Here is a 144,179-nt window from a genome sequence, read left to right as displayed (position 1 = left end):
AATGTATAGGTTTATAAAAATCTTAAAATGAAAAGCTGCCATGTTTTCCTTTTTTGAAATTTTTATTGGCATGTTTTTCCGGGTGAATTCATTATTGTTTCAATGTACTTTTGAAATGATTTAAATTTCTTGTTTTTTTAACATACAACGTACTCCTTTATGATATAAATTGTAATTTATAATGATCGATACTAACGATCAGTTTTATGGAAAAAATTTTATTTGGTATCTTTTCTACTTACTTTTCTTTAGAAAAATTGTATCTATGCATTTTTTGTGCATTTTAATAATTCTTATTGTAAAAAAACTAAAGATATCAAATTGAGCTATTCACCATTTTCAGAATATGTTTTTAAAAATAACTAATTTTGAATTAAAACTTTAAAGTATAAGAAAAAAAAAATTCTAAAAGCTCTCTGAATGTTTCCATAAATATATTTATCAACTAACAAAAATATCCGGCGTTGCCTGGGTTAGTAATAATTATGAGAAACAATCGCTACTTTCATTTGTTTTCTGTTTCAACTGATAAATATATTTATCAGTTGTGCTTGATGAAGCATATGTAATTAATTTATGCATAATAAAACCAAAAAAATACTTTTTCTTGATACAAATTATTAAGCATTGTTCATACGTTTAATAGACAGTATGGTTTCGTCCATAAGATGTAATGTTTAATTATATAATATTACGCATTATTTCATTCAGAGCCAAATTTCCAATGTTTGTTTTTTATTAATTGAAAGCAGAAATTACCCCCCCCCTCCCCCCCCAAATGAAAAAATAACAGTATTTCCAAAACATTTATTCACATACGTTTTCGAACAGAAAACTTCTTTTTGTGAAATTGTTATTCAATGTATAAATTGCAATAAATGCTCACTCCTATTTATATTTATTGAAGGTTTGTAGTTACATTACTCAAATAATTTTGAAAATGCTTATTGCGAAAAGTTGGAAATAAATTAATCACAACACTGTTTCATACACGGAATTTACATTGATTTGTCTTCCTCAGCTTATATTCATCTGATTTTGTTTCCAAACTTAATTTTTCTTGAAAACAAAGTTTCATATTTTTTCACTTTTTGCCTAAAATATCTTTTCAAACACTTTTCCTCAGGAAGAAAAAAACCGGTTTTAAATTAACTCAAATACTTTTGAACTCAATTTTGAATAACTATTCTCTTTAAGAATAATCTTATCTGTTGTTTATATAGTTGAAAGTTGCCACAAAATCCACCAGATGTCACTGGAGTCTGACCAGGTTTTTTGTTTGATTGATTGGTTTCATACTACAACTTTTATTGAAATGACTGAGCCTGATAGACGCGTATCAAGTGAAGCCTTGGTTGAAAATCATTGTAAAAACTATTGTTGAAAAATCATTCAAAAAGCCTTGCTTGAATAAATTGCAAACATTTTATTTGTAGACAAGCAGAAGATGGCAGCAAAATGTTTTTAAATCATTGAGAGTTTTCCGACGTTTTGCCGGAGCGTCGCCTCATTTTGACATTTTATTCTGCATTTGTTTTGTATCACAAAGCAGTACTTGCCAAATTTTGCACGATACAATTTTTTTTTTGTGTGTGTGTGTTACTGTATTGAGAAAATGAATGGTCGGTGGTTTTTGTTTTTTATCGGTGATCATCGTCTACAGCGTTCCATTCCTCTTTTTGTCAAAGATCTCATCCCCACAAACTTACAATACATTCGTTATTTTTTAATTAACAACCAAAGTATTCACTAGAAAATATTTATATGGCAGAACAACGTTTGCTCAGTCAGCTAGTTTTTTTATGTAAAAAACTTCATTGATGGTGCAAAATCAAGAGTTGAAACTCTTTTATTACAGACCCATGCACGTGGAGAAACAAGGAATGGTTTGGTAGTTATCAAGACGGGCGCACCAAAGTTAAATTTTTGCGAGAGCGAAAACTCTCATTTTACCGAATGATGATAATTTTTCCGAATCGTCAGACAAAGTTTGCCGAATAAGGAAATTTTTAGGAGGTCACAGTGACCGCCCGTGACCTCCCATCCCGTCATTGTTTAGATAGTTAACGGGCAGCCTTAAAAATGTTCTAGAAAATCACCTGTGTATGCATTTTGATAGATGAATATCCTTTTGCTACCACAGGGACTAAATATGTTTTTACGCCCTGCTGTGAAATAAAATAAAAAAGGGTATCTCCATCTCCACAACATTCCGAATCATATTTTACTCGCGATCTTCAAGTATGAAATGCAATACCTACCTTCAACTGTCAACAACTTTTTGCCATCTATTGAGCACGTTTTAATCCCGGATTATGAAAACTAATTTGTTTTGGTTCAAAATATCGCACCCCGGAAAGGAAAGTGATACAACTCAAAATTTGGTGAAAATGTATTAACTATTGATTTACAATCTAAATTGAATGCTCTTTCTTGCCACAAAACTCGCACCAAGTTAGCTTACATAACTGGTGCATGGTAGCGTAGTAACAAAAACTAACCATTTAAAATATATTATAATATTTAAGACTAAATTGCTTAAAACTTACTATTTCGTAAAACCTTGGTTTTCTCTAACGCTGTTTTTTTTTTTTTTCTTTCCCTTTTTGCGCTGTGTCACTTTCCCTGCGGGGTGTGCAGGCCTAGATTTACGTACAAGCTATAGCTTAAGGGCCCCCAAATCCCGGAAATTAGCATGATTCGTTCCAAAAAAAGAAAAGTAACAACTTGAAAAAAAAAAAAAAAAAAATCATTTCCTAGTGTCTGAAAACTTTGAAAATTTGGAAAAGTGTGGCTACATAACAAAAATAGGAGAGGATAGGGAGAAGGAATGCCAATATATGTCAAATTCAGCTCCTTGCTACATCCTGCACCAAAAATGTAAAAACTATGGTTCCCCCCTTTTTTTGAAACATATTACAAATTTTTGTGACTCACATGTTTCATATCTTGCTATTTATATAATTCTGAATGCATTATTTTGTAAACTCTTTTGGTGTTGCTCGTTTTTATCTTATTTCTTCTGCGTATAGTCAATCCGTTTAGCATGAAAAAAAAAAAGAAAAAAAAAACAACAACACCACTTGATGTCATGACAAATCTCTAGTTTCTTTTTTCTGTTTAATTTAAAATAGTTTTTTCTTACAATAATAGAACAGGACTAAAAATTTCCAATCAACTATTAAAATATCAGACTGAAAAGTGCAAATGAAGCGCGTTAAATAATTTTAATTGCTCTAGAGTTCTTGAAAATAATTATATAAATCTTTGAAAATCCTAAGCAAAGTGGGTTCCAATTTTATTTCCTATCAAGTGCATAAATTATGAATTATTCAAATGGGAAATATGTTACTCTCTTGTAACCTATTTTCTAAATTTGTATACCATTTCTTTTAAAGCATTTTTTACTATCGATCATTTTATATGTAATTCATTGTTGTATTTGTCGGTGGGTTGGCGGGGTGATTAAAAACTAATTTTACCGAGAGCCAATATGAGCAAGAAACAATGAATGCATTGTCTTTTCTCTTCCCACGCTCGTTCTCTCTGTCAACTGCTGTCATTAGTTTGTCGAATCAAAAACAATTTTTACTGTGTATTATCTTATTTTGCAAAAAAGCGTTTAGATTTATTTATTTATTTATTTTTTTTTGCCTACTTCTGTCCTGATATTTTTGGAGTTCCAACTACATCTTATAAGGCTTTAAAATGCAGAATTTTCTATCTATTTTTCAAACTTTCTGCCGGGGGAGAAACCCCCGGATCCCCCACAATTGGGAATATCCTTAAAGGGGAGTCTTTTGATACCATTAAGGCCAATTCAAAAAAGACAACCGGAAAAAAATGACCAAAAAGCAAAAGTATTGCTGTATGTATCAGAAAAAAAGAGGAAACATTAAAAATTGCCTCTTACACCACCGAGAAAAACGTTGTTCAAACTACAAAAGGGTTCCCATATATAAAATACAGTCGAGCCTCCATATATCGAACTTCCACATATCGAAATTTTCTATATATCGAAATCCCAGCAAATTTCAATGTTCATAACATAGAAAAATTGTTTCTATATATCGAAAAAATCTCTGTTTATCGAAATTTTTTTTGAGACATTCATACATTTTTTTCCCCACTTTAGACTGTTTGTCTCATGAAAAATGAAAGTTAGGGGAGAATATTATGTTTACTAAAGGTTGCTGAGAAATTCATAAGAAATCTGGGTTTGAGGGGTGTGTAGATATGTTGTTGTTCCGTTCTGCAGTTCTTAAATTCCCTCAAGTTTATTTCAAATCTTAGTTGCAGCCAGTAACACTGTAAAATCAGTTTCAAGTTTTCCTTTTTGTCTGTTGATTATAATTCCTAGTCTTTTTAGCTTCAGTAAAAATCATTCAAGTTAAGTAGATTGGTTTTTTACTTTTCTCTCGATTACATTGGCCAACGAAAATCCCCTCATATTGCGAATCAAGTTGAACTTCCGAAGAATGAAGATGTATGAAGGCACAAAAATGTAATTTCTGTTAATTTTTCAGTTATTAACTTTCGTTTAATCCGATGCTCGTATAAATTAGAAATTGAGTTTCATGCACGAAAATTAGCTTTAATTTTAATGTGTTAGGAGATTTTTATGATAAAATAAGATTGTTTCTATATATCGAAATTTCTATATATCGAATTTTTTTTCGGCAATTTGCTACTTCGATATATGGAGGTCCGACTGAAGCTTAGGACCCCGTTAAGTCTAAATCTGGTGATTCCCTGGTGATTGATATGTGAGGAATATATTTTGCGTATCTGCTAAATATTTAAGTTTTTTGTCGCTTGCAGAGGAATCAAGACAAATCAGAGAATGCAATATCAAGCGAGTTTATTCCAGCGATTGTCAACATTTTTCTGTTGACAATCGCTGGAATAAACTCGTATGGTTCTGGAACATGATTATACAAGACCATCCTGCTTTAAAAAAAAAGAAAAAAAAATACAGTGGGTTGCTTCACCACCACCTCCTTACTCACACTACATTGTACCATCTGATTTCATTTTTTATTCGATGCTATGTGACTAAAAACTTGAAAAAAATGGCTGATATCCAAAATGTCACCTCCAAACAAAAAGCTCTAAAACTGATTTTCATCGATCAGGAATTTTAAACTTTGCACCCTAGAAAGCAAAAAGTTGTTCATTAAAAGGGTAATTAAATCATTTTCATTAAAAATAAAAACTTGTTAAAAAATTATTTGTTTAAAAAAGGACATTAATTTCCGGTCCTTCTAAGATTTCTGTGGATACCATGGAAAACTTTAGCTGGAAACACCCGTTTTAATACTGTAAAATTAAAATATTTTATTTTCATGGAAGCATGTTTTCTTTGATGCTTTAAGAGAAGTCTACTTTGTGTTTAATGTTTCATCCTGTCTCTCTATTGTTTTCACTTTTTCTCTATTATCTTTCGTCTTATATTCTTCAGATTCAATTTTATTTTAAGACTTTTTTCTTTACTACCTATTCTTTTAATGCTGCAATTCAGCAATCTCTTGAATTTATCCTTGAAAAAAAGGTTGTTTCTGGAAGACTGCCTCAATTTTTGAGTCTCTGTTTTGATTCACCCTGCCAAAGTAAATATCAAATGTCAAATCTTGTTTTCTGTTTCAATGTTCTCTACTGCATTTTTACTTGAGAATATATCTATGTCGTAAACAAAAGTGTTTAATTTCTCTGGCGGGAATGTTAGTGTAGAATTGATGTAAGATTTGAACTGCTGCTCAGAAACTCTTCCTGTGAACGAAGAAATCGCACCAGAACTTGCGAGTCTACAGCGTTGACGGATACATCATCTCCACCTGATACACATACCATGACGAATGTCGTGACACGTTATCATAATATTTATAAGCTAGTGTATATTCAACCACCTAATTGAGTATCCATTCTGTATTAATCCTCATGGTATGTAAAAGCGAATGATTGAGTAACGCTGACGTCATCAAGAATAAAACTCGCGCCACGGCGTGATAATTTGATTTATTTTTTTTTTTGAAATGTTTGACATGAAGGGAAATGCTTTATTTCGACAAGGCTGAACTGGATCCGGTAATTTTCTTGTTTTATTGGTAAAAGTGTCATTTCAGGGGAATGAAGAAACGAAAAAATGGTCCACAATGAACGCTATCTACTGGAGTTTAGGGTTAATCCACTGGAGTTAGGATCGAAATTTCAACTATCAAAATAGCACCAAACATGCAATTGCTTCGTTCAAATGTAGAAGCAATTTTTACCCGTCATACCTTGACAGGAGATTTTCTAGTAAAATAATAAAAAAAAAGATCATCGCATAAAAGAAGGCGTATTAGAACTAGATTTGGTGTAGAATGTGATAATGGTAAGATTGAGAGAAAGGACATCCACTGATTCTGCATTTTGCAATGAATTTTGACTACTTGGACACTAAACAGATAGTGCAGCGTCATTTTAGAATTTAATTTTGAACCCGATATTCTCTTAGGTTTCCACGGGTCAGGGACCACGACATTGATGAAAAAACATCGATGTTCAAGGTTAAAACATCGATGATATCGATAGATAGATCGACCTAAAAACATAACGTCGATTATCTGGAACATCAATGTTTTTAATGTGTATTCTTGCATAATTAAAAATGTTAGTGCTAGAACTAAATTCACAGTAATTAATTTGTTAATTATGAAGATTTTTGAGCTGCTAAAGAAAAGCCAATGATTATAATGGTAAATACTTATTAACATTCCAAATTGAGCAATGCAGAAGGAAAAATAACTTATAACATTTGAATTACAAAAAACATACATCAATACAAATTAATTGGAATAATTTCATAACATCTTTTAAATTTTCACCTTAATAATACGAGGACTGAAAGTAAGTTACTTAATAAAGCAAATCAATTATAGAAATTCGTAAAATTTTTCAAAGTTGCTTACACAGAGAAAATAAAGAGAAAAGGAAATATAATGCATATTAAAGGATTGTTTTAGTGTACTTACTTCCAACGGAATTGCATGGAATAATTGTACAAATTATGTTTTAAACTCAAAGATTATAAATATTTATGTTTACTTAAGCTTACCAAATTCAAGTATATTTCATTTTTTAATATTGTGTTTTAGTTCCTTTTAGTGGGACAAGGAGTCATGTCACACAATAAATTCTCATCTCCGTTATATAAACACAAAATATCATTCCTCATTAACAGTAACACGTGGCAGTAATGACATCAAATTTTATTTTCCGTGATACAAGGGAGCCTCCTTGTTTATTTTCAGCCATAGTTGAGGTTGTGAGATTTTTGTCGAAAAACAAAAAGATAGACTTTGCTTCAAAAACTTAGTAAGGTTATTTTGACTTCTCACCTCCGTGAACTTGAATTTCAGGGATGTAAATGATTGTGAAAAAGAAATGAACACGTTTTCATATGCTTAACATGTGCAGATTGTAGCAACGAAGAAGAAGAAAAATTCGCTGAAAAATGAATCTATTAGGTCTATATTAATGGAAAATTCCTCACCTCCGTGACAGACCGCATCAATGTCATTATTTCTGAGGTGAAAATGAACGATGGAGGAGAAATACATCAATAATACGCATTCTACCAAAATTATAAATTGCCAGTATATCCTCAAATTTACTAAATACTATTTTTTAACATACATTTGAATTTACTAATTAAGCCGTACTTTAATTAAGAGAGCTTTATATTAAATTCCCACTGATCATTTAAATAGCTGTTACGAGTTAATATTGTAAACCATAACGTTTACAAGCAAGTGCTTTTATAATGTACAATCACGAAAAATCGTGAAAATGTAGAGTTCGATCCTCCAAAGTTTTATGAATGTCGTGAGAACAAATGCTTTTTTTCCGCCTTATGTTTGAAAGGGGAGGGTAAATGATCAATTTTGTGCTGGACTCGTATCTGAGATGGAGCTTTGTTTGCCCATCTGTGCCTGTGCTGAGAAGTTGCGGAATAGATCTTAGTTATTTACCCCTACTGTCTCGAAAGTTCTCTTTCTTCCCCTCCTGTTCATTCATTACAACTGTGCTTGGTGTAGGTCAGGCTCTCCAGCCTACGGGCCGCGGGCCAAATCCGCCCCGCGAGCAGATCTTTCCTGGCCCACCGGAAGCTTGCAAGCTGAAAACATATATATATATATATATTTTCAGTTTGATAGTATATATTTCTTTTTTAGCATTTTAGAGGAAAATGCTCACTTTCCTCCCTAAAGTCACCAAAGATAGCTTAAAATTGCATTTTTGAGACTTCAATTTAAAAAAATTTTTGGAGGATAGTCGCTTACCTGTTCTTTCTCCTCATTTGACCAGGAATAACTAACCCATCTGAACTGAAATAATGTTGGATTAAAAAGTCAGTAATCCAACGTTATTAAGCACAAAACTTGGAAATGATTGCAGACACGTGTTTCGGTGTTACAAGGAACACCTTTTTCAATGCAAAGAAGTGTGAGCTTTTGGATGAAAAGTCATCCGAGAAAAGCAACACGGTGGAACAGGAGATAGTATAAATATCAAAAAATAGAAATTAAACAAAACAAAAAAGATAAAATGACGCATGGAGACAAAATTTATTATATAATTCCATCAGGAAAAAACCGTTAAGTAATAAATTTTAAAAGAAAACCCATAAACAATGCAAAAAGTCCAAAAATGAAACCACTCTGAATAAATTAGCAATAAATTTACCAGCGGGAAAAACTATGTATGGAAGCAATGTATCAAATGGAGAAATGCAGAAAAAACCGAGTGAAGGATAAACATATCGGAATTAGTTAATCACAAAACGAAATAAGAAAGCAAAAAATGAAAAAATAAAAGTAAGAAATATACGACGTTTACATGAAAATAATGGAAAATCTAAACCAATTTTAACAAAGGAGTCCACACAGAGGAAAAATAGGGAATTGCAGTAAGATCGTTAACTAAATTAGAACGGTTCCTCAGGATGTGAAAAGATTCCCAAAAATCAAGATCCAACGAATTGGGGCATTTTTGGATAATTTGATAAGAGTTAAAATCAAAAGAGTGATTCGATTCCCAACAGTGTTGAGCAATACTGGATTTATTCAGCTGTTGTTTTCTTACATAGCTTTGATGTTCTTTTAACCGAAATTTCAAAGAACGGCGGGTCTGTCCGATGTATCCGAGTCCGCAATTGCAAACAATTTTATAGATCCCACAGCAATTAAGAGGGTGAATAGAATCTTTGAGAGAAGAGAAAGTTTATTAATAGGAGAAAATACCACTTGGAATTGGAATCGCTTCAGAATCTTAGCAACCTGAAAACTGATACCAGGGAAAAAAGGCAGAACAACTAAATTCTTAGTGTTAAAAGTTCTATTAAGAACAACATTTTGAGATTTTTTGCAAAGTTTTTTATAAATGGAATCAACTAAGGTGGGCGGATAGTCTCTATCAACAGCCACAGCTCTTATATAGTTAAGTTCCGCATTAAGAAGCTCAAGGTGAAGAACAAATATTCATTGCACGATAAACATATGTGTTGAAAGCTGAATATTTTTGATTAGGAGGGTGAGACGATAATCTATGTGGGGGTAAGGAAACAGCAAAAGGTTTACGATAAACCGTAGTTTCAAAACCGGACTCAGTTCGAGAAACGAGAACATCCAGAAATGGAAGGCAATTATTCTGTTCTTTTTCACAAGAGAATTCCTCTTAATTGCTGTGGGATCTATAAAATTGTTTGCAATTGCGGACTCGGATACATCGGACAGACCCGCCGTTCTTTGAAATTTCGGTTAAAAGAACATCAAAGCTATGTAAGAAAACAACAGCTGAATAAATCCAGTATTGCTCAACACTGTTGGGAATCGAATCACTCTTTTGATTTTAACTCTTATCAAATTATCCAAAAATGCCCCAATTCGTTGGATCTTGATTTTTGGGAATCTTTTCACATCCTGAGGAACCGTTCTAATTTAGTTAACGAACTTACTGCAATTCCCTATTTTTCCTCTGTGTGGACTCCTTTGTTAAAATTGGTTTAGATTTTCTATTATTTTCATGTAAACGTCGTACATTTCTTACTTTTATTTTTTCATTTTTTTGCTTTCTTATTTCGTTTTGTGATTAACTAATTCCGATATGTTTATCCTTCACTCGGTTTTTTCTGCATTTCTCCATTTGATACATTGCTTCCATACATAGTTTTTTCCCGCTGGTAAATTTATTGCTAATTTATTCAGAGTGGTTTCATTTTTGGACTTTTTGCATTGTTTATGGGTTTTCTTTTAACATTTATTACTTAACGGTTTTTTCCTGATGGAATTATATAATAAATTTTGTCTCCATGCGTCCATTTTATCTTTTTTGTTTTGTTTAATTTCTATTTTTTGATATTTATACTATCTCCTGTTCCACCGTGTTGCTTTTCTCGGATGACTTTTCATCCAAAAGCTCACACTTCTTTGCATTGAAAAAGGTGTTCCTTGTAACACCGAAACACGTGTCTGCAATCATTTCCAAGTTTTGTGCTTAATAACGTTGGATTACTGACTTTTTAATTTTTCAGCACAAAGGTATTTATTCTTTACTAGCCGCCTGCGGCGACCAGCTGGTCCGCCTTTTTACGCCATTCTCCTTTTTGCGCCAGAGTTGCCGCCTTCGGCGGCTGCTTAAACAAATTTCGTGGCGGTATCAATCAATCTATATCTATGTATATCATTAGTAGTTTGAATAAAATATTTTCTGGATCTATCTCCAGTTCCGTCGTTTGGAATATTTTTAAAGGAGGGGGAGACACAAACGACGTACTCTTCATGCAAATTTTGTCGAAAAATAACAAAAAGCACTTCCACTTTTATGTGAAAGCATTGTTTTTTCAAAGTTATGGTGTGTGGGGGGGGGGGGGGGGCACTGACACCCCGTTGAAATTCCTTAAATGACGGGCATGCCTCTTTCTTGCTGTCCATCTGCTATATCGAACTCTATATTTGTCTATCTATCAATTTATACGATCTGCTCATATCTACCTCCTGACAGTACAATCTTTTTTTATTTATATAAGTATTAATTCGAAAACAAAAACATTTTTTGTCCACTCAACCTTTATCTATCTCTGTATCTACCTAACCTAACCGCCAATTCGTAACAGAAACGAAGATCATGCAAAAAATCGCGGGCTTTATTTATTTAATCAAAATAGCCCTCAAAAATAAAGGCTCTATGTTCCCCGTAGTGTTCAAAAAGTAGTTCTTGCAAAAAAAAATAAAAAAAAAAGGTGAAGAGAAGGCAAACGATTTCAGTTGGATCACGTGATGAGGTAAGCTTCGAACGCAGCCGGCAAGCGAACAGCTCGCGTTGTGTTCTGCCATTAAAAAAATTGTAAAAAAAAAACTATTGCGTATTTTACAAAACTTTTTTCTTCTGAAGGGGGCGGAATGTTTTTACTATTACCAACTAAAATTTTAGAATTGAGGGTTCAATAATTGCCGCAGGATGGGTTTCGAAAAAAACTAAACCCAGAAAAAAATGTAAAATAAAGGTTTTTTCAAAAATTTATAAAAAATACAAAAATTGCTCTATCTTCAAAATTTTTTCATTCATCATATTTAAAATTAAATTTCCTACACAATAGTACAAAAAATATCCGTCTGGCACGATTGGTTCGGGATCTGTGAGGTCAAAAGTACTAAAAAGTGCTAAAAATAACATAAAACATTAAATAACTTTTTTTCTAATTAAAATATCAAAAATCGAAGCCCGAGGTGCACATTTTCAGCAAAAACTGCACCTGTGTACCAAATTTCATCTTTCTAGGCCTTACCGTTTTCCCAGGATGCGCGCCACAAACACACACACACACACACACACACACAAACATCTTGTTTTATTATATGTATAGAAGATAGAAGATAGATAGATTAATGTTGGATTGTTGACCCGCCTTACCTCCAAAAGTTTACAATGTGACACTTCAGCAAAAAAAGTTGTAGACCCCTGGTTTAGATTGCCCAGATGTCCTGATTATCAGCAGCTCGTCCTGATTCTGAAATTTGTCCTGAAATTTGAGTTGTGATCCTAATTTGTCCCGAATTTTCGTAAAACTTTACGATAAGCAAATTAAAAGTGCTATTTTTACTTCCTTTTACAAAAAAAGGAAGTATTGTATTCGCGAAAAAAATTTTACACAAAAATCGGCCTTAATTTCCATTTTGCTCACCCCCGAATGAATGTTGAGTTTTTTTTTTCAACCGACCACACGTGGATATATGCCTAGGAACGTACAGACACCCGAAATATCCATTTTGACGATCCCCGTGTTATTTACAACGAGTTTTCTCGTGACGTATGTATGTGTGTATGTATGTCGCATAACTCAAGAACAGAATGTCCTAGAAAGTTGAAATTTGGTACGTAGACTCCTAGTGGGGTCTAGTTGTGCACCTTCTTTTTTGGTTGTATTCAGATGCTCCAAAGGGGGCCTTTTGCACCTTTTTGGGTTGAAATACTTGATAATTTCGATGTAAACTCAAGTGGTGTTATAATTTGTCCGAAGCTTGGCGATATATTACCAGTCTTTTGGTCGCCCAGTTTTGTCGCCAACTTGGCGATTTTTTTTTCTTTTTTTTTATAATTTGGTTTCAATTTGACCACTTTTGGTGATATTTAGAGAGTAAACTATTGAATCACATTAAAACGGCCAATAATGAGAAAATGACAAATTGGAGTAAAAGGAAGTCATGTGATGCACACATCAGCTCGTTGATTCTGGGACTAGGACATCCAAATAACGTCTCAGATTAAAAGCATTGATTTACTGTAGCACATGTATTTGTTCCAGTAATTGCAGAAATATTAATATTCATTCTGTTAAAGCTTTCTTTATCGTACGGCAAAATATATGAAAAAATCTAGGTGACAAAAATTTGCTGAATAAGATATCATCTAATTATCTTTCACATATGTTAAGAAACGTTGTCCTGATTTTACATCAAAGGTATCTGGACACCCTAGCTAGTAGGTCCAAAATTCTGCATGCAGTTATTTTCTCCACTTAAAGTTCTAAAAAGTGCGGGGCAGAGGAAAAAATTAGGCAAAATAGACAAAGTGGATGAAAGGAAAAATCAGATTTTCCATGTTTCAAGTGTAAAACTCTTGCTACTACCTTTTACAAAAAAGGAAGTATGGTATTCGCGAAAAAATTTACACTCAAAAATCGGCCTTAACTTCCATTTTTCTCACCCCCGAATGAATGTTGAGTTTTTTTTTTTTTTTTTTTTTTGCGACCCGACCGCACGTGGATATATGCTTAGTAACGTACAGACACCAGGAATATCCATTTTGACGACCCCCGAGTTAATTACAACGAATTTTCTCTTGACGTCCGTATGTACATATGTATGTGTGTATGTATCTCGCATAACTCAAAAACGGGATGTCCTAGAAAGTTGAAATTTGCTACGTGGACTCCTAGTGGAATCTAGTTGTGCACCTTCAATTTTGGTTGCATTCGGATGTTGCCTAAGGGGTCTTTTGCCCCTTTTTGGGGAGAAATCATTGTTAATTTCCATGTAAACTCAAGTTGTCTTAAAATTTGTCGGACACTTGGTGATATATCACCAGGCTTTTGGTCACCAAGTTTTGTCGCCAGCTTGGCGAGAAATTTGGAGATTGTTTTTAATTTTTTTTTTTTTAAATTTGGTTTCAGTTTGGCCACTGTTGGTGATACTTAGAGAGTACATAAACAATTGAATCACATTAAAATTGCCAATAATGGTGAAATGACATTAAATTGGAGTAAAAGGAAGTCATGTGGTGCTCACATCAGCTCGTTATGTAATGGAATTCTGTTATCAGGGAATTAAAAAAGAAAAAAATCTTTTTTATTCTATGTTATATATAATTTTTAATTCATATCAGACTTTTTTAAAATCAGATTATTGAAAATATTTTTTATCAGACTTAGGATTTTGCGTTGTTCAATGTCCTTTTATAATTAAAACCGAACATGAAATTAATATTTAAAAATACTGTGAAACTTCGATTTTACGTCCCCCAAATCTGCATTTCTCCCACATTTCACATTTTTGTTATCAGGTCCCAGTTTTTCGGTATACTAATAGTATTAATTTGACCTGGATGGAAAGTTGGTCATTTATAACTTTCCCGCATTTTACGTTTTCGTGAGAAGTTTAAAAAAAAAAAGAAAATGTTCTAAAATAAGCAATATGTTTCCTTTTGTCCTTTTTACTTTCTTTTACAAAAAAGGAAGTATTGTATTCGCGAAAAAAATTTCACTCAAAAGTCGGCCTTAATTTTCATTTTGCTCAACCCCGAATGAATGTTGAGTTTATTTTTCAACCCGACCACACGTGGGTAACGTACCTAGGACGTACAGACACCCGAAATATCCATTTCGACGACCCCGAGTTAACTGCAACGAGTTTTCTTGTGATGTCTGTATGTGTATGTATGTGCGTATGTATGTATGTCGCATAACTCAAGAACGGAATGTCCTAGAAAGTTGAAATTTGGTACGTAGACTCCTAGTGGGGTCTAATTGTGCACCTTCTTTTTTGGTTGTACTCGGATTCTCCAAAGGGGGTGTTTTGCCCCTTTTTGGTTGAAAATCATTGATAATTTCGATGTAAACTCAAGTGGTGTTATAATTTGTCGGAAACTTGGCGATATATCGCCAGTCTTTTGGTCGCCAAGTTTTGTCGCAAACTTGGCGATTTTTTTTTTTTTTATAATTTGATTTTAATTTGACCAATCTTGGTGATATTTATAGAGTAAACTATTGAATCACATTAAAGCTGCCAATAATGAGAAAATGACATTAAATTGGAGTAAAAGGAAGTCGTGTGATATACACATCAGCTCGTTTTAAGCTAATCTACGCTGTTGGATGTTAATTTTATGCAAACAGAAATTCTGCTGCTCCATCTGTAGCCGACCTTATGAACTTTTCATCCGCCAGTGAAGATGAGCAAGAAGAACAGCTCTTTCCTTTTTTCAATATTGCATTAAAGAGCTTACAAATAATAAAAGACTATTTTCTTTCTCATAAAGACCAGAAAAAAAAAAAAAAACTTGCATTTATTCGATTCAATCCTAGAAGACGCTGCATTTACTTTGAACTCGATGACGTTAAAAACAGTCCACTACTAAGATTATTTTCAACCTCAACGCCCGGGTTTGAAAGTAAATGTGTTAAAAGGATTTAAAATGGCACGTACAATAATGTTCTTTTCGTAAAATACAAATATTACACCTTTCAAAAGAGTCATCGTTACTACGACATCGTTTTTCTGTTTTACTTTTGTTTGCTATGTATTCCCGTATTTTACGTTTTTTTTTCAAGCCAGTCCCTTGAGAAACGTAAAATCGAGGTTTTATTAAAGATCGTAAAACGTGTACCATGTAAAAAAAATAAAATAAAATAATTAATGTGGTGAAAAATAAATTTTAATATAAAATGATGATTAAAATAAATAAATGACCCAGAAAATACTTTCATTTTCCCAACAGCTATTTTTTAATTATTTTTTTTTTTTAAATGTCTGATTTTTCAAACAAGGCGTGGTCTTTAGGACGTCACAAATTATGTACTTTTGGCGCATCTGTCTGCCGCGATTCCATGTTATGATAATCACGAAGCGAATTAAATATTGCGCTCAATGTTTGCTATCAACCATATCGCTGCCAGTACACATGAGTAAAGATGCAAATTAAATATTACGTTCTCCGAATGGTAACAGTGAATGGCATTTCATCATTTGTGATGTCGGCAGAAGCGTAAACAATAAAAGCGCACTGATTTAGGTAATTAAAAAAAAAAAAAACTTAGTCAAATTATTTAAAAAATGGTCAGATCCTATGTTTTTAAGCATGCTCTTTCAGAAAAAATACTTTTAAAATTTTGGAAACGACCCCACATCCTTCAAATATGTTTTTTCAACTATAGCACGAGTTATGAGTAACTTAAAGTAAAGCAACAGAAACTTTCTCTCTTCATGGTAGCAGCATAGCTACATTATTTATAACTATTTCTAGAGGTAACCAGATGCATCTGTTAGCTTCGTGCTGAAATACTTTTCCATACTAAATAAACCTGCATACAGCTTACCACATTATATTTATTACAGAAATAAAGTTTGTGGTAAGGTTCACTGGTTTAATTTATAGTGGACTGTATTTTTAAAATGGTAAATTGATAAAACGTAGGTAGAACACTTTTATTATGTAACTAAACATAATGTGCAAACAAATCTCGGTGAACCTGCACCTGAGTCTTCAGGTAACGACTGCCGAAGCAGAATGTGCGAGCCTTTTAACAACTGCGATGGCGCCACATGCGCAATACTTCTAGAGTTGAGATGTAACAGTTTGTTTAAATCCCAAGTTATTATTAGTTATTTTTTTAAACACGTAATTTAGATTTAAAAGACATATTCTCTGCAAAATAGTTTTTCTCTTCCATTGTTTGACTGTCAGCCAAGTCGGAAACAATGAATATTTTTCAGTTTTGCGCAGATATATGTCAAGACATTATTTCGCGTTTTTGTCGCCTTCAGAAAGAATGCGTTTTAAAAAGTAGTGAGTCTTAAGAACTTTTTGTAAATAAGCAAGAGTAAGGAGACTTAAAGGAAAGGAAAATCCTACTGCAAGTGATATATATGTGCTTTTTTAGCTTGCTGAGTTCAGAAAAAAAAAAAACCTTCCTATCAACGAATGAACTTGTAAACTAAAATATAAAATCGATAGTACTCATTTGGAAATTTTTAAACTGGTAAGCCGTGCATAAATCGTTTAGTTTTGCTGCATAGATTACTATTTAAGAATTTTTCAATTTAAGAACTTTAATTGATGCAGTGGGGAGAAGCAAAGGTATGTAAGTGCCAAAATTAAGAATTTGGAGGTAACCATCCGTACAAATGGTAGGTGAACCTCTCCTCTGTTTTGAGGCAAGAGATAATACTAGTACCCCAGGAAGGTACTGCTATACGGCTTGATTTAGAAAAAATTTTCAATGAAAGCCTACCTAGGACCAGAACTTTAAAAACGTTTTACTCAAAACTTATTGAAATGTCCACTTAAATCCTTTGCATCTCATTGCCTCATTTCATAGTTTACTTTCAAGATTTTTTTTTTCTTTTTTACTTCCTTGTGGGAAGTAAGAAAGGTAATCAATTTTTCGTACCCTCATAAATTCGGACTCGATTAAAGTGAACTTAGCTTTATCTGGACAGCCATTTAAATGTACATACTGGATAAGCAAAAGGCGAGTTAGCGCAATAATGTAATCTTGTAGTCCGTATTTTGTATTTTTGTAATGTGTTTTGCTATTTTCTCTTTACTCAATTTTATGTTTCATCCTCCTTGAACTTAAAGCACAATTTTAGTACAGTTTTTACACTAGTACTTTGTTATGTATCTTGGCTCAGTTTATAAATTATTTTGTTTAATTCGTACTTTCATTAATGCGGACTAGATGGATCCCCTATTAATCCAGATTGATGAGGGTCTACTGTATTTTCGCCACATCATTAAATTATCATCTTTGTTGTGTGGCTGAGCTTTATTTTGTGTCACACCATTCTGTTGAAGAACGTATCCAACAGACTTCAAAATTGTTAACTGTTGTCTAGTTCTAGTTTTCTGAATTAAGTAAATGAATAAATAAACTAAATGGAAAAAATTGATATGGTCACTGGACACTACATGACTTTCATACTCTCTGTTAAATAATCTAAGATGCGTGTTCTCATAAACACGCTTTACAAGTTATTCTTCTTAAATACGTATTTTTAATGCACAGGTTTTTTTTTTTTTTTTGGTGAATCCTTATACACTTTATGGTAAACGTAAAGAAAGCGAAAAGTTGAAGAAGGGCAACAACTAATGTTTTTGTTGGTGTCTGAAATCTGAAATTTATCTAAAAATTAACTGTAATTTGCATTGAAATGCAGTATATCGGGGGGGGGGGGGGGGTCGCAGTGGGAGTCCCGTTTTCCAAACACCTTTTCCCCACCAAATCATAGCCTTGTTCTTATCTTTCAGAAGCACTCTTGTGCGATTCCACTAAATTAGCCGTGACGATGGATTTTTGATCACTAGTAAGTATGAATTAATCACAGAACGAGTTTCTGTTTTGTTGTACAATGTACAAGTAGAAGGCGACTCTTACAAATAAATCAATTATTTCGTATGGGGTTAATGCCTCGGGAATTGACAGGACAATAGAATAAAATAGAGAATACCTTTGTACAATTCTAGGTTATGAAGTTTCCAAACGTCTTTGACGTGTGGCGTAGTGCCAGATCTTAATGATAGAATCTTAGATCCGTCAGGAAATAACTTTTACTTCTCTCGAACCAGTCTCTTCTGTAGAACATTCATGTTAGTGTTGCAAGTACATGTCTTTCCTACAATTGGGAGCACAGCAGCATGTCCAAAACGTCAAAAAGAAAAATATATTTTATAGTGGGAGGTCTAGGGGAGGGGCTATGGGGCTGCAGCCTCTGCCAGACAAGAGCCTCTGATCCACCAACGCGCATTGTGCCCCCTCCAAACCAAAAGCTGGGCTCCCTCCGTTATATATAACTTTGAAAAATTTGAGGAGCTGCCTAAGCACCTCCCCCCTTCCCATATTATTTTACCCGCCTTATTGAAAAAATACCTTTGTACACTTCAATGAATGTTTGCGACACTAAGACTGTATAAGATAGTGATGAACTCAAACCCTCCTAAAACAAAACCCTGGACTCGCCACTGGGATTGGTGCAGCAGCTTCTCTTCCTCCCGGCTTATACTCGTTATACTCCCTTTATACTCGTTTACTTCCTTTATACTCGTTAATTCCGCTAGCAGTGGACAAAGAAGTTACTTTCAACACACACTGGGCTCTCTCTATCTGAACACTCCCTAATATGCACATCCCGATATTCTGAACACATTTTGACGGAACTCCATAGACAGGCACAGGCTGACTTCTCTGTACTCTGAACACCCTATAATATGAACACCCCAGTATTATGAACGCTATTTTTAACCTCTTTCAATTATTACCTCTCTTTGTACTGGACAGGTTCACAATCAGTACTCGGGAATTCTTATGAACCTAACTGGAAAACCTGAAATACCTTCACAAGTTTATCACAATGATTGAAGAGTATTAAGAAGATGAGGAGAAGATGAAGAAAAACATTTTTTTTTTTTTTTTGTGGATATTGCTGCATCGCATAAAATCATTCAGCTGAGAAATATGAGCCCAAAGTTTCTGCCACTGAACTACGTATTTCAAGAATCCAACCTTTATATCAATTCGTACACTTGATAAAGTACTGAACATAGTCCATTATTGCAATAGAATAAAAATGCATGCAATTTCAGTCTCCCTCTATAATGAAAACCCCCATAATCTGAACCCTTTTTTCGGTCCCATGACTGTTCAAAATAGAGAGAGTCCATTGTATTTTTATTTTGTCTACAGATGAAATTTGGCTTAAGGACATGAAACAAGTGTTAATTTTCATGTCTTTTTTGGTGTACGAAGAAAAATTTATTAGTTTATATTTCAAAAACTGAGAGGAAAGATTCACACCAGTTTTATCAAAACGTAGGGAAATGCGGTATAAGACGTATTTTCTACCGTAACTAGCAAAAAAAAGAGGGAGAAAGAAAATACTCCATACATGCATAATTGATGGACAAAATGTCAGACCCAAGCACGTTTTTTTATTTTCTCCTTTAAAAAATGAACTACAGGTACCGTTTTTTAAGATATAAATCTCTACTTCTTAGTGAGATATAAATCTTTTGCATCAGTAAAGTACTTTTGTAGTAACTTCAGAGGTGTTATTTCGTATGTCTAGAATTTTAACCGATGACAGACCAACAGAAATCTATTTATGTTGACAAATGAGCAGTTTTTACAAGTAACCATGATGGGCGCAGTTCGTACTGTATCTTGAATTTAATCCGAAACCCTGTTTCATTCAAATGAGGAACTAACTCAAATTTATGAAAAATCTGTCGAGCAAAAAGACCTTACTTTTCTTAACACCTATGGTTTGGCGGAAAAAAGAAGATAATTACGGGGACTGCGATTTTTTAATTAAGCGTTGATTCAGCATGTTTTAATTATACATGATTGACGTAAAGGAGTGTTAGCAAGAAAAATTCTACATATCGTCTTTTAATCTATTACAGTGGACGCCGGTTAATTGAATCAGTGGTAATTGAATCAACCGTTTTAATGAATCAAATTGTCAAAAACAGAACAAAATCCATCTTTATTGAATTAGCCGCTTTATTGGATCAGCCGTTTTATGGAATCAAAACTGTTTAGAACATACGTGATTCATATATAAGCGACGGCCACTGTACTTCCTCTGTTATTTAACGATCATGTCGTTCGTCTATTGTGCAATTCAATGGCGGTTTTTATATATTTTTTGTGTATCAGCAAGTGGTAGTTCTCCGACAGAGGTGTTCAAAGTTCAGGCCATCGCGGACACCCAGCTGGAAATATACCAACTTTACCCCCCCCCCCCCCATCCCTTCCTCACAAACAATCTTTGTTGGATATATTTAAATCTTATTTTTAATGTATTATGTGCAAGGTTCGAAAGTATCATGATATTTTCGAAAATATCGAAAATATCCGATATTTTGATATATATTGGATATTTTGGTATATATCCGATATTTTCAATTAGCACAAGCTCAAGTCTTCAAAATAGTAAATACACCCTCAAACCACTTTTTATTTTCTTATATTATAATTACAATCTGTAGACTTAAAACTAAGGGGTTTTTTTTTTCATTATTTAAATCTAATTTTTCATTTCACATTTCTATCAATTTTAATGGAGTTAATTTAGCATTAGCAGTTTTACTCATTTTTCTTCTGTTAGCTACTTTCACAGTTAAATGATTCAGAAATAAATAATATGCATTAGTCGATGCACAGTCATAAGCATTTTCTTTTTTCTAGGTAATGGTTAATATTTAACTAGACACTTTTAATATTATGTATTAAAATTGTTACATAACTAATAATTATATGAATATACTGTCCAACCACGGATTGTATGGAATTTTCAAACGTTTAGATGAGACGAATCTATCTGAATGAGGGAGGAAAGTAAAAATTTGATGTACGTATTCCGCTCATTTGAATGAGACTCTGCTTCTGCAAAAGTTGAGATCGCTAAAAATAATAGATTTGTCCATTTCCGGCTGTAAAGCGGATGTTTGTCTTTCCATACAATCCGTGGTCAGACAGTAAAATACAAGTAAAAAAGGAATATTATACTATTTTGTTATATAATGATGTATTAATGCATCATAGAATATAGCTATAACTTTTTGGTTATTTAAAAAAATAATTGAACAATATTATGTTTAATGTACTTTTTATATTGAAAATACCGTAGTCGAAAAAATAAATATCAAAATATCATATTTTCAAAATAAATATCGAATATATATCGTGATATATATCATGATATATATCGACTGATATATATCGGCAAACCCTGATTACGTGTATTTACATATTGTTCAAAACATTTATTCATTTTTTTTTCTTTTTTTTTCTAAATTTAACTAATGCCTACAGTTTAGGCAAACCTAGCCTGGCGGCATTGTGAAGGCTAACGCAGTTCCCAATCACAACATTACGACTCAGCGCAGCCAGGTTAGGTTTGCCCGAACTAGTTTTCATTACTTACTTAACATTATTATTTTGGGCTGTTCTAGTAAAAATAAACTTAAAAATCAATGTCTAGGAATTGATGTTACCAAAACTTTTCTGTTATTTCCTAGTAATAACGAACTTATTGGAATCTGAACAAAACGTCATTAACTTTCTTTAAACGAGATCATTATCAATACGAGTTTTATAATAAGTGCTTTAGGATTTTAAATAACAATACAGTAATGTTTTTAAAAAAGTGTGTTTAATTACACAAAAAGTAAAGTAGGGGAATGTGGGCAAAGTGGAACACAAGATGACTGAGCTTTTTTGAAATGAAAAAAATTGAAATTTGTTTTGAAAATAATTGTATTTTTGATAAAACTTTCATTGAAATAGTATTTTTTAATTTTGGCAGTAAATTTTCGCTTAAAAAAAGTGAAAATTTTTCACTTTTAAAGTAAAAAAAGGAAATATTTTCTAATCAATTATGAAAAATATTTTTCATCAAATGAATCAGTAAAACAAAAAGGTTGAGTGAATAAATAAAAAGATACTGGGGTAAAAAAAAAAAATTAATTTGAATGTTGACATCTGGAATTCAAACTATGTTTTTCGCAATCACGAGTGTGTGTATGTAGGCGTGTATGTTTGTGTGTGGGGTTTGTGTGTAGGGGGTATGTGTATGTGTGTGTAGAAATGTGTGTTTGTGTCTGTGTGCTGGCATAAGTGTGTGGGTAGTTGTGTGTATGAATGTGTGTGGGGGGTATGTGTATGTGGGGGTGTGTAGGCATGAATGTGTGGGTAGTTGTGTGTATGTTTTTGTTTATGTATGTGTGGGTGTCTGTATGTATGCATGTGTGTATGTGTTTGTATGTGTTTTTGTATGTGTGTGTGTGTGTTTGTGTGTGCAGTTGTGTATGTATGCGCGTGTGTGTAGGACGTGGATGCAACCTGGAGACGGCTTTCGCTATAGGAGCAGCATCGTGAGGAGCCGGTCGACGGTGACAGGGTGCGGAGGGTGGCGGTGGGAAAAATCAAAGGAACGTAAAAAACAGTCAAGTGAGAACAATAAGCATTCGTGATTACTCAATAATGAAGTAAATAAATTAATGCATGAGAACAAATAAATGAGTGAGTAAAAGAGTGAATGAATAAGAAAATAAGTGAATGAATAAATAAGTGTAGATGAATTACTAAATTATTGTATTGTGTTAATAAAGTTATTAATAAGGAATACGTAAGAGATTTACTAAATGATTGAAAATTTAATTAGGAATGCATAAGAGATTTAATAAATGATTGAATAATTAAACGAAATTAACTACTATTTCATTTTGCCCCATCCACTTTGCCCCGCGCGTAACTTGTCTAATTATGCGAAATACGTCTTTCTTTCCTAATAATCAAGCTGAAAGTCTATCTGTCTGGATGTCCGGATATCCGGAGGTTGTCTGGATGTATCTGGATCTCTGTGACGCGCATAGCGCCTAGACCGTTCGGCCGATTTTCATGAAATTTGGCACAAAGTTAGTTTGTAGCATGGGGTGTGCACCTCGAAGCGATTTTTTGAAAATTCGATGTGGTTCTTTTTCTATTCCAATTTTAAGAACAAAACTATTATAAGATGGACGAGTAAATTACGAAATTATCATAACGTGGAACCGTAACATGGGCACAAGCCAATTGGTGAGATACGAAATTATCATAACGTGGAACCGTAACATGGGTACAAGCCAATTGGCGAGAAAATTCCCCATACATTATTTGTAAATATACAGGCGAACCAAAAGACCTTTTAATATTTCTATTACGGGCGAAACCGTGCGGGTACCACTAGTAAAATATAAATAAGCTTTATATTAACTAAATAAATACTGCATCGAATATTAGAAGGTCTCAATTAATGTTTCAAGCGTTAATTACCAAAACTTTATCATTTAAGACTACCAAAAATAATTTTCGGCTAACAGGAAAATATCACAATCTTATACATATAAAATCTGAGTATCTATCTATCTATCTATGTCCAAGCTTCTTCTCCCGAACGACAGTGAACTGACCATCGAACCAGGTATCGATGGATTCGTAATCCTCCCGTCTTCATGTTTGGCTATTTAACATAATTCTCCGATAATAATTAGCGGAGATACCAATTAAAAACTTTTAATTATGACTCTTAGATTTCAAAATCAAATCACTATTTTTCGAAGGCTTTCCTCCATTCAAATTATTATTCAGTGCTTCAACTCAACTTTCCGGATGAACGCTTTTATTAAAATTTACAGCGTGAAGAAAATCATTGAAAAGAAACATCTGTTGCAATTTTTTTTCTCGAATATAAAGAAATAAAATTAGGCTTTTGTTTTAAGGCTTTTCCTGTAATCAGGGTGTTTAAGTTGTTTACTTTTCGATTATTTTGCCGTAATCTGCAGCAAAATTTTGCTGTTTTTTTTTTCTTTTTGTTCAAGCCTGATTGTTAAATACGCGTCACATGACATAACTTTCATTTTCGAGGAGGACCGTGCACGTCGTAAAGTAAATGAGTGATTTACAAGTTATTTGAGTTCTTTGAGGGTTTGTACCTGGAAAACGGATTGATGTAATTCTTGTACGACCATGTGGATAGAATCCATCCAAATATTTATCTGAGTGGTATGTTGCATTAATAAACACCCGGGCAACGCCGGGTTGTAGACTATTTTATGTAAAAAGCGGATTGTTATTGTGCATAAATATTTCCGATATAGTCTATCAGATGTAATTCAGTTTAACGTGAGTAAAGATTATAGTTGATAATGCATATATTTTCCCCTTTTGTGCTGACTGAAAATGTACTCATAACTTGTATCATTGATAACGATTATTAACGTTGATGAGGTGTTTTGGCAAAAATATGTTTTACTGGTGTTTTGCAAACCTTGCTTTACGCGCATTTATTTATTCCTTAACGCGTTAGAAACTAGTGTCAGTGTACTACAAAAGCATCAACTGGACTGCTCTAACATTTTTTAGGTAGCCCGTGCAACGCCGGGCACGCAGCTAGTATGAGTATTAATTTTTGAAAATTGCTCTTATTATCATATTCTATGATTTTCAGGGTTTTTTTTTTTTTTTTTTTTTTTTTTGACTGGAATAGACTACATGTGTTACTACATAGTTAAAGTATTACTAGATAGGTGACGCTAAAAGCAGGGTAAATATTTCACCATTTCAGTTTGCCTCACTTTCCCCTACTTATGAACATAATTATGATATTCAAAAATAATATTCAGGTATTCTTTCAGAAATCATCATGTCAGTGGTGTGATCGTATCTTCTTCTACACAGATAAATCAATGAGATGAATGAAGTTGTTACTTACATTTGATTATATCCGAACTTCTGGGGAGAATGGGGTCGTTTCCAAAATTTTAAAAGTATTTTTTTCTGAAAATGCGTGCTTAAAAACATAGGATCTGACCATTTTTTAAATAATTTGTTTCAGTTAAATATTTTTTAAAAATTACTTAAATCTGTGAGTTTCCATTGTTTATGCTTCTGCCGATGACATCACACATGATGAAATGCCATTCAGTGTTGCCATCCACCGAGCAAAATATTTAATTCGCATCTTTACTCACGTGTATTGGCAACGATATGGTTGATATCAAGCGTATAGCGCGCAATTTTAATTCGCTTCTTGATTATCATAACGTGGCAACGCAGTAGAAAGATGCGCCAAAAAGCTTCATTTGTGACGTCATGAGGACCACGCCTTGTTTGAAAAATCGGACACTTTAAAAAATTAATTAAAAAATAACTGTTGGGAAAACGAAGATATTTTCTGGGTCCATGTTATTTTTTTTTTTTTTTGCTTATTCTATCAATTTCAGTGACTAAAAGTACTAGTTTTGACTGAAGGAAACAACCCCAAAATCGCACTTCTGGTTCAATATTCTTAAGTCGATTTCACTTTACACTTTTTGTGTTTCTTTGTGTAGGAAATGTTAGTTCACACAAATACGTTATACAAAAAAGTGCAACAATTTTGAGGGCTTTGTTTGGAAAATACATGGTATATAGTCATCTCACGATTGTTAGCGCTTATTGACGGACGAATCTACTTCAAAATCGATTGAAAATAAAGAAAGACAGGTTTGCTAAAATCAAACATTGGAAAAGCAAGTTTCCTTCGTGAAGCTTCGTTGTTTGTCTATAATTTTGTAAGAAAAGCGTGTAAGGTAGGTAAATGCACCAGTTGTGGCCACTGCTTCAGTAGTGGCCACTTTAATGTTTATATTTTAAAAATAAGGATTCTAGGTGTCCCAGTGGATTCAAACTTGCAGGAGCGGTAGACCTCAGGCTATAATGTAGTGGGCAGTCCCAGCAGGAGTAGGTGGAGCATCATGGAAAATTATTATCAACTATTTAATACGGTCGCCTGGATTGTCGATGTTTTTTCAGCTGTCTTCTAACCAGGGTTGACTTTCTGCTGGCAGAAACTAGTTTTTGCCGTGCCAGTGGCAGAAACTGATTATAACCGGTTAAAACTGGCAGAAACTGGCAAAAACTTAAAATCGTCTTAAAAAACTAAAGTAATTACTAAATGATATTTGTTTAGGTAAACAAAAAAATGTAACTTCATTTCAAAAATAAAATGTTATGCTAGTGCCGTTGATTTAGTTCAGAAAGGGAACTTTTCAATTGCTGATGCTCGTAATATTTGGATTAATCTAACAAAGGACGAAAATCCTATCCGGGTTCTTATGATAGAGGAGTGACATACAAAATTAAACTGGCATTACTGTTTGTAATTTGCTCGACTGTTTGTAATTTGCTCACAAATAAGCTTCATCTAAATTGCTTGTGATTGAAATTATCATGTGTTTCCAGAAGAAAGTGTCAAATTTTACTTGCCAATATTAATCTAGATTTTGTACCTAATATCATAGCTTTGCAAAACAAATTGGCCCCACTTCTCGAAACTCATTTTTCCAGTCGAATTTTTACCTCTACCCTAGTTACTACATGATGGACCAGTTAAAAAAAAATATACAATTTGAAAGTTTTATGAATATTGCTTGTTCCTTGATGCCTTGCCTGCTAGCTCTTTTGTTGCAACAATATTCTAAAGTTTCTCATTTCGTGCACATTAAATTGAGAAACTATTTAGATTTTTGGAACCACCTTTTCCATGAAGCAACTGAAGGGTCCAAACAACATTTCATTCAGAATTGTGATAATATTGTAAATTAAACTGTGCTTTGGTTAACAGTTATTTTTTCCATGCATTTTCTACTGTCTGTCAATAGTTTTTTTTTTTTTTTTGTAATTTTGAGAGTTTTTGCCAGTTTCTGCCGAAAATGTGGCAGAAAGTGGTTTTTGCCATGCCGGTTTTAACCGGTTTCTACCAGTGGTTTTAACCGCCCCGGCAGAAACTTGCCAGCCCTGCTTCTAACGCTTCTCCATAACGAGGTATATAAACATTGTGTCGTATTATGAATAGAACAATGCTCAAAAATAATATTTTTAGAGCTGTAACCATGTTATGAAATGTGAAAGATCATGTTTGGAACGTTTTCAACTCGAAAAAGTTGCTTTCTTGGCTGACAGTTTATCTGGCCACTACTAGTACCAAAAAAGTTCTGTAATTCAAAAGTGGCCACCTAGTGGCCACTTTTCATAAATCAACTCGAATTTCCATTTTATAGAATGTAATCTCTTTACATAATAACCTGCCTCATTTCTGACATAATATTATTGTGTGATCTAGTAGTGGCCACCCGGTGGCCACTTCTAAACAGCAATATGGCCACTACTGACTCATGTACATTATATAATGGCCACTGATGGATCAAATTTGCGGTTTGAAAAAAATTGAACAAACTGACATTCTGGCATTTTTAAAAAATGGGACGATTAGGGAAGAGAAGAGCTATAATATGCTCATTGAGTTTCAAATATAGTAATTGGTAGTGTAGGCTCACAGTTTAAAAAAGCCATAAAAATATGCTTCACTGTGGCGACTGCTAGTGCGCTTACCTCTTCTATGGACAGGCCCGGATTACTCAACAGGCCATCCCCTAGGCCCATACGCCCTAGCCTAGGGGCGCATATCACGGGGGGGGGGGATTATTAAAGAGCTTGTTAGGAAACAAAAAGAAACAGGAGTATGGCGCGCTAGCACAAAACAGGAGAAACATTCTACTAGAACCGAGAGAGATATTGCAACCTGCTTGTTGAGCAGGTAAAAAAGATGAAGGGGGAAGGGCATAATGCTTGATCGAAGTTATCATTTTTCTAAGCAAAGCAGATAATTTTTAATTTCTTAGATTTAAGCAATCATTTCTTGAAAATACAGATTTTTTTTTAAAAGGTAAAACACTTATTATAAGTAAGTTACACACAGTAAAATTAGAAAAAGCCATGATATATAAAATTCCCAGTTATAACACTTGTTTATGGAACAATTTTTCTCTTTGGTAGTCTAAATCATGTCAGTAAGTATGTGTTTTGCAATTTATAATCTATTGATTCATATTTATTTATGACTGCTAATAGTCAGGGACGCCCAAAATTCAAATTTTTGGGAAGGGGGAAATTATCAGTTTACCGGATAAAACTTCAAAGCTTACCGAATAAAAAAAAAGAACATGGTACTACTAGTAGTTTTCTAAATTATCTGTGACTAGCAATAATTTAGGTAGTTACTAAAATTATGTTTACAATAAATAGCATAAATAATCGGAAAAAAAAATATTAAAGTACTTAAAAAAGTAATTTACCAGACAAAACCAGATATTTACCGCCAAAGTTTTATGATAGGTTACAAATGTTGTAAAATTTCCGAATTTGTAAAATATGTAACATTTACGGACTTTTTAAAAATTTTACCTTCGAAAATTCCCTGATTTCTGTATTTTATCGATGTACAAAACGTCCGTAATTAATTCTTCTGACCAATTTTATTTTCTAAAATCTTCATTAACTTAAGGCATAGCTGAGAATTAATGATGATTTTTATGAGTCTCTTGAATCAACACGGATGACTTAAAATTTTTGCATCGAATGCGATCGGCAAAATTAGAAGTCTAAAAGTTCTCAACTACACAATAAGACATATAAAAAGGGGTTAAAAATAATGCGAATTGCGTAATTATAAATGTCCAAAAGGTAAAATCACAACGAAAAGAAAAAAGAGCGAGTATTAAAGAAGCAGATGCAATCGCATTTAGAAATGTGTGAAAAATTGGGATTAACACGTAATAGCGTAAAAAATGACCAAGATGCGTAAGTTTAAGCTAATGTGTAGAATTCGATAAATATGCATGTTCTTGAACTCGAAATCCATGACCAATTGTCAATTTCCATGATTTTTGAGCACTTTTTGCCGAAAATCATGACTTTCCATGACCATTTTTGATCATAGCCGAAATCCATGACTTTCTAGGTGCATGGGCACCCTACCTTTAGTAGTATTGAAAACTTATGCTACCAATTTCCTATATCCATTGATAAACCTTGCTAAGTTGTAGGAAACAAATTGTCCTAGAATTACATTGAATTGTGTACTTACTATTTTCTTATGAACTAGTGGTACCCGCACGGCTTTGCCCGTAGTAGAAAAATTAAAAGGTCTTTTGGTTTGCCTATGTAGTTACAAATAATGTATGGTGACTTGTCGCCAATTGGCTTGCCCATGTTACGGTTCCACGTTATGATAACTTGGTAATTTACTCGTCCATCTTATAATTTTGCTCGAGAAAATGTTCTTAAAATTGGAATAGAAAACGAACAAAATCGAATTTTCGAAAAATCGCTTCTAGGTGCACACTCCCATGCTACAAACTAACTTTGTGCCAAATTTCATGAAAATCAGCCGAACGGTCTAGATGCTATGCGCGTCACAGACATCCAGACAGACAAAGATCCAGATATACAGACAGATAGACTTTCAGCTTTTTTATTAGTGAAGATGATTTTGTAGTGATGATAATTATTCAGTTCGTACTTACCAAAGTTCATATGTAGAATACTTATAAGTACATTCATTTTCTTGATTTTTTACATTAGCGTACAAAAAATACAAATACAAGTTTTCTACTAAAAACTTTTTATTTTATCCTAAGTACGTATGTACTTTGAAGAAAGAAATGTACAATAAAAATGCGATTAATATATTGGTACTTAATGTAACTATCATATTGAATCAATTTTATCCATCAGTTATTTGAATTTAAAGTGAGTAATGTGAATTCTAATGAAAGGATGTCAGATGGCCTCTACTGACTCATGCATGTGGCCACTACTGAAAATCTCAGATTTTGGAGTGGCCACTATTGAATCAAATTTGAAGTTTGGGAAAAAATGGATAAAAAATGAAAACATTTAAATTCTGGCATTTTTAGAAAATGGGACGATTCAGGAATAGTTGGGCTATAATACGTTCATTGAGCTAAAAAATTGGAATTAAATTGTAGACCCACAGTTTAAAAAAGACATAAAATATGCTTAACTGTGGCCACTACTAGTGCATTACCTTATAGTGTGGCTCAGCATTCATGGCACTCGATGGAAGAGTCAAAAACATAGAATTTCTAGGAAAGGGAGAGGGCAGTAAACTCAATAAGGACATCAAGACTGCCACAGTATTCTCCTGATCAGGAAGTTAGGTGTGAATTTTCTTTTGAAATCTATTTCTTATTGTAAACAAACAACGACACTTCACAAGAAAAAGTTGTTTCAACATCGCTTAATTAAAGTAACTAGTTCTTACCTTGTTTTCAATCGATTTTAAGGTGGGCACTCTTCTTTAAAAAATATTTACAAAATTATAACTTACTACAAACATGATACCTAGCGAATTGGGAGGAACGAAATGAGCATCATTTTTGCAAAAACTAATAATTTTCCTTCATGTTACAATGTTCTGATTTGTTTTAAATTAACTGCTCTAACTAAAAAAAACGAGTTTTAGTAAAATAAAATTAAAAAAAAAACATAAAAAGCAAAAAAAAAAAAAAAAGCTTTTGGCAGGTAATATTACGAAGTTCAGTTGCTAATTGAAAATAGGCCTGCTTATTTGTGGGTGTACTTCTTGTTTTAACCTGATGTTAAAATTTATACTTTGTACTCAGGTTGTAGCCCAACGTGCGAAATCATGCTTAACACCGAACGTGGGAGCTGTTTCCCTGTAAAATAAGTAGGCCGAAAATGAGAGCTAGTTATGACACGAATAGCTTAACACACAATTTCGTAATGTTGTTGCCTCTTTCTAAAGAGGAGGCACCTGTTTCATCACCTGCTTTTTTACGATGCTGGCTGGTGACAAGGTGGAGAGAAAAAGTCTATTAATCACAATTTGATCTTGAAGACAACAGATGCGTTTGTTGGTATGGTTTTGCAATTAGGAGTATATGGGTATGTTCGGATCATTACTTAAATAAATAGTAATAATAGAGGCATGGTTTCATCGGAAACTTCACTAGAGTTGAAGAAATTGCAGAATGCTTATGTTTGTACTAGGAAATTGGAAAATAGTTGACATTTCTTGAAAATTGCTATTTGTCAATCTTTATTTTTTTTTTTTTTTTTTGCTCAGGTTGGAGTTTGTGGCTCTAATTAAATTTAATCTACACCCTTTCCTCTTAATAATGTTTTTTTATCCTAACAAATATTGACATTATTTTGGAAAATTTATAAAATAAATGTATGGTACGGAATGATTTATTCACTATGAGTGTTGCGTTTATATCATGTGAGTTGTTCTGGAGATAGTTCTCTTCATATCTTACTTATTTATCTGTCATGTGCCTGAAATCTCGAATCTGACACATTGAAGTTCATAGTTGCAAGTTAAGTTTTTCATTTTTTCTAAAATATTTCATTTTTATAACGAAGCGAAATTTCAGGGAGATGTTTCTCTTATTTATTGTAAATCATGCACGATTATTAATCATTGTTATTATATTGTTATTCTTGTTTAGGTTAATATATCTATATATGTCAAAAAAAATTGGGGGCTGTTTATGTGTGTGTATGTGTATGTTCCTTATACAAATGACAAATCCATTGTTTACGTCGAATCTTTGCCAAATTTGGCACAGTGGTCCTTTGTTTAGAGCAGGAATCAGTAGCTGGAGGGAGCAGGCCCAATCATTGGCTTAGGAAAAACTGAGGCAAAGATCCCGAGTCACGTGATTTAACTACGACGAATAGGCGACACGTTTTGCATAAAACTAATGAAAGGAACCTAGTTTCATCCAATACTTTACTTCAAATACCGTCATGCGTCTTAGGATCTTTGCTTCAAGAATAAGAGGCTTCACTCTGTCCTTCTTTTATTTCTTCTCAATGGTCCTTTGTGCTCAAGGATTCACATAAGGGGGAGGGGGGTCGCCAGAAAAATCCATAAAACAGAATTTATATTCCTTTTAATAACAATGGCTAACTTTTTGGAATTAAAAAAAAAGCAAAACAAATAAAGCTAAATTTAAATTTTGAGTCATTAAATTGCTCTTTTCTACACTTTGATGAGAATTTTTGCGCTTTTTCTGTCTTTTTATTTAAGCTTGATTGTTGCACATGCGTCACTTGACACAACTTTCATTTTTGAAGCAGACCGTGCATCGCCGGGAATTGTAGCTGTTTACTAATAATAATAAGAATAACTTCGTTCAAATAGTGTCAGTTTTACAGGTTTGGGGAGGCCTGCAATGCATTTTGGAGTCCTCTTGGAGCTGAGCAGAACTATGTAAAATATTTCTCATGTGCTTTTTTGGAACTCCTTCGGAGACCCTGGTCATGTGGGGACCCCTCGCGATTGCGGCATGGCAAATCCGCGTCTGTGTTCAAATGTATATTTTTCCCCCAATTCAAGGTCATAAGTCTCACCAGATTTAATATATGAAGTAAACCCTAAAGAGAACCCTGTATTGTGGCCGTAGAAATCGATAAACTGTCCACTTATTGAGTTATAGTCCATTATATAGTCCTCTAAAACAGGATAATAACCAAATGTCTTCAAATTACGTTGTTTTAATATGTAAACTTGATTTGAACTACAATGCAGTTAGTTTAAACTTGAAATAGGTGATCAAAATATGGAAATTATAGTTAAAAACAGTAACAGGAACGAAAATGGTTACTTTCTTTAATTAATCAAACTATTTATGACAATATGGCAATTCTTTTGTCTGACTTTATCAAAGAAATTCAATCAATATCAGTATCCCATTGCTCTATTACTTGGACACTTGAAATAGCCCGGAAAAGGAAGGAGGGTTGTTGCGCGTTTTCCATCGTCATTTAATGTTATCGTATAGTTTGATAAAAACCCATTTAAGAGCTCGGAGCACTTAGTGGTGCTTGAACCTTGAGTGGATTTTCTTTTTGAGCTCTATCTATTCACTTTAACACCCCCTCCACATGTAGTCTCTTTGAATTCTCGCCTTGTGCTTTTGTTTTCTCTTTATTGACACTTGAGATCGTTGATTTTTCATATCTTATTCAATGGCGAACATGCATATTTTGGAATTGTATTTTTTTTTATTAAGGCTGCGAACGTACAATGCGAGTGCTTTCTAATCCAAATCATTTTCTGATAGCCATAATGTGTATTTGGTGTGATTACGTACAACTTTGCTATTGTTCCATCTGCGGTGGCCTGATCGGTAAGGTGTCGCACTCTTAACCGAAGGGTCTTGGGTTCGATGCCAGCCGGTCAAATATCCTCCGTGTTCGTTAATGGTGGCTGCAGCACCTTAAATATGTCGTGGTCACAAAATCCTCGGAGTGAATCAACACCTTTGGGAGTGCTGGACCAGGGATTGCTCTGCTTCTGGTCTGGATTTAAAAAAAAAAAAAAAAAAAAAAAAAACAGAGCTTTCTTCAGGGTCCCATCCAACTGATTAAACTACAAATAGCAGTTGGTACTGGGGAACCTGGAGTGTGATATGTGATATTGTTCCATGGATGTAGAGCACAAAGCGAAGTTCCGGAACAAGTTTGCCAATTGGGACTTCTTTGCCACATTTTGAAAAAGATTTTATGTTTGGCGCTCTACTTCGTTTCAAAGTCAGCTAATAGATGCAGTCTCATTACACAAAGACACTGCCTCATCTATTAACTAGTTTTGGACCTTATTACAGTTTCAAAAATCGACAAAGATGTTCCACTTGGCAAAGTTGCCCTCGTTGACTGTAATTTGTTTCTTGCAACAACTTTCGATCTTTTGAAATGCAATATTTTTAGTAAGAAAAAGTGAATATATTTTTTTTAATATTCGGTATGAGTTTGCTGCATACATTTTTTAGTTCAAAGCAGAAAGTGTCTATTCTTCTTTCTTCTATATATTAGATAAAGAAGAATACTTTCTTCTATATCTAATATATAGAAGAAAGTATTGGATTCGTGCAAATTTTAGAGTTTCGAATTTTGACGGTTTCGAACGTTTTGAGGTGTGCTGAGTCCATTTCGACTATTTTTGGAAAATGTCTGTCTGTCTGTGTGTGTGTATGTGTGTGTGTTACGTCTGTGTGTGACCAGTTTTTTGTGGCCGCTCTACAGCAAAAACTACCGCATGAAATCGAACGAAATTTGGTACACATATGTGCCGCTATGTGAACTTGTGCCCATTGGTTTTTGGCGCGAATTCCTCCAAGGGGGGTGGAGCAATGGGATGTTTTTTGAGTTACGCGTGCTTACTATTCCTCAGGAAGTAACTGGCGGAATCAAACAAAATTTGGTCCATATGTTGCCATTAACAGGAACAGGTGCTGATTCAATTTTGGTGTCAATAACTCAAACGGGGGTTGAGCTATAGAACGTTTTTTGTCGTCAATTGTGACTGCTGTATCTCAAGAAATAATGAACGGAATGAAAGAAAAATATATCGGCAAGTAGCCCTTAGTGGGTATAAGAGCTGATTTCATTTTAGTGTCAACAGCTAAAAAGGGGGTAGCGCAATCACCCGTTCTTTTTTTCCATTGTGAGTGCCCTATCTCAACTCAATGATTTAAAATTTTTAACTGTTGCCATCTTATGTTTGTTAACAAAAAAAATATTTGTAATTAATTCAAGCAAGGCTTTTAAAATAACTTTCAATTTTCGCTCTTTGCTTTGCTTTTGCAATAATTCAGACATTGGGATGGTCGTCAAGTTTTTGCATGTGTAATTTTGTTTTTGTTGGGAATATTGCTTCCTCGTCAAGCATGGGGAGGGATCAGAAAAACAAAATATAGAAGAAAGTTTCGTGATGGCCACAACATACTAGTTTGACTTCAATTAAGGCCAGGTAAAGCATATGGAAGCTTAAAACGGATATCACAGAGGGCGAGTTCTGCGATTTTTCGTTCCTAAAATAATTAGGCAGATTTCTCCAACTTTTCACGAGTTAGATTTCTCTCAACTTATAAGAGAGTGCTGTGAACTAGATTTCAGGTATGAAAGTGTGATCAAAAATTAAAGGCACCCCGAACTTTATTTTGGGAAGGCAGAAATACTCAGCTTTAGCCAAATGGATATCCAATTTTTGCCGGAGAATGAAATACGCACGTGCACACATAAGTTGATCTTGTGAAAAGAGACATTTGAAAATTGCAGTATGCAATTATATCTCCAAATTTGCCGAATATAGAGGTCACATTGGCCTCCCGTGACCTCCTATCGCGGTGCCCCTGTCAAAAATAACGAGTAGTTTATGCGAACCAATTACGGAGTAAAAACTTGACGAAAAGTTTTCAACAAAGATTTGATAATGAAATCCTCGCGTCCCGAAATGAGTTTGTAAGTTGAGGCCTCACAAGGTATCAGTGAAGCCCACCTCCACAGCAGATTTTTTAATAGCTTTTTTCTGTTCAGAGAGGTCCCCAAAGAAATAGAGGCGGATATTAGGTATCTGTTCTCAAGATAAAAAAAAGGAGTCCTAGAGATAATGCTCGAAATTTTTTCGAGGCATGAAAGTATTCTTTTAGATCAGTGAAATTCATTTCGGCGGAGTGAAATCTATGAAGACAGTTATAGGAACATAATGGTGATGGTTCTAAGGATGAGATGGAAAAGGGGAAAAGATGCATACTGTTTTGACTTTGAAAGGTCAAAAAAGTACCTTTAAAAAGTTGGACTTTTATTTTTAAAAAATTAATAATCATTCAAATGTATTACTTTTTAAAATTCAACTTCTATTTTCCACGATGCTAAATTTTTATTTGAAATACGAAGCGTAAAAATACGATTTACTGAAATTTCGAGGCTCTTTTTCGATTTTCAATGCATGGTATACACGTGTAGAACCGTTACAAATACCTGTGTGTGGTATAATGTATATTTGATATTGTATTTAAGTGCACATATGCCGCAAGTAAATCTCACGCATTGGTGTATTCATGCGTTAATACATGTGTGCATAGTGTATTAAAAAATCTAACCACTAGGGATTTCAGTGGATTGAAAGGTAAGACGTTCTAACTGGTTCGATACTAGCCGATCGAAAATCTTTCGTGATCGCAAATGGTAGCTGGTGCCCGTTAAATCTGTAATGATTACCAAGTCCTCCAAGTTCTCATTCCAAATCAATACCTCTGCGGTTGCTCCTGGTCTTGATCAATAAGACTGTGGTGTAAAGGTAGAATTCCAAACTGAATAATCGTATGCTATGGTAATCCTGTGCTAAAAAAAGGTAGAGAATAGTAGAAAAAATGCTGTAGAGTTGTGGCAGAGGTAAAACCATTTGTGCGTATTTTCCTTATTTCTCAACACACAAGGTTCCCCCCCCCCCCCCCCATTTTCGGTCTTGATTGCGAAAAATGCGATTTGAGTTTTTTAGAAACGAATTCATGTCAATTGTATTTATTTATTTCTTGTAGATTGGGATTGCAGTATTGTCAATGCTTGCGATGATCCTGTGGGCTACGAGGCGATCCGTGGCCTGCATCGACAGCTGGACGACGACGCCAACGGAAGCATCGACGTCTCGGAGACGGACGAGGTCAGTGCTCGACTATTTGTTAGTTCTTGGACATACTGTTCACCTCTGGTAAGTTGAGCTCCGCTGCCCGACCGATTAAACGATTCCATTTGTTGAAATGGCGGTCAGGAAATACGACTTAAAAACTTGCGTATTTAGTTTGCAGTGTTTTTACCCATTTGAGGAACCATATAATTCAGATAAGAAGTAGCAAGTGGTACAAGATATTTTCGCCAATAAAAGGATTGCAGTGGTAGCCCAACTCTGCGACTAATAATTCCTCTTCTTATTGATTGCTCTCCCTTGAAAGAAATTGGTTTGTTCAAGGCCATAGCTCAACTTCTCAGAGGTGGACAGTACTGCTACGAAAATTTTACTTTTACTTAATTTGGTTGTTCGGCGAAAGCATTTGATTTTATGTTTCAATATCAGAAACTTGGTATTTCCGCTTTCCCCCCCCCCCCCTTCATGAAAGAATGTTTCCATTATTATTTCAAGTTGAAAAATAATTTATTGTTTTTTCGGTTTTTCTTTGTGAAACCAGCTGAAATAAATTAGCGAAATCTATCGTTCTTTGTTATATATTTATTTTTTCAAGTTCCCAAACTTTTGATGTTTGTAATATACCTAAAATCCGGTTGTCCCATCCAGAGAGACTGCAGTTTCGCCCTTGTTATGAACTCATCAGTCTGGAATAGGGTCTCTAGAGAATTCAGCTGGAGGCAGCGGTCATCTCATTGAAGCTGAGAGTGCCTAGAAACTGGTAGATAATGTCAATTTATCTCATCAGCGAGAGTCCGCACATATTGATGCGGTTCAACTCGTGAATTGAAGGCAAAGCTGAAATTGTATGTAGTTTAGCCTTAGCCCTGGCTTGGGGCTAGTAACTTATTGCTTAAGCTTAGTACTCTTGCTTAAAAACTCTCGATAATTATTTAATTAAAAAATGCTTAATACTCTTGATATTATTAGCAAGTAGAAAATAGTCTGCTTAAAGTAAGGATTGGACAGCGGGAAGTTTTAAGGCTTTTTCTAGCTTTCTGTTTCTTCTTTCCCATCGTCTATGGTAACTATTTTTGCTAATAGAAATGTTTACCTTCTTATTTATAAGTCACATGATCCATTTCGTATCAGCGATCGAACAGTAGGTGCTAATGATTTAAATCAATTGTTTGAAATAGTTGATTTTAATCATGATTTACGTCAATTGATTTTTTTAAAATAAAAAAATTCTTTCAAACAATTTTTTTTGTCTAAAATCTTGGAGAGCACAAAATGTGTCCCCTTACTTGTACTGCTGTTCAGGTGGGAATGATAGTGGAGTAAGTCAGTTTCCATACCGCGTATAGACCAGAAACCAGCATTTTCTGCTAGGTGGAGAGGGGGGACTGATACCATTGCATGTATGTATTTTATTGTCTTTCGATAAACCGGTCGTAATTCGTGAAATTAAATGGGAGTGGTGAAGATATTTTAAAGTTACTTTAAAACAATTTACAAGTAACTATCTTTAAATTTGATGCTTAATTTAAAAAATAAAAAAAGTACTCATAATTAAATACAAATCTTTCTTTTCAAGTTAAAATTAGGGCAGTCTTGTTTTTTTTATTATTATTTTTTCTATAGATATTTTAGATTATTTCGCGAAATAGGGATTGTCCGTGACATCCCAAGCCCTTGTCCCCACCCCTAAATGACGGGCCTGCTTACTTCAATATGTATACATCGCCTCTTATTGGCATTATTATTTGGAATAGCTTCAGTTTCTTAAGTTTGATCTCTTAGTAGTGAAGTTTAGTCTGTACGATTGTTCGGAAATGTCAACTTCAAAGTTTCAATAACGTTTTACAATATTCCCTTTTGGCCTTTGCTATCTGTCACTTATTTTAACACAGTTTTTATTTTATTTTCTTCCTTTTGACTTTTGCGATTCTATTTATGGCCCAGAGTAAAAAAAGAAATCCAATATATTTTAAAGGAGTGTTGTTGTCTCATGTGATAGTCCACTTAGTTTCAATGTGTCATTTAAGTGCAGATTTCATGACACTCTTTATGTTGAAATCTATTATTGACAATGAAAGTGCGTACTGAGACAATTGCGAAGTGAAGAAAATTGTTTGCTGCTGATTTATGCTCCATTATGAAAGCTCTAAACGAAATTCATCTTCTTTTTATGTTGCCAGTTATTGCTTTTTATTTTTATTCTTCCAAGAATATCGATCAACTAAAACACGAACACACTTTTAAGTTTCTAAACAAATAATAATAGTAAATCAATAAATAAATAAATGACGCGTTATAAAGTCTTAAATTTCGCTTGAATTATTCCTATAATTGTAACTTTATTTATTACTAGCTTATTACCCGGCGTTGCCCGGGTGCTTCTCAATGCAACATATCATTTAGATAATTGAATGGATGAATTCTATCTAAATGACAGTAAAAAACTGCATTCACACCACTCTAGGCTCAAATTTTTAAAAGACTGTAAATAGCACAGAAAGTTGAGCATTTGCAGGAAAAATAGCATCAAGTAAAAACGAAAAAGCATGCGACATGTTATGGGGTTCTGTCAACGATATTCTTTGGTTCTGCCGTGTCCACTGGCACGTTGTCTGAGGTTGAATCAGACGGGCGGTACATCCAATGTCTTAATGCAGAGACAAATGATTGTCTTGCATATCTTGTGGGACAACCTTTTGCGTGGTGCTTCGAATACGAAAACCGTTATGCTGCCTTTGACGGTTTTGTATACCTCAAGACATTAAAGCAGGCTATAGTACTCTTCACATACATTTTATTCTGTAAAAAAAAATCTTGGAGTGTTTTCCTAGAAAGAGTCGTGAATAAATTCAAAGGCTTTTATCAGTTACAAGTATATGCAAAATATGCCACCGTTACAATATTTTCAGATATGAAAATCATCCTCAATGGCCCAAAAGCTAAACAGATAGTCCACTGTACAGAAAATAAGGAATTCGGTCATTGTTATTAGCCGTTAACATTTCGTTTTACGGATAATTGACGGTCTTTTACTTTCAAGGTTTCACGTGTTAGGTAGACTCATTTTATAATTTTTTGTAAGTGTTCAGGAATGTAAGCACATTCCGTAGAAAACGTTCACTTAGTATAAATAACTTCACAAAATGTGTCTGTTTGCCCTTTCCGTGGCGATTTAGTAGCATGCCATGGAGTAATATTAGATAAGTGTAAATTGCATAAAAAGACGTTCGTCAACTACATTTTATTTCCTATATTTATGTCAAATTTCTATTTTCGTAGGTAAAAATGACAGATATTAATATTGGTGTCTTGCAACGATTCAAAACTTGTCTAGATTAAAATTTTATTTCAAATTTTTAAAACCTCACACTTGCCGTAAATGTTGTAGGGGAGACCGGGGCAGGTTTTCGCGCGTTTTCTAAATTATTATTTTTATTTTTTATTTATTTACCTAAGTTTGAAAAAACTGTACTACACCATTCAGAGAAACCTTGGCTACAACGTGGAATTACTTACATCAATTAATTAAGCTTTGTTTTACAGAAAAATAGTTTTAAGTGTCGTTATGTCACGTGCGAAAATGTGCCCCGTGAACGGGGCAAGTTTTCGCATACTTTATTAATAGACAGGGGCAAGTTTTCGCATGCACTTATATCAATATAACTTAGGAAATCAAACAAAATATTTTCAAGGTAGGTTATTAATTGATTTTCCGTAAATATACATTTAAAAAAACTCATCACCAACTTGGCTACTTAATAATTTTAATACATGTAGGGCTGTTAAAAACACTAACGTAACATTGTCACTGTCACAATTAATGCATACAAAGAACATAAGGTTTCCTTTGATGCAAGACTCGTGGACCCATCTTTTGCAACGAGTACACTGTACCCATATATATTTAGCCTTAGCTTTACTGTACAATTCTAAGCAGTAAATGCAAGCACAGTCTTCTTCCTCTTCATCACTTGATTCTTCATTTTCTTCGGGCTTGTTAGGTTTTCCAATTTGTCTCTTAAATAAAATTTTTTTTACTTTTTTTCTTATCTTTCTTTTCTTTCTCATTTTTCATTTGTTTTCTCTGCTTATCTTGTTGCTGCTCCAGTCTAAGCTGCTCTTTGACCGGAGTGTCGGACAAAATGGCCGACTTTCTCTTCTTTCTTCCTTTGCCGGTCTGTTTTCTCGGACCCGCTATTTCCAGAGGTCTCACATCTTCTGGGGTGGAACAACCTACGTTTGACTGTGTTAGAACTTGAGTATCAGCATTCTCGTGCTGCCCTGTTATATGCATGTACAACTCTGCCTGCACTGGGGCAGGTCTGTCGGTGAAATAGGCTGATATCTGGGTTCAAGGGAAAAATCCCTGACACCCTGAAGCCAGACATTATATTGTTTGGCGTTAAAGCCAGAGGCGTTGCTGTTACCATAATTGATGGGGAAAACCGCACTTGATGGGTCAGGAGTCGCACTCAATGAGGCAGGAGCACAGTCTGTCGGGCGTTTCAGTTACCTTTTCAGAGGTTAACTTTCTACAATAATTTATCAAAGTCCTGTCGCACAATCCGAACTCTGTCTCTATGGTGTACTTGCCTCTTTCAGACTTCTTTTTGTAGTGTCGTACCATGACAAATCTGAAAACCAAACACACAGATCAATATCAAGTCATAATAATCAAGTCATTTTGTGAACACATTAGTTTAATGCTATTTTATAAACACTTAGGCCTATTTTGTTTTAACATGTATCTCTCATGAATGATTGAGATTGTGATTTATTTTTTGTCTGCTTTTGTTTAAAAATATAAGTTGTCAAATAAGAAGCTTACCTTTTCATGTGTATTTAACTATTTATGCTTCATTTAAGAGTAAATAATATAATAAACATCGATAAATAGTAGCGATCGAAGGGGGCGGGGCATATTTTCGATGCGACGGGGCATGTTTTCGATGCGAAAATATGCCCCGCATGGTGTTTGAAAATGTGCCCCGTCGCCATGTTTTTCCTTTCACTTCACGCAGACGGTCAAAAAAAGAATTTTATGGACAAACTATCATATCACTGGTAGCTCCTAAATGTGCTTTTTCGAAATATTACAACAGACAAAAACTTAAATTAAGACGTATATTTTTGTTTTTAGTTTAAATGAGGTCATCAAAATTTACTTACCTGTATAAAAACAAGTGAAACTGACGTTACGCAGCGAAGTGAACAGCCATCCAACTGAAACTCTCGTATTTGTCTTCTAGTAGCGCTGCCTTTCAAATAGTATAGTCGGTGCTTCGCTCTACCGGCTCGCTAACGATTTAAAGTCAAATCGAAAACGTGCCCCGCGCGAAAACCTGCCCCGGTCTCCCCTACATGATAACTCAAACTGATGCAGGTAGTAAGATCACTTATTTAAGTTTGCTGCTCTAAAGTATTCCTTTAAGAATATCAAAATTTTAATTTGCAGAGTCACAGTTGTCATTAGGGGTAGGAATGGTTCCACTGAATAATAGTTGCCATAGAAACAGTTACAGTTATTATTTTAAGATGCATAAAGCATTAAAAATGGAGTACGTGGACGCGAACTTATGGAATGAACTATGTAAAACCCGTCAATTGAACTGCCTTATAGAGAAAAAAATAGGAGTGCACATTTTGGTCACTATCCGCGTCATTTTTTTAAAAAATTACTTGCAAGCCATGAAATTAAAAGAAAGAAAATAACCGTCTTGTTTCTACTTACAACTGTATAATAGACAATTCTTTTGTTTATGTTTTACAAAAGCTTGTTGCACATTCTGTTTCGCATATCCGCAACTTCAAAACGAAGGAAATGTATTTCCACGTTTAGAAACGTAATCCAAGTACTAAAAAGTTAAATTATTCAAAATTTTCTAATTCTTAAATTTAACTCAAATATTGCTCCTAAATACAATTCTTAGTCCCCCTTCCAGCAGCAAAATGAAATACATTTTTGAATGAACCCAACCTTAAGCATGCAACATAAAATTATCTATATGGGAAATAGGTAAATTTCACATGCATTTAAGTACTTAATCGCCTACCCTTCTGACTTATTGATCGTGATACAGAACTTAAGTCTCACTGGAGATTTTTATTTCTTGAAGTTTCAAGAATGATGTTTTGCCTTTAGCGGATATACTTGAGATACAAATTGTTTCACCTTATCCCTCCACTGTGAACAGATTTTCTTCTATAACACTGATACGTATGCATTTGTATCTTACAGCATTTTTTCAATGACGGATGAATTACTTAGTGGTAGTTACAAACAGTAATATTTTTCTATTGTTTACAATAAAAGTTATCGAATTAAACTGGATAACTGGATAAATGTAACTGGAAATGGAGCTTTGCTCAACTAATTTCACGATGAAGACTAAAACGAAAAAACTTTATAATGTGGCGTAATATTTCATCATTGCTATTTCAGTAGCAATCTCTTCGTGTCAAAAGTTGCCTGATACCCGCTAACTGGTTTAAAATTATTGCTAGTCAGCGAAGATGCTCCTTCAGGTGTACTATTGCTTCGAGCGTTAAAGTAATATAAAATTTTAAACGATTAAGAAATTTGTTTACGTAAAAAATGGAGACATTTTAGGCATTTTAAAAGTTTAAATGTGAATTGATATTTCTTTACATTTTTCAAACTTTAAACTTTTACCCTTCTAAAACTATGAATTCCGCCGTATTAAATTTTCGTGTGGTTTCGAGTCTAAAGTACTCTACCACACTTTAGCAATTATAGTATGATAGTTTATGTACATGTAATGAACCCCATGACTATCCCCCTCCCCCTTGAAAGATAAATTCAATCTACGCTACTATGCACAAAAATGATTATTTTGCAATTCATTAGCCATATTAGTATTTTTACCCCTGGTCTCTGATAACCTGAAGCGATTTCTGTGAAACTTAGTTGAACTGAATTAGGTAAATCATAGAATAGTATAAATAACATATACATATTGATTTGTTTAAGGATAATACAATACTAAATTATATTTCCGATGCAATCATGTCGTTTTAATATAAATTTAGTACTCTAATTGTAAAATTGTTGAAGATTGTACTTCGATAATACACTGTAACAAATTTCGGAAACGTTTCTGGATATATCGGAAACGTTTCCGAAATAGTAGGAATCCTTCATCCAATAGCGAACTCCTCATTATTCAGAAAGCTTTTTGTTATTTCAAGAAATCTAGAAGCGGAAGTGATGACGCAACGCTTCGAAACCTATTTCATCCTTCCAACACAGGCGCCAATGAGTCGGAAATAACGAGAACTTATTTTTTTCTTATCTATGGTTGCTGCAGTCAGCAACTGTTTAGCATTGGATTGCTTGTTATTTCATGTCTAGAGAGTAGTAAAATGTGTCGAAACTAATTTTACGCCTTTGCATTTTGGACTGCCCTTGATTTTTTAGACGATGTACGCAGCTATTAAGTTAGTTAATAACCATTTGCTTCTTTACAATTTCCAGTGCGACCATAATTAGATATATATTGTGTGTTCAAGCGTGACTAGTTTCAACACCCGTGTTTATACTTAATGAAACGAAACCCTTTGGATTACTTATTCAGTTGTAATGGAGGTACTTAGATTTTCTTCCGCTCATGTTCACTTGTAAGTATTAATGAATATTTTAAAACATGTTGTTATGTACATTTATATTTTTGTTGATTTGCATTTGATGAGGCTCCAATTGTAACTGTTTTTGGGTTTATCGAATTAATTTAAAGTTATCCTACATACCTATGTGCGCGTGTACTATTTGTTGTAACCAACTGAAACTGATTAATTACGCAAAAGAAATAAGATTTATATTTGAGAAGCAAACACAGAAAAGTTATTTCAAAATACTTGGATGTACATACATTTTGGTTCAAAAAGAAAAAAAAATCAATTGTTTAATTCATTAAAAATATGGTAATGCAAATATTTTCTAGTATTGTAATATGCTTCACAAAAAATGTGCCAGTATTATTTATCTTTTTTTTATTATAATTTATTCATTCATTTAAAAATATTTATACCATTAGAAAATGACCATGTTATCTATTAGTAAGAACATAGTTATGCAATTAATTCATCTGCTTATTCATTTTGTTAAATGTGGTTAACAATAAAAAAATCCTTGACATTAGTTGCTCCGAAAATAACATATCCTTCGTGGATATACTAGTTTAATGTAGGACAGTCAGGAGGAATGAGTCAGTGGCAAAAATGGAACAGCTGCATTTACATGCCGAAATAAAAAGTAATATTATTTCATGTGATCGTTTTAAAAGTGATCATTTTTTAAATACTATGTTACTAATATGCAATGCACATATGGGGGGAAGACGAGGGGCGTTCACTACACAGACTGTGCCATTGACATTTTCAAGGGGTTGCTTTTTTAAGGGGGGGCGCTTTATATCATTTTATGGGTGCACCATCACTCATCATATTACTCTCGTACATATGAAATGGAATAATCATGTAATAGAGTTCAATGTTTTAATAAATAAAATATACAATGCATTTTGCGCACACTCTAAAAATAAAATCAGTAACCTATTTTGATTAAGTATCTATATTTGTGATAAACTGGAAAAGGGCAAGAACAGAAGAATAAACCCGAATGGTTCCAGCAGGGGGACTTTGGTGTCATATTTAAATTCATCAATTTCTCTGTTTGTACTTTTCGGTACACTTTGTTCGTCAAAGATTCGTTCACGTCAATTGACTTGACGTGAACGAATTTCGGAACGCGAAGTGTAGGTAAGTTCTGTCAAATTTTATCCGAAAATAAAAGCTATCAAGTTTGATATAAGATATGTTTTTAAGTTCCGCATTAAAAATACAATAAGTTGATAATTTTGTCTTGAAAATATTGAGAGAAAAACTGAAGTTTAATATTGTTTAACAAACAATCCCACTTTTGAGAAAGTACTCCCCTTCCCTCCCCCGACGATTTTGTGATTGGGAATGAAACTACTATATTATTTCATAAATTTTCAAAAATTTATAACTGTGCATATGTTATGCTGTTAACCATGCTATTTGTCATTAGAAATTCAGAAAAAAAAAAAAAAATCCACGAATGATTCTAAAATTGCTTGTTTCATTGCTCTTAGATATGAAAGAATTGAAACTGATATGGCATGCAATACTATAAAAAAGAATTATTTTTTAGAAAAAATCACGGAAAAAGGATTCCGAAATACTCGGAAACGTTTTCGAAACTTTCATGAACCACAGCTGCACAGAATACTCAGAAACATTTCTGGAAATTACGGAAAGAGGATTCCGAAATACTCAGAAATGTTTCTGAAAATTACAGAAAGAGGATTCCAAAATACTCAGAAACATTTCTGGAAATTATAGAAAGAGGATTCCGAAACACTCAGACACGTTTCTGGACATTACAGAAAGAGGATTCCGAAATACTCAGACACGTTTCCGGACATTACAGAAAGAGAATTCCGAAATACTCAGAAACGTTTTTGAAAATTTCATGAACCGCAGCTGCACGATATACTCAGAAACGTTTCCGAATTTTTTTTAGAGTGTACCTACCTCATTTTGGTACTTTCTGTGCTGTTTATGTGTATAGAAAATACAGATCAAAATTTCGTTTACTGTTACGGTATTATTACTTGAAAACTTATTAGTGAAATGCGCAAGCAAATTGAAGAAGAAACACCGATGGTGATTTCAATGCATCCCTGTGTCTTTGTAGGGCGCAATTTAAGAAGTACTGAAAGATAGCATTTCTTTTTCGTTCGGCTTTTTTGCCAAACATGCTATACGTTTGTCGCTAATCGGCATTAACAGCCACTGTTGAAGATACTTTTTGTGTTGATTGCATTCAAAATATCTCCTGGTGGTTATATGTTGTTAACCATATTCATTTGCTTTGAACCAAGGTTCACAAATACCGATATAATTGAACCGGAAACTTAAAGATTCGACGTAAATCAAAAAATAGTATAAAGAAAATTTACAAATTGCAAATTGGTTTGATAAGGATCATAGAACATTAAATAAAATTTCTGTTGCAAGGATGAAATAGATGTGGCTTTAATAAAAGTAGTCTAATGTTGAAACAGTCGAAGATTGTACATCAATATTGAACGCAGTACTATTACCTTATTCATGTTTGTATTTTCCTGCTATTAACGGGATAAACACTGATCAAAAATTACACGAAGCTTTACTGTTGTGGATTTTATAATTAAACAATATTTAAAAATTATAATTAAACGGTAGCATTCAAATTAAGTAGCACCATGAGTAGCATCAATGGACCCCTGGGGCCTCGTAGGTCGCAGTTTAAAAAACGATATACAACATCATTTATTATATCTACGGCTTTCACGTCAAACATGCTTCAACGATCATCGCTAAACAGCATTGACGGCCCTCGTTTGGGATACCTTTTGTCTTGATTGTATTTAATAATAGCTCCTGGTGGTTATATGTTGATAACCGTTTTCATTTGCTTTGAACCAAGGTTCACAAATTCAACGATTAAAGTCAAGCTTTGAAGAAACTTCATCTTGGGCAGTTTTTTACGGGCTTTTCATTAGACTAAATTCATAACTATATAAAAATTAGTTCGTGCAGAAAAGAGCAATTTTATGACTCAAAATATGAAATTTGACCTCTTGGGGTGTTTTTAAAATTCCAAAAACCCGCCTATATGAATTCCTGAGCAACAATTTACCTTTGTGCCAAATTTGGAAGAAATCCGACGAAAACTGTGGATTTGTATAAGGAACATACACACATACCCACACACCCACAAACATACATCCATTTTTATATATATAGATTTGTTTCAAATTTTGAAACTGGGAAATGAATAAAGTAGAGCTTAAAGCAAAATTATTTTCTGTAATTGTTATACAGCTGTTTTCAGTACGTTTTGCTGTTTGAATTTCAATTTTCAACCACTTGGCAAACCTTAACTTAAATTTTTAAACACGTTTTGCTTCGGAGAATCTGTAATATTAATTTCTGTGCGCGTCTGTCTGTGTGTGTTTGCAACCTCATCGCCTCCGACAATGCCTACTAGGTCAACACTGGTACCGTTAGTAACAGGACATCCAGGGAAAGCCATTCCGCCCTGTCTTACCCCTGTAAACCATAAGGGGCCGACATCCGGGCCTGAGAATGTTATGAGGACATCAGAGATGCACTGACGCCCCTAAAATCATCAGTTGACACCCGCCACAGGTGGCGAACGGGGATTGATGAAACAAGCGAGCAGGTGGCGGAACCCCTTGCCAAAGTGAGAATTAAAACTGTAATAATGTTTATAAATTTATGGGAAAGAGTTAATCGTAATGAAATACCTCAAGTATTTTAAGTGACTTTAATATTGGATCATAGTGAAAATAATTGATCGTATTTTTTGAACATTTTGCGGCGAAAAATTAATTTTAATATTTTTAATATTGCGCAGAAAATAATTCTTGAATTATTTTTCACGTGATTATTTTCCAAACATGCGTCATATTCTGGACGAGGCATCAAAAGACTCAAAGGACGTAATAAAATGGACAATATTATTGCGAAAATCATAAATTAAAATCAAGCTGAATTTTATGCCCAAAAAAGGCGCTTGTGTGTGGTTTTTTTTTTCCGTAATTGTTATTTTTATTTTTAATTTTTACCCTTTTCAGGACTTTTGTAGTCTTTTGTGATTTAAAAAAAAAAAAAAGAGTACAAATTTTTTTCCGATGAAATATATCCTTTCATCTTAATGCAATAAAATTTGTAAAATTATGACTTCGGAAAGATTAAAATGATACGTTACCTCAAAAATTTGAGTTCTAAAGGTTTTTTTTTTTTTTTTTTTCAAAACAAGCTTGTTTCATTTTAACCAACTGCCATGTATGCAAACGAAAATTTACTCTTAACCTTGAAAACTAATATGTTACTATTTTAGCACATATTCCTTCACAAAAAGCTAACAGACCCTTAGAATTGCTCCTCGTAGATGTCTTCGAACTTCCTCCGATTTGCATACTCTTCGAATGCAACCTTGCAGAGGAGAATAGTGGCCAAATTCTTCCTACTACCGTCCTTCGAGGAGGCTTTGCTGCTTGTCAGTCGTTTTCATCTTGTGATTGTGGCATTTCGGATTAAGTCCTAACTTCGTTTGTATCCAAGATCACACTGAGTACCGAAAATAACTCTAGTTTTTGTATTTCTTTTCTTCTTTCTGGCCCATAGCCATTGCTAGGCTGTACTGTTTCGGTTCCCAAATGACTCGATAGAAGAGGAACGCTCGACATTGCACCCAATTAAAACAAATTTGTTACAGCTCGCATATTTTGTCGAGTTTTGTTCTTCTTGTCGAAGAACACGCGTGCTTTTGTAGGAAGCGTTTCATTCCTCGGCACAACAAACTTCTTTTTTTTTAAGTGTCATCCCTCCTCCAAGTGTTAAAAAACGGGAATTTCTTTCAACAATACAACATGATCGAGGTTAATTTAAAACTAGAGTATGTTGCTTAACTTCATTGTGAGAAAATGTATGAGTAAGAATGCTGTTAAAACAAATAATCACATGAACAGAACTACTGCAGGGTGTTTAAAATTTTCAATCGAAAACGCCAAATTTATTTTTAAACAAAATAATAAAAACCTCATCACCATTGTCACGCTGTCCGTAGTGGGTAAAGGCTTTCGTCGAACACTTTTCCGGTAGCTTTCGGGCTATGTTTTCCAATTTCTTGTGAGAAAAGTAAGCTGTAGAAAATTGTCACTTTTTTAAAACGGATTTTTCTACATTTGAAGTTCCAAAATCGTTACTTCAAACGATCTTTGATGATGTTAAGGGGAAGGAGAGTTCGGGACTCTCCTGGAAATGTCCCGGGATTGGAGTCTTGAAAATGCTAATTGTAGACTATCTTTGATGATGGTAAGAGGGAAAGAAAGGGCTCCAAAACTTTAAAAATCTTAGACGATCGTTGGTAATGTTATGAAGCAGGGCCGGATTAGCCATAGAGCAGAAGTAGCAAATGCTACGGGCCCCGCGCCGTCAGAAAAAATTCCAGAAAAAAAAAAACTACTTTCCGTACTTTAACCCGTTTAAATTTCTCTCTACCTTTCTCTTTATTTATATTTAACTTTTCTAAATGCTCGGGTAAATTAAAAATCCTATTTTTTCGATAGATTGCTTTCCAGAAATTTCTCCCAATTGAAGTCTTAAAAACGCAATTTTAGTTGATCTTTCTTAGTGGAAGAATAAAAAGATCCTTTGGGTCAGAAAAGTTTCAAAACTGACCTAAAAATTACAATTGTAGGCAAAGTTTGAAGAATGGAGAATTGGGTTTTCATAACAATAAAGGAAAGAGGAAAGGGTTCTTTCCTGAAATTGTGCTCAAAACTGAAGTCAATTTCAGGCTATCTTTGGGAGGAAAGGGCTTGAGGGATCGACCCATGGTATAGCTGAAAACAAAATTTCAAGCTATGTGGGAAGATTAGAGAAAGGGATGAGGATCTGAACTCCACCAGAAACAATTCTGACTTTAAGTTTCAAACCGTGGTTTTAGATTATCACTGGAGACGTTATCGGGGGGGGGGGAGGATACGGGTTTGCTTCGCAACATGTTAGAAACTGAAATCTTCAAGGCGCATGCTGTCTTTAGTTCTAACTTTAGGTAAAGAGTGATGCTTTGGAGCCTTTTCCCCCGAATGTTGAGAAGCTAGGAAAGAAGGTGGGTATTCTCTTTTCGAATTTTTTTTGAAATTTAAAAATAATTAAGGACTTTCTCCGGAATTTTTCGGAATTTAGACTCAAAAAACTCAAATTTAAGCAATTTTTGTTGATAGCAGGGGAAGGAGAATGCTGAAATTCTTAAAGCACAAATCCTAAAACCGTATTTTAAGGCTCTCTTTGGTGATGTTAGACAAGAGAGGGAAAAGGTTTAACATCCAGAAATTGTTTAAAAGTGCTTTCGTCTTAAAGCTTTCGAAATTGGAGTCCTGAAAAGGTAATTATTAGTCATCCTCAACTCTTTTTGGTTACTTAACATAATGTCAATTTATCACCCTCAAAATTTTCCACCCGTGACACGACCCGTAGATCCGGCACTGTAAAAAACAATGAGCAAAATTAAGAGATCATGATAGAAGAAAAGAAAAAGATTCCTAGACTTTTTTAGCTGAGCGAAATAAATGAATTGTTAAGAGAATGTTATTTTTTGATGAACTAAAATAATTATGTGTAGAAGAAAGACTTTAAATGTCGTTTTTAATTTTTTTCTCTTAGTGGGAGGGAACTAAAAAGCTGCCCATGCCCCGAACCTAACCCCTTTCTTTTGCATCACCGAATTTGCAAGGTAGCCGAAAATTTTTTTTATTCGAACTTGAAATTCAGAAAAATTCAGGAAGAAAATTGTTTAACATAATCGAAAGCCCGCTAAAACTGCTTTCTGGAACTTTAGTTTCGAAAAATTTCCATGGGTGTAATCTCGAGCCCGATCCCATCCTATAACGTCTTCTAATAAAGTGCGTATTTTGGACTATAATTTCGAAAAATTTCAATGGGAGTATACCTCTCCCCCTCCAACATTGTTAACAATGTTCTAAAATGTACTTTTAAGACTTAAATTTCGAAAATTTTCCGGGTTGCCTCGATCAGTGCCTGAACCCCATCCCATACCGAAACGTAACCCGCGATGGCTCATCTATCACGTTTTCACAACTTCACTTTCGAGAAATTTTCAGGGGATGGTTTTCGCGAACTCCGCCCCAAAATCACCAAAGAACGTAAAAAAACACCATTTCAAAGTATATTATTTCAAGAATTTTTGCTTAAAATTGTGTTTTTAGATTAATAACAGATAATAAATTCAAAAATTTTCCAATGGGACCTCCTTGAATACCACTCTTTCCTCTTTCTACAACAACATTAAGGATAATCTACAGTTTTATTTAGGACTTCAATTTTAAAAAAATGTCTGAGGAGTCGCTGTGAACCCAAATTTTTTTCCTTTGATCTTACCTAAGATAGGATGCAATCGCGTTATTTGACTATAGTTTCTCCAAATAATGGCATCCGAATCTTCTCTTCCTAATATGATCAGGGGTCGTTAGAATTGAGTTTTTAGAATTGAAATATCGAAAATTTTCCGGGGGTAATCCGCCGGACCCCCCTTCTTTTATATCGTCCAAAGATTTCGTTTTTGGAATTAAAAGTTAAAAACATGTAGTAACGGGAAGACGAGGGGCATAGAAGGGGATCATAACCATCGTAAAGCTCTAAAACTATATCCACATTTATGTATTCATGCATGTTATAAGTACACCTCCTGTCTCCATGAAGAAGTTCAATATTGTTTACTATATCATTCGAAAACGAGAGCCCCTTGGAAACATTTGCTACGGGCCCCGCGCTGGTTTAATCCGGCCCTGTTATGGAGATGAGTGATTTGGAGCCTTCCGCGTTAGACATTTTTAAAATTCAAGTCAAAAACGCGATTGTAGAGCATTTTTGGTTACTTTAGTGTAAGGAGTGGGGTTGTGATATTTTTCTCCCGCAGTTGTTCGAACTTAAAGTTTCAAGAACGCAATTTTAGGCTGTCTTCGATAATGTTTTACGAAGCAAGATTCGGGACTCTGCCCTGGAAATTTTTTGAACTTGAAGTAATAAATGTCCAATTGTGGGCTTTAATAAAGTTGGTGAATGGATGAGTTCCGAACTCCCTCCCGAAAAGTTTTCAAAATTGTTCCACAACTGCTATTTTAGGTGATCTTTTTGGTAATGTTATATAAAGGTGAAATTCTGGGGCCTTCCCTGGACATTTTTTGTCACTGAAGTCTTAGAAACGTGATCGTAGGCTATATTTGATTCAGAGATTTCCCTAAGTAATTTTTTTTAACTAATGTTCCAAAAATGCGATTTCAGACGATCTCCGATAATGTTGCATTAAGGAGTTTCTCCCCTGGAATTTTTTTTGGAAAGTAGTTCTAAAAAAGCAATCGTAAGACACCTTTGGTGGCGTTAAGAGAAGGAATACAATCTCGCCTCCTCCTTCGGAAGTTTTTAAATATTGAAGTTTCAAAAAATTTAATTTTAGACGGTATTCCATGATATTAAGTGGATGGAGTTCGGGTCTCAGGAATGTTTCCGAAATTGAAGTTCAAAAAACACAACATTAATATACCCTTGGTGACGTAAAAAGAAGGAATTTGGTTCAGCAACCCCTTCCATTTTTGGATACATCTTTATCTATTTTTGTTTGTATTAAATTGAAATGCTCCTCGATTCCTTCTCCTAGTGTTTCTTTTCGAAAAAGAGTTAACTGTTTGGATTGTTCACATAAACTGTACATATGCATATGTATGTGCGTATGTGTAAATCAGTAAATGTATTTAAGGTAAGCAACTTGGCGATGTGATGCCAAGGTAGCGATAAATTTTCCCTAGAAACACCCAAGTCCAATGCCAATTTGTAGATATTTGGCGAAATTGCCATTGAAAAAATGTGAAACGTGGTCAATATTTATATTATGCATCTCTGTAAAACTGTCTTTCCTGCATTGATCGGTTCGCTACAAACCAAGCTAAGGAGTGTATGTATTTAAAATGTTCTACTCTTTTTGAGAGACTTTTTTTTTTTTTCGACTTTTGCTCCTTTTTTATGCTCCATTTGATTTTTGTTATTGCAATTTGTATTGGGTGAATGCAAAAGTTCGTGCGGAGTTGCAATAGATGGCGTTAAAGGTGACGTGTGCAGCTTTCATTCCAATCAAAATAATTTGTGCAGATACAAACTGCTTCGAGAAAGATTACTTTTAAAATGAGTGTTGATAAAGTGCATTTATGGCATGTTATGCTTTACGAGTTTCGGAAGGGAATAAACGTTGCAGCAGCCGTAAAAAACATTCAAGACGTTTATCAAGATCAAGCACCAGCTAAAGGAACTGTGGAAAAATGGTCTGCAAAATTTCGTTGCGGGAGATTTTAAGCTGGAAGACGAGCCACGCTGAAGTCGACCTTCCGACATTGATGACGACGTTTTGCGTTCTTTAGTTCAGAATACTCCGCGAATTTCAACAGAGGAAGTTGCTACAGCACTTAATGTTGACCAATCGACCGCTTTTCGGCGTTTGTTGACCGAGAGCAACAAAATCCAGCGAATTTCTGCTGCCGATCTTTACTCGGGCGGCTCAAAAACGAGCCGTTTTTGGATCGATTAGTGACGGGCGATGAAAAATGGGTCCTGTACAACAACGTTCAGCACAAACGCACATGGAAACAGGCAGGTGATGAACATGGTGACGCAATGGCAAAGGACAGTTTGCACCCGATGAAGGTGATGCTCTGTGTTTGGTGGGATTGCAAGGTATAATTTATTTTGAGTTTCTCCCCGCCGGCCAAACGATTGATTCGGACAAGTACTGTCGTCAATTAACTAATCTGAACCGCGAAATCAAACAGAAACGTCCGAGTTTGTCATCGCAAAGGCGTAATCTTTCATCAAGATAATGCTAGACCACACGTTTCAAGACAGACGCTACGCAAACTGAACAGCCTGAAATGGGATGGCCTAACTCATCCACCGTATTCTCCTGATATCGCACCATCGGATTATCACTTATTCCGGTCATTGCAAAATCATTTAAATGGAAAAAAACTTGACTCTTTGAATGCCTTACAAAACGTCGTGTCTTCGTTCTTCGAATCTAAACCACGCAGTTTTTATGATCGGGTCATCCGTATGCTGCCAGAACGTTGGAAGAAGATTATAGACAACGATGGAGAATATATCATTGATTGAATAAAGAGTTTTGCTTGCCTAATCACTGTATGACTTTCTTTCACAAACTCCGCACGAACTTTTGCACTCACCCGATAACAAAAACTTAAAATTTCCTTTTATTTGAAAGAGCCTTTCTCTATATTTATCTTTTACCTTTTTCAACAGAGGAAACTGTCTTAAGAATTTATTAAATAAGCTAGAAGTCCATTAAAAGTTAAACATTTAAGATGTAACTTCTAAATGTCATACATGCAACCATTTCTTTTCGAGTAAAAAATATCAGATTATTTTGAACGGACCCGGATCTGCGTACCCACAGACCCCGCAGTGCGGGGCGGCACCACGTCCTTAACGGGCCCAACGGATCAAAAAATTGTAAAAAAGCTAGCGCTAATGCAACATTCACATTGCGTCCGCACACCCGTCACCGACGTATAGTTTTCTCCCTAAAACCAGTTTTCGGCCGGCGTTGCCATGACAGCAAGCCGTATTGTGCGGGACCCGTCAACGTGCCTAGAAGCCAGTTATCTGACGGCTCTGACGTCCGTAGAGTTGGGAGTCGCATTTCATTGGTCTCCACGAGATGAGCGCGCTCTCGCTATTGGGTGAGAGTATCGACATGTGCTTTACGCGCGTTCGAATGTATGAATGGCTTCCCCCTGTTCGGAAACCGTAAGTGTGTCCGCTTGACGGAGCGAACGTGATGTGCGGACGCTGTTTGAATGTTGCATAAGACTTATTAACGTTGCACATATACACCGTTGGCCTCTGGGGAGGTGCCCTACAGATTTCGTCGCGGGAGGGGGGGGGGGACAAAATTTTAAGATCCGGGCCTGATTTAGAAGTTGCATACGAGGGAAGTCTGTGATGTCCACATCAGATTTTATTTATTTTAAGAACTTGAGTTAAAATGTCAAATATCCAAACAGAGTTAAAACATCTGCTAAAGGAGAGCTTAATTTGTTATATATTAAGCAATTGGTTCGATGGCACTTTTGGCATCCAATCAAAATTCCCGTCCGACGCGTTGTTCTTGCTAGCGAACAAAAATTTGACAACTTTTAGCATCCCGTGAAAAATTCCGCATAGTTGGAAAACCTCCCAAAAGACACTTTGGAATCGCAGTAAACAATAGTCAAAATTAAATTCACTCTTATATTGATATCAATTTGACTTGTATTCCTAAATTATAAATTGTACTGAATTTACGAAATAGAAACATGAGTAATTTTTCTCTTGAGCTGTACTCAGAAGACGTCTTTGCAGAGGACGTATACATCTCCAGAACGCCTAATCTTTATACAACATCACTTGTAGAAGTACAAATGAGGCAGTGAAAAGCAAAGGGATTAAGTGTTTTAGAGGGGGAGACCTCTTACCCCAAAGCAGAGGAGAGGTTCTCCTATCATTTGTGCTGGTTATTTGCAAATTTTTAATTTTGTCACTTACTTATATCCTTTTGCTTTTCACTGCCTCAAACGATCAGTGTTCTGCCTGGTAAACTGCTGTCACAATATTGATATTTGATTGAAATTCAGTTGTTTGCTTTTCGTTGCACGGTTCATTTGACATATGAATGGCTTGGGGCGAAAATGTGACAAGTCACAAGGAGTGACTTTTCGATAAAAATTTTCGTTTCTCATGAGTAAAATTGAAATAAAATGACAATGGATTATGTCATTTGTAGAAAAACATATCTGGTTTTAGTATTGCGGAATATAGAATGTAATGTATGATACCTTTGAAAAATTCTTCAAATATTTTTTATAGGTTAGAAATTGGCCTACTGAAAATTCCCATCATGTGACTTATCACATTCTTGCCCTGAGCCCTTCATTTGTTTTATGAAGGCAAAATGAACACTTTTTTTTGTTTCTTTATTTTCAATAATTTAGTTTTTTTTTTTAATTTTATTGTTCTATTTTTATTTTTTCTATTATAAAAGGTGGGAATCAACTGAATCAGTTTCGAATGAGAAATGAACAACAAATGTAAAAATTTAATAAGTTTTTATGTAAGAAAAGTTTTTCTTCTATGTTCAATATCATCCTCTAAAAAAGTGCCACTAAATCCTCTTTCATTTTTGTTGAGCTGAACAATACTTTTATTTATTTTTCTTTTTGCACGATTATTTTTTTCCGCTGCCCATACGACGAAATCATTAAGCTCGTTTTAAGTTCTCGTGGCTCATGCTGATAGCATCAAAATTGTCATATCTTAAAAACAGCAGTCAGTCCGACGAGGGAGTCGACTTAATAAAAATGTAGAAATAAATAAAAGAGTTTATGCTCACGCAGCCTTGAAATTTGTGTTTGAGCCATCGTTCTTTGTTTCTTAAACAGGCTTGGCTGGTATCCAGAATGAAATGTAATGGAAATATGAAAGAGAAATTCAAAACACGCTGATGTGTTAAGGCATCAGATCTTTTGTTCCGTGTGGATTTCTGTTCTGAATTTAAATTAACAGGAGGTGAAATTTTGAAAAAGTGTCATCACACTTCCGTTGAAAATAAAATTTAGTCGACGCGTGTTTCACATTTGCCTGATGTGAGATTGTCAATAAATTCTCGTGTTACTTCTTCTAACAATGAGATAAGAATATAAATAAGTGATTTAGTCCAGGTGATTTATTTCCTAGTGAATTACAATGAAGTTTTGTACAAATTACATTTAAAACGCCAAAAAGATATTTCAAGATTATAAAATTGTTTGGCAATTTGAAATATGTGCTACTAACAGAAGGGTCCGCGTTTACTGCAAAATTTACATCGATGGTAAAAGCATCGATGTTTTAAAAATGTTAGGTTCAGGGACCATTCCCCCCCCCCCCCCTCCTTCAGGAGAAAATTCTGACTGCACTAGCGATGCTTCGTGCATACTTTCCGTTTGAGGGTGACTACAAATGATGTCACTCATTAAGGGGGAGGAGGGGGGAGGTCGTGAAATTGTAACAAGGGGGAGGAAGGGGGGGGGGACAAGAAGTGTGACATCAAGGGGTTTTTTTTTTTTGTGTGTCTGTAAGAATATGTTTATGAAGAATAGCGTGACATGTGGCAAAGGGGAGGAGGTCAAAAATTTAGAACAAAAGTGTGACATCATTTACGATCAGAGCTCCCCTCCCCTCCCCACGTACACAAAGTAAAATAAATAAATAAAATGCTGCTTGAAGCAACAAGTTATTTGATAAAAAAAAAAAAAAGAATCTTCCGGTTCCTTATGTTTGGCCGAGAACTTTTTTAACCCTCACCTTTATTTTCACGCCATCTCTCTTTTTCTGTCTTCGTTTAATCCGTGCTGTTTCAGATACGCGCTTCTCTGAGGTACTCACTTGGCTTTAATCCATTGAATTTTTGCTCGGTGAAAAACTTGTAAAGTCAAGAAAAGTTACTCAATGAAAGAATTGCGTAGTTCAAGATGGCATGATTCCTCATATGCATTCCATGCCCTTCTAGGAATTCGAAGCATTTTTTTAATATGGATTTGTTGAATGTGCAATTCTTTTTTAGATACGCTGCTGGGAATTAAGCAGTTAGCTTCAATTGGGTCATTGCGATGGATCTTATTATTATTATTTTTTTTAAAGGGTTAATACCAGTGGTGTGCCTAGCATCGGTGACACCCAGGGCGGTAATGGGTAATGTATGGCGTCACCCCCCCCCCCCCATTAACGCAAAAAAAATGCATGCATAAAAACACGAAATTCATAGAATTTTCAGATTTGTGTTACAACGAAATTTTTAGTGGACTCTGGTACAAAATACAAATAAAAACCATGAACGCTTTTTATTCAGCTTGCCCTAGACGCATGTGTGCAGGCCGTCGAGAGATCAAAAAAGTAAGAGGTGTATGAAATAGATGGCTCTTTAATTATTTCAAACGTATCTCAAACACTAGGTAATGGGGTTCAGTTTTTTTTTTTTTAATTGTAAAAAGGAAGTCACTACTGGATCTAAGTATTGACAATATGAATTTATTTCTGAGTATAGTCAGATGTGGGGGAGAGGGGGTCCGAGGGCTTCCGCAGAAAATTTTCGAATTTGTAGTCTTAAAATTGAATTTTAGCTTCATATTTTTTCGAAAACTTGCAATTCCACCTCGAGTGCCATCCGCCCCCCAGACAGGATCCGGAGCAAAACGCCCCCCCCCCGTAGTGACGCCAATAGTAATAGCCTCTGGAGGTGTATAGTATACTCCATTTTGAACTGCGACTGATTGTTTGAAAAAAAAAAAAAATCACCGAAATAACGCGTCTTCTAAAGAAAATTGCATCGCCGATCTTAAAAACTTCAGATGGGGTTTTTATAAAAATAACTTTTAATAGTCAGATGTGTGAAAATGCCTTCGATCAGAGTATAGTCTATCAGCAAAATTAGTGAACAGTAATTATTTTAATCGGAAGCGATAATTATTTTGCGCTGTATCGTCTACATTTAAAAAGTAATTGCTAATTATTGTCTGTTCCAATGTCTGATCGATATCTCCCAATGTTCAAGATTCTGCCTACAAAACTCCTATCTTATGATGAAAATGGAAGGAAGAAAGTGAGATTTTTCATGTTTCTTGGTTTATGCCAGAAAATAATGCCTCTGGATAGGCTAGCTATAAACTTGCCGTGTTTCCTGTTTATTCCGTGTTTCCTGTTATGTGTTTTCCTGTTTATTATCCATGGATTTTCTGTTAAATATATAATTAATGTGGTGCGGATTATACGCTGCCGCGGATTAGCTGTGCTCTTTCTTTTCTCAACGCTGATGCATTGAACCTCAATGTACAGCAAGATTCACCAATAGAGACTGTTTCGTTGCCTGTAGGGTTGTTTATTTTACATAGCTTGAACTTTCCTCTTATGCGACTCAGGTTGCATAAAATAAACAACCCTACAGTCAAAGAGGAAGCAGTATCCATTTGCACTAGACCAGGGCTCTCCAAACTACGACCCGCGAACAGATTTTGTCTTTCCCGCGGGAAGCTTACAAACTTTTTTTCTATTTTTCTGAACAGAGACAGTCCCGTTAGAAATATAATTGAGACTTTATTTTTAATTACAAATAATTATTTAAAATCTTTTAAATCGTTTTTTAATCATTTTTTTCCGTTAACTACGAGTGCAGCAACCCTATCTCTCTTTTTTACGTTTTTGCTCTTTCCGAGAACAAATCTCTTTTCTCCTACATTCTTCCGTTAGTCCCCTGGCATTGGGCATTTCCTGGCGGCTAAGCTGACACCAGATTTAAATGTTTACTGCAAAACTCTTATGCTAGATTCTGAATTTTGTGAAAAAACTTGATAACAGAAACCGAAAGTCTCCCACAAATAGCGTTTAAAGCAGAACATCAACCATTGTAGATTTATCTCTTCGTTTTTCATTTCCATAATTTTGTTCCTTCATACATGCACGATTTTTTATTTAGCTTAGAAATATGGGAAAGTGGATTCCCAACTCCTAAAAAAATATATTTAGAAGAGAGGATGGTTTTGGCTCAAGTTGGCTTTTTTTTTTTTTGCTAATGTCACGAACTGGTTTGTTTCTTTTTCCTTATTTTTTTGTCAACCCTGGTGTAGATATTTAGATAGCAGTTTCACACGCCTCACGAAGTGCGCAGCGATCGTGAACAGCATCTTTTATTTTTATAGTGTTATTTAGCATTACAATGACTTCTTTTAAAAAACGGAAAGTTGATTTTGGGTGTCGTACTTTTAATAAACAGTGGACACACGATTATCTCACGATCGGTAACAATAATAAAGCAGTGTCTTTTATTTGCAAAGAGTTTTCTCTGTTCTGAAAGAATTTAATGTCCGTAGACATTATGATACAAAACACGAGCAAATTTCACAATTTAACTGGTAAACTAAGGGGATTAAATTGCTTCTTTATCAGACGAACATTTAAAATCCATCTTAATAAATGGAAGTTCGAAGTTTGTTCCTGAATGGACTGAAATATTAAGCGGTAAATAAATACAATCTTCTGATTAATATTTTAACTCTTTAAAATACTTTAAAAGCTTTACCCGTGTTGTGTTCTCATTTATTTCCAAGTTTTTAATCATCATTAACCCAATAAAATAAATTTGTAGTGCATTGCAATAATTTTGTCTTGTATCACTCACTCATTAGCCTTTTTTTTTTTTTTTTTTTTTTTAAACTTTGCTTTGTTTTGTGACAAAGAATGCTTTTTCTTTCAGTTTTCTATACTATTTTAAATTTTACAAGACTCCCTATCGTTTTATTATTAGAAATTTAAGGGCACTTAAAATATAATTTCATTTAGCTAACAGCAAATATGTATAAGGAAATATAGCAACTTAGAAGCAAACTCAGAAATTTTCAAAAACTATCACTGAGCGCTTAATTAAAAAATTACTTTATTTAACGACTTTCTCTATTTAACGACGGCTTTTCACGGTCCCAGATGGTCCACTATAGTGTTAAAAGCATTCTATTTAAGGACGCTTTCTACTTGAGGACGATTTTTTGTGGTCCCTTGAAGGTCGTTAAACAGAGAGCCAACTGTGTGTGTATATATATATATATATATATATATATATATATATATATATATATATATATATATATATATATATATATATATATGCGATGTATGTGTGGAGGGGGCAAGCGCTAAATGGACTATTTGGGCTAAAATATTGTTGGACCGGCCCGCCTAGTCTTAAAAAATTTACAATGTGGCTCTCGAGTGAAAAAGTTTGAAGACCTCTGCACTAGACTCACTAGACTAGACTATTTAATCCTTTGTCTTGATATGACTCTTTGTCTTTAAGTAACTAGCGGACTATAATCACAGTTTCAAGAAGAAATCATTATTTTTAGATTATTTTCTACTATACTTTAACTTTTTACTATACTTCACATTTGAAATTAAGTTGCTGAAATTGTGTGTTAAATCGAAACAATTTCATTTCTTGACATCGTATTATCCATGGATTATACGAAGATTTTTTTTTTCTTCATGCCAATTTTAGGACTTGCGGATTTTACGCTGCCACGGATAATATGCAAGATAATTTGGTACTGAGACTGCAATGCTAATTTTAATTCAAATTGCTTGTGCGTAGGCTTTTATTATTCAACCGATCTTAGGGCCATCATTCAAACCATAGGATAATGATCTTTTTGGTGGGCAACGTTATTAACCGATTTCAAATTCAAATTGTCTCTTCTATATAGTGTTTTTCTTTTCGCAGAAATCCGTATTGAATGTTGAATTTTTGTTTTCAGTTTTTGCGAGACGAGTTACAGTACGAAAATGCGCATGAGAGACACAAAGAATTCCATGGTACTGATAAGTATATCAATGTGGATGAGCTATGGCAAGCTTGGAGAACATCTGAAGGTGAAAATTTTTTAGTTTTCTTTGATAAAAAATACACTTATTGGAAATACTTGGCGTTTTTAGGAGGAAATACTGAATGAAATTTGGGCATGAATATTTTATTTGCCCTCATAAGTTCATTGATTTCTCGTGAGAAAATTGTTGTTTTTCTTTCATTTTTCTCTTTTTTTTTACTGCATTCATTACTGGCTTGCTGTCTTCGAGTTCATAGTTTGAAATGACTAAATATGTTGGAAAATCTAAGTGAGGTATATAAAATATAAATATAAAACGAGTACTTGAAGAATACGTAAAGCTCATTCAGCTACATTTGCTTTTTACAAAATTATAATTTTAATGTTAATCTTGGAAGTTTTAAGTGCAATGTAATTCTTTTCTCTGTAAAGTTTGCTTTATCATTTACAAAGCAGGGCCGAATTTGGAAGTGTGGAGGCCCCTAATCAGGGTTCGAAAAGATCATCATATTTTCGAAAATATCCAATACTTTGATATACATCCGAATATATATATATATATATATATATATATATATATATATCCGATATTTTCGAGCAGCACTTTAATATTAAATACATCCTGAAGTTACTGCTATTTTTTATGTTATTATTATTATTTATAGGGGAGAAAAAACGTTAAATTTTCTGACCTGTGAAAGGATATTCTGTAAAATTTTTATTGTGGGGGCCCTTTTGTTGTGGAGGCCCCAGGGCAGTAGCCTCGCCCGCCTGCCCTCCCGTAAATCCGACCCTGTTACAAAGAATGGCTGTTTTATAATGAAAATTGCTGCATTTTTGTGGAATCTACTCTCTGCAAAAAACAAGGGTCTACTGTATTCTACAGGCAAAATGTAGAATCTAAAAAAGTTTTTGGGGTATTTCAGGAAATGCTTTTTTAATTTCACACTAACACCAGTAAAATGTTGGAAATTGACGTTCTTTTTATGATTTATTTTCTTCAGAAACCAAATAAGCCAGTTTGTAAGCTAAAGCTAAACTAAAATTAGATGAAAAAAGGCAAAAAACTGAAATTCGAAAAATTTGTATGTACTGTTGTTTGCCTGCTTATGGCAATATTGTAGTATGATGAGTAATGTATCATTGAAAAAACAAAATCGTAACAAAAAAATCTTCAACACTGTAATATGGTACTCGGGGCTGTATAGAAAAAAGGGTTTTTAAATTTTGATTCAGTTTTCTACTCTCATTATAATTAAGAGATATAAAATGTATGCTATACAATGCAATTTCTTACAGTGCAATCTTCTTTAATTCATAAATTACAAATTAAAATTTTTACATTTGCAGTACATAACTGGACAGTGGATGAAACTGTGGAATGGTTGATAACACAAGTTGATTTACCACAGTATGAGCACAATTTTCGCAATAATGGAATCAATGGAGCTTCCCTTCCTCTGTAAGCTGTTTAAGACTTCTTTATTTGTCAAGCATATTAACATTGCTCAAAAAACGTCATTGTTCTGTATTTAAATTAGTATAAAATTAAATGTTGCTCTTTTTTTAGTTCATTAAAAGTTTATAACGAACCGATTTCACAAAACAGGCAGTCTATCGTTCAGTTGCATGGAAACTTATGTAAAGTTTAGTTTAATGCACAAAATTTTGCTGTAGATAGCGATTGATTTTATTCTAGTTAGCTTTTATTTTTAAAATGAATATTCCTAAAAATGGAAGCTATTTTAAAAAGTAAACACTAAAATCGATTTCAGTATCACTCAATTAGTATAAAATAAAATATGAACTGCTTTGATATTAGTCAGAAAGTAAAACTTTTAGATTCAAGCTGTTCAGGGGGGGAGGGGGGTTATTGCGTGGAAAATTTTAGTAAAATTTGTCCCTATTATAGTTTTAATATTTTATGTAAAGTTTTGTTATTGAAGAAAGAAATGTTAATACTTTTATTGTTTTTATTATTATTTAGCAGGGTTGGTAAAAAAAACCGGTTTAAAAAAAAAAAAAACGGTTTTTTTGGTTTAAACCAGGTTTTTTTTGGTTTAAATCGGGTTTTTTTTGGTTTAAATACTATTTGCGAGAAAAAATTAATTTTCGGAAGGTAATTAAGGTTCCATGTAATTAACAGTTATTCAATAGTCACATTATACCTAATTTCTTGATTAATTAAAGAGATTAGAACAAAATCTTGTAATTAAATTAAATAATTAAAATAGCTTTCTGCGGGGAAATATTGATTGAAATGTTTGACTTGATTAACATATTAGTATGCATGTATATATAGACCCTTTATGATACGAAATACTGGCTTCATTTTTGATTTCATCAAATGAAAGCCAGATTAGGTCTTTTTTTCTACCAGAATTAGACATTCTTTTTAAAACAATATGAGTAAGTAACTTTTGTAAACTGCACAGGTTAGCTAAGGCAAAGCAAATGCCAAAATCCCAATTCCAGTGAAAAAAAGGGGGGAAAAAAACTAAAAATTATCTGCACCCAATAGTATAAAGCAGCATAGGTGTATAGTAGGGTGGAACGAAAAAAACAAAGTTTTTACTTTCGAATCGTAATAGTGCAGAAAAGTTGCGATAGGTGAAGACTTACAAAACAAAAATTTTTAAAATCGGATAATATCTTCCGATCCTGCAACGAGCCTGAATATTTGAAAAAATGGAAAATTTCATGTTTTCTTAGTGATTTTTCAAAAATTTTGTTTTAATGTTTCTTTTTAAGGCTCTGAGACGGAAATGTTATGATTGGTAAAGCCTTCAGAAATAAAAAAACAAATTGAAATCGAATAATACCTTCTGATCCAGAAACAAGCCTAAAAAATCGAAGAAGTTGAGAATTTCAAGTTTTTTTCCGAATTTTTAACAATTTTGGTTCAATGTACTTTTTCAGGCTACAGAACGGAGAAGTTACGTTTAGTGAAGACTTCAAAGCAAAAAAAAAAAAAAATCTTTTTGAAATAAAACAATATTTTCCGATCGCGCAACTAACCTACATATTTAAAAAAGGTAAACTTTAAGCCCTTTTTCAGCTTTTTTTTTCTTTTAGTTTAACGATCCTCATAATTTCGGTATGAAATACTAATGAAAGAACGTTTGTTTATAAAATAAATGTGATGTTTTAGTACTAGCCTGTCTTGAAATTGTCCACATGGCCCTTTAATCCCGCGTGACTCATATTTGCTTATGCCCCTCAGTACAGTGTATGCATCTAATACGCCCCATTAGCGCCTCACGATCTTGAATTTATGAGCTTTTTCATTGGTTTGTGTCTATAGGTATCTTACTTAAATGAATAAAGCAGTCGTGCTGGCATCAGTATTTCTCAATGTTTCTAATGTGTGTGTGATGTCTATTTGCTCTGTTTAACGTGTTTCAAACATGAATCCATCTTTGCAGAGAAGAATTACGAGAAAGTCCCTTGAGTGCCCTATATTTGGCTACCCGAGAGATTTGCCAACAAATAAGCTCCTTACTTATGAAAATGTACTTCAAAGTTGCTTTCAAGAGAGATTTGAGTTACCTAGAAAAGTCAATAACACGAAAATGAGTTTTTCCATTGTTAAGGACAAAAAGTTAAATGTATCTTTGATAAGGCCTCGATTCCTACAGTTTCCCTGAAATGATTTGCTCAGCTCATTGATATCTTCTACAAAAAATATCTCAATTTCATGAGATCTTACAACCGAGACAAGGATAAACTAAAGTTGATAAATTTAAAAGTGAAGAAGGAAACTCTTTGACGTCTCTGCCTGTAAGTGCGTAAAGAATGTTATTTGCACTTGTAAAAAGACCCTAGACATTTGTGAATGTCCAATTTACATGAAATGTACGTGTGAAAAATCTGAAAAGATACTGATATCTTCGGAGGAAACATGGCATAGGAAAAATTGGAACTTTGGATCAAATGATTTGTCAAATCGTGACCCCGGCCCACTCTCACATTCCAGATGGCTCACTTGTGCAAATAGAGTTCTTAGACTGTACGTAAGTGTATCGATCCTATCAGGTGAGTTAAAACACATAGTGACTTTTTATTTTGCGATGTTACATGTCGGTCTGGTTTGAAATAAAGAACCGCAAAAATTTCACAGACGGTGCCATTCATGTTTACAGAACAATTCAAACCTGTCGATACTTACCTGACAATCTAATTAATGGCAATGGTGTTTGATGAAAGGAGGCACATAAGAGAACTAGTGTTTAAAAGTGTGTTAAAAGCCAGAGAGTTTTTTTCTAAAGGCAAAAGCATTAGAAACTTTGTCATTCTATCTCTAAATTTCGAAGCAGAAGATTACACAGAGATTATTAATTGGAACACGACAAAGCTATCTTCACCTTTTCTTCGAAACGGTCATAACAAAGACATTGAAAAATTTATTGTAACAGGCACTATACACGACTGGGATATAAAACTATTCCCCTGCCATACGCAAGCTGTCAAAAGATGTGTGAAGTTAGTGACGGAGGCTTTACTCAAAGTGTGTGGATTTAAATCTAGAGATGGCTACATAAAAGCAACATTGAAATCCAGATCAATTATGCCCGAATTTTCCAAAAAATCTGATTATAAATTAGCTTCCACAAGAAACACTTAAAACAATAAGACTTGTATACTGGATTGTAAATTTGGTAAATATTTTATAACTTTCTATTATTTGAAAATATTTCATTATTGTAAAGAATGGTAGTTTTGCATGTTTAGAAGATACCTTAAAAGTCAAGAAATAAATTAATGTCTATGTTTATTATAGGGTTTTTTAAAAGGGTTTTCCCTGTAACACCGGGGGGAAAAACAGCAAGAACAATTTTATTTTTAATCACTAAGAAAAGATGAAATTCACCCTTTTTTTTTACTTTTCATTCTTGTTCCTGGATCAGAAGGTATTATTCGATTTCAACGTGTTTTTTTTTTTTTAATTTCTGAAGGCTTCACCAATCGTAACTTTTCCGTCTTAGAGTATTAAAAAGAAAAGTTGGAGCAAAATTTTTAAAAAATCGCTAAAAACATGAAATGTTCCATTTTTTTTCAAATTTTTAGGCTCGTTGCGGGATTGGAAGATATTATCCGATTTTAAAAATTTTTGTTTTGTTTTGTAAGTCTTCACCAATCGCAACTTTTCTGCACTATTACGATTCGAAAGTAAAAACTTTGTTTTTTTCGTTCCACCCTAGTGTATAGCCTATCAAAATCTTTTGAGTACCCAGAATCAAAAAAAAAAAAAAAACACCAATGGAGAGTGTAGTTTATATGTGAAGATTTATATATTTCTCAATCAATTTTTACACATTTGCATTTTGTTCTGGGAATTTAAAAATTTGTCTTTTAATCTTCCTACATTATAATATAAGGAACTATTATGTATCCTAATATGAAGTATACATTTTTTTTAAAATTTGATTCAAAAAATATTATTTGTGTTCACCTGCAGAACAAATCTTAATTTTTAGGTGCAAACAATTAAGTTAGACTGTTGATTACCTTACAAGTCAAAGTTAAAATTCCAGGAAAGTGCAAATAAATGGGCAAAAATGTCACACCCCTGCAACAGGAGTGAGCAATATAATGGATTGCATTTATAATAAAAGATTCAATCCTTAGTAAATCTTAACTAATCATGCAAATTAAGCATAATGATGGAAGTTGACTGAAATCTGCTTTATGGCACATATATGAAATAAAAAATATATTAATATTTTTTTTTCGATTAAAGCTTGTAATACATTTTGAAGAAGCAACTTTGCAATTTTAGTATTTATCTCTGCAACTTAGCTAGGATCTTAGCATAAATGGAATTTTACATTTTTCACTATGTGTGGGGAAATCAATGTAAACCTGTAAAATTGATTTTTTTTCTGGCTTTTTTTAAAAAAAACATTTTTTAAAAAAACCGCATGGTTTTTTAAAAAAACCAATTGGTTTAAACCAAACAACCCTGTTATTTAGCATTATATTTATTTTGTACAATATATTATTTTAAAATAATTTTTCTGAACATAATGGGACCATTTTGTTATTATTAAAACAACTGTTCTCTCATAATGTTATCTCGCTATTATTACTTAAAAGTTTTGAAGACACACTCAGTAACGGTGAAGTTATTTCTTTTAAACAGAATGGTAACATTTTCATTTTTGCCTCATGATATTTTAATCAATATAGATTTTATATGAATTATATTTTTGTTTTGATAATGAACTATCAGAACTACTATTTAAAAAGGTCCACCTGTGTTTTCTTGCATCTTTGTATTGATGTCAACTTTTTAAGCCCCTTTAGTTCCAAGTGTGTAATATATATATATGTATATGACATTTAAATAGTTATATTAATTGAAAAAATATACTTATTCATTGTGAAGGTTTCATGTTGTTTCTGACATTGGGAAATTATATTAAATAATAAATACCTACTAATTAGTCTATGACAAAAATTTTGAATTCAACCTTTAAGATAAATAAATACCTTTGTGCTGAACAGTAAAGTAAGACAAAACAACGTTAGAAGAAGCACAAATTTGTAAATTTACAAATTTGTGCTTCTTCTAACGTTGTTTTGTCTTACTTTACAATTCAACCTTTGTCAAAAGTTTGAAATATTTCAGGATTTTTTAATTTACATATTTGATAGAATATTTTATAAAATTTTTTTTTTTTTTTTTTGAATACCCAAACAGTGTTGATTTTTTAAAATTTTTTATTTAATAGTTTGGCACAAAATGCAAATAATTACATTTCCCTGCATCTTGGAATTAAAGATTCCATTAATAAGCAAAAGATAGCCCTCAAAGCAATGGATGTTGTTCTTTTTGGACGTCCAAAATGTAAGTAATTTTGCTTTCTTCATTTTGTCTGCCCTGCTAAGCACAAAAGTCGTACCTGCAGCTGAACTCAAGATGAAAAACTGCTATTTAAAATTTTACGCCTCCATATGCAAATGCCACTTTTTCCAATTTTTTGAAATTAAGTTTTTTAATTTTAATAATTTCTATTCAGAAATGATCATCAAAAAAAACTACAGTTGGCTCTCTGTTTAACGACGCTCTATTTAACGACTTTCTCTATTTAATGATGACTTTTCACAGTCCCAGATGGTCCACTGTAGTGTTAAAAGCATTTTATTTAAGGACGTTTTCTACTTAAGGACGATTTTTTGTGGTCCCTTGAAAGTCGTTAAACAGAGAGCCAACTGTATATAGGTAAAATGGGTGACAAAAAACCACCTTGTGACAATAACTCACTTTTGATAAAATTTCCAGATACAACTTTTGTGCTTTGCATGGCAGTAGTGTGCTCATTTGTCTACATATCTTAATCATTGCATAAAAATCTATATAAATAAAATACAGAATATGTGTGTGTGTATATATGTATGTATATATATGGTTATGTTTATGTGTTCCCTATACAAATCCAGTTTCCATCTGATCTGGACAAAATTTGGCAGGAAGGTACTTGGGCACTCGAAAGGAACGTATGGGGTTTTCAAACCCCAATAAAGTACCAAACCATTCGAATTTAATTTTAAGACCCGAATATATGTGGCATTAAAGGGCTTTTTCTACCCGAAATAGTTATCTGACCAGTTCCATTGCGTGAAAACAATTCAGAAGTTGCCACTTTTTTTCCTCGACTGTGACTAAATAAAATTTTGTTTTTGTTTTGAGAAAAAAATTTACTCTTTTGATTATTGTTTGCCAATTTATCTTCTTTCTTTTTTCTTTTGGAGTTTAGGTGTTGTGTTTAATTTATTCGGAATTTTTTGATTGCCATTTTCTTTCTTTAAGAATGATTATTTTGGCAGATAATTCATAATGTTTTTTTTTTCTCTCTAATTGAAGCCTGATTATTGAACATGTGTCATTTGACATAACTTTTATTTCTGAGGTAGACCTTGCAAAGCCGAGCAATGCAGCTAGTATACTATAAAAATTAAAAGTCAATGCTTTCAGAAACATATTGGCATGAGGTGGCAAACTATAGATGCTTGAGTCTTAAGCAGTAGGTTACCGTCCAAAAGCCAGAGCTCAGAATTACATGCAGTATACTGACAGCCTAGTTATCACATCCAGAGACTACAGTTTTGACAAGAGTTTCCAGAGACTGCAGTTCTGTCTCCTGGTGAGAAATTCACTTTATCTGGCTGTTGTCGGCACTCTTAGCTTTATTGAGATGACATCTGCTTTCAGCTTTGTTTATTCACTTTTCCAGACTGATGAATGACAAGGATGAAACTGCAGCCTCTGGATGTGATAAACCAGGCTGTCGTATATTGCATAAAGATGCTTGATTTACTTATCATAAAGCATGGATGCTGGGAGAAGAATTTTCTTTAAAATATCCTTTGCTTGTTCTCCAACGCATGCTTGGTGGGTTCTAAAATTTCAGAATGCTTTGATGAAACATCAGTGAGACTGAGAAAAGCAATTAATAAAAAAAAAATCATTACATGAATTGCATTTGCTCTTTGAATAATGCTTTTATTTGGAGGCAAGGGTGGGTTTTAATTTAAATGTAATTGAAGTAAAAGTTGCTGAAAAATAAAAATTGTGTTTACGTGCAAAACCTGAAACATACACTGTTTTCAACTTAAAATATGCAGTATGCATAAAGGGATGAACTGAATTGTACGACCCATAATACTTGCCTATGTAATATTTGTTTTTGGAAACAAATTTGAAATGGAAATTTTTTACATTGACAAAATGTAAAAAATACCTACTTTGATATACTTGGAGATATGAACTGGTTTATAAAGAATCTTTCATCACATAATGTATCGCTTAATTTGTATTTTTGTTATAAATTTCATATTATGAAAATTTCTATGAAACTACATACAACAATGAAATTGGGTTTATTACACTGCTTCCTTTATTTCTTTATTTTCTGCTTGCCTCTAAAAAAACAGAGACAGTATTTGTCACATTAAAGAGTTGTTGTGATGAATACTTAGTTTTTGATTTGTTGTTTATTCTAGATCGAAATTATCTCAAGGATGTTCTTCTTGCCATGTCTTTGATTATTGCTGTTGTGGGCTGTTGGTTTGCATATGTGCAGCACAAAAGTTCACAGACACACATGCAAAAGATGATGAAAGATATGGAAGCATTGCAGAAAGCCGAAGATTCACTTTTTGACCTTCAAAAAGAGTAGGTTTGCCTAATACTTGTTTGGGCTACTTTTCAACTTGTTGTTTTTTTACTTTTCAATTTTTAGTGCTTTAGTGCATCAAATCTTTGTTTACTATCACTTTTTAGCTTTATTGTAAGAAAAGAAAGAGTAGCACACCCTGTTGAGAGTTTTGTATCATTAAACCCAATAGAAATACAGTAGAGTTTCGAAAATCTGAGGTAATTGGGGCTCATGCCACCTTGGATTGTTGAAAACTCGTTTTATTCAGAAAATTCTTTCAGGTTAAATTTTACTCTTTTCAGATGGCAAAAGGAGGAGCACCTTTTAGGTCCTTGCACAGAGCAAAAGAAGTATTGACTTCACGAAAAAATTATCACTGAAATTTCAACATAAATTTCGCTTTTTATGTTGAGACGAGACTTTTTATGTTGAGACTCTAAAAGAATTTTGACTCTTTTTTTTTTTTTTTTTTTTGCAACGCCTGTACTTATTTATGTGTGCAAATTTTTAGGCAGCCAAACCTGCATTTTGAAAGTGCCCAAATCCATTTCAATGAGTTTTGTCATTACGTCTGTATTTGCAGGCGTATGTCTACAGCTCGTGTAACACAAAAACTGTTAAGTGTAAAAGGCACATATGACTTGTGCGGTGTCAAGTTATGATATTTCTTTGTTGACTCCAATCAATTGTTCCAAAAGACATGTTTACATGTTCTTGTGGCGCATTAATGTAAATTTTACGGATCAAGTTATGACCTCCGAGGCATTAATCCATATTTTGTAATCTACGAATATTACATGTCTCTTAGGCAGTGTTGTTGACACCAACCCTTTCAATGATTTTTTATTATTTGCTGCATGCAGTAAAATAAGTTTAAGAATAACAAAGATTTCTATTTTCAAAGTTTATTGAAAATAATTTTTTTTGGAAGTGAAAAATGTAATTGAATACATTGAGTAAGCACCTTGAATTAAGCGGAACCCTCAAACTTTCGAGACTCGGATTTTTGAGACCCTACTGTAATGAATTTATTTCTTTGTGTGATGAAACATTGGCAATCCTAGGGCATCACTGTAAAAAACGGAAATAATTGCTTCTTTCCAGGGCCGGATTTAGGGGAGGGCAGGCGGTGCTACTGCCGCGGGGCCTCAACAACAATGGGGCCCCTACAATAAAATTTTTACAAAATATCCTAACTTTCACGGGTCGAAAATATCGGATATATACATATATATCAAAACATTTGGATATTTTCGAAAATATTATGATCTTTTCGAACCCTGATTAGGGGCCTCCATTCTTTCATTGCCCCGGGGCCTCCACACTTCCAGATCCGACCCTGCTTCTTTCAACGTAAAGTTTTTTAAATAGAATATTGATTAATGGAAAGTTCCTCATCATTATGTTGTTCACTTCTGTGATTTAAAAAAAAGTGAAACATTGTTAATGTAAAATTGTCAATTCTATCAGTACCCCAAGTTAATGTATGACTGAAAATAAAGTTAAAAATTAAAATTTATTTCAAAATATTTCTTCATTTTAGATTAACTTGAAACTTTTGTTTTTCTGAATGTTAAAAGAACGATTTCAGCTTGTATTTTAAAAACTGAGCTGACTGAAAAATTTCACGTAACTTTATTTCTGCATCATTTCAAAGCAAATATTTTAAAACTTTTGTCTTAACTATTTTTTAATTTATAGACAATGTCCATAATATGAAAATCCTAAAATTAGTCAATTCACTGCTACTTCTGGGTTTCAAACTGATATCTAACTATGATGATTTTGTTATTATAGATTAAATAAAGCTAGACAAGAACAAGAAATTGTAAGCATTGAAAAGCAAGATTTGGAAAGAAGGTTACAAGATGAAATCACAATAGCTAAAGTATGATTTTAACTATAAATAATTCAAGCACTCCTTATTTTATACTTTTCTAATAAATGCCATAAATGCCAGATATCTTTAGCACTTTTAAAGATGCTTTCTCAAAGCAACAAATCAAGTTAACTACAGATCCAGAAATGTTTCAAGGAAGGGGCGATTGATTTTTTTAACTTACCTCTTACTACATATCTGATTTATACATACTTGAGGGGGGGGGCGCAACATAGCATTTTTATCTAAAGCAAATAAAATATAAAAATTTAGCCAAGGAGGTCCCTGAACCTACTCCTTTTAAATTTACCCTGGTGACTGTAATTGAAATGGTGCCACTCGGCCACTCAAGTTTCTTTTTACCTTATGCAGCTAATAAAGCTTTTAAAAGATTGCATGGTTTTCAATTAATTTTTGAAAAAACAAAATTTCTTGATATTTTCTCAAAATTCCATTTTTTATCTATTCTGTAATGTCTTAGCAGAAGTACCAAGTCCAAACACCTGGTGATGGAACTGAACCGAATGATTTCATTAAAGTGACAGAACTTGAAAAGCAACTGCAGCATGCGAGAAACGACCTAAGAGAAGCAGAGAAAAAACTTGAAGCAAGGCATTGGGTTGCTCCACCGTCTCTCCAGCACTGGCTACAACTTACGCATGAACTAGAGCTTCGAAACTATAACGCTAAGAAAGCTGTTGCGGAGCAGCAGTTACAAGCTGCAAAAGAAGGTGTAAGTATTTTATGTTTTATCTCTTTCTTAAGTTGGCTGATATTCTATAGAAGATTTCTATAGAAGATTTACTGTATTTCAAATACTTGTTATAAAGTTTAGCTTATAAAAATCTCTTTTTATACAAATGTGACAACAGTTTCTGGGTCAGCTAGGCTGGTCCTAGTCAGTTAGTCTTCAATGAAAATGAAAGGCCCTTTTAAAGGTATCTACCTCCTCATTACAGCCTCTTCTACTAAGCTATTTCAAGTGCCCACAACCCTACTAAAGTAGTAAATTTTACAAATTTCTAGGTTAGTCTTAGATTTGAATAGCTTAAAACAATGACCCCTTGTCCTGCTTTCTATGTAAAAGTTTAGCCCATTAGCATCTTTTATTTTGATAAGTTTAAATTGAATCATGTCCCTTCTGACTCTTCTTTGCTCCAGGATTCCCACATATTAAGCCCTTTGTCTGGCATCACAATCTAAATCTGTAAGTCCCATTACCAGCCTAGTAGCCCTTATTTAAACCCTTTCCAATAAAGAAATATCTTTCTTGAGATAAGGAGACCAAAACGGAACAGCATACTCCAAATGAGGTATTACCAAACTTCTATAGGTACAAGGCAGAAGAACCTTATTAGATTTGTTTGAAATAGATCTATTGATAAACCCAAACACTCTGTTGATTTTGTTACTTGCAATGCTGCACTGTTGAAAAAACTAAAAGTTCTGATTTGTTAAGACACCCAGATCAAATACATTTTCTGCCTGACTAATAACTGAACCCTGTAAATATTAACTTACACGCTTATTTCCATGACCTAAATGAAGTGAATGACATTTCCCAACATTTACTGCCATATCGCACTTGTCTACCTACTTAATAATATGAATGTAGTAATTGTATGTTACCAAAAATATAATAAATTTTCAATATCTTCAATTGTAGTATAGCTGAAAAAGTATGCTAAACTTGCATAATAAACCTTTTTTATATATATATATATGTATATATATATATATATATATATATATATATATATATATATATATATATATATATATATATATATATATATATGTGTATATATATATATATATATATATATATATATATATATATATTTTTTTTTTTTTTTTTTTTTTTTTTTGAGGGTCCTTCTTTGCCTTTTTCTTGTCAAAAGTCATAAGGAATTTTATTTTTCCAGTGTGAAAAACTTAGCAAGAAAAGAGATACATTTATGGGTGCTTTTAGAATAGCCCATGGGAGTTCTATTGATGATGTTGATGATCGTATTGTGAAAGCTAAGTATGTGTTATTGTAACTTTTTAGTATCAATATTAAAAATATTTGTATATTTTTTTCAGAAATAGTTCTTATGGTGAAATTACTAGGAACTACTTCAGAATAAATGCATATTTTCTTACTGATTTTGTTCATGCTACAGATACATGTTGATTCAGATGATATAAAACAAAGTTGAACATATATTGTTTTAAAAAATCTGGTTGTATTATTAAGAAACCTTTTAATTCTCATATTTTCAGAGAGACTAATTTTGCCAAATCTTGAAATTGCTTTGCACAGGAAAAAACTGTTAATTAACTTATTTTTTATCTTCAACTTATCATCTTCTTGAAAATTAAATATAAAGTTTCCACATAAAAAATCTATTGGATTCAATAACAAAATGTGTTCTGAAAATACCTGTTAGCAAGTTTTATTGGGAGTTTAACTTATCAAACCCTTTTATGTAACTAATAGTTTCAAGTAAAATATTTTACGTGAATTTCCCATCCTATTTTTGAATTTATACTACCATTCAAAGCTGGAGTGATGATGTTAAATATATTTTGTGCAAATTATAAAGCCTGTTTTACAGTTGCTGGAATATGCTACATTGAGATCCTTTGTTTCTCATTGCTTTGATTTATCCTCATATCTTCATTGTTTCACAGTTACATAGAATTTGGTGTACTTTTGATGAGGGAGTAAATTTTTGAGTTCCTGAGTGTTTATGGTGGTTCTGAATTTGCTACATAACAAACTAAAATGTATCATAGGATAATATTATGTGCATGATTTTATAGCATCAAATTAAACGAATTAACTGAATTGTTTTTTGATGATTTTGGTTTAAGTCCACCATTTAATTTCTGAAAAGAATTTCGTTTTCATTATTAATTCACAAACCTTTTTGTTTTTTAAAAAAAATTTCATTTATTTATTTTTTTATTTTAATTTTTAGATTATCCAAAATGGTTTTTTTCTTATCTTTTTTATGTTTTAAGTGTTAGAGAATGATTTCAGCAAGTTTTAAAAAAAATGTGAACTGAATTTGCTAAAGGAATAATATTACTGAACTTGTGTTCTTTTTTTAAGTAGTTATGCAATGGTTATTATAAATATTTAGTTCATATCATATTTAAAATATCTTTTGAGTACTTGCATTTATTTGGTACTTATGTGCTGCAAAACTTTGGTGTGTTTTTTTTTTTCAAACAGAGCTGCTCTTTATGAAATAACTACAGATCTACAAGAAAGGATGAATAGGTGGAAGCAAATTGAACAGCTATGTGGGTTTCCAATACTTGTAAATCCAGGAATTGCCTGTTTAGAAAGTATTTTAAAGCCTGCTTCAGTAAATGGATCGACTGGAAGTACACATTCAGGTAAGCTGCACAAGTTTGACTCATTTTTGGTGGAGAGACAAATATCAATTTTCAGAATCTGCTATTTTGATCAGAGCTATAGTTTTGTGGAAATGCAGTATCTGTTCAAAAGATAGCCTTAAATCCTATGTGAACTTTTTCATAAGTTTTGTGATCCATCTGCTAAAGTAATTGATTTCAAAATAGGGGTTCTACGTACATATAATATCAGTTTTTATTTATGTGAGGTGACAGAACGGGACATTTTGAGTAGTTTTATCACAAGATTTTGTTTCACAAATACAAATAATACAAGCTAGAAATTTTATTTCTGATTGCTACAGTAAAGGTTTGTCATAGGAACTATGTAGAACATCAAAAGTTAGTTTGAAGGAAATAATTGAATGATATGCAATAAAATGCCCGTGACGGAATGGGACCCATACAAGTCCCTTTCCGTCACGGACATTTTATCGCATATTCATAAATTATTTTATTTAAAACCAATAATTGTTAGTGTTCTACGGAATTCTTATGACAAATCCTTACTGTTGCTATCAAAAATAAAATTTCTAGCTTGTTTTATTTGTATTTATAAAACAAAATGTACCAAAAAATGTTGCGTTCCACTAATGGAATGACCCATGTCTGTGTTGTTTATTCAAGTTCTCTGCAAGAGATTGATCTTTAAAATCCTTTTTTATTTTTATTCAATTCTGTAATAAAGTTTCTCCAGCAAGAAAATATGACTTATGTATTACTACTCTCAAAAGCAGATTGCTTATTGAGAATTTATTTTAATATGTTCTAATATTAACGAAAAACCAAGTCCTAATAAGCTAGGGAGATGGGGTTTTTTAATTATTATAATTCAAATTTTTTCTTGTTAGGTGTTGTCCGCAAATGATGTCACGTTTTGAGGAGGGAAAGGTGCTCATGAAATTGTGGCAGTTTGTGACAGGGAGTATGGCATGAAACATTTTAAAGCAATATACTTATGTAATATAGCAAGACATGTAACAAAAGTAGGAGAGGAGATAAGTTTAAGTATGACACTTTGTGATAGGGGGGGGGGACAAATATGATGAAAAAAGTGTGACATCATTTGAGGCAGTGAGAACCAAAGGGATGTGCAAATGGACATTTTCAAGTATTGAGCAAAACTTGTTGAAAGATAAGGTCCTTGGAAGGCTTACATTGAAAAGCTTTTCTAAAGTATGCTGTATAACAGAACCAACCAGGGCTACTAGTAGGGGAATGTGGGGCAAAGTGAAATGGTGAAATAATTACTGCTTTTAGCGCCACCTATTTGATAATATTTTGACTAGTAGTACATGTAATCTATTCCAGTCATTAAAAAAAATACCACCAAAGATTAAAGCATATGATAATGTAGGCAATTTTCAAAAATTGATACTCATATTGTAATATTTTGTTGCAAGTCAAAAATTATTTTTGTTATTATAAAATGATAAAGTTCTTGTTATTAGCATTTCAAATATTGATTGAGACCTTCTAAAACTCTGTAAAATATTTATTTAGTTAATATTAAGCTTATTTATATTTTAAATATTTTCTACAATCAGCTAAGTACATGTGGGGGCAAAGTTAAATAGTTTATTTTGTTAACTTGCTCATCCATTTACTAAATAACTTACGTAGTCATTTGTTAATTCATTCATTTACATTCCTCCATTTAGTAATTCACTGATTTATTCATTTGTTCTCTTATTTTCTTATTCTTTCATTCGATTACTTGTTCATTAAATTTTTTCATACATTAATTAAATAATTTAATTTTTTGTTTATTGTTTGAGTATCATTTCATTTACTCATTAAACCTTGATTCATTTGATCAAAAATATTTCCTATAATTGAGTAGAAAATATTTCATTAGAAAAATATTTAATTTTCACTTTGCCCCATGGAAAAAAAAATGAAAATTTTCCCTTTTTTTTTTTTTTTAAGGCACAAATTTACTGCCAAAAAGGAAAAATACTCTTTCAATGTTAGTTTTATTATAAAATAGAATGTTCTTTCTTTATGTACTGTAATTTCCAAAATAAATTTCTAATTTGTTCATTTTGAAAAAGCTCACTCATATTAACCATTTCACTATGCCCCACATTCCTCTACTGTCTCTTGCCCCAAGACAGAGCTTGGGCCAGAGTTCACCTACCATTTGTACTGGTTATTTCCAATTTTTAAATTTTGCCACTTACATTCCTTTGCTTCTCACTTCCTCATTTATGGACATCATCCCATAACTCAAAATATGCAACTCATGTCAAGAAAGAAAGATTTTATATTAGAAGTCTAAAAATAGTAAATGTAATTGTTCAATCATGTTTTGTATTTATTCTTACAGGATTAAGTACAATAACTCAAAGCAGTAGTGAAGGCACTTTACGGGAGGAAAGCCCACCCCCTTATGCTGGCATTATAACTAGTAAGTTCTGCATAGAAAATCGGCTCTCTATTTTGGGGCAGTTTTTGCTGTTTCAACTCTAAATCATATCTTTAGATATTTTTGAGTGCAAGTATTGATTTTGCATGACTAACTGAAGATTCTATTTCTGTGTGCGTTGCATTACTTGCTGTATTTCTTGAGCATGTTTTTACTGATAAAACATTTTTCTCTGCTTGCTTTTTCTCATGCTTGCTCTCTGCCAGGCTGTCTAAGTTCTACTAAAGCCCCTCATACCAGTAGTTTTAAGGGTCTGAGGCGCTTAATCCATCGAGACAGTGGCATTTCTCTGACTTCTACTAATCTCATGCCTGTGAATACTGTTACTTCATATTCAGAACATGGTGAGCAGTTAGTATGCAATTGCTCTACATTTGTCTTGCTGTTCCTTTGTATGTGTCTATGTGTTTGTTTTAACTGGGAAGCATTTGGGAGATAACCTGTGCATGTTTTTATATTCTACGTGTAACTACTTTATATAGTTTCTAATTTGTTTTGTACTTTAGAATTTTTCTTTGGAGCCTAAAATTGTACGCATGAAATATAGCAGGTCTTTAAGTAAATATATCTGCTATATTATTTTAGCTGATATATTATCTGATCAAACTTTTATGAATATTTGTTTTGTTTAGCTACATCTGAATGCTACACTTAACACCAACTTCCCCATGTTACCTATAGTTGCCAGAAGAGGGAGTGATACCCTCCTCCCCATTTTTGAGCTCCCAGCTAAGAACAAATTGACCATAAAAGAAGCCCTTTAAAAATTTGAAAAGTGCTCTCAGTGCCATGACGGCCCTGTCCCCCCCCCCCTTCCGTTGGGCACATAAATGCTGATTAAAAAGATTAAAGGGAAGATAAAACGTGGCTTTGTTTTCCTTTATTTATTTATTTTTCAATGAATATTTGAAGACATATGTTATATCAAGTGCTTCATGGGTTAAATTTTTCATTGATTTATGCTTTATGTTTAGGTGTTATCAAAGAAACAGTCACTTAAATAAATGCAACATACAGGAAAATATAATTCATGCAAAACAAAGATTAAAAATTCTATTACAAACTGACCAAAATGCTTATAAAAACTTTTTAAAAAGGTCTTAGTTGCCCATTTCTTTAAAACATTCACTGTGTTTTTCTTATACTACTTTGTAACAGATGCACAAAAAGTTGTAAAATAAATACAGCAATAGTTTTTCTCTTTTTGTGTGTCCAAAATGCTACTGAATTGTTTTAAGCTTTAAAACATTTGTAAATTGACTACATAAAATATTCAATCAGATTCTTGTTCCATTTTCTAAATTTGATACACATGTTGCAGTTTTTCAAAAATAATTTTTGTTATAGTAAAATGATTCAGTTTTAGAAATTTATTTTGAAAAAAATAAGTTTTTCTAACTATTTCACTTAGCTTCACATTCCCTCACATTTTTTTTTCATCATTGCACATTTTGCAGAAACTTGTAGAAAATTATATTTAAAAAAAGAAAAAATGCATGTGATTAGTTTAAAGAAGACAATGTCCACTATTTCTTAATAGACATGTAATTTATGAAACTTAAATTTATAAGTCTGTATGCTGATGCAGAATTTCTTGTATTTACATTTCAATTCAAAGTGTTAGTTTTTTTTAATAATAATTATTATAATTTTTTTTTTTCATGTTTATATAATTTTAATAAAACATAGTTTAACAGGGTTTTTTATTCACTATATTGGTTTTAATTACTGTAATTTCGTAAATACTATCCTTGTGCATCATTTTATTAGATTGTGTAAAATTGAAGAATTTAAAATAATTGTCAGAAAAAGAAAGAGAGAAATAGTTATGTATATTGAAAGTATTCCTCCTCCTTAGCAGTCAAAATGTAGGGGAAAAAATATGCTATGAAAACGTCGCTGGAATATTATTGTAGTTTACATTTTAATGTTTACAGTTTTGCTTTAGCAGTCTTACTTTAATTAATTACTCTCAACAATTAAAGATTTTATTAGCTTTGAGTGCTTACTGCAGCTTTGATACTTTAAAAAAGTTATTAAATCAAATTCAACTTGCAATTGATGTTTTTACCCATTTCTAAAACTTATTTAAAATAAGTATTTTAATTACAAAGTAAATAATCTTTGCAATAGTTTTAATTGTTTGTATTTTTACAATGAATATCTTGCTATATTTAATTTTTTGATTTATATTTTTATTAGCTTCCTTGAATGGCATGTTACAGGTGATTTACCACTTTTTTAAAAGATGTTTTTGAGGCTTATTTTTTGCTGACATTTTGCTTGTTTTTGTTGAACCAATATGCCCTTCTAAACTATATTAATTGCTTTTTTTTCCATTTTGAGTAGCATATTATGTACTTTTTGAAATTAATTTTGCCAGAGGAGGTTTTTTTTGGAGATCAGAACTAGCACTTTTTATTTTTTGAAAGATAAATAATTTTGTTCTGTAAGTCATCTGAAATAGCCAAGCATTTTTGCTCAGATTTTGTTGGTGGTGTGTTTTAGTTGTTCAAAAAATTGAGCAATTAATTCAAAACTTTCTTTTAAAAGTAAAAGTTGTTTTTAAGCAAGTTACATTTTATTGAGAATTTTTCATGAACCATTTACGACTATAACTTAAATGTATAATTCAAATTTTTATGTTTTTGTGTGTGTAATATTTCCAAAAAGGAATGCTAAGTTAAATATTGATAATACTAAATCAAGAACTTCTTACATCATATTCTGTTTATGTAATCAATATTAATAATTTATACTACTGTGCTATAAACTGTACTGTATTTCTTAAAAGCTCGTTTTACTTTACTTCTTCTAGCTTCTTCCAATTTCAAGTTTTTTCCTTAAACAATTTAACTTTTCGTGTATGATTTCCTTTATCTCTAAAAAAAAAATAATAAAAAATAAATGATAAGTATGGTTCCCTGTAGCATGATTTAATCACGTTTTAAACAATTCTCAATATTATTTTTTTTATTTGTAATAAATCTTTTTTCTTTTTTTTCTTTTTTTATTGATATTTTAAAACAAAATCGAGGGAGGTAAATCTACTTAAACTGCAGATTTTTAACAAAATTGTGTTAAAATTATTACTAATATTGTTGTTTTTATATTAAATACTGCAACAAACATATTTAATTCCTGATTTTAAAAAGTGCTTGTGTTCAGAGAGTTTCTTGAGTCATTCCATTTCAAATCAGGCAGGCAGGTATGAAAAAGGTCATATGACCATCACCGATTTTTTTGAAAAAAATACAGTAGTAACAACTAAGGTACATATGAACTATCCCAAAAGGATTTTGCAAGAAAAATTTTTTTTCTTCAGTTACAGCCTGTTAAAATTCTGCACAAAATCCGCCATTTTGGAAAAAAACGGCAAAACACTCCATTTGAAATGGACACTATTTCCAAAGTATTTAACCTATTCTAATAATTCTTTTTTCTAAAAATAAATAAGGACCCATATATCCTCTAGACATCGTTTTTGAAAGTTTAGTTAGGTTTTTTGATAAAGAAAAAAATTCATTTTTGCCGCCAAAAAACTGCATTTTTACCAATTTTATGATTTTTTTTCTCCATGAAAAAAAAGTTTTTTTTTACTAAACGGAGATGGCAGTCTAAAGCCCTTATATGATAGTTTCATAACATATTTTATTAGAATCCTTCAGTGCATACAGCCTCGTAAATAAAATTTGAAATTTTGAAAATTTTCAAAAATTAGCGATTTTTGAAGTGATTTTACTCAAAAAACCCATTTTTTAAAAATCTAAAAATTGGCTCATTTGTACCCTATATAATGCTTAACTAGTGGATAGACACCGCATCCGGTATTTTTTCCCATAAAATGTTTTATGATTTTTTGAAAGTGACCTTATCGCCCATGGCATGCATGTAAAATAAAAATGTCTAATAATTTCAGTTTATGAAAATCTGATTATATTAATGCCTAATAGCTACAAAAACGGTGCACTTTATCAGGAACAACTAAAATCTTACTGACTTTTAATAATATATCAGTAACAAACTGCTTTTGATGATCCAGTCAATTCGTCTTTTTGTAAGACTCTGTGTGTAGTTTATAGGTAGAAGAGCCTTTGGTGATTATATTAATGACTAGCTATGATAATGATGTACTTTATCAGTAGCAGTTAAAATCTTTCCTTTTTTTTAAATAAATATTAGTTTATTTTGTCTCCAAAGCTATGCATTCACCGTTACTTTCATATGCAGCAACAAATCATATTTTTTCTCTTTCAATAGTCATTCTCTTTAACTCAATTACACGACAGGGGAAATCATCAAAGGGAAGAACAATACAATGCATTTAAAACGATTAATTTTAATTTCGTGCTTTGGTTGTCATTGGCGAATGTTGTCACATAATTTTTGGATCCTACCTCGTATGATTACTTTTATACGTAAGAATATTTATACTAAATTCAAACCGTAAAACTCACTTGTAGTTTAAGAATTTAAAATGCCCACCTGTTTTATGAGAGAAGTAATCAATTGAACATGGTTGTAAGTTGAGGTAACCAAATAGATCTCACTAAAGGTGACTATTATAGCCAGGGATCCAATTTCTAACAAAAGAAGTGCAGGATCCCTATAGCCTTCAGAGCTTGTTTTAATGCTTAAGTGGCCTGAATTCGGTCAAAAATACAAAAATTCGAGTAAAACAAATAAGGAAGTATGGGAGCTCAGCTCCCATAACAATTAGGCGCTGATCAACAGAAAAATATATTTATATAACGAAATACAAAAAAGCGAATTGACTGGGTCATCAGATATTTTGAAAAAAAAAAAAAACTGCTGGGTTTTATTCAGAATGGCATAGGAATGATGTGAAAAAAAATTGGACTTCATATTCGAATTCAGTTTTGCGTTATTTTGGTTTTACTACAAAATTTCAAGGTGTACGAACGCTTTTGGGAGCACCTGAATTAGTCATTAATATAATCACCAAAGGATCTTCTATCTAAAGGCTACACACAGTCTTACAAAAAGACGAATTGACTGGATCATCAAAAGCGGTTTGATATTGCTATATTATTAAAAGTCAGTAAAATTTTATTTGTTGCTGATAAAGTGCACCATCATTGTAGCTATTAGGTATTAATCCATTAATATGATCAGATTTTCAGTGACTGAAATTATTAGAAATTTTTATTTTACATGCATGCCATGGGCGATAAGGTCACTTTCAAAAAATCATTAAAACATTTTATGGGAAAAAATACCGGATGCGGTGTCTATCCACTAGTTAAGCATTATATAGGGTACAAATGAGCCAATTTTTAGATTTTTAAAAAATGGGTTTTTTGAGTAAAATCACTTCAAAAATCGCTAATTTTTGAAAATTTTCAAAATTTTAAATTTTATTTCCGAGGCTGTATGCATCCAAGGATTCTAATAAAATATGTTATGAAACTATCATATAAGGGCTTTAGAGTGCCATCTCCGTTTAGTAAAAAAAACTTTTTTTTTTATGGAGAAAAAAAATCATGAAATCGGTAAAAATGCATTTTTTTCGCGGCAAAAATGAATTTTTTTCTTTATCAAAAAATCTAACTAAACTTTCAAAAATGATGTCTAGAGGATATATGGGTCCTTATTTATTTTTAGAAAAAAGAATTATTCGAATAGGTTAAATACTTTTGGAATAGTGTCCATTTCAAATGGAGTGTTTTGCCGGTTTTTTCCAAAATGGCGGATTTTGTGCAGAATTTTAATAGGCTGTAACTGAAGAAAAAAAATTTTTCTTGCAAAATCCTTTTGGGATATTTCATATGTCCCTTAGTTGTAACTACTGTAATTTTTTCAAAAAAATCGGTGATGGTCATATGACAGACCCTGCCTGATCTGAAATGGAATGGCTCTCTTGTAGATATTTCCATGGCAACCATATGCAAAATTCAAAGGGGGGAGGGGCTCAGATATTTTCCCCGTGGTTTAGCAGGATATTTTCCACTAGGAAACCGATTTCAGTACAGATTAGAGTTTAAAAAATTTGACATTTTTAATAACTTATTCATTCATGGCTAGAGTAGAAATGTTTATACATTTTTGCAAAGAGAAAAGTACAAAAAGCAAGAAAATTCTAATTTTTGGGGGGGGGGGGGCTTAAGCCCCCACTTCCCCCCCCCCCATATGGCGCCCATGGATATTTATTAGTATCTGGACTTAGCTTGCTCTTTTTTAAATAGTTATATTTTGTTATGTAAATATTATGATTTGTCTGCAGTCCCATCTTTTTTTGGGGGGGGGGATTTAATTTTTAATTATTGATCTTATACCAAATGAATTAAACTAGATCCTTCGATTTACAAAGAAGCCTTTATTTTAAGTCTATTAAGACAATTATCCTTAAAAACCAATAATCATTGATACTTCATACACAAATATACTGTTTTTTGCAGCTCAGCTCTATATTTGAAAGAATTGTCTGAAAGTGCATTCAATGCAATTAATACCTATAACTGCATAATTAGTATACTTATGTTTAAACATATACTGTTTGTACATTTAAACAAAAGCTTTTATTAAAAGTAGCTTTTACTGCCAGGGCATATTACTGCAGTTAATTATTTGGTTTAAGTACTCTTTAATACTTGTTGAAGCTTGTAATTTATATGACAGAATATGAGAAGGGATCATCTTATATCAAAACTTCAACTGCTCTTCCAAAACTTGTTGAAACTTAAATGTTGTTGCATTCATGAAGGGACCTTGGAAATTCTTATACTGAACCAACAGACAATGCATCTTTATAAATAAATATTTTGAAGACCAGTGCATTCGATTGAGCAGTCATTAAGTGGGGCACCCGTCAGTTCTAGAATATAATGATGGTGTTGTAAAATCTTATTACAACTCCCAAACCCCCAACTGATATGTTTCTCTCATTTTAATTTTCTCTCTTTCCTTTTCTATTTATCTTTTTATCTCTCTCTATTTCTCTTTTAAATTTAATGAAAATAGCTACTTAATAATATCTTTTAAAATTTTGTGTTTGATTCTTAATTACATGTAGATTGTTTAATGAAATACATATATGGTTTGAAACTATAAGGCATTTTGTAATGAATTTCTCTGTATTGCTATTCTTACTTTTTATTTATTTTTCATGTGGTAATCAATTTATTGAAATGGTAAAAGTAGTCCTTCAATTGATAAAATTAAACTGGTACTTTTACACTTTATAAATCATTATTCATTTCATTGTTTGATGTTTTTCTGAAGGAATTCGATACACTCAAACCTGTTTTTGTACGTTTTTTTTTTTTTTTTTGCTGGGTGCGATTTTTTTTTTGGGGGGGGGGCGGTACATGAAAATTTCATTCAACTTGGGACTCGCTTGATGAAATGCTTTATAAGAGAAACAGGGTTTTTTATTATGCAGTCCCTATTCACCGCACAAAAGCAGGTTTGAGTGTACATCACGTTAGCTTATGCTCAGGAATTTTCTAAAAATTTAGCGTGAAAAATTTTATTTACGTTATTAGAGACCCATAGATGTTTTTAGTAATTATTATTAGGTAAAATTATTTATTGATTGTGTCTTTTAGGTTCTGCAAACATTCCTCCACCTTACACCAAATCTAGTCCTTCATTTGCAAGAAAGAATGCCGAAATTCCATCATATACTGCTATCGCTTCTGTTTCTCGAGTTGTTTATCCTAAAGAGTGCTATCGCCCAAGCGAAAATCTGTCTTTCGATACAGAAAGTGAAGACTTACAGATCCAAGAGGTAGATGACGACTCTACCGAACGAAGCGCTACACCGCCATCATTAGCATCCTGTCCTGAAATAAGTCGCCCAACATTTTCTGTTACTGATGGGTAAATCATTTTGTTACTTAAAGATGACTCTCAATTGATAAGTTACTACTGTGAGTTGATCAATGGAGAGTAATTTACTTTGATTGGAAGTGTTTTTTTTTTCATTGATTACTGAATAGAGGACATATATGCAACTAATATTTTAAAATTGATATATATCTGGAAGAATCACTGAGATATTAATGAAAATAACTTTTTTACTTAATCAAGAGCTATAGCAATTGAGAAACATTATTATATCTTCCTTTTGGGTTTAAATACTTTCCTTTAATCCAAGTTTGAGCAATTGTTAGTGTTATAACAGTATTTTTACTTTCTTTTTTATTTGCAATGATTTACATTTGTGTTTCACATTTTGAAATGGAAAAAACTTGAAGTTTTAAAAGGATGTGCTCCTTTTAAATTATTCATTTTTACTTTAATCTTATTTAAAGCTTTCTTGGAGCGATAGTTTAACCATTATAAGGAAAAACATACAAACTGTTAAAACATTTAAAATGACTAAAATAATTAAGTATGCTAATAAAAATTTCATATACATACCCCTTTCCACAACGCGAAAATTTGACTTAAACGAGGGGTCTTGGAACGCATCCCTCGCATAAGACTTGACTGTATTTGAAACACTGCATACCATCTTCAGAGATTCATTTGGAGTCTTCTTTCTTTGTGGAAATGCTGATTGACAGGATTTTCCCTTTGGATTAATGACGTTGCTTATTTTGCTCTTACAAGGAGATCGTACTATCTTAAAAATTCAGATCAAGCTGAAATTCAACAGATTAGTAATACCCCTAGAGAGTATCCACACAGTAAAGTAATAAAGTGCACTAACTAGAACATTCGGAGAAAACACCCCCTACAGTTTTATGCGCAGCTTATGTACTAGTAGAGGTTTTTCATTTGCATTAGCTTGGTGGCTATGTGGTCAGCGTACTGTATTCTCATGCAATCCATCCCGGGTTCGATTTGTCTTGAAGTATTATTTTTTCCACCAAAATGTACCTCACTTGTGCAACCTTGCTATGCCTAAGTATGTTTCCTTGAAATCTTTTACAGAAAGGTTGCTCCTGTAAACAATCTTCCTTTATACATTGTGCAAGATGTCAAAAAAGTTTTTGTTTTCCATATTTTATGATAATTTTCATTCTGGTGTATGTATATAAATAAATAATTGATGAATAAAAACTATATTGTATTACTATACGTAAATTAACAAGTCCTACCCTAATTTTGTTGCCGTGGTATTTCAAATGATAATTTATAATCAATTGAAGCTATTGTTATATAGTTATAAGTCATCCAGGGTTGGGTTCTCCAACGTGTGTGGCACTAGAATGGCAATATGGGTATGGCGATACAAAATAAGAAGGACAGGTAATAACAGGGTTCGTACGCTCCGGGAAAACCGAGAATTGTCAGGGAAAATAACACTGTCAAAAATGTCTGGGAAAAGTCAGGAAGTTTTCAAATTTTGTCCTCCAAAAAATTTTTTTCCATTTTTTTCCCAAGGAAATAAGTACCATGAGATCTAGTCTTCGTTTTTATTGTGATTTCACGAAAAAAATTGTAAATTTTTATCTAAACCGACGCTGGTACTTAAAAACTGCGATCGAAAAATGAACGTTTTTTTTTTTTTCACAACGAAAAATGCGCCAAAAGAGCGAAGATTTTCTTGCGTGGAGTCAGTGAGGGGAACGCATTTCTTTTCTACTGCCTAAAGTTTTCGATGGGTTGCCACAACATTCTGTTCGGTTCAGGGTTCGTACGCTCCGGGAAAATTTGGAATTATCATGGAAAATGACATAGTCAAAAATGTCAGGGAATTTTCCAAATGTGACCCCAAAATTTTTCTTTTCCCAATTTTTTCCCAGGGAATTTGGTTTTAGGAGGTCTAATCTTCATTTTTATCGATGTATTTAAAAAAATTGTAGCAATTTTAAAGCAATGAAAAAAGTGGCGATCCAAAAAATCTTTTTGGCTCTCAGTAGTTCCCAAGGAAAAAAAAATCAGGTGAACAGCAATTATGCACAAACTCAAAAGGAGAGAAGACAATTTACTGCTTCGGAAGCACAACCTGTAGATGGGAGGGTCGATCGGGGAAAATCGTTTTTTTTTTTTTTTTTTTTTTTTTTTGATCGGAAAATCATTTCAGCTACGTGTGAAACGTAGTCGCCATCTTTGGTCATTCACAAGATGGAAGTAGATACGATCCTAAAATGCCTAAGTTTCTAAAAACAAAGCAGAAATGGATGTTTTCTTTAATTGAAAACTGATGAAAATAGCAAAAAATGGTCTACAAATTGTTTTTCTATTGTTATTTAAAATAATTTTCTTGAGAAATGAAAAATTTTGTTCTTAAAACTTAATCTTATCCTCACTGCCTCGGACGCAAATGTGATAAAAACTTTTCAATGAATTATAGTTTCATGAAGATTTATTATTTTTTAATTGTCTTCATGCGACAAATTAAAAAAGTTATTATTTTTGGGCATAGCCGCCATATTTGGTCATTCCCAAGATGGAAGTACACAAGACCTTTTAAGTGCCTAAGTTCCCGAAAACGGCATTGGATGTTAATTGCAATGCAAACTATTGAAAACAACACAAATTGTGCCTTTTTTTCGGATAATTTGTAATTATTTTCTGGAAAAATCAAAATTTAATCTTCATAACATTTTTTTGTTTTAATTGATTTAGACTCTTATGTGCTAAATACTGACTATTTTGCTTTTATTGTAGCTTTTTAAGGATTATTAATTATTTATTACTACTTTTATACTATAAATCCAAAAATCTTATTATTTTAAATTTTTCACTTTGTCACCATATTTGATCGTTTGCACAATGGAAGTAGACCTTAACTTCCAGAAACAGAATTGGATGTTTATATCAATGTGTAATATTGAAAATAACATTAAATGTGCAAAAAGTTATGAATTTTTGAAAACTAACTATTACTTTCTGGAAAAGAAAATTTGAAATTTTAATGTAAGCATCCTTTAATATATGAAAAAAAAAAAAAGATTATTGGTATTGGCCTATGATCGGCGGATGTTGATTTTTCTTACTATGCATTACATGGTATGCCGATTGATGCAACAAGTTAACCATATTTATACTGAAATTTAGCTTTGCATTTTACTCAATATGTTTTGTGTAACCTACTTATAAGAAAATAAAAAAGTATTGTAAACCAAAAGCGGATGCTCAAAGGTTGCTGCAGGACTACAGCAAAACGCTGTAATATTACGCGTGACATCAAAGAAACGCTAAAATAAGTTGAAAGTACTCTGTTTTCAACAAATAGTAAACAAGTTAAAACAATTTTGAACAAAATGTTTAAAAAAAACTTAAAATTTTGACAGAGAAAACAAAGGGAAAAAAAATCCAAGTTTTTTTTTTTTTAATCTAAGGAGAAATGTTTCAGTTCTTCTGCATTGCTACTTTAAACAATTTTAATTATTTTGAAAATATTACTATTTAACCTTAAATTTTGAATGAAGCGAGTAACCTGGAATTTTCTAAAAAACAACCTGGAAAACCTGGAAAAGTCAGGGAACTTTTTTTAACCAAAAGTGTATGAACTTTGTATGAACATCTGTTTTATTAACACTCCATGGGCTGTCATTTCCTGCCAAAGCATTGGCAACTGCTCATGCACTACAAGTGATGCTCATTAGTATACATTATATTCCGCACTCAGCCGTGCGGGGGGCCCGCTACGCGGACCCCCCGGGCGGTGAAACCTAAGGCCTACGGCTAAGAGGTGGGGTGCGCGCGGAGAAAAGTATACATTATATTACAACTATCTTTATTTTCTCTATTAAAATACATTACATATTTAAAAATAAAGTATTATCTTCAATTCAATTTTCAATAAGCTGTACCAGTCGCTTTATAAAATTTATTTTAAAAAAATCTTTGAGAGATATCGAACCTAGACCGACAGCACAGGAATGCAGCTTGCTGACCACACAACCACCAAGCTGTTGCTGGCAAAAGATCTCTACCAGTTTTTGAGCTCGCACATAAAACTTTAGGGTGTGTTTTCTCGGAATGTTGGGGCTAGTGCGTTTATTACTTTACTTGGTGGATACTCTCAAGGGGTACTAATAATCTGCTGAATTTCATCCTGATCAAATTTCCGAGACTGTAAGGTCTCCTTGTTAGAAATTTTAATACCATGCATTTCCTGCCATTTTTTAATTGTGAAATAAGAGTACTTCTCTTTGGAAAGCGCAAAAACGTACTGTTTTTTTTTTTTTTTTCAACACTTGTTTACATGCAACATTTTGAGGGAATAAAAAATTTAAACATGGCAGACTATAGTTAATGTTTCTAATTCTAATCAGTTGCAAGCTTTTCTCCCTCAAATATATTTCCCTTTTTCTGAATCCTTCATCGAAACAGCTCTAAAAATGTGTTAACACCCTCTGTATTTTATCTTGTAGCATGAACTTATTAATATTCATTCCAGGAATTCTGCTGAAGTTACATCAAAACTTAAAGAGCCAGAATCACCCAAATCAGTGAAGCTCTCTGCAGAACATTCGAACGGAAAGATGAGTGATATAGTTCGAAAAATTAGCACAGGACTCTTAGAGAAGAAGAAAAAACCTGCAAGTTCTTTAGTCGAAGCCATGAAAAAAAGTTCTAGTTCTTCGAACATTATTGACAGTGCTGAAGGAGGTGCATCATCAGAATCTTCTTCAAGTGTCATTGCTGAAGAAAAACAGAAGAAAAAGAAATTTTTTCAGCAATTACGACACCGAAAAGTGAAATCTTGACTTTCATAGAAAGTCTTGACATAACAAATTTCATGTGATGTTTAATATGAATTTTTAAATAGACATTGCGTACGATTGGGCATGCTTTGCTGAAGAGAACCAATTCACAATTCTGTTAAATTTTGTGTTAAATAATGTCTTTTGACCATTATCTTTGAATTCAATAAGCATAATAGACAAATAACTTTTGAAATGACTTCCAGTTAATTGTGTGGAAAAAAACATTACATTGCTTCCTAACATCATTTTTCCAATGCAATTTTCTGTGTTCTTGTTACCGAAAAGGGCCAAAATAAATCCCAGCACCTAAAATAAAATTTTTCATGCTTTCTATTTTAATTTCTGAATCTATTCACTGTTCATTGAATGTGGCTCAAAAATAGAATTAACTTTACACATTTACCTTCATTATGTCAAAGACGTTATACAATAGTATTATTCATGTTTCATAACACAATTTTAAAAATCTTTTAATTTTTTTACTTGTTTGAAACAGTGATAAATAATATAGAAACCCATTTGCAAGACTAATTAATTATTCATTTTACATTGGAAGGTTTGACACATTGTCCTTTTCTTTTTTTTAATGTATTTTATAACAAGTTTGTCTCGAATTTTTTTCATAAAAAAAAGTAAACCTTTCTTAAAAGTATTTAAAAGATTTATTTAAAGAGGTTTTCTCCCAAACCATACTGTATTAGTCAACCCCCTAACTTCTTAAACTAAAAGTTCGAAAAAATATTTTCTTGTATTAGAAGATCACAATTTTCCAAAGTTTTCAATTTCTGATTATCACTGATATCAATCCGAAGATATATGGAGCTGATGGAGAAGTTATGTAGAATTATGGATTAACAGAGCTTTATGATTATTTGGGTTCTGAATTTCATTTTAATCAATTTTAGCAATAAATTTAATTTTAAATGTAAGCAATAAAGTATTTAGAATTTAACTGTGTAGATATAGTTGTTGTCTTTAAGAATCTTGAAAATTGGCAATTTAGAAAGTATCTTTTTCTTTTCATTAATTTTGAGTGTTTTCAACTTTTAGTTCGTGTAAAAAATTATTAGTATTTAATATGAGTATATGGCATTTTTTATGTGTTATTTTTAAATAATTTTTGAACAAAGTGACCATGCACTGAAATTTTTTTTACATGTATCCCTTTGAGGAATGTGCCATGACTTCAGCATTTTTTAAAAAGAACAGTTTAAACATTTTTCTCAAAACTCTTACATTTTTTAGTGAATTTTTAAGTAAGGGAAAATCTAATGAAGCAAAGAAATGCAACATTGAAAAAAGCATGAAGAATCAAATAACTGCTATATTAGATTCAGGGGCGGATACAAACGGCCATTTTAGGGTGGGTCATGCTGAAGAATGACCCCCCTCCCCATGATAAACCAACGGTTTTAGGTACGAAAAATTTCGGAAACTGCTCGGGTGTCTGTAAAAAGCACCAAATCGGCCAGCAATAAGGCACTTAGGAGGCATAAGGGGCCATTCATTAATTACATAAGGATGATTTTGGCAATTTCTGACCTCCTCTCCCCCCATGTAAGGGTACATAAAAAATTTTCAACCCCCCCCCCCTCCTCCTCCTATTCTTACTTAAGATTCCATTTCGTTTTCCAAAATGATAAAATAACGAATCCACGAATCTTGTATCACTGGAATCGTTATTAAAAATTCACTATTATTAAATTAAACCTTATTGTATCAAGAAATATTCACTAAGAAGTTGGAATTTAGACTAAATGTTTTTCCAACATTTTTTTTGTATTGATGCGATACTAATTAAAAATAAAACATGCCCTGCATAGTGCGATTTTTTAATTTTATTTTACACCACTCATTCTTTGTAAAATAAATAAAAAACAGCTCATCCTAATAAGTTTTTTATTTTCCAGGTGCAAATGAAATATATCCCTGCCAAAGCAGTAGACCGCGCAATTTCTAATGTAAAATATCGACTTGAAAAATATTACATAAGAATGGGTTTGGACCCCCGCCCCCAAGTAAGGGTATGTAGATATTTTTCCAACCCCCTTCCCCCTCGGGACCCTTACATAATTAATGAATGGCCCCTAAACGTTATAAATTAATTCCATAAGCAATAAAAAAAGTATTTTAAATATTTACTTTTAAAAGCAATTAATGAATTGAAAAAGACTACTGAAATCATCTTATGTCCTAAAAATGGAACTCTGTATTGGAAGGTGAAAGTATGCGATGGCTATCCGTCCCCATTTTTGACACTATATTCCACATTTTTTGGGGATCATAGAATCTGTAATATTAACAGCCTTGAATCTAGCCCAATTTTACAAAAAAAAAAAAAAAAAAATCATTTTCAGGGGCCACACCCCCTAACCCCACTTCTTTTGACCCCCCCCCCCTTTTTTTGGTGCACCAGTCACCTATGAGTGCATGTTTTAACGCTGATCATGTGTTTCATTTATTTTTTAAGTCTGCTTAAATTGTGCTGATGTCGAGAGCAGAACTGCCAGTTTTAATCTGATACAAAAAGTAATATCTTGTGAGCTGGTTCATTATGCATTTTCATGCCCGATTATTTTATCATTTGTTTTATTCCTCTCCTAAATTTCACTATGTGAAATGATATCATTTTGTAAAGCGTAAAAGTGAAAGACATGTGTGAAAGATTGTATATTTATGAGTGTGTATTAAGTAAATGCATTTGGGCATTTGCTGTTACTTATATTTATTTTTATGGTGAAAATTTGTATTTAAAAACATTTAACTTGGGTTTTAGCTTGACTCATTACAAATAGTTTTAATTTATTTGTGTGTGTTATATTTTGAAGTCTTATGTACTAAACATGTTTTACATTCCATGTGCTCTGTTCACACATCAGAGTCTACTTTGGTACGTCAAAATTTGTTTACAAACTAAGAAAAGTTTTTCAATTTATTAAGAGTATTTATATAATGTCTTTTACATAATAGCAAAATACATTTGTTCAGCAATTAGTTTTACACTTTTTTTTTTTTTTGTAATTTAAAATGCGAGATAAAACTTGAGTTTTTGTTAGCTATCCATTTAAAGTTTGATACATCTGGCTCATAATATCCAACATGATAAAAATATATAAAAGATTTCTGTAATGATTTCATGGTGAATAATTAATATTAATCACTTCGTCTCATCAAAGTAGTTAGTCCTGAACAGATCCCAGAAAAGCCACTTGCTTCGCTCTTGATTGAAGTAACTGGATAAATGAACTTTAAATTTTGAAATTGGAGAACAGTATTTAATTGACTATACAGCAATACACTGTTTTATGTTAATGTTCCCATATTTAAATGGCAATTTAATTTTAAAAGTGGTTACATAAATAAGTATTTATTATTATTATTATTTCCCTTTTTGTTAAGTTTACCAAAAAAAGCGACTTATTCATGAATAAACCAGTGGATCCAAATTCCTTTATGGTGCTGTTTAAAATAAAATATTGCTGTAACATTACCTTTTTATATTTTGTTGCTAAAAACATCATGCAATTTTGATAAAATTCAAACAATTGTTACTCATAAAAAATATTTAGAATTTATTATTGCATCATGTAATTAGTCCTTAAAAAGAACCGTTTCCCTTTTATCTATAATTAATACTCTATGATCCAGTGCATTAATTATGCACTGAAGCAGTCTATAATTAATACACTGTAAAAAACTCCTTTAACAGCAGAAGTTAATTTTATGCTATTCTTGTGCTCTCCTAATTCAGTTTTTTATTGCTAAGGTTTAACTAAATTCATTGCAAGTCGTTATATATTTTTCTAAATGTTTTTGTGTTCAGTGAATGCAGTTGTGCTATAGCATTTTGTCATTGATTTTTTCCCTTTGATTTGGTGATGATCTCAGTGAATTAAAATTATAAAAAATATCTATCATTAAATTCATACCCCCCCCCCCCTCAATCATATTGGCTCTATTTGACTAACTGACCATTCAAATCAAATCAACAAATCGCTCAATGTCGCCATTTTCAAAATGTGCCTAAAACCTATGCAATTCACAAGCCTTAGAATGGCTTGATAAACTATGCAAAAAAAACTTTGGTGTTCTCTTGTTGAAACTGTTTATGTGTAATAGTTCATATAATTTATGTGAATCATGTGTGTTAGTCTAGATAACAAAAGGTATTTATAAATGTTCAGTTATGTGTCTTACAGACCTATTCTACAGTGGCACAACTTCAGCAGCAGTATAAGTAGCATGTGGACACCTGTGAGTTTACTTTATAACATCTGAATTAAGTTGAAATAAACTAATAATTTTAATTGCTGTAAGCAATGAATTGGTGTGCTACAGTTTGGTCATGCTGTTCTAACCAATTGCAAATGAGATAGCTGAAGTCATTAGTTTTAAAGCTGTTCAAATGCTGCTTTTGCTTAGATATTACGGGAAATTATATTAGGGTTGAAGACAGTGATGTTCCCATCAATTTTTATGCGGGTATACTCCCAGTTATCCACTATGCACAACATTTATATGCGATCATAAGTCGTTCAAAAGATGCTGATTTATTGCTTACGTTCGACGAGCGCGACCGGTTAGTTAATCACGTGACAGCTAATGATCACATGCTCCAATCAACCAATCAACTGCTTAGAATGGTAACCGGTTGATCATAGAACGCTGCGGTTAGTAACCGGTCGACGGGTGAGGTTCGTCGAACGCAAGGATTAAGTGTTAAAAAATATAAAGAAATAAGGTTACTTGTGGCAAAATGTGGTTAGAATAAATATATTTTTTTTGCTTTAGGAAAATTTCAAAATGCGATGATAGAATCTGAATTATAAAGGAAAATTTTGAAGCTTGAGGGTATATGCGACATGCAGGGTTCAAAAATATCATGATATTTTGGAAGATATCGAAAATATCCGATATTTTGATATATATCGGATATTTTGATGTCTATCCGATATTTTCAATTAGCACAAACTGAAGTCTTCAAAATAGTAAATGCATCCTCAAATCCCTCTTTATTTTCTTATATTATAATTACAATATGTAGACTTAAAATCAAGGCTTATTTATGTAATATTTCATTTTACATTTCTATCAATTTTATCGGAGTTAATTTAGCATTAGCTGTTTTACTCATTTTTCTAAGTTATATGATTCAGAAATAAATAATATACATTAGTCGGTGTACAGTCATGAGACATTTTCTTTTTTTCTGAGCAATGTTTAATATTTAATGAGGCACTTTTAGTATGAATTAAAATTGATACATTACTAATAATTTTATGGATACAAAATACAAGTAAAAAAGGAATATTATTCTACTTTGTTACATTAATAACGTATTAATACATCACAAAAATATAGTACATAACTTTTTTGTTATTTTTAATAATAAACGAACAATATTACTATGATTAATATACTTTTCATATTGGAAATATCGTAGTTGAAAAAATAAATATCAAAAATATCATGATATTTTCAAAATATATATCGTGATATATGGATGCCTCACTTGCCAAATCGATTAACTCCATAAAACAAAAAGTCGAGAAAAGTGATGAAGAAGATAGTGTTATCTATAGGAGTGAATGGGCCCTCGTGTTACGTTTTCTGCCATCGCAGGATCAGAAATGTACTGAACCAAAACTTTAATATAAATGCACATGCTAAGCATTGATTAAGCACTATTAAAGCAGAAATGCGGATTTTTTTTAAGTGGAGTTAATCGATTTGGCAACTAACGCAGCCATGTATCGGCAAACCCTGGCTATATGTCTAAAAATGTTTGAGAGTGTATGGAGCCCTCTATGGTACCCTATGGAAACACAGTTTTCTGGATTAGATAAGTTGTAATGGAGTTAATAATTTAAAGGACTACTAGATCTTCATTGGGAATTAACAACAAAGTAGCACTAGATGAAATACACCGCCAGCTCAGTCAATTCCAGCCAAGGGCTGCAGTTTTGTGCTTATTAGCACTCGTCAGGCCGGCATAGGAGTGACTGAGCTGGAAGTAGAAAACCTCTTAAGGAAGCCAAGAGTGCCAAACAAACTGGTAGTTAATACAGAATTAGCAATGACCAGACCAGTGACCGAAGCAATGGTTCGATTCCACTTTAATATTGAAGGCATGGCAGGTATATTCAGTAAGTTGGTAACTTACTGAATAAAGTAGTACTAGCTTATGTAAATCTTATGTTCTCGATTTCTGTATTTATACAACTTTGGAAAGTTTTCCTTGGTATGTCTGTATTCAAATATATACAATATTGCCCATATTTGAATACATTAAATGTTCAAAATAAAGAAAATTTCAAAAATGTAGATTTAAAATTTAAGAAATTCATTTTTGCTTTTAGTTGGGGTAATAATCACTGCATTGCTTCATGTACCAAAATCTGCAGTTGTGCCACTACCATTTTCAAATAGTTTTAGTAGCCATAGAAAAGTAGATGTATGAGCTTTTAACTCTTTAATAACACATAATTTTGAATCCATTTCTAAGATCAAAATGAATGAGCTTTCAAATACTTTGTAAAATTCTAGAATTTACTGGGAACATTAAATAATCAATTTAAGTACTTAATTTTTATGGTAAATTTCAAGTTTAATAAGAAGAATATTTTGATATGATTTTTTTATTTATAAATTTTTTCAAATGTTAATAATCTTTAACGACTAAATCTTTTTAAGTAAATCATTGACGTATATGTGCTAAAAATTCCCAACTTCCTCAGAACTAATGTATTAAGAATCTGTTGTAAAATTTTCTTGTAACCTTCTCACTCAAAATTGTTATACTTAAAAATTGGGATTTTTCTCAGGTTGCATAACAGTTAGTATACTTTGAATGTCATTTGATTAAAATTATAAAATTTGTTTTTGCCATGCAAGCTTAAAATTGTGCAAAACAATGCATAATTTGCAAAATCCTTTTCCGTTTTAATTTTTACAAATAAATAAATAAAAAAGAAAAAATGAAATCAAACCAGAAATTTGTATGTTAATGTACTCCAGATTTTTTAGTAGTGTCTTTGTGAATTGCATATTTTTACAGTGTGTTTCTTCGAATTAACTAATGCATATAATTGTGTTAAAGTAAAATAGTAAAGATATGTTTTAACAGGTTAAATATTGAAGAATTCAAAAATTCACACATTTTAGTCTCATGATTATATCTTAGTTCTGAAGAAGTTAAGTTTAAAGGTTTCTATCTATAAAAACAAAATGCAGTTTTGTACTGAAGATGTAGGCAAAAAATTTAATTTAAATCTAAAATTTTAGAACTTGAGATTATTCATGTAATGTAATTCTTACTTTTAAAGACATTGTTTTTCAGAAAAGTATAACATCCGTTATTATTGTATTCTGTGTTGGTTAAACCTAGTATTGGTCAATTTCCCATTTAAATTTGTTCACTCCCAGTTTTTACTATACTTACTGAATAAAATAGTATAAAATTTCACTGAATTCAGGGTGTCTACCTACAAGGAATAACCAAACATTTCTGTACATACTGAAGTTTCCAAACTCAAAAGTGAAAAATATTCTCTAACAAGGAAGGATACAAGGGACCCTGCACCAGCAATTTTTCCGAAATTTCGCAAAAGTTAAGTCTTGAAAAAGCGAGTGTAGACATATTTGATTATGTTAGGAGAAAGAATAGCTTCAGTGACTTACCTTTGGTAATTTTTCAGAACTGAAGTTTCAAAAAGTGCAGTATTAGATGCAATTTTATGAAATTAGGGGGAGGACGTTTCGAAGCATCCCCCGAAATTATTACAAAAAATTGAAGTTCTAAAATGCAATTTTAGAAAGCCTCTTTTACCAAAAAAAGAAATGAATAACTTTGGGGACTTCCTTGACGAAATCTTTCTATTTTGGTTGTTTTAGACAAAAATGCTGTTGCCCCCTCCCAGCATGTTTAATCACATATGCAGGGGTAGAAGTAGTCCTATATATCCTATATTTCCTATATTTTCAAAAAAAGCATCAAAAGTGTCCTGTATTTTCTATATTTTTGCCAATTGTCCTATATTTCCTATGTTCCCATAGTTTGTTATAAAGATTTATAGCTATTGAAAAGCTTTTAGGTTACTTGATTTGCACTTTATCTCACAAGTTGACAAACATATAATTCAAGACTGCTTAAAAACGAGATACATAAGTTTTTTTTTTTTTTTTTTTTGAAATGTCTACTGGCACTTGTCTGTTTAAATTTTGTTGTAAGTGTAGAGTACTTTTGACAAAATTAAAAATTGTTTTAAGAGAAAGCTTCAGCTATCCATATTTTATGACAAGCTCTCCAAACTTATGATAAAGCACTTTGTTAATAAATCTTCACTAACAACAAAATGCAGTGAAGATTCAGCCATTATTAATTAATTTTTTTTTTTTAAATCTATTTAAAAATGGGGATTTGATGTACTTGGCAAAAGATGAAATGCAGAAAAATGTCAGACAAAAGCTTTTCCAAAATATAAATAATCAATGATTGTAAATAGTTGTATTAAATGTAAATAGATTTCAGATTGTTTAACACTAGAAAGACGGAGGGGCCTGTGTGGCCCCTCGCGTAGTTTGTTGTTTAATAACTCGGATAATATCTAACGGAACTTAATGGAATTTTCTGACTTTTCATTATATGACATTATTTGAATGCTTGTTTAATCATTCGCCCCATAGTACTGTTAATATTGATCCTTATACATAGAAAGACGAGAGGGACCACAGTGGCCTCTAAGCATTTTGACAATTAAAAAAAATTATTTTTTTCCTTTCTCCTAATTGTTGTAGCATAAAAAAATTGCCATTCACTCTAGTTTAACCTGTAACTTCCTCTTTATGCAGCCGGTTGGATATCCAAATGCTATAAACAGTACCGACTGCTTACCATCCTAACAGTGGCCATTGCTCTTAGAAAGGAAAACTAATTCAACCTTTTGCCCAGTATAGAGAGAAAAACTAAAAATAATTAAGTACTAAGTTTTTATTTAGTCATGAAAGAAGGTGTATCAGGCATGTGGACTCCCTCAGGGAGAATTTTTAAAAGAATTCACTCCAAAAATGGGTAGGGACCACACTGGTCCCTTCAGTCTTTCTAGGTATACAGAAAATGTCAGTCGTTCTAGTGTTAAATTTATTTTAAAATATTTTTTGTATATAAGTAAACTCATTTTCCTATTACATTATTCTTTCAGGAACAGGAAACTCATTCTAAGTATTATTTTTATTTGGGTTTTTAAACGGTATGCAGTATGATTCATTGAAATCATTGATAATAATTGGTGCAAAAAAAATTAGAAAAATAAACTATATATTGTTTATTTTTCACATCAGAATCATTCATAAAACATGTCCTATATTTGTCCTATATTTTTCTTGGAAAATGTCCTATATATTACAAGTCGACCACTTCTACCCCTGCATATGTAGTAAAAGATAAGTTGAAAAATCAATCGCCCCCTCCTGGATCCGCCCCTGTTCTCTAATTATTTTAGTGTGCTTGATGAGAAATTGTCAATTTCAAACCTGTAGTTTCGAATATGAAACATATATAAACATTTACAGATATAGTATAACTCGTCAAAGCAATAACTAAGTGCCCCAAATGCTCATTATCAAGTGCCTAGAGATAATGGTTATCCTTGAAAAAGTTGATCTCGTAAGTTCACATTTCGGAAGAAATGTAATCAGTCTTTCGTTTCTCTTACCTCAATTCCTTTTTACCCCCCCCCCCCTCCCCCTTTTTCAGAGAAAGGAGGGAAAAACTTTACTCACATATACTTTATTAGCAGTTAGTCCTTTCTTATATTCTCTGCAGTATTTCCGAAAGCTTTTTTTCTTTTTCGTTTTTTTTTGCATAAAATGTACAGTACACAAAAACATAAATTTTAATAAAAGAAAAATATTCTTTAAAAGCTCATATATAATTTGCAATTTCACAAAAGTTATTGCGTTTCTATTTTTAAACATGAGGCAAGATTGTAGACTTTGTAATAATATTCAAAAATTCCATGGAAATGGGAGAAAAAGTAGACTTAATTTTTTTTAAAAATTATTCAGGACTCCTATTTTTCAAAGTTACTCATCATGCATAAATCGTTTGAAATTCCTCCTAATCTGCAAAAATTCAAAAAGAAGAGGGTAGTACAAAAAATGAGTTTCCATGGGCTACCCTGCAAATTGAGCCGTGGATGGAAGGGCGCATTACTCATAGCACCCATCAAATGTACTTTTAAATTGTGTTGCCTTAAAAAAGAAAACCCTGTTGTATTCTTTCCAAGACTGACTTCGAGCATTAATTTAAAAAAATACAGATCACATAATAAAGAAAATAAACCATAATTAGCATAACCTTAGAGTTTATCCCGCCCCGAGCTTAGAAGCAAAAGCAAACTGTAAAACTACATAAACCTTTTTCCATTTGACATTGATTTGAAAAAAAAAAAACTACAATCATTAGATATTTTAAATACGATTTGTATTTTTGATAAAATGGGTAGACTGTTTTCCAGTTTTGTTACATTTTCGCATTAAAAGTAGTCTCTAAGATTGTTACTATATACTTTGGTCAGCTGATGCCTCATGTTTTTTAAGTTTAACAACATGTATAGTATGAAATAACTCTTTATGAAATACTGATGAGTTAATATTTATAATTTCTATTTGTGTTTAACCTTGTGACTATTGTAGCATTCATTTATTTTTATGTTGTGTTCATTTTTAAATAGATTCTGTCGGAAAATGCCTCAAGAAAATGGAATTTTATTTGATGAAATCATTCATGCAAAAACTGTTGCAAAGAATTTTAAAAAAAGGTAGTCACCCTGTAAGTTATAAATAAATAGCAATAAATACTATCATTATTAAATTTTTGCAGTTGCAGTGAAGTTTTAAGGTGCAGATAAAGTTTTAAGAACTGTTTATTAAACTCTTATTTATTACTCTATCTACTCTTATTTATTAATTCTACAAATGTATTCTCAATTCAAGGATTTGATTTCAGTTTTTACAATCATTGAAACTGTTTATAAAAAAGCTCAATTGAAATTTTGATTTTCTTAATTCATATAAATATTAAATATGTGTGTTATTTATTTAAATGAATTCAAATTCTTTTAGTTTTTAGTTTATTTGTAAGATCTCATTTTACAGCTTTCTCAACCTACTACGATCCCGAAAGTCTTTCCGTTTTTGTACGATAAAACTATTTATGATAAAATCTGAAAATCAAAAATTTCAAAACTGAACAATTGTATATAAGGAAGGAAATGTATTTTCAAAACAAAATCTGTAAATTAATAAAAGCTTGTCTCCTGATCAATGTGTACATTTTTCCTCTTTTAATGTCTAGTTTGTCTCGTTTAATGTGTGCGTATGTGTACACATACTGTGTTACTAATCAAAGCAAGCAAAGAAGTTTTTACACTTTAAAAAACTAATTACATTGTGTTAAGTGGGTACACGAAAGCTAATTTGTTTTATTATTTTTTTACTTTTGCGTCTACGTAACAGATTGCAAGCAAAAAAAAAGCTTGCCATCTTTTAATTTAAGTGAATGAAATGCTATAAAAAATTTAAGTATTATTAATTTTACACACTGCTTAAAGGTCATTAAAATAAGATTCATAAATATTTCTCTTTAAAAGAATTTAGATTTTTTTCCCCCCTTAGGTAAAAAGGATTTTTGGGGAAAAAATGATTTTGTCAAAAACTTTAGCCTTTGCTATTTAGTCTATTACTATTGCTATCAAGAGAGCATTCTCATATAAATTATAGTCTATGATCGAGTACCCCGCGTGTTTCAACAATGAAACTCGCGCCACAGCATGATAATTTTATATTATGTTTTGGTAATGTTTAACATGCAGGGAAAGGCTTTATTGTGACAAGGCTGAACTCGATCCGGTATCTTAAACTGTTTTAGTGGTAAGACTGTGTCATTTCAGGGAATGAAGAAAAGAAAAATTGTTCAACAATGAACGCTACCTACTGGAGTTTAGGGTTAATCCAGTGGAATGAGGGTTAAATTTTCAACTGTGAAAATGTCATTAAACAGGCAATAGCTAAATGGCTTCGTTCAAATGTAGAAGAGTAGAAGCAATTTTCACCCGTCATACCTTGACGGGCGATTTTCTAGTTGTAAAAGAAACAGCTTAGGGGCTTTTTCACAGATGTCAAACTTTGAGAGGGAGGGAGCAGTGACAAGAAGTGTGACATCACGTATTTCTTATAAGAGTGTATTCATGAAAAATGGCGTGACATGAGAAATGGAGAGGGTGAGGTGAAGTGACACTGCGTCTGTACCTCAGAGAGACTAACGTAAGTCACATAATCGCTACTTTACAGGAGAGAGGGAAAACGTTTGTCTAGGATGGGATGCGCGCTGTTTTAACATTGGTAAATAATTGCAAAGGATTTTTTTTTTTTAGAATTACATTGACATGACTCAATGACGAGTAGGATTCTACTTACAATGCACTAATAAAAAGAAAATTGCAATTTTCGGACTCCCGTTAGTCTGGCTTTGAGGTACAGATTTAAGGACACTCCTTAACATGATTCGAAGAGACATAGCAAACTACAGTAAGGTTAGACTCGAAACTACATGGAATCGACGTGAGTTTGGACATGACATGCGTTTTCTTCCGTTAAAAAGTAATACAGTGAAATCCCATTACAACGAATACTAATACAACGAAGTATCCGATTTAATTTCAGTCCCGTTTTAATTGTCATTACACTGCTTGTATTCCATTACAACGAAAAATAATTGCGGTTTCTTGAAGTTCGTTGTTTCACTGTAAATGTCAAATGTTTAAAGTATGTGCCGATCTTCGTGACACTTTTTTGGAAATACCAACATTTTCGATGAAACTCACCTGTTTTTCATTAAAATGGCGGATTAGACTTTGAAGCTCAAAGCAGCATTGTTTCCCAACCGGTCAACCAGTGGTTCGCAAACTCTTTGGGTTTGGGAAAATGATATTGAAATAGCGGAGTTTTAAATCACAAACGTAAAAGCGATAGTTTAATAATGTATTTTATTACACATCCCAGCTGCGTCGCCGGCTTTGCACGGTCTACCTTCAAAATAAACGTTATGTGAAGTGACGCGTGTTCAACAATCTGGCTTGAACAAGGAAAAAAAATCACTAAAATTTTGCGGAAAAATAACCAAAAAAGGAAATATTTTAAATCCCCCGATTACAGAAAAAGCCTCAAAACAAAAGCCAGAATTTTATTTGTTCATATTCGAGGGGGGAAAAATAGCAACCAACAGATCTTTCTTCTCGATGATTTTCTTCACCGCTACAAATTTTAATAAAAGCATTGTTACGGAAAGTTCAGATGAGTCACCGAATAATGATTTGAATGGAGGAAAACCTTCGAAAAATAGGGATTTTGTGTCGAAATCTAAGTATTATAATTAATAGTTTTTAATTGATATATCCTCTAATTATTATCGGAGGGTTATGTTAATTAGCCAAACATAAAGACGAGAAAATTACGAATCTATCGACACCTGGTTCGATGGGCAGTTAGTTAGTTCACTGACGTTCGAGAGAAGTAACTCGTACATAGATACATAACATAGATACATACTTCGCTCAGTTTTTAATTAAAGACTTACTAGAATGTCAACAATTTAATATTTAAAATAATATAATATTCTTAATAAGACAAATATTTAGAATATGCTTCCGAATTCTGCAAATGAATGCTGTCATTACAAGGCCTTTATCATTTTCATTGCGCGTAATAGAATTGAAGCCATGTTTTAAAAATAAGTTCAACCTCATCATTCACTGCCTGCTTGTGGATGAGTACGATTTTTTTTTTTTTTTTTTTTTTTTTTTCAATAGCTTTTCGTCGGAAAATTCAATGGGCACCCCTGCATCTATTATCTATCTAGTTAACTAACACAATGATTAGGTTCGTATCGGAACCTTAGGACATGTACTCTGTCACTCTGTCGGCACTCAAGGAGTCATGGTACATCTCGTTGGAAATCAAAAGTTTCCTGAATAAGGATCATTTTATGGAAGGGAAGGGATATTATGCTATGAGTTATCTTTGGCGGGCTGTAATAGAAATGCCTATAATGCCTATGTTTGTTTCTCTTTAAAATGGCAAATAACATGGTGTCATTAATGTCTTCTTTTCGAAAGAAACGTCTGAAAACTCTGCATCTTTTACTACCCCCCCCCTTCTTCTTCTTCTTTTTTTTTTTTTTTTTTTGTTATCCCACAGTTTTTAGGCCGACAAGACTTTTAGCCAGTTAGAAAACTTTTGAAAATCTAAGCAGATTTTCTCTGAGAAGAACAGATTTATTTCGTAATCATTCTAGAACTTGAAGCCCTCTAACATGTGAACTTATTTAAGCCTCCCTACAGAAGTCTTTACTGTCTTTAGCGATCATCTCTGGAATCAGATTCAAAAAGAAAATATTTTGAGGGAAATTTTTGGTTTTTAAAATAGTTTTTTTCCTTTAGTTCAAAAATTTATTTGCGATAATCACTCCTGATAATATTGCATTGTTCGTTTAGAAATTGTATGAAAGAGTGAACTCCAATATTTAATTTAAAAGAGTGTCCAGAAGTCATTCTCCAAGTTTTTTTTAGCTTGACAGCTTTTTCGATACTAATTTTAATGAAGTTGTTTAAAAATATAATACACTTCCATACACATGTTTTTTTTGAATTAAAAAACATCATTTTTAATGATCATAATAAAAAACAAATCATTTTTAATGAAGTTGTTTAAAAATATAATACACTTCCATACACATGTTTTTTTTTTTTTTTTGAATAAAAATCTCTATCTATTGAATAATAAATAATCCTTACATACGCGTCTGTATACGATGCAATCGAAATCTTAAATTGAAACTAATTTGGGGTCCCATTATATTACCCTCATAACATTTTTTTAAATTTTAAGTAAAAGAACTCTTTGAATGTTTCTCTTGCGTGCTTATTTGACAATTAATGACTTATGTTCAAATTTAGTTATATTATCCATTTTTCAATTCAAAAAATTAAAAGTATTTCAATTTTTTAAAACTCGATAAGTTTTTTTACTTAGTTTTATTTAAACTTAGTTTTATTTATTTATTTAATTAGTTTTAATTTTTTGCACATATTACAAAACCGTTTTTTGCATATGTGCATATCGTCGCCTCAGAGCAACAGTAAGATATCTTAGTGTTATTCCTGGGATTAGATGTCTCACTGTTGCTCTGAGGCGATGATATGTAATCGTTAATTTTGGCCCCTTTTGACGTTTAGTGCTTATAAATGCACAAAAACGGTATTTTTTTTAATGCATATTACTGCGTTTTTAATAAGATTTTTTCTTCACTTTCTAAGTTTAAAAAAAAGAGCAAATACTTTTTTCATTTTTAGGGCATATTTTTCTTAGCTTTTAGTGAATATTTTAAGTATTTTAGTGCATGTATATGCATGCATTTCTTCATGATTTTTAGTGCATATAATCCGGGCTCTAATAATTTTCCTTGTCTTTTCCCCCTGTGAAACTTGGTGAGAGTTATTTTTCTTCACTATTTGCAATTTTTATTTTGTTACATGTTATTCTGAGTTTTAGGAATTGCCAGACAAGAAGCAACTAAACAAATATTTGTTACTGTAAATGTGTTCAATCTGAAATAATTTTTATTACATCATATTCATGCTTCGTGGCGTGTTTTATAAATTTAAAAGTTTCTTATGCATTTACAGTATGAAATTTAATAATATTTTTCTCGCTTAGAGTGATTTTGTGTATATTTTAATGATTAAGAAAGGTCTTCATTACATTTTTTTTTGTACATTTTCAAAATACAATTTTTTTTTACAATATTGCAGTACTATATCAGTCTTTTGATCTGTTACATTTTTATGGGAGCGATATAATGAACCAGGAGTGTTTTTTAAAACTCGTATCATCCCATTCATGGACGCATACAGGGATTTATTTGAGGAGGGGCAGGCAAGCCAAACATGAAGGCAACTTCGCAAATTGAAGTTATAAAATTATTCAGAGTTGGTAATTTTGATTTTTTTTTGGGGGGGGGGGGGGGGTCATGTTCCACTCCTTAAATTCGCCCTTGACCCCTCCGAACTCTTACTGTGCCCCGTTCCCTTAAATACACCCTTGAACCCCCCCTCTCCAATTTTCAAATCCCCCCCCCCCGGAGCAAAAAGTCTGAAAGAAACACTGCACGTAGTCCTTTTCTGGAGGATGTAAATTTAGAAATCCTTCTAACTTAGATCAAGAAAACCTTAATTGGTTATCATGAGGCAGCTGTATAAAAGGTACTTTTTAAAGATGTCTCTTTGATTGACATTTTTTTTTTTTTTTTTTCGTTTCAACTTAATTTTCCTGTGTCTCAGAAAAATGTCTTATTTTAAATTGTTTTGGCCCAACTTCCTCTAAAAATAACCTTAATATAAATGTTTTTTTTTTTTTTTTTCATAAAGGCTTTCAAAAGTCTCTAACCTCATAACATGTGGCATTTTCCCTTTTTAAGTAGGGAAATGTGGGGCAAAGTGAAATAGTTAAAATGACTGAGCTTTTTCAAAATGAACGAATTGGAAATTTGTTTTGAAAATTGCAGTAAAGAAAGAACATTGTATTTTAAAATAAAACTTGCATTGAAGCATTTTTTAAATTTTTGACAGGCAAACTTGTACGTGCAATAAAAAGTGGAAAAGTTTCACAATTTTTTTCTCATGATGCTAAGTGAAAGATGAAATATTTTTCGAATGTAATATTTTCTATTCGATTGTAAAAATATTTTTGAGAAAAATAATGAGCAAAATAAAAGGATAATTTAACAGATAATAAGATAAAGAAATAAGAAACTAATAAACTAATTAATTCATTAACTAATACACGACGAACAATAAACCCAAGCAGCACAGAGGCGTTCAAAGCTCGTTCCATAACACGTTCTGAGCACACTATCCGACACGTTCAAATTACGTTCTCTCAGAACGGTCTAAAAAGCGTCTATGTGTCTCGTCGATCGATGTCGTATAGCACGTCGAAATCTGGTGTTGTACCACCGCTTTTGCACCAATTTTGAACCTGGAATATTACGTTATATTAAAGTGGTAGGATGACGTTTCATTTTGGTGTTAGCAAAACAATACTGAATATTCTGCTTTCACAGGTAAAAAAATTCGAAAAAATGAAGGGTGTACCCCATAAGTGCGTTTTCCACTTACAAATGCAGTTTTCGTCAGATCTCTGCTAAATTTCGTACTGAAATCTTTTGATGATCGAAAATTCCTCATAGAAAAACCGCCCCCCCCCCCCTCAAAGAACACCACAATGAGGATTTTTCTTTACAAAAAAATCCAGTTTTTGTCGGATGTTTGACAAATTTGGCACACTCAATTGTGTCAAGTCATTTGATGATCAAGAAGTCTCATAGGGAAGTGTTCGCCCCATTTCTATGGTGTGCAGATGCCCACATACAGGACTTTTCCTTTTACAAATCGAGTTTACCAAATCTGACTCGTAGATACTTTAATGCTCAAGAACTTCCTTGGGGTTTTCGCCCCTGCCGATGGGAAACAATATATAGAGGATTTTTCCTTGTACACATTCAGTTTACGTCGGATCTTTACCAAATTTGGCTCATAGGTCTTTTGATGCTCAATAATTCACATAGAGGAATTTCCTTCTCACAAAAATCTAGTTTACACTGGACCTTTGACAGATTTTGCACATAGCTTTCTTTGATGCAGAAAAATCCACATAGGGGAGTTTTCGCCTCCCTATGGAGGTGGAAATTCCCCCAAAGAAGATTTGCCCTTATGAAAAATTCAGTATATGTTGGATCGTTTAAGAGGTCCTTTGATGTTCAGGAATTCACATAGGGGAGTTTTCTTCCCACTCTTGAGGGAGGAAAAACCACATAGAGCGTTTTCCTTTTTACAAATCGAGTTTATGATATTTGCAAAATTTGGCACATAGTTCCTTCGATGCACAAAAATTTACAAAGGGGGAGGGGGAGTTTGGCCTCCCGTCATAAAGGGGTTTTCCTCGGACAATTCTAGTTTACGACAGATCTTTTCCAAATTCAGTATAGAAGTGTTCTGATGTTCGGAAACTCAAGTAGAGGAGTTTTTTGCCCCTCTAGTAAAATGCAAAAATATCTTATACAAAAATCCAGGAAAAAAAAGCTTAGCCATATTTGGAAAATATAAATTAACGTTTTGCAAAATTTGGCATATTGAGAGGGGTCAAGGTCCTTCGACTCCTCCCGTAAATACTACCTTGAATTACAATGCTCAGATTTTGTGCACTTTTTCCTAAACGTAGTTTTTTTTAAACCTTTTGTTTACAATATCTGTTAAACGTGTACAGTTTTTGTAAATTATAGTTTTATATTTTCTGTTCTGCAGACTTAAATAATAACACAAAGTTTACAAAAATACCGATTAATTTACAGATTTTGATGAAATGAACACTTGTAGAGGCTTAACTGTCCTGAAATGCAACTCCCTAGAGCAGTTAATAGCAGTACGCCTTGCAGTCACACCACAATTTCGAGGTTCGACTCTTGGGCTTATTCAAGGTGTATTACAACATAACTTCAGAAGTAATTTCCCATGGATGCATGAACAGGGTTTGAGGAAAAACCGGGGTAGTTTAAAAAACCTTAGCTACCCTGGATTTTTTTTAATCAAGTCCATATGCAGTTTTTAATTCCTAAAACTTAAGAAGTTGTTCAGAAAGACAGATGCCAATTTTCGTATACTTGGTATTATTTATTTTAGATCTAATATGCAGTTTGTTTCTGAAATAAATGTTTGAATATGCGGCAAATTTGGGAAAAAAAAAAAAACATCGACTTTATCGAGATAGTCTATTTTTTTCAAGTGGTCGTGTTAACAAACCACGAGTTTTTTTCCGTACTGGGCCCGGTTTGACGAATCCTGCACATTAATAAATTAAAATAGTTCAATAAATAAAATACATATTTTAAGGGGAGTTAGTACCCCCTATACCGTCAATGTTAATTTGCACATGTTCATGTACCTTTCTCTGAAAATCTATTAAAGATACAATTATGAATTTTTTCTGCACCTTAAGTAGACTTTTTTCTTTATACTAAAGAAAAATTTTACAGAAAGAAAGCTTTTTAAAAAAATTCTAATTAGATGTATGGAATTGGTGGCAAAAATTTCAAAGCCTAACACAATTCAGGTTCTGAGAAAAAGGAACATTTAGTTTAAAAAAGACGCATTTCTCGATATAACAATTTAAAGAAGAAAATCATACCTTATCAAAATATGTATACATTTTTTAAAAGTTTATTTTAACTTACTTCTCATATGAGCACGATCAAGAAGTTTGTATCATTAAAAAGGTACTGAAATGGAGTATCAAAATATATAGAAATAAAAAAATCGAATTTTTGAAAGTATTTAGGGTACTGACTCCCCTTAAAGTGCTTACAATTTTCAAATGATGCTCTGTAATGGCTAAGATGTGTCTACTACATAATATGGAGAAATAAATTTAAAAATAAAATACAGCAACAGTAGTAAAACTATCACAAATGTAAAAAAACGCAAGGGATTTTTTTTTTTTTTTTTTTTGAAGTGCCTGCTTCTTTTTAGTTGGTCTGAGATGAATAATATTTGGATGACAAAAAAAATTTACTTTAGTTGAATCATTTTATGATTCTACTTGAAAAGGGTCTCAAATTTTCCATGGACTTCCCTAGCAAAGCCATTTTACGGCATTAACTTTTTGATTGATTAAAGAATTTTATGGTTAAAACCCTGAATTTCCTCTACTTCCCCTTTTCTCTCTCTCTCTCTCTAAAATGCAAGATGTTTCTTAGCCCTCAGAAAAACTCATGTAAATTATATTCTTATATTCTTTAGTTAATTGCAAAAAGAAACACGTAAGTCACACAAAAAATTAATGAAGTAACGCATACAAGTTAATAAAAAATTTAATCACAAAATACCCTTCATTTTACATGATAAACTCTTACACATATTTTGATTTTAGGAACAACCAATGAGAAATTAAAAAGAAAGGCGCTGATCGTTTTGTCCCATTAATGACCTTGGCTGCCTGAAATGAAAATGCAAATAAAAAGACAAAAATTGCAGCTTATAATAAGATTAATTGCGTAAAAAATTTGAAGTATAGTCAATAATCATCACCTGACGTAAACATTCTTATTTTTTGAATGATACAAATTAAACTAAATAAGTTGGAAAAAAAATGTAACCCGAAGTGTTCAAATCCAATAGTACAATACAACCATTGATCATATCTTGGGAGCCCAGTGGTTCATCATTTTTTAGAAATAGTCATAGAGGGGCAATACATTTTTTTAACATAAGAGACAATTTGACTTAGGATTTTCTTTAATGAAAAAAATTACATAATGATGTATGTAAAAAAAACCCATAAAATATGATTCTAGTTTTAATCACAGAAAAACCATGCTGCTTTTAAAGGAATTTCAAAATCCAGCTCGAGTACCCATGTTTGTGACTTTTGTGCTACATATCGAGCAAGACCCTTAATTTCTCCAAGCGGGGAAAAAAAATCACTAAGAAAGTTGTATGCGTTTTCTATGATAGTACTTTTTTTCCACCATTTCATACTGCAAAAAACATATTTTCATTATTTTAAAATTAAATTGATACTCTTTATTTCTGCATTTATGCATCATTTTTGCGTGTTTATTTGTTGTTTGATATGGAACCTGAATTGGTTAGTATTTTTATTCTAATTGGGTAATAATTTTAAGTGTCATAATTTGATTCTACTTCTACATAGGAAAACCAGTTTGTACACATATAAAACATGACCTGCTGCTTTCAGGAGAAGATGCTAGTTGCATTACTTAAATTATCTATTTTGTGCACATCTCAGAGTAAATAATGAAGAAAGGTAAGAATCAATGTACCACACATATATTCAGAGATATTACTAGAATTATTTTCAAGATATGAAAATATTCATTGATATTTTTCCAAAATCGCGTTTATTAAGACTTATACCAAGGGATGAAATGGAAGTTGTCAGACAAAGAAGAGATGTGCACTAATTTGTTTTTTCCATTGTAAAAAAAAAAAAGCTTATTTCATTTGTTACTGTTTTAATTTCTTTGTGTTCTATTTCGTATTGGGTCACTCACATGTTAAGTCAACTAGGCACTCAACCAGACCATTTCAGACTAACATGAAACTTTCGGAAACTCTATTATATCATTAAGATGCATATGGTTTAAAAAAAAAACTTTCATAATTCATCTTACATAATTAAAAACTGAGCGTATGTACCTATCTATCTATGCATTAATCTATCTATCTCTGTCCGAGTTACTTCTCCCGAACGCCAGTAAACTGAACATCGAACCAGGTATCGATGTATTCGTAATTTTCCCGTATTTATGCTTGGCTATTCAAAATAATCCCCCGATAATAATTAGCGGAGATATCAACTGAAAACTACTAATTATAATACTTAGATTTCGACATAAAATCCTTATTTTTCGAGGGCTTTCCTCCATTCAAATTATCAGTGCTTCATCAACTTTCTGTAACAATGCTTTTATTGAAATTTGTAGCATGCAGAACATCATTGAAAAAAAAGATCTGTTGCATTTTTTTTCTCAAACATGAACAAATAAAATTCTGAGTTTTGCTTTGAGGATTTTCCTGTGATCGAGATACTTAAAATGTTCCATTTTTGGTTATTTTCCCGGAATCTGCCGCAAAATGTTACAGATTTTTTTAGTTTTTTGTTCAAGATTGATTACAGAATAATGGTCACTTGACATTACTTTTATTTTCGAGGTAGACCGTGCAAAGCCAGGCGACGCAACTAGTGAGTAATTGATGTTTGTTAATATGCCTTCCTGCAGTGCTTTGAAATGATATCTCAAAGCTATGGGAGCATCAGGATTGTGTAATGGCTGACAATTACATGCACTTTAACTTGATCAGTAACTTAAATACTCTTCGAAAAAAAAATTTCACATAACTCAATATTTAGGAAAAAAAATTCTCATTTTTTTTGAGATAATGTCTTTTACAGATTTTGAAAAAAAAAAAAATACTTTCAGGGATAGCACCAGGGGTGATGGTGGACTCAAGTACTTTTTTCTATAGACAGTGAAATTTATGGAAGTTGCCCCCTTTACATTTGAAATCATTTGAAAAGTACCAATTTAAATTTTTTTTAAAAATACTTTTTTTAGTTTTAGATTGCGTCAGCCCAAAATTTTCGGAAATTTGGGATCACAAACACCCCTGATTAGCACTATTTTTTTGAGATGAAAGACACTATCTCAAGTATTTTTGAAATTTCGTGAGAAACATATTTTTAAAAGGTTTTCAATTTACATACCGAATTAAAGAGCACGTAATTGTATTTCAAAAGGAGCTATTTTACAAGACTGAAGTTCTCATAGAAATGCAGTTACTAAATATTTGAAAGAACTGCCGACCAGCAAATTCTTTTTAACGAATTTCAAAATCATAAGTTATGAATGATTGATTTTTTTTTTCAAAATTATTTACAAATTTAAGAAGTGGAAGAGAAGATTTTTAAAAGTTTCATGAAAATATGAAAAGGTCAGGTTGAGGATTTTTTTGCCCCTTGATTCGAAATAAATTCGATCCTATTTAAAAATGGCACAAAACATACTCTGCTCATAATTTAATACAATTTAATTCCACTTATAGTATGCCGACTGATGCAAGAGCAAGGCTGGTTTTTCGTCAAAAAGACATTAAAAATTAAAAAGCCGAATCTAAAACTCGAAATAAAGACTTTAAAAAAAAAAAAAAAAAAAAAAAAAATCTGTGTTCAAACAATTTGTTACAGGGAGAATATTTTTCTTAAAACACTGGGAGATAATTTTAACTCCTTAAGCCAACACTTCTATTTAATATTATTTTTCTTTCCCCATCCGTTTTCAATTCAATTAGTTGATTTTTGCCAGTCTTTTTTATTTGTTAAATCTGTGCGGGAATATTAAACGCAGAAAACTTTCAAGCACCAGGTGATGGTAATCAACAGCTGGTAGCAGATCGCCATTTTGTTTTGCTGCGATAGAATAAACAAGCAATACGAATTCTATTTTTATAAACCGAAAACATAACCTAGCATTTATTTCAACTTGCTTTAAAAAAAAAATAAATGAATAAAAACAAAAAAGCATAGTCAGACATAATATCTTTAACAACAGAAAATATTGCTTTAGAATAGAACAAATTGAATGCGTTATACAACGAATCTTGTTTTTATAATCTTGACCATTTTCAACGCCATAATTTTTTTATGTACTATTTTGATTGAGACCTTTTCTGTTGATAAAATTGATTCTTTATCATGAATATTTTAAATTGAAAAATTCTTTAAATAATTTCGACTCATTTTCTGTCTCAACATTCAAGAATACTAATTTTCTGATTTCTGTACAGTATGTATCACATTTTACAGCAGCAACACATTTTTCATAAAAATTTTGGAGGTCTATTTTTGCAATAATAGAATCATTATGTGAGCCATCTACTTTCTTAAAAGTATGAAAACTTTAAAATAAAGCATTTTAAATACATCAAAAACTGAGATTCAGCAAAAACAAAATATATATGTATACTCTATTGCAACTTAAACTTCATAGTCAAAACAAGAATAACTAAAACAACAACTTTAAGGAAAATAAATGTAGCAATCAATTCGAATTCAGATCAGAAATGAAAATTGCACAAAGAAACGTTAGCGAAAAATATATCCGTGAAATAGCCATTGATACTAAATTATACAAATGGAACAATTAAGTTTTGCAGAATGTTCGAAGCTAAGAAAAAAACCCCAATTAAGTCAAAATTTAAATGAAATTCGATTTATAAACAAAATTAACATGTGAAAGATTTAAAAGTAATTATAATTAAATTAATCACTTACTTTTGATAAAAGAATAATCCTTTGCTCGGATTGTTTTTCAGCAGTTGCTCCGAAAGTGGTTGAAGTTGGCAAGCAAAGAAAGTTTCTGTAACTATTCCTCGGTAAACAGATATAGAGGGCGCTCGTATGCGGTGACAGCTGAACGTCAAATATTACGTTATTTTAACACGGGAATAACAACGTGTCATTAGAACGTTTTTTGAACGTCTAATATAACGTCCCCTCAGAACTAGACTGGTACCGTGATAATATCACTGTTGCTGTACGTCTAATTTTACATGCAAGTAACACTTAACACCGTCATTCGACCAATAACACGATTTCTGTACCAGATTTGAACGTTCTGGTGCTACTGGGGAAATAGTGAACCCAAGCAGCACAAAGGAGTTCAAAGCTCGTTCTATAACACGTTCAGAGCACACCAGCCGACACGTTCAAATTACGTTCTCTCAGAACGGTCTAAAAAGCGTCTATGTGTCTCGTCGATCGATGTCGTATAGCACGTCGAAATATGGTGTTGTACCACCACTTTTGCACCAATTTTGAACGTGGAATATTACGTTATGTTAAAGTGGTAGGATGACGTTTCATTTTGGTGTTAGCAAAGCAATACTGAAAATTCTGCTTTCACAGGTAAACAAAAAAAAAAAAATTCGAAAAAAAAATAATTGTGTACCTCATAAGGGGGTTTTCCATTGACAAATTCAGTTTTCGTCAGATCTCTGCCGAATTTCGTGCTGAAGTCTTTTGATAATCGAAAATTCCTCATAGAGAGACCCCCCCTCCCTTCAAAGAACACCACAATGAGGATTTTTCTTTACAAAAAAAATCCAGTTTATGTGGGATGTTTGAAAAACTTGGCACAGTCAATTTTGTTAAATCATTTGATGGTCGAGAAGTGTCATAGGGGAGTCTTCGCCCCCTTTCTATGGTGTGCAAATGCTTACATTCAGGACTTTTCCTTTTACAAATTGTGTTTACCAAATCAGACCCGTAGATACTTTGATGCTCAAGCATTCCCTTGAGGTTTTCGCTCCCTGCCGATGGGAAACGATGTATAGAGGGTTTTTCCTTGTACACGATCCTAGAGGATCCCTCCTCATCCAGGGTAACCTTATAGTTACCCTGGATTTTTTTTATCAAGTACCCTGGTCATTGTTGAAAATTGCGGACTTTTTTACAAGAAAAAAAAATAATATTGATGATTTTTTTAACATTGCTTAAACTGTACTACTTTGTTACTTTTTTTTTCATAGAGATATGAATAATTTTAAATCCTGAATTTATTTCTACTCAAATTTATTACAAAAATCTTCAAAATTGAAGAAAAAAAATGAATTTGAAAACCATGTAGCATTTGCACAAAATACTTAAAATACACCGCTAGCTAACTTCTGAAAAACTTACTGAAAATATTTAGCATTTAGGTGAAATATTATCAAAATTAATTTTTCTGAAACATGACCACACCATAAATAGAAAACAGATTCATCCATATAGAAGCAAGTATGTCACATTTTGAGAAAAGCTTTCCTTTTAGTCCCAAAAGACATTTAGTAGTATTTTATTTCTTCAGTTTGTTTAAAAAAAAAACCTCTGACTAAATTTTGCGTTAAAAAGAGCCGCATGAACCATAACCATGAATCATATCAAGTATTTTATATATCCTTCCACACGAGAAGTTGGAAATAAAAATTTGAACTGTATTAAAAAATATTAAAATTAGTAACTATAAAGTCACAAAATAATTTTGAACACAATAATTCAAAATATGTGTGAAAATTTTCAGGTATGATTACAGTTTATGGAATCTGGAATAGTCATCACACAGGTTGGTTGATTTTATGATATTATTGTAATCTACCTTTACACTTTGCAATCTTGCATTAAAAATCTATTAAAAAAAGAAATTTCCTGATGTAGTTAATCAAATCATTTTTTTTTCTAACAATATAAAAAAAAAGGAAATAAAATTTTCAAAAGTGATTGAAATAAATTAAGTAAATTGCTTAGTTTGGCTTCCCAGCAAAAATATATTTTTTAATTAATCGTGAAATCCATATGCAGTTTAATTCCTAAAACTTAAGAAGTTGTTCAGAAAGGCAGATGCCAATTTTCATACTTGGTATTATTTATTTTAGATCTAATATGTAGTTTGTTTCTGAAGTAAATGCTTCAATATGCGGTAAATTTTGAAAAAAAAAAAATCCACTTTATCGAGATAGTTTTTTTTTTCAAGTGGCCCGTGTTAACAAACCCACGAGTTTTTTTTTTTTTTTTTTCGTGCTGTGCCCGGTTTGACGAATCCTGTACGTTGATAAATTTAACTAATTCAATAAATAAAATACATATTTTAAGGGGAGTTAGTACCCCCTATACCGTCAATGTTAATTTCCACATGTTCATGTACCTTTTTCTGAAAATCTATTAAAGATACAATTATGAATTTTTTCTTTTCCTTAAGTAGACTTTTTTCTCTATACTGAAGTAAAATTTTACAGAAAGAAAGCTTTTTTAAAATATTCTAATTAGATGTATGGAATTGGTGGCAAAAATTTCAAAGCCTAACACAATCTAGGTTCTGAGAAAAGGAACATTTAGTTTCAAAAATACCATTTCTCGATATAGCAATTTAAAGAAGAAAATCATACCTTATCAAAATATATTTACATTTTTTTAAAGCTTATTTTAACTTACTTCTCATATGAGCACAATCAAAAAGTTTGTATCATTAAAAAGGTATTTAAATGGAGTATCAAAATATCTAGAAATCAAAAAATCGAATTTTTGAAAGTATTTAGGGTATTGACTCCCCTAAAAGTTCTTACAATTTTCAAATGATGCACTATAATGTCTAAGATGTGTCTACTACATATATGGAGATATAAATTTTAAAAATGAAATACAGCGATATTAGTTAAACTATCGCAAATGTAAAAATTTGCTAGAGAATTTTTTTTTTTTTTTTTTTTTTGAAGTGCCTGCTTCTTTTTAGTTGGTCTGTGATGAATAACATTTGGATGATAAAAAAATTACTTTAGTTGAATCATTTTATGATTCTACTTGAAAAGGGTCTCAAATTTTCAATGAACTTCCCTATTAAAGCTATTTTACGATATTAACTTTTTGATTGATTAAAGAATTTTATGGTTAAAACTCTGAATTTCCTCTACCCCCCTTTTCTCTCTCACTAAAATGCAAGATGTTCCTTAGACCTCAGAAAAACTCATGTGAATTATATTCTTCTATTCCTTAGTTAATTGCAAAAGAATCACGTAAGTCACACAGAAAATCAATGAAGTAATACATACAAGTTAATAAAAATTTAATCACAAAATACCCTTCATTTTACATGATAAACTCTTACACATATTTTGATTTTAGGAACAACCGAAAAGGAATTAAAAAGAAATGCGTTGATCGTTTCGTCCCATTAATGACCTTGGCTGCCTGAAATTAAAATACAAATAAAAAGACAAAAAGTGCAGCTTATAATAAGATTAAGTGCGTAAAAAATTTGAAGTACAGTCAGAAATCACCTGACGTAAACATTCTTATTTTTTGAATGATACAAACTAAACTAAATAAGTTGGAAAAAAATGTAACCCGAAATGTTCAAATCCAATAGTACAATACAACCGTTGATCATACCTTGGGATACCAGTATGTTTATCATTTTTTAGAAATAGTCATAGAGAGGGAATACATTATTTAACAAAAGAGACAATTTGACTTTGATTTTCTTTGATGAAAAAAATTACATAACAATGTATGTGAAAGAAAAAACATAAAGGATGATTCTAATTTTAATCATGGAAAAACCATGCTGCTTTTAAAGGAATTTCAAAATCCAACTCGAGTATCCATGTTTGTGACTTGTGTGCTATATATCGGTCAAGACCCTTAATTTGTCCAAATGGGGAAAAATATCACTAAGAAAGTTCTATGCGTTTCCTATGTTAGTACTTTTTTCCCACCATTTCATACTGCAAAAAACATATTTTCATTATTTTAAAAATAGATACTCTTTATTTCTGCATTTATGCATCATTTTCGCGTGTTTATTTGTTGTTTGATTTGGAACCTAAGTTGGTTAGTATTTTTAGTCTGATTGGGTAAAAATTTTAGGTGTCATAACTTGATTCTACTTCTACACAGTAAAACTAGTTTGCACACATATAAAACATGGCTTGCTGCTTTCAGGAGAAGATGCTAGTTGCATTACTTAAATTATCTATTTTGTGCACATCTCAGAGTAAATAATGAAGAAAGGTAAGAATCAATGTACCACACATATATTCAGAGATATTACTAGAATTATTTTCAAGATATGAAAATATTCATTGATATTTTTTCAAAATCGCGTTTATTAAGACTTATAACAAAGGATGAAATGGAAGTTGTCGGACAAAGAAAAGATGTGCACTAATTTGTTTTTTTTTTTCATTGTAAAAAAACCCCGAAATGTTCCTAGAAAATAACAGACAGCTAAAGTATCTTATTCCTGTCGGTAACATATCCTGCGAAAAACAGAAAAGTTTTTGTCCCTATCAGAATCTTCCCAAAATTAAGCTGGTATATTTTGGAGGAATTAAAAACCTTTCCACCTTTCCAATACAGACAAACAAAGCCTCTTCACTAAAAATGTTCATGATTGGATGGAGTAATTTTCTCTTTCTGATACTATTCACTATTTTGAGGTTGTAAAAGACCCATTATGTATAGAAAAGCACATGCTGTATCTTTTATATTGAGAATACGTGGGGTTTAATGGGAAAATGTCATTTAATTATTTGGTGTGACATATAGTTGTTTTGATTATTTTGTATGCATCTTACTTTCATGTTTTCAAGAAACAAAATTATATGCGAGGATCACATGTCTAATTTTAGTTGTTTTTTTCCCCAAATTCATGCTATAAAGTATGTAATTTAACACACTTGTCTTCCAATAATTTTATAATTACGTAACGAATTATAACAAGTGTATTAATGAGTGCTTAGATGCTTTTACCTGTTATTTATTTTGCAATACATGTACTTCCTTCAACTATTTTATTTTGTTTATAATTCGAAAGATGCAAAGATTTGTCATTGACTTTAATGTCTAGGAGTTGTAGACAGTATAATTCAAAACGTATTAATAAGCTTATTTCATTTGTTACTGTATTAATTTCATTGTGTTCTATTTCGTATTGGGTGACTTCATGTTAAATCAGGTGGGCACTGAACCTGACCATTTCATACTATCATAAAACTTTCAGATATATTGCTCTTTTATATCATAAAGATACATATGGTTTAAAAAAAATCTTTCCTAAATCATCCTACATAATTAAAATATGAGAGGTCTGTACCTATCAATCTATTATTAATCTATATACATATGTCCGAGTAACTTCTCCCGTACGCCAGTAAACTGACCATCAAACCAGGTACAATTGGATTCGTAATTTTCCCGTCTTATGTTTGGCTGTTTAACATAATCCTCCGATAATAATTAGCAGAGATGTCAATTGAAAACTATTTATTACTGGAATGTCATCCGTCATGGTATGACAGGTGAAAATTTGCTTCTACATTTGAACACAGCCATTGCCTGTTTGGTGATATTTTGGTACTTTTAAATTTTAACTCTAACTCCTGTGGATCAACTCTAAACTCTAGTGAAAATTTGTTTCGATATACATTTAAACGCAGCGAATGCCTGTTTGGTGATATTTTGGTAGTTTAAGTTAAATTTGGCAGTTTAACCCTAACTCCAGTGGATTAAACATTAACTCCAGTAGATAGTGGTCATTGTTGACTATTTTTACTCTTCTTTATTCTCCTAAAATGAGTCTTAGTACCAGTAAAACAGTTAAGTCATCGGATCGAGTTCAGCCTTGTCACGATTAAGCACTTCCCTGCATGTTAAACATTACCAAAACGTTCTCAGAGTTTCATTGTTGAAACACGCGGGTTACTTGATCACCGACTATTATTTATATGAGGATAATACATAGGATAATACTTAGATTTCTCGACATGAAATCTCTATTTTTCGATGACTTTCATCCATTCAAGTTATCAGTGCTTCATCTCAACTTTCCTTAACAATGCTTTTATTGAAATTTATAGCGTGAAGAAAACCAAGGAATATCTGTTGCCATTTTATTTCTTGAACATAAACAAATAAAATTCTGGGTTTTGCTTTGAGGCTTTTCCTGCAATCGGTAGACTTAAAACGTTTCCTTTTCGGTTATTTTTCCGGAATTTGTCGCAAAATTTTACTGTGTTTTTTTTTTTTTTGAGCAATCACGATTGCTTATTGTTCTCATTTGACTGTTTTTGATGTTCCGCGCCTTTTTCAGCTTGGACCAGAAGCCTCTGCAGCACCACCGCCCACCCTCCTCTGCAGGCGGCGCGACGCCTCTGCTCCGGTCCTGAGCTATCCGCTTCTCCTGGTCGAAGGCGTCAATGTCCTGCACACACACGTACACTCACACACACACGCCTACGTGCATACACACAGGTCTACGCACACACACACAAGCCTACACACTTACACACACAACTATGCACACGTAACCGTCCAGGAGGAGGGGCAGGCTTGGGGGGGGGGGAGCTGTTTCTAGAAACAATAACTCCAATGAGGAGGGTCCTGTCTCAGTTTGTGATTGCGAAAAATTTAATTTGAATTCAAAATTTCAGAATTCAAATTAATTTTCTTTTTTTTTTTTTGTTCAAGCGTGATTGTTGAACACGCGTCACTTGACACAACTTTCATTTTCGAGGTAGACCGTGCAAAGCCGGGAGAGCAGCTAGTGCGTAATGAAGTTTTGAGGGTTGTTAATGTACCTTCCTTCGGTGCTTTTGAAATCATATCTCAAAGCTATGGGAGCATCAGAATTGTGTAATAGCTGACAATTACATGCACTTTGATTTGTGTGTGGTCAGTAACTTAAATACTCTTCAAAAAATTTTTTTTCACATAATTTAATATTTAGAAAAAAAAAATCTCAATTTTAAGATATTGTCTTTTTGAGATTTTGAAAAAAAAAAAAAAAAAGGATTTTCACTGGAACTATTGAGAGATTAGCACCAGGGGTGATGGTGGATTCAAGTAAAATTTTCTGGAAACTGAAATTTTTGGAAGTTGCCCCCCCCCCTTTACCCTCCCCCCTCGTGAAAAAAACTTGTCAAATATGCATAGAAAAATAATTTGAAATCATTTGAAAAGTACTACTTTAAAAGATTTTTTTTAAATATTTTTTTAGTTTTGGAATCTGTCGGCCGAAATTTTTCGGAAATTAGAGATCACAAACAACCCTGATTAGCACTCATTTTTTGAGATGAAAGACAATATCTCAAAAAATTTTGAATTTTGTGAGAAGTATTTTTTGAAAAGGTTTTCAACTTACATGTCGAATCAAGGAGCACGTAGTTGTCTTTTAAAAGGAGCTATTTTACAAGACTGAAGTTCCCATAGAATTGAAGTTAAGCATGAAAGCACTGCCGACCTGCTGGTCGGCAAACAAATACTTTTTAACGAATTTCAAAATCATAAGTTATGGATGATTGAATTCTTTTTTAAATTTATTTACAAATTTAAGATGTGGAAGAGTTAGATTTTTGAAAATTTCATGAAAATATGAAAAGGTCAGGTTGGGGATTTTTTTGCCCCTTTATTCGACATAAATTCGATCCCATTTAAAAATTGCACACAAAACATACTTAACTCATAATTAAATACATTTTAATTCCACTTATAAGATGCCCATTGATTCAAGAGCAAGGCTGTTTTCTTCCCGTCAAAAAGATGTTACAAATTTAAAACCCGAATCTAAAACTCTAAATAAAGACTTAAAATAAAAAAAAAATAAAATAAAAAAAAAATCCGAGTTCAAACACTTTTTTTTTCTTCATCAGTTTCCAATTCATTAGTTGATTTTTGCCAGTCTTTTTTGTTTGTTAAGTCTGTGAAGAAATAATAAACGCAGAAAACTTTCAAGCACCAGGTGATGACAATCAACAGCTGGTAGCCGCTCGCCATTTTGTTTTGTTGCGATAAAATAAACAAGAAATACGCATTCTGCATGGAATAACTAAAACAACCCCTTTTACGGAAATAAAGGTAGCAATCATTTCGGATTCAGATCAGAAATGAAAATTTCGCAAAGAAATGTTAGCAAAAAATGTATCCGCGAAATAGTCATTGATATTAAGTTATACAAATGGAACAATTAAGTTTTGCAAAATGTTCGAAGCTAAGGAAAAAAAAAAAAAAACCAATAAACTCAAAATTTAAATGAAATTCGACTTATAGACAAAATTTACATTTGAAAGATTTAAAAATAAATATAATTAAATTAATCACTTACTTTTAATAAAAGAATATCCTTTGCTCCGATTGTTTTTGAGCATTTGCTCCGAAAGCTGTTGAAGTTGGCAAGCAAAGAAAGTTTCTGGAACTATTCCAAGGTATACCCATGCATCCGAGCGCCCTCTATATCGGTATACAGATATAGAGGGCGCTCGGATGCAGTGATATCGGAACGTCAAATATTACGTTATTTTAGCACGGGAATAACACCGTGGCATTAGAACGTTTTTTGAACGTCTAATATGACATCACCTCAGAACTAAACTGGCACCGTGATAATATCACTGTTGCTGTACGTCTAATTTTACGTGCAAGTAACACTTAACACCGTCATTCGACCAATAACACGATTTCTGTACCAGATTTGAACGTTCTGGTGCTACTGGGGAATGAATGAGAAAATAAGTTAAAGAATGAATTAATAAGTGAATTATTAAATGAAGAAATGTAAATAAATTAGTTAATAAATGAACGCATAAATTATTTAGTCAATGATTGAATGAGTAAACAAAATGAACTATTTCACTTTGCCCTGAATGCACGTGACTAATTGGGAAAAATAATAAAAATACAAACAAGCTAAATATTAACTAAATAAATAGTGTACCGATTATTAGAAGGTCACATTTTTTTTAGAATGTTAATAACAAGAACTTTTATCATTTGATAATTAAAAAAAAAAAATAATCGACTTACAGCAAAGTATATTACAATTAGAGTATCAATTTTGGAAAATTGCTTGTACTATCCTATGCTTTGATTTTCAGAGGTAATTTTTTTCTTGACTGGAATGGACTACATATGTTAATATATAGTTAAAATATTACTAGGTAAGTAGCACTAAAAGCGGGGTAAATGTTTCAGCATTTTACTTTGCCCCGCTATTTCACTTTGCCCCACATTCCCCTACATCAGTTGATGCATTTTTAATCTTTGCGATTATTTTTCATTTTAGCCGTCATGAGTTATAGAAAGTTACTTGGTTTTTTTTTGACACCATACATTTTTTTTAATGAAATATAAATCATTTAAAGCCTTAGACATACATCATCCCTTAATTCAAGTTTAGTTTAAAGCAGGGCTCTCCAAACTAAGGCCTGCGGGCCGGATCCGGCCCACGATCCGATTTTGTCCGGCCCGCGAGAAGCTAGCAAACTTTTTTTTTCGGAATAGAGACAGTCTCGTTGGAAATATAATTGAGATTTTTAATTACAAATAATTATTTAAAATCTTTTTATTGTTAATTTAAATCGTTTTTTCAATCATTTTTTACTGTTAACTACGATTGCAGCACTCATCTCTCTTTTTGCTCTTTCCGAGAACAAATCTCTTTTCTCCGTGCCCCATTCTCCCGTTAGTCTCCTGGCACTGAACATTTCCTGGCCCCAGTGAAAACATGCGTTCCATTTTACAGTTCTCTACCAGAAAAAAATTTACAAATGTTCAATTAAAAATTCATGTTAAAGCTATGTTTCCTCTTTTTGCATCCACTTACAAATGTGAACAGACGTTTTGAAAATTGAAGTATATTGAATCTAAGGGTATATCTTCTTTATTAGAAGAACATTTAAAATCACTCTTACTGATCGGAACTACGAAGTTTGTCCCTGAATGGACTGAAATTTTATCAAACAAATGCAATCTTCTCATCAATTTTCTAACGTTTTAAATTTTTTTAAAAGCTTTACACGTGTTGTATTCTTTTCCAACTTTTTCAACGTCATTAATTGACTAAAATAAATTTGTAGTACAGCCGAGTCCCGACTTACGCGAAGGATGCGTTCTAAGACTCCTCGCGTAAGTTGAAATTTCGCGTTGTGGAAAAATATATGTAAAACATTTTTTAAAAGCATATCAAATTCTTTTAGACACTTATAAACACCCCTCAAACTGCTTTAAAAAATTCCTTAACTACTCACTACAATTTCTTAAATAAAGAACTGAACTTTTACCGTATTTAAAAAATTAAAAAAACTTTTATTCAACATGAAATATTTTAAATGCTCAAAATGAATGGGAGATATAGACATAAAATAAAACAACACGGTACGCAAAGTATGTATTAATAGTAAAATGCTGAACTATAATAGTACTACACAGTAGATACAGTAATAATATTTATGAGTTAAAAAATGAAGATAATGATGATTTATGCTCCACGATCAAATCGTTATTCTCATCTAATGCATTTTTAAATACGGTTACTTTCCCTTTTCTTCTATAACGTTTCAGTTTGGGGCAACAGCCCCTCCTTTCTTATCTCTTTAATCCACTATAAAAGAGCAGCTTCTATTTTAATAATATTTACTTTGCTAGATTGCTCTGCAAGCTTCAATATTGAAATTACTATAAGTTCTGAACTTTTACGGATGTCTTTTTGTTTTGACTTTTAATTGTACGTATGGAAGATTCACTCATATTAATGTCGTGCTACCGTCGACGTTTTGTAGTTGTTCAAGCATATCGAGAATCTTAGGCTTTTTTTAAAATCAGAAACTTTCTTTTTCTTCCCATCTTCACAAACTTTAGATAAAGGTGCCACTGAGGTGCCAGAAATTTCATACACTTTAATATTTAGAATGAAAAAAATGAATAAATGTAAGATGCTGAGTATTTTTTTGATGCACTAACAGCGCGATGCGTAGATTAGTTTGGTGTGAGAACTTTCGCTTTCAGTGATGCTTAAAGAGATGTAATAAAATTTACGAAATAAATATTTTGTAGCCAACAACGAAGCAGACACTTCCTTCAAAAAAAAATCGTGTTGTGGACGAAAATTTCGCGTTAGCTCTAAAATTCGTTACTCGGAAAAAATTCGTGATGTAGCCATTTCGCGTAAGTCGAATCGCGTTGTAGCGGGAGTCAACTGTACATTGCAATAATTTTGTCTTGTATCACACACTCATTAGTCTTTAAAAAGAAAGAAAAAAAAAGGAAATTCACTTGATTTTGTGACACAGAAAACTTTTTATTTCAGTTTTCTGAACTATTCTAAATTTTACAAGACTCCCTATCGTTATATTATTAGCGATTTATGGGCACTTGAAATATAATTTAATTTAGCTAACAGCAAGTATGTATAAGGAAATATAGCAAAATAGAAACAAGCCCAGAAATTTTCAAAACTCACCGCTTGATTAATATATATATATATATATATATATATATATATATATATATATATATATATATATATATATATATATATATATATATATATATATATATATTCGTGATGTATGGGAGGAGGGGGGGTAGCGCTAAATAGACCATCTGAGCTAAAGTACTGTTGAACTGGCCCGCGAGTGAAAAAGGTTGGAGAACCCCCCCCCCCCCCCCCCCCAAATACAAATATTTTGTAAATTGTTTTTTAATGTTTATTGAGCCAACAGAATCTTAAGTTTTAGGGGAAAAAAAAGTTATTGCTAAAAAAATTCACTTAAAAAAATTAAATTATTATTTATTTATTTTTGAATATAACTCAATAATCAATATTTTACGTTCTTCAATATTCTACATTAGAGCTTATGATCCTCATCGAAGCAAGATTGAAAGATTCATTAAAATGAAAAATAACCCACCAATTAATTAAAGAATTATGAAGAAATAAAACAATCCGCCAACTAATAGAACAACATTAAAAGCTCCATTAAATATAAAATATTCCACAAAAGGAACCGTATCGAACGTTTATTAAACATTTAGAATGCTCCTAAAATGTAAAATTAGAAAGAAGAGGATCAAACTTTGCGTCGATATAAACGTTATTTTTCTATTTTCGCCAAAGTGGAAATAACAAGAAGTTTCGTCTAAAACTAAACGAACCTACTTTTCAGTATAACCAACCTCGACTTTCTTGCATAAGATGAATATTTCCTCAATTAGTTGAACTTGTAAATTGTGCCAAACTTCTCTTTTAAAGTTTAAAACTAATTTAAAACGACAAAAAGGGGGGGGGGGACAGAGTTTGATAATATAGAATATGTAGTATCAAATTCAGTTTCTCAACTTATTAGGGTTAAGTTTTCATTGAATTTCAACCATTGACAGATTGTTTATTAGGAATACTTTAAATAAAGATATTTTGTCCAACATTGAAGTATACAGTTTAACAAGAGGCAAATTGAAGAATGGAATTACAACAAAAATATTTATCCCAACATGTAATTTCGAATCTGGATAAGTAAAAACTTAGTAATAATAATAAAGTAAATAAAATTACAACAGCAATACAAAAGCAACTAATAAATCAGTCTTTCTATTAAAAAAACTTTTCAGTTGTTTCAAATTTAAAAAAAATTAATAAAATTAAAAATTCTTCAGAATACATAATTTTTATCAAAATTGAAATCGATAGCAACTGTTTCTTTAGAGTAAAGAAAATCATTGCCTCGGATTTCTTCCTTTTTTCCGGCTACCAAAATTTAAAAAATAAAATAAACTTTAGAAATAAAATTTAAAAAAAAAATGCTATTAATAAAAATAATCAAAATAAGCTATTTTTAGTCAAAAAAAAAAAATCTTTCAAATAAATAATAAAGCTCTCTGAATTTATTTTTGTTTTCCGCCGTCATAAATAAATAAATTCTCCGTTAATGTTAAAAAAGTTTGATTGCTCACATGAGCACGTGTTTTTTAACATGTTCTTCGTGAAGAGCTTTTTCAAACTAAGTTTGTTTCAAGACAATCCGTCATAAGTTCTGGACCTATATTTGCCTTAAATTTCCGCAAGGCATTTTCGTATTATTTTAAACTGCTTATTTGGGATGGTCGTCCCAAATATAAGGTCCAATAGTAGTCTCTGAATCCTAAAACTGAGCTGTTTTGTATTGCTTTTGTGTATGAAGATATTAAATAATCAAATTCATTGTTATCGAGAATTTTTTAGGCATAGGTTTTCAGGCATACCTTAAAGCTTATAATAGTGCGTAATTGATATTAAGTTCATGAACCTCTGAAATTTTCCGCTTATCACGGGTTGAGGCACTTTGCTATAGACTATAGAGTAAGATTCTTAGGCCTTTTTCTTCTATTAATATAAATAATTTTTTAAAATTAAATTTACATAGGTATTGGAGAGAGAAGATCTTTTCAACAACTACCTGCATATTCATTTCAAATGAATCTCTTTATGAGTAAAACTAGCAAACAGGCATGTTATTTAGGTTACAATTATTAGTTCAGAGTTACCAACACCTTTTAAATAAACTCCTAGATCCTGTTCAAACCGCATGGCAGCTTCCATAGAATTGCCAATAGAAATACCCCCAACTGAATCCCTCTGAGTTTCTTGACCTAAATCACATTCAAGGAAAGCGTGAATATCACGGGCGGTTGAATAATCCAATCTCCTCTTCAGAGGGGTCCTCGCAAGGAGAAATTCCCCCAAGTTTCCTTTTTACCCAAATAAATTTGGGTCAACTGTGTCCTATTCTATTTACATTTTTGACTGAAAAAATACTAAGTGTTTTTTTCCCCCTCTGTAAATGAATCGCCATTTTCTTTATACGGTCACCTAAATTAGGGAAAATATTTTGTCTTGTCGGCTATTTCGTATAAAACCCCGACTTTACGTTTCTTAAGGGACTGGGTTTAAAAATGTAAAATGCGGGGAAAATGCATAGAAAGAAAAAATCCAAAACGCTAAAGGTAGTAATGATAACTCTTTTAATTGGTATAATAACTTATTTTACTAAAAGAAATCTACCATTTTAGATCATTTTAACACACTTAGTTGCGAATCCGGACACTTAAGTTGAAAATAGTCCGTAATAGTGGATGATTTTTTTAGTCATTGAGAGTTCAAAGTAGTGCAGCGTCTTCCGAGATTGAAATATTTTGCAAGTTTTTTTCTTGGTCTTTATGAGAAATAAAATAGTCTTTCACTGTTTGTAGGTGCTTCAATGCAATATTGAAAGAAGGGACGGACTGTGCTTCCGGTTCTTCTTGTTCATCTTCAATGGCGAACGAAAAGTCCATAAGGCGGCTACGGATGGAGAAGCATTTCTGTTTTCATAATTAAGTTTCAATACCAAGGATTAACTATAAATAAGCCGAAAAGGAAACATATTGCTAATTTTAGGACATTTCTTTTCTTTTTAACTTCCTGGGGGAAAACGAAAACGTGGGAAATTCATAAATAACAAACTTTCCATCCGGGTTAAATTAACCTTATTAGTGTACGGAAAAACTGGGACTTGATGAAAAAATTTTGAAATGCGGAAAAAAACGTAAATTCGGGGGGGGGGGGGGCGTAAAATCAAGATTTTACTGTAGGGGTAATTTTCTGATTATGACAAGTTGTTTTTGTAAATTCAAATTATTTCTATTTTGGTGTTTCGAAAATCTCCTTGGCCGCGTCTCAGCCCGCAACTTTCCAATACAAGCTTACCCTACACTATGCTATGATAAACTAAACTAAAAACTAGTATGTTGTGGCCATCACGGAACTTTCTTCTATATTTTTCTTTTTTTTTTTCCGATCCCTCCCCATGCTTGACAATATGCAATATTCCCAACAAAAACAAAATCACATATGCAAAAACTAGACGACCATCCCAATGTCTGAATTATTGCAAAAGCAAAGCAAAGAGCGAAAATTGAAAATTATTTTAAAAGCCTTGCTTGAATTAATTATAAATATTTTATTTGTTAACAAACATAAGATGGCAACAGTTAAAAATTTTAAATCATTGAGATAATATTTCCATAGACTAATAATAAGAGTAGACCGAGCTATGGCAACCCTTTTGCTGCTCATAAACCAAACCATGTGACAGGTGGATATCCTAGCAACAGCGTGCGTTAATCGTAGCAGACGATCAACGCCAACGCGAAATAAAATAAATAGAATTTATGGAACACGGAAGAATGATCTTTTATGGAGTCCGATTTTTAAATTTGTTATTCTAAGTTGTAAATATTTTGTTAATATAGTGAGTTTTTCGTTTAGATAGTATTGTGCATTTTCTTTAGTCAATTTTAATAACTCTCTAAGCAATAAAAGATGCAAGCGACCAAGAAGAATCAGCAAACGGTAAGATTTTTACCTACAGTTTCAATTTAAGATAACGATTAGTACATTTTTGCGTTAACGCAAAACGTTTACGCCATTTTGTTCACGCCAACGCTGACAACTCCAAATGAAATAAAAAAATGGCGTCAAAATTGAACCGAAAACTGATCAAAAACTATTACTAATGTCAAAATAATGCATAACTAAAAGAAAAACAGTCGTTCAATCTCTGCACCTGGAAGTTTTTTTTAATGAAAGCACATTGTCGTAAAATACATGTCGAGTGCCAAACTGTAGATAATGCTGCCATCTAGCAACCATGCTGCCAAAGTCTTCGCCAAGCCCTTCCACTAGTCACATGATACATCTATGAACCAATTTTCTTCATCAGCAAGAATGAGAAAGCTCGGTCTACTCTTATTATTAGTCTATGTATTTCCGATCATTTCCATACAATTAAAATCACGAGAAATACGCAGACGACAATCTATTACGATTTATCTTTCTTTTTGTTGCATTAATAAAGCTATTTTTATTCGCAAAAAAAAAAAAAAAAAAAAAAAAAAAAAAAAAATCAACACCTCTTGGAGCGATTGGCGTCAAAATTGAACCAAAGCCTGTTTACATATGGATTAACATATATTCCAAATTTCAACCAGAACGTAGTATTACTTCTTGAGTTAGGGTACTCACAATGAAAAAAAAGAACGGGCTAATTGCGCTACTTTCTTTCTAGCTGTTGACACCTTCTATCCTCCTTGGTTGACACCAAAATAAAATCAGCTCTTATACCCACTAAGGGCTATTTGCCGATAAATTTTTCTTTCATTCCGTTCATTATTTCTTGAGATACAGCAGTCACAATTGACGACAAAAAACGTTCTATAGCTCAACCCCCGTTTGAGTTATTGACACCAAAATTGAACCAGCACCTGTTCCTGTTAATGGCAACACATGGACCAAATTTTGTTTGATTACGCCAGTTACTTCCTGAGGAATAGCAAGCACGCGTAACTCAAAAAGCGTCCCATTGCTCCACCCCCCTTGGAGGAATTCGCACCAAAAATCAATGGGCACAAGTTCACATAGGGGCACATATGTGTACCAAATTTCGTTCGATTTCATGCGGTAGTTTTTGCTGTAGAGCGGCCACAAAAAACTGGTCACACACAGACGTGACACACACACATACACACAGACAGACAGACATTTTCCAAAAATAGTCGAAATGGACTCAGCACACCTTAAAACGTTCGAATCCGTCAAAATTCGAAATTCGAAAATTTGCACGAATCCAATACTTTCTTCTATATATTAGATATAGAAGAAAGTAACAAAAACGTTTCGCAAAAATACCGTAAAGTGGGGCTACTTAAACCCATGCGAAAAACGTGCTTAAAATCCGTCCTGGTCCTATATAACTCAATGTATAGACTTTAAAAACTTTCTCCATGACAGGTAGCAGTACTAGGTAGAGGCTGGAGCTTGAAACAGAGTTTCTGATATTCCCGCCGTTTTCTGATTGAGGTTATGATTGCAAGTTGTCTAAACAGTTATTTTTTGTGCCTGCAAACTTTGACATGTAAGTTTATGAAAACATCTGATATCATCAAGGTCAAGATAGTTTTATGTTTGCATTCTATTTCTTAATGAAATAACAGTGTTTTAAGGTTATAGCTATATAATTAGCACAGTAAATAATATAAGTTAGTAAAAGTGCACTAGTTGCCCTTAAAATAGGGCTACTTGAACCCAGCGTTCAAACAGACCCAAACCACATTTCATCACTAAATTATATTAAGTAAGATTTGTAATATTTTAAAATAAAGAGGTTAGTTACTATTCATACCCGTTTTTTTTGCAGATCTGGGGATAAAAAGGGTCCGAAAGTAAAAGAGAACTCCTTGAAGTAGGAAATATAATGCGGATTATTAAGAGGAAAAATTATAATTGTCTTCAGATTCAACTAATTCCAGAGGAATGTCTTACAGAGTGGCATCAGCCCATTTTGACTTAAATATATCAACTCTAAAAAGGAAATTAAAGGATCGTTCACAAAACAAGCCTGGGCATCCTGTAGTAGAGGAAGTGGTCTAAAAATGGACCATGGTCTAAATGCGGGCCACCCACTGAAAATGAGGGAAGGGGGTTGTGCGCAGTCTCAAAAATAGTACCGAATGAATGAAGAGGCAAATGTGTAGTGAGCAAATGAATTTGATAACTAAAGCATGTGCTTTGTCAGGAACCATTTTATAAACTAGTATGTTGTGGCTATCACGAAACTTTCTTCTATATTTTTCCTTTTTCTGGTCCCTCCCCATGCTTGACGAGGAAGCAATATTCCTAACAAAAACAAAATTACACATGCAAAACCTTGACGACCATCTCAATGTCTGAATTATTGTAAAAGCAAAGCAAAGAGCGAAAATTGAAAGTTATTTTAAAAGCCTTGCTTGAATTAATTACAAATATTTTATTTATTAACAAACATAAGATGGCAACAGTTAAAAATTTTAAATCATTGAGATAATATTTCCGATCATTTCCATACAATTAAAATCACGAGAAATACGCAGACGACAATCTATTACGATTTATCTTTCTTATTGTTGCATTAATAAAGCTATTTTTATTCGCAAAAAAAAAAAAAAAAAAAAAAATCTAATTTGAATTCTGAAACTTGGAATTCAAATTATGTTTTTCGCAATCACGAGTTGCGACAAGACCCTACTCATTAGAGTTATTGTTTCTAGAAATGGCTCCCCCCCCCCCCAAGCATGTCCCTCCTCCTGGGTGGTTATGTGTGTATAGTTGTGTGTCTGCAGGCCTACGTGTGTGCACGTAGGCCTGTGTATGTGTGTAAAGGCGCTCACGCGTTGGCGAGTGTGTATGAGCATGCGTGTGAGGGATATGGACGCCACCACCCAGCAGAAGTGGATTCCGGGGGACAGTGCTCAGGAACAAAGCAGCCGTGCCGCAGCCGCGCCGCACAGTGGGGCAAGTGTACGGAGAGCTTGGACATTTCAGTAAAACCAATTTCTACTTAAAAATGTGATAATATTTTGTTATTTAAAATGTAAAGATAATCAAATACTAAGTCATTAGTGCAAAATAAAATATTTAATTAACATTTAAAAACAATTTTTAAAGAAATATGTAACAGTATTTTAGCCAATTTCCATTCCATCATCTTTAAGCAAATTCTTCACTTGTTGTGACATTTCGTGGTGCAAACTGCAAATCTTTGGACTCAAATTTGAGATAAGAGGATCAGAATTGATTAATAAATTATTAAAAACGTCTCTAATATTATCTATTCTGGACGTTTTCCTTGAATGCAATTCCCTATACGATCGAAAATACTTATGGTTTGCCTCTTAATTTCGTCTTTGTCGTATTTGTAATCTCAGAACCAAGAGTGTCAATCCATTTTTCCAGAGCCAGGTCATAATCGGTAAAAGGAATAGAATTTGTCTTTAAAAAAATAAAAAAGTCACGGTTGGTTTCGAAACTCATCTTTCACCAGCAAGTCTATGGGGTCAAGCACCGATATCATTCAAGTTTGCTTCCCAAAGCGAGCGTACACTAGAATTCGTATACACTAGAGTCATCGTTGAATTACATTGTTGAGTACAAAACTTTAGACTGCACAAAAAACGTATTTATAGATCTCCGAATAGCAATAATTGATAAGCGAAATCTTTAGAACATAAACAACAACTCTAACTAATGCCAAGACCTATTTAGAGAATATCATTAAATGAAGCATGAGCAGACGATAGATTAAAAATTAAAGTTAAATTCATTTTTTATCACAATGTTCTATTTTTTTCGTTTATGGCTGTTTAATAACAGACGATATTTTAATGACTTTTTACAACTTGGCATACACGAAAAAAAATCCGAAGCGTCACTGATTACTTTCGGATATTGGATAGCTTGACTCGAGGATTCTGACGATGATACTTCAGAATAAAAGATGAAATTTTTAGGCATGATAATTCCTTCAGAATTTATTTTGGATAAATCTGGTGAAGTATTAAATGGATATTTAAATTAAAAAGTGTTTACTTTTGTTTGTTAGACAACTTGCTGAACTAAAATCAAAAGTAAATAACTTTTAATGCTCTAAAAAGTAAATAGCTTGCTGTAAGTTCTAATATAGAATGTAATAAAAGAAATTAAATGTTTATTAAAGACAAACGTTTGCTTTTTGAAGAAAAACACTTTTCTTGATGTACATGTATAATATTTTGATCTTTTCAAAATATGCCTGCTCCTTGTTTTCATTTTTACTCATTTTGTGATGTGTTTGTTATTGTGTACATACAATTTATGAGAAGTATTTTTGGGAGATTATTGTGTCTTTTTCGTCTGCTGTCACTTATAACTCAAAATAGTACCAATTTTTGTAGTCCCCGAAATAAGCAAACGAAACCATGCTTCTTAGCATCTCATATGATTTTGTCCCACAGTCTACAAATGACACAATGAAACTGATTCCTCGAAGTATTTAATTGAAATAATTTGCAATAAAAAGTAAACAAACTGAAAACTGTAAACATGTTTACTTGACTAAAGTGAAAAAACCAACGTAAATAATACGTTTCGTGCAACGTTCATTTCGTATTCGTTTCGTCGTCCTCGTAGTAAAATATTTACTTATCTTAAATTTTCAATATCTTTTGAATAGGCAAGTTTAGGCAAAAACTGAAAGCGGATTATGAAAGCTGAAACTCTCTACAATGCTTGGGATATAATGGTTTTGTTAGCGTTTGTTAGCGATTTTCGTAATTCAAAAATACATTCAAAATACTTTGAAAATTATCTCCAAAATTTTCGTATTTTCTAAGAAACGTTTTTGGGTGTTTTTCTTATTTATTACGAGTGCATAAAGCCCAGCACATCACACTATTAAATTTGAACAGTTCTTAAACAAGTTATCTACTGTTTACTAAATTGTCTTCTAACGAAGTAGCTAGCTAATTCTTCGAATTCAAGGTATTATCTTCGGGTAATAATGTTAAAAACTAGTAAGATTAGTGGGAATATGTTCTTAGTTTATCAATACAACAGTAAAAATGCGAAACTAAATGGTTTAATTTTCCGCCCAATGTCCAAAATTAACATTAGGCTGCCCCACTGTGCGCCGGTGGGCGGTGGTGCTGCTGGTCCAAGCTGAAAAATAATCCCAACGTCAAGGACTGTCAAATGAGAACAATAAGCAATCGTGATTGCTCAAAAAATCAACACCTCTTGGAGCGATTGGAGTCAAAATTGAACCAAAGCCTGTTTACGTATGGATTCACATATATTCCAAATTTCAACCAGAACGTAGCATTACTTCTTGAGATAGGGCACTCACAATGGAAAAAAAGAACGGGCGATTGCGCTACCCCCTTTTTAGCTGTTGACACCAAAATAAAATCAGCTCTTATACCCACTAAGGGCTACTTGTCAAAAATTTTTTGTTTGATTCCGTTCGTTATTTCTTGAGATACAGCAGTCACAATTGACGACAAAAATCGTTCTATAACTCAACCCCCGTTTGAGCTATTGACACCAAAATTGAATCAGCACCTGCTCCTGTTAGGGGCAACATGTGGACCAAATTTTGTTTGATTCCGCCAGTTACTTCCTGAGGAATAGCAAGCACGCGTAACTCAAAAAACGTCCCATTGCTCCACCCCCCTTGGAGGAATTCGCGCTAAAAACCAATGGGCGCAAGTTCACATAGGGGCACATATGTGTACCAAATTTTGTTCGATTTCATGCGGTAGTTTTTGCTGTAGAGCGGCCACAAAAAACTGGTCACACACAGACGTGACACACATACACACATACACACACACATACACACATACACACACACATACACACAGACAGACAGACATTTTCCAAAAATAGTCGAAATGGACTCAGCGCACCTCAAAACGTTCGAATCCGTCAAAATTCGAAATTCGAAAATTTGCACGAATCCAATACTTTCTTCTATATATTAGATATAGAAGAAAGTAAAAACACTTGCTTTTGAAGAACTCAAAACTTTTCGAAACTTGGACAAATTAATTTATATCTTTCTAATTTATACAGTGAAAGAAGTGGTTTTGATCTTAAAACAAAGTAGATTGTATGGGCTTTCTTTCAGTGTACTTGATTTGAAATATTTGTTTGTTTATTAATAGTTTAGTACACCATAAACTTAAAATACTGGGTGGTCTAAAAACGGGCTACCGATGGTGGTCCAAAAACGGGCTTTCCCGTTTTTGAACCACCATTGGTAGTCCATTTTTAGATCGCACTGTTTTCGATACTTGAAAGTTTTGACTTAATATAATGACTTAAAATAACTCGAGGTAAGGCACTGTGTGGGGGGGGGGGGGGCAAAGAAAAAGAACAATCATGGCGCGTGGTCCCAAGATAGTCAAGACTTGCATCATCACTGGATCACCTTACAAAAACGAACTGGCGAAAAGTGGAGCGTGCATTGAACAACAGTCGGAAAATTGTGGGCGGAGAATCAGGTCTGTAAAAAGAGAAAACATCCGAAATCTTCAAGTCAAGCCAACAAGTCAAAGAGAAAATCCCAACGACAGTAGTCGGACTCGAAAGGAGACCACCTATCTTCCTACTGAGGGCAACGACAAGGATGACGAGCTGGTGGTTCTTGTTTTTGATAAATCTGGTGATTTCAATGTAGTATGCATATTTTGTGACAGATTCTTTTCAGATGAGATTAAAGGAGAAATGTGGATTCTCTGCTGCAAAGCTAAACATCCGAGTTTGTGGGATGGAAAAAAAAAGAGGTTTCCTACATTGGTAACTTGTGCAACTAAAAAATGAAATAAACGATTTTTATGTTTTATACAAATATATCTAAGGTGATATTTAGTAAAATTTTTGAATTAAAATCATGCTTTTTATTCATTTTTTAAGAGATAAAATAGTTTTTCCTGAAGTGGCCCGTCTTTGGACCACCTCTTGAAAAACGGAATCCTAAGATCACCTTCATGAATGTTTTAAAGAGTTATTGGCACTAAAATCGTTCCTTTAGCGTGAACAGATAAATCAGTAGGTAGAAAATGAAAGTGGTGGCCCGTTTTTGGACCGTTTCCTCTATTTCAAGGCTGTCCAACTGCAAAGAGCCCACGGGCCAGAATTTCGGTCACTGATCACCTGGCGGGCCGAAGTTTGAAAGGTTGAACAATAACCTGTTACCTCTTATACAATAATAATTATTATTAATTAATTATTAATTATAAAACAATGAAACACAAGGATTATGAAACAATTAGCTTACATTTTGATGGGAAAGCTGAGGCCGATCCGCCTTCTTTAAAAACTCAGGAATTTCAACATCGATATATAACATCGGTGCGGGCCGCACAATATGTGTTGGCGGGTCGCCGGTTGGACAGCCCTGCTCTATTTAGTAGCTAGGACGAGCAGGTGTTAAATAATATCAGAGAAAAAAAAATCCACTCAAGCCATTAAACTGAGGGGTTTTCATTCTTTCTAATGTTTAAATAAGCATTTCAATTGGTTTTAGCTGTAGTAAGATTATGTTTCTATTTGAGAAATTATGTTTGCCTAAAAATATGTTTTTATGTATACAGGCGTCCCTCGTATAACACGGTAATTCTACAACACGGTTTCAATATTACGCGGTACCAAATTTGCGATTATTATAACACGGTTTTGATATTACACAATTTAATTCATAATTACACGGTTTTGATGTAGCACGAATTTTTAAAGAAAGGATTCAATTTTTGTTCAATACATTGTTAAAAATGTTTGATAACAACTGTAATAAGTTTTTACTTTGTTTTTATGAAACTTTTACGAAAAGTTGTCTGTCTTGGGCTCAAAAGTTTGATTTCCTCGTATAACACTAACTTTCAACCTTTCTAAAAGTAAAAAGGTGAATATTATTTTGTTTCCAACGCATTGTAAGAAAATAACATTAGGATTACACATAAGCTAAATTTGGCAAACGATAAATGAAAAATGTAGTCGAAACAAAATATGAAATAAAATAAATAGAATAATTCTATTTATTTTATTTTAAATTTTGTTTTGTTGTTGTTGCTTAGACAAACTTTATTGCTACAGAAAAGTGCAGATATTTTTTTTCTCATAGAATGCGTTTTGTTCTTACTACAGAAAGAAAAGTGGATTAAGTTTCTTTTTGTTGTGCATAAGTTTTAATTTAAGGTATGTAAAATGATTAAGTTTTATCGTTTACTTGTGATACCCGCACGGCTTTGCCCGTAGTAGAAAATTAAAAGGTCATTTGGTTGGCCTCTATATTTACAAATATTGGGTGATGATTTTCTCGCCAATTTGCTATATTCATTTGCTTGCCCATGTTACGGTTCCACGTTATGATAATTTGCTCGGTAAAATTCTCTTAAAATTGGAATAGAAAAAGAACAAAATCGAATTTTTGAAAAATCGCTTCGAGGTGCACACCCCCATGCAACAAACTAACTTTGTGCCAAATTTCATGAAAATCTAATGAGCGGTCTAAGCGCTATGCGCGTCACAGACATCCAGACAGACTTTCAGCTTTATTATTAGTAATGATAATAATAAAGATAACTCTTATTTTTAAATCAGTGGGTCTTTGTATGTTCTGATTGCCAGTCTTCGTTTATATGTTCTATTGAGCCGAAATTTCATCTGTTATAAAATTTGCACCTTATGAATTGGTTTCGATATAACACGGTAGAAAACAGCACACAAATAGAAAAAAAAACATAAAGAGTTAAAATTGTTGTTCAAATAATAGTTTAAAAAACTAAAAAAACACGCTTAATAGCAAAATGAACTAAAAAGTTGAAAATAATCTTTGGATGATAAGTATATAAAGTGACCAAACACTTAATTTTACTGTAATAAAAAAAAAAGCGTGGGGGGCTTCTTATTAGTTGTCTTAAATTTATTCCACTTGTTATCCATGCAAAAATGTAAATAGGCAACCCCCACGCATTTTTTTTAATTACAGTAAAATGTTTTGAGTTTGGTCAATTACTTTTTTTTTATTTACAGTAAAATGTTTTCAGTTTGGTCAATTACTTTATATACTTGCCATCCAAAGATTATTTTTAACTTTTTAGTTCATTTTGCTACTAAAGCGTGTTTTTTTTTTTTTTTTCAGTTTTTTAAACTATTATTTTATTTTTAACTTTTTAGTTCATTTTGCTACTAAAGCGTGTTTTTTTTTTCAGTTTTTTAAACTATTATTTTATTTTTTACTTTTTAGTTCATTTCGCTACAAAAGCGCCTTTTTTTCAGTTTTTTAAACTATTATTTTATTTCAAATAAGATTTGAAAACTAAATATTGCTAACACTTGTAACTCTTAAATGAAATCTTTGTGCGTGTGTTCGATTTTTATAATGGAATGTATCTTAGTATTCTATTGCATTATTTGCATCAGACATTTTGAATGCTTTTTTGTAAATTCAAGTGCAAACATTGTTACACTTCGCAGCTCTGATTTCTATGTTGTAAGTAATTCTAATAAGCCACTGGCTATTTGTTCAAAGGAAAGTTGGACCCACAAACATACAAGTTAAGTTAATAAAAGCGTATTAATTAGGGAATAAACTACTAACATCGTTAATAAATTATTTTGATTATAGAGCATTGCATTGTCATCGGGTCTGAGGTTGCATTCCAAATTTTCAAAGAATTCGATCACAAAAAGTGGGCGAAAATTGAGTTGCAAGGTTATATATTTAATTTCGGTATGGAAGGGATTAGAACGCACGCCCCATGATTTCCGGAGGTGGACGTCAGCGAAGACCTTCACCTTAGACCGCTCGGCTTCGAACGCTCATAAAGTGGTGGAATGTACTAATAGTAATAAGCCATTAGCTCTCAGTCCAAAGGAGAGTTACTCACAAAGGTACAAGTGAAGTTAATAAAAGCGTGTTAAAAAAGGCTTTAGGTGGTAGCAAAACGTCTGAAAAGTGGTAAAAACAAGGTTATCAGTTCACATTATGGGTTTAACAAAGCATTCGGCGTAAAACCAGGTACTGATTTACGGCGGGGCATTCGGGGCCCGGGCCCGGGGCACCAAATTTCAGTCATCTTTTTTTTTTTTTTTTTTGAGCAAAAAGACTGAGTGCAAAAAAAACAGAAAAAAGCTCCAAAACAGTTTTATGATGGAAAATATGAAGAAATCATATTAAACTCTAAGCAAAGTTTCAAGATTTACTGTTTTTATGAAATCTGTGATAATTTGATTACAAAAACTAAAATTCAGGATGTCGGCCTGTGATGGCATATTAAAGAAATTTTATTGCTTGTTTGAATGCGACAAGCAAAATATTCGACAAAGTGCAAAAGATCTTTAAAAATCTTACTCCTGTGATTTGGAGGAATCTTTTCCTGAAAAAATTATTCATATCAGTTCAATCATCGGAAAAGAAAGTTTAATCACCGAAAAGTTTTAAAAAATCCATAAACTTTGTAAATGGATACTTTTGCCAATGTAGATACAGCCCTGAAATTGTTTTTGACTTTGCCAATCTCCAATTGTAGTAGAGAACGATCATTTTCGCTATTGAAAAGAACTAAGTGTCCTTTGCGTACTCTCATTTCTGATAGTAAATTATCTTCATTAGCTCTATCATCAATAAAAGGAAGTTTGACCGCAAAACTTGGTTATAAGGACATTATAGATGAATTTACTACAAGAAAACAAAGGAGAAAACAAAGAAACGCAGAAAGCACGTTATGATTTACCTTAAAAATCATAGTTTCTCCATTTGCGACTGTAAAAAATTTTCATGAAAATCAGGAATTTATTTTAGATTTATATTAAATGATTTCTTTGCAAAACATGTTAATTGTTAACTTTTTTCGTATGAAATCGATATTTTAAAGTTTTCTTTCGATCAAAGTAATATCCAAAAATTACCTTCATGTTTTTTTTTTGTGTGTGGGGGGGGGGGGGGAGCACCATATTTGTCAGTGCCCCGGGCACCCAGGTGTGTAAATCAGTCCTTGTGTAAAACTCACAAAAAGTATGAAATTTCGGGTCCAAGTAACCCCACTTTACGGTATAGAACATACCTCATAACAGAAAAACAAATCTACTGTTCGCGTAAAAACTTAAAATTGCGCTGACAATTGCTAATTTTAATATTAAACATACATTTTTGTTATGATTTATCATAAGGTACAATTTTGAGTTTAAAAGAAAATATCAAAAATTGTAAATGAAAATTCACAACGTATTTTGTTTCAGGCCGAATCACAGTTGATGATTCGGCCAGACCGAAGCTTCGACGGAATGGCCGAAGCTTCGTTCCATCTCTAATATTTTGTAAGAAGATAAATTTTCGTCGCCATGATTCCAAATCGTTTGCATTCATTCAAAGCTAAACTTAAACAGATTTTACTTGAAACAAGTAGGGGAGGGGGTAAAAAAAAAACGTTTTTTTTTTTCAGGAAACGCATCAACATACATGAACTTAAAAAGTAAAAACTATATCTAAATACAAAAGTTCCTAATTCCTGTTATTTAAGATTGATAAGAAATAAAAGTACCATAAAGGTATACGCTGTAAATCTAATCTTTATAATGAGTATACGGATGCAAATTTGCCATAATAACCAGATCTTTATTACCACATACTAATGGCCATTTCTTTTTTTATAGATATGCCTCATATTAACTAAGCAAATCACCAATCATAAAATGCCGGGTGCGAATCTTTTCTCCATTTCCAGCTCAGTCCAATAATAGAAACAAGAAACTCAATGAGTAGGGTCCTATTGCAATCCATGATTGCGAAGAACATATAATTTGAACTCAAGATGTCAAAATTCAAAGGAATATTTTTTTTTAATTCGAAACCATTGCGCACGCCTTATGCTACAAAAATCCATGACAAGGCATAATTTTAATGGTAGCTCCCACGTAAATAGTGGGTAAAAGTAGCAGTTTCGGCATTTTAGACTGACTTCAGACCATTTAAGAAAAAAATTAATTCAAAAGACAGCAGGGCTCCTTCAGTTCTTTCGTTAGAAAATTAAGCCCTGCTCGCGTACCAAATGATTTGTGTGCTCATGAAACAATTCGTTCATTAACTGTCAGATTGTTAGTAAAAGTTCAAATATTCAAAACTTTTTCTCCACCCTGCAACACTAGCCTGCAAAATGGCCTTTACATTATGAAATTTTTGTATCAATTCCAGGCCATGTTTTAGCTAAAGGAAAGAGGAATACGTCATAGGAAGTGTGTATATTTCCAGATTTTCCAATCAGTTCAAATTTGTTCTTACTTTATAATGTATAAATATCTTCAAGAAAAGATTTTATGCCTATTTTTGAAGTAACGAGCTGATGCGTGCATCACGTGACTTCGTTTTACGCCAATTTAATGATAATAGTAGTGTCTTGGAGTAAGCAAAGAAACACTTTAAATATTTTTGCCCCAAGTTTGTTGCGAACTGAAGCAAAAAATCGTTTTAGGGGCATTCCACGGTATTTTTGACATTTATGTAGAGTCCGTAACATGACCTTTTTTGCCATAACTTTTTAATTTACTGTTTGATTAGCATATTATTTTATTTTGATCTTTTCCTACCAATACACCAGCTCAAAATAAAATAATTTGCAAATCAAATGGTAAATTAAAAAGTTATGGCAAAAAAAGGTCACGTTACGGACTCTACATAATGTCAAAAATACCTTGGAATGCCCCTTTTTACAGATTAATTTTCCTAATATTGGGACGTCACGAGAAAACTCGTTGTAATTAATTCAAGGATCGTCAAAATGGATATTTCGAGTGTCTCTATAGGTTCTTAGGCATACATCCGCGTGTGGTCGGGTTGAAAAAAAAAAAAAAAAACCTCAACATTCATTCGGGGACGAGCAAAATAGAAATTAAGGCCTATTTTTGGGTCAAAATTTCTTCGCGAATACAATACTTCCTTTACTTCGTAAAAGGAATTAAAAATGAAAGAGTTAAGCAATTTTAAAAATCAAAATCCTAAGAAATTAAGCACTTAAGGAAATGATTTTTTAAAAAGTATGGAGATGATCAAATGGAGTAATGACCAGGAGCTGAAAGGCCCCTCTAACAACTTTATGTACTAATTAAAGGGTTCCTTCTGACCTCGAAACACGTGTACGCAATCTCCTTTGCAATTTTTGCAGGAAAAATATTGGTTTCCTTATTAGTGTTTCTTCACAAAAGTGTACGTTTCACTTCCTAAAAATAGTAGCTTCTTATAGGCTGTTTTAGCTTCGTCTTCTTTTTGCATTTTTATGTTAATTCATTTGAATATTTTTTCTATTAAGACAACGGTATACTCATCACTTATTCCAGCCTTCCACAGCTTTATGTTTGACATTTGATTCCGTGCTCACAGGTGGTCCACTAGATAGCGTCAGCAAGCATCATACAGGTTTAAGGTTAATAGTTCACGTTCGTTGGTTGATTTTTCCCTCTTCTAGGTCGAATAATGGATGCAATCAGCTGAATAATAAACTTCCTTTCCGATTTTTAGAAAGGTTATTGAAATTTATATTGAAATATTTTACAAAAAAAGAAAGAAAA

The 144,179-nt window shown here is 32.6% G+C and overlaps 1 protein-coding gene across 1 annotated transcript; it reads left to right on the top strand.

Annotated features, from left to right (window-relative positions):
• The first annotated feature begins 31,104 nt into the window (after positions 1-31,104).
• LOC129216475 (stromal interaction molecule 1-like) lies at positions 31,105-93,618 on the top strand. Its single transcript, XM_054850690.1, has 13 exons — positions 31,105-31,108; positions 36,553-36,674; positions 61,676-61,790; positions 63,095-63,206; positions 68,479-68,594; positions 70,751-70,922; positions 72,703-72,793; positions 73,269-73,517; positions 74,710-74,810; positions 76,008-76,174; positions 78,522-78,602; positions 86,189-86,462; positions 90,943-93,618. Exons 1-13 carry the CDS (start codon positions 31,105-31,107, stop codon positions 91,250-91,252), a joined length of 1,914 nt encoding a protein of 637 aa, XP_054706665.1. The 3' UTR covers positions 91,253-93,618.
• Positions 93,619-144,179: the final 50,561 nt, after the last annotated feature.

This window comes from Uloborus diversus, chromosome 2, assembly GCF_026930045.1.
Source record: "Uloborus diversus isolate 005 chromosome 2, Udiv.v.3.1, whole genome shotgun sequence".
Taxonomy (NCBI): Eukaryota; Metazoa; Arthropoda; class Arachnida; order Araneae; family Uloboridae; genus Uloborus; species Uloborus diversus.
Note: the sequence above shows the minus strand (reverse complement) of the source record. Positions and strands in the feature narration are given on the sequence as shown.

Bases quoted from the DNA above. Each gene is read 5' to 3' on its own strand.
- LOC129216475 (XM_054850690.1), top strand. The intron at 72,794-73,268 runs GTATGATTTTAA...ATGTCTTAGCAG, and splicing joins ATGAAATCACAATAGCTAAA to AAGTACCAAGTCCAAACACC. The intron at 86,463-90,942 runs GTAAATCATTTT...TATTCATTCCAG, and splicing joins ACATTTTCTGTTACTGATGG to GAATTCTGCTGAAGTTACAT.